Source organism: Staurois parvus, unplaced genomic scaffold, assembly GCF_062004578.1.
Source record: "Staurois parvus isolate SC_StPar_1 unplaced genomic scaffold, SC_StPar_1.0 ptg001302l, whole genome shotgun sequence".
Lineage (NCBI taxonomy): Eukaryota > Metazoa > Chordata > Amphibia > Anura > Ranidae > Staurois > Staurois parvus.
The window spans coordinates 2,461,456-2,605,634 of NW_028319098.1; the positions used below are offsets into that span (position 1 = coordinate 2,461,456).

Consider the following 144,179-nt stretch of genomic DNA (forward strand, 5'->3'; position numbering starts at 1 on the left):
AGTAAAATCACCCCTGACACAACGTCTGCAAACCTCATATTAAAAATATTCATATCACCTACAGCTCTTAAGTCAAGTCTTTCAGAAATGGATGAAATACAGTTTTATTTTACCATAAAACTGATTTCCTTAGAGAAACAAATATTGTCCAAATATAAGAGACATGCGTATTTACATTGAAATTGTGGTGTGCTTTGGGTGTTTTGTTTAAATCCATGTATTAATCCAGCATGAAACTTTGACTTTGTGCAAGAGCTTCCTGTAATAAAGACGGGTCGCTTGTGCTCTCTCTCCTTGTGCAGGGTGAATAGTTTGGTCTCCGCCCCACCTATAGCTTTCTGCTGGCAGCCTGTAGTGGGTGGGCCTGCTGGGTCCCTCCCACAGCTCTGATCTCTGCACTGGCTATGCACAACATGGATTTATATCTTTTTGTGGCTGTTGAGTATATTTATATGAAGTTTTTGTGCCCAGAGTTATTATTGTTATTATTATTATTATACAGTATTTATAAAGCACCAACAGTTCGCTCAGCGCTGTACATTACAAAGGGGGACAGAACATGCGACAGTACAATAACAATACAATGCGATACACGAGAGTTCTGTATTAAACTGATTATAAATTGTTACCTATGTATCACCCTCCTAGTGTAGAGTAGGCTGCTAGGTAAATTTAGTTAGCTCCCCTGTAATCAGAGGAGCAATTAGGTTTGCTCAGTGTTTCACAGGCTGATGCTCTGTTGCTTCCCCTGAAATCCAGAACCATAGTGGGAGGAAGAACAGGGCATGCAGCCTGAATATTTATGGAACTCCAGCCAATCCCCAGGGAGGTGTGCCCAGTAGGCCGTGGGAGAGCTTATAAATAGCCTGAGGCCTAAGACGCAAGTTCAAGTCTGGAGATCAAGCTGGGTCTGGAGAAACTCACTGGAGAGAGCCAGGAGGAAGTTGGTGTGAAAGAGTCCAGGTGTCCTATGGTGGTGTGAGTCTACAACTGCCTCACTACAGAGAGCCTGATGGATATCAGCAGTAGTGACTGTTGTGACGAATGCGGTGCCTGATCCCTGCCCTTCTCCCCAACTTGTGACAAAGGACTGGCCAATCTCACACCACGCTGTCACGTACATAACAAAGCCACTCTCAGCTGCACCCTGCACAAAGATTTTCCAGCTTGTGGTACCACAAGGTGCCAGCAGCCTGAGAATGATTGTCACTGGGTTAAATAATTAAGCAATTAACCCTTTAAACCGCAAACTGCCACCAGATAGCTTTGGGTCTATCAAACCTTCCCAATAACAGCAATGACAATGATGATTTTAAAATAAACGACTGTACACACACTGACACAATAGACAGGTACATTCACAGATTTTTACTACAGTAGCACTTTTCAAGAGACAGGAACTCTAAGTTTCCATTAAAAGCTTTAGAGACAAATTTCAACACTTTTCTAAATATGGTCAAAATGGTGCAAATAGAATATTTACAGAAAAAAAGGGTGCTACAAGGAAACAAAGAGACAATACAGCAACTAAAAAAAAATAAAAAGTAGTTGAAAATTAAGAATATTGAAAATCCCTTGGTTTGAGTCAAATTGATCAAGCAAAAATGGTACGGTGGCTCTCTAAAATTCAGTTACATGTTCCTTGATTGCAGGTAAAACGAGAGCTGTCAAATTTTGGAGCAGTCTCTTTTTCTATGATATCAAGAGGGTGTTGTCAGAGACCATCTGACCAATTAAGCGGTTGAGGAGTGGCCATGGGAGTGTCACCGTGTTTATGACGGTATCATGGCCCTCCCTTACCCACAGTTTTATACTAATATTAATATCTTTCATGTACAGGTTGCATTCTGGAAACTGGTAGATTATTGTTCATCATTTTATTTTGTGTCTAGGGATACCAAACACGGAGTATTTTGGATTGGCCTGTCACACAGGAGGTTGTAGACTAATATCTCATCCTCTGTATGTGCTAGCTTTGTCATGTATGACCTTGATTTGTTCAGTATGCTATTCCCCATTCAAATATATAGTATACTTAATATTAATGTGTCTTGGTCCTGTTTGATGTTATGAATTGTGTGGGAATTTTAAGTTGTGAATTGGGCAGAGGTCTTGGAGAGTTCGCCCTATACCTGACTGATTTCTAAGTAGACATTTTATGGCACACTATGTGTTCCTAGTGCTTTATTTGTCCTATAAACCATGGGTGACAGAACTGAACGTTTTTTTTCATAGTATTACGATAGGTCAGAGGGAAGTGTTAATCTGTGGATTTTTTTTGGTCAGCAGAAATTAAACAGACATACTGCCAGAACTCAACTAGCTGTTTACTGCTCTGACAAAGGCCTGTGTGCTGGTGTCTGCTGTTCCTAAGTTGAGATAACAGGCTCTTTTGAAGTGTGTTAAAAGTTAAGACTATGAATTCCATGAATTGAAGGAGGAGGCAAGGGGTATAATCACTGGCAGGGGCAGACTGACAACTCATGGGGCCCCCAGGCAATAGGGGATCGTGGGGCCCCTGTGTCCTTGCCCACAACAAAAAAAAAGCCTATAAAAAAAAAGGTACCAGGAGCATTTCATGGGGCCCCCTACTGATCCCGGGCCCTCGGGCAGTGCCCGACTGCTCGAATGGTCAGTCCGCCCCTGATCACTGGGCTATGCCTCCTCTCAAAAATGTCTGAGACCTGAACAAAAATGGATGTCACCTACAGCTTTCAACCATTAAAACTGTGTGTAGCTTTTAACTCTGGAAGGAGTACAGGTCCCCATCATAATAGAGATCCTGTGGAATAATCCTTGTTTTGTACAGTGCAGATGGAAGTGGGGAGTCCTAAAGCTGTTCAGTTCTACAGTTTACCAGGGTATGACATGCTCCCTTTCCCTATCAAAGTTCATTATTCCCAATAAAAAACAAAAAAGAAACAAGACTGTTCTTTGGAAAAAGTAGAAGAGTGCAGGAAATGCTCTGTGCCTGGCTGTGTGTGCTCTAAGAAGGAAATAGGATCACAATTCACCAGGGGCTCTTTAGGGAGTGCATTACAGCTAGATAAATAATTTGCAGCAATATAAAAGTCTGCAGTTGCATTGAACAAGTTTGATATTTTGCTGTAAGTCTCCTATTTTGCTGTGCCATTTAAAAAGCACAGCAAATAAAAAGTAAAGTAAATACTCTAAAAAAAAAGTTTAAAAATGTCTAAAGTAAATCAATAAAACGATTTAGCATCCTTTGTAACATCCTAAGAGCCGATTCACACATGTGCGGTGTGGATTAAAGCTCAGGTTTCACAGCTAATTGATACAGTAGTGTTCAGCAGTTCATGTCAGGTTTACATCAGGTTCAGGACAGGATTAGCTCAGGATTTTGTCCTGTTCACACATATGTGGTTTAAAAATGGTTCCCAAATAAGTCAATAGCCTGTAATCCACACCTGAACCTGAAGGTACTGCTCAGAAATTGTACAGGACTCTTTTTCAAACTGTACTGAATCCGCACTGCCAGTGCACTGGACATTTGTGAACAGGCACCATAGGAAGCAATGTTATTTCACATGTCATGCGGATTGGATGTGGTTCAAACCACATCCAATTTGCATATATGTGAACCTGCACTAAATCTGCTAATACATCCTGGGATCAGAGATACTAGTTGAAGTGTGCAGCAAAAAGCTCCAAAACCAATTTATAAAGTAGTCTTTGGATGGTGGAATCTGAATTGCTGAACGTCTTATTACAGCTGCAGGTTATTCCAGTTCATCCAGTCCCCACCTGGGGAGCTCTGTCCTATGGTGACTTGAGAGCTCTCACTGTAAGGGAAATGGTGTGTGTAACAAAAAATGTGTGTTGTTTGGCAGCTCACACTTAACTTGGCCAGAGCAAGCATCAACCTTATCAACAGGAGCTGCTCCTGTCCGGTGCTGGATAAAGAGAAATGCTCAGGGGACCAATTAGAAACATCCTGGAAAAGATCACTATGTACTATATCTACTATCACACAGTAAAGTAAATACAAACTGAAGCAAGATATTTTATCCTGGATATTTTTAGGTATTTTTTTCATGTTACACCCAGAACATGATATACTCTATAGATGCATACTATGTGCTTGAGCGCACAAGAAGTATTTCATTGTGCTAAGTAGCTGCATGAATAAAACACTAAGACTTTTTTTTTGTGTGATGCTTGCAATCCAATGTGTTAAAATGCATACTCCCCATAAAAAAAAATGCATACACAGTGCTGTGTATTTTTAAAAATATGACATGTCCAGTTTTGTCTGTGTTTTAGTTAATTGAGAGGCCATAGAAGTCAATGGCAGCACATCAAAACCGATATGCATTTTTGAGGAGTTGACAACAGGTATTACCAAGCCTTGGTCAATGGTTTTTAACCCTATCCACTCCACATTGTACATCCAAAACACATTGAAAATGCATGACAACACACCTGCATAATAGTACAAAGATAACATACTTATACACCCAAGTAAAGATTTAAATGGGCCCTAAATGTCACTAAAGGTTTTCACTGGATCCATTCAAATTTGAATAATTACTACTAGCTATCATTTATGGGCAGCACAGTGGCTAAATGGTTAGCACTTCCACCTGGCAGTACTAGAGTCGTTGGTTCAAAGCTCAACAATGGCACCACCTGCCTGGAGTTTGCATGTTCTCCCTGTGCCTGCGTGGGTTTTTCCCGGGTACTCCAGTTTCCTCCCACACTCCAGAGACATGCTGGTAGGTTAATTGGATCCTGTCTAAATTGGCCCTAGTATGTGTATGTATGAATGTAAGTTAGGGACCATAGATTGTACACCCCTTGAGGGTTAGTGACTGATGTGAATGTACAATATATATGTACAGCACTGCATAAATTGATGGCGCTATATAAGTACCTGAAATAAATAATTTGTATTGATGTCACTTGCAGGGGTGTCCATGCACACTGGCCATGATAAGTGCTGCTTAAACAATCTTTAGCATTTTTCTTCTTCAGCCTATATAAGCGGCTCTATGTTAGTCTATTTGTCCATGCACATTAGGGAGTATACAGGCATATTTGCAGTGAAGCGTTTTCAGGCAGAAACAGAAAACCCATCAGAATTACATTTTTGAGAGGAGCTTTCAGGCAGAAAAAACACTCGACGCACATAAACTGGGTGTCTAGGAGTATTTGGTGTTTTCTAGCATACATCAATTATAGTGAAAAATGAGGGGAATGTTATCAAAGCAAATCTCCATAAACTCTCAAACTTTTGTGCAAAAGGAGGCACTATTAGCATTTTTTTTTTTATGATGCCTTTTCTGCCAGAGGTTCTGCCATTTTTTTTCAGCCACCTAGTGTGCATGGACCTTCTAAACTCACTTTTGAAATCATAAATTAAATAGCATGAGTCCAGGGGCGGACTGACAACTTATGGGGCCCCCGGGCTATAGGGGATCATGGGGCCCGTGTCCTTGCCCAAACTTAAAAAAGCCTATGGAAAAAAGGTACCAGGGGCATCTCATGGGGCCCCCTACTGACCCCGGGCCGTGCCTGGGTTTCCAAATGGTCAGTCCGCCCCTGAGCATGACCCAACACACTCAGTAATATAAATAAAACCTGCTGTATTGTTTTGTCTATGAGTTATTGAATGTTCATGAGACTTTCTGACATGCTCCTACATAGTTAATTTTCCTTGTGGAAAATGGGACTGTTCCCCTATTCCCATAGTATATCAAATTGCCTCCCAGTATCTAAAGCAGACCATGGAAAAGTCAAAAACTGATTATTCTGTCAATCAAAATACAAAAATGGTGCATACAGTTGTGCCATCATTGGTTTCATTTTTCTTTAAAAAAAAAACCCAGCATGTTGGATCAGGAACTTTTGATTGCGGCAAGAAAATCACGTGTCACAGCTGGCATACTAATGATGCGAAAACCAAATTGACTATCGATGTGAATTTTTGTTCGGTTTTCACATCGTCTAGGGCCTGCTAAAACTTGTCTGCTAAAAAACAATGAAGTTCAATTACTAAAAGGTAATGCATGGATCAAAATTCATGCCAGCTCAGTAGGAACCAGCCGAATATCAATGCATGTATGGGCAAGCTGATTGTACAGATGTTGATCAATTGACTTGTGTTGAGCCAGCCTATTGGAAAATTTTCTCTCGATCAGCATTGCTGAGTATATTCTGACAGTATGGAAATCTCCCTGCTGTCAGAATACAATAGCTTAAAACGGGAGGGAGTATGTGGATGGGGATGTAGTCATTTTCTTTCCTTCAACAAGCTGAAAGAAAAAAAAAATTGAATAAGCTACAGGGAGCCTAAGCTATAGGGAAAATGCCCTTGCAAAGTGAACAGCCTATTAGATTATTTAGACACTGCCTCTAGTGGACATCCGCCAAACTACAGCACCCAATAAGTCTAAGTAGCATTGTTTGGGATCTAATCTAACATAAATATCAAATGCCTGATTTATAATGTTTATAATGGTTTCCCAGTATCTCTGCAGCGTAGGGCATCTCCAAAACATACAGTATGTATCAGGTTGCCGTGAGCTCAGCGATATCTACTGCAGATTGATTTCCTTTGAAGCCCCATAGTACCCAATTTGGACAGGGTATAGTATAGTAGTACTATTCTATATAATTGTGAGAGCTCCTGAGACGTACTCAAGGAGCCAATCTGTACTTTAGTGAATCAACCCCATTGTTCATAGATTATGAGTTAAAGGCCATATTTCTCTTGGTTCTGTGTCATTGGCAGTGTCTGAGGTACACGGCCAGTGACAGATCGTGCTGCAGAGCTGCCCTGTGGGCAGGCACTACGCATGCCTAAAAGGACGCCATATGGTGTCCACCCGGAGGGACGAGCTGTTCGCCCGACTGACATCTGCCTATAGGCCGGGCGGCAACTGGTTATTCTCAAGCATCTGCCAGGAAATGCATGAGGAAGAAAATGACAGGTGGAATATACACATTGTTACATAGTTAAACTGGTTGAAAATAGGCACAAATACATCCAGTTCAACCAAGAGGAAAAACATGCACACACATTCTTAAATTACGTTCATTTAAGAAAGAATCCAGGCCTTTTTTAAAACAATCCCACATTTTTACTGATCTTACTGTGAAGAAGCCTTTCCATATTTGGAGATAAATCTTTCTCCAGGTGTAGAGTGCCTTGTCCTCTGACACCAAGTTCACTATATTGACCATTTATGTATTTATACATGTTGATCATATCCCCCTTTATTGCCTGTTCTCAATAGAGAATAAATTCAGTTCCTCTAATCTTTCCTCATAGCTGAGCTCCTCCATGCCTCGTATCAAATCTGAACTGCATATTCCAGATGAGGTATTACTAATGATTTGTACAGGGGTAATATATCTCTCCTCTCTCTGGAGTCTATACCTCTAATACAAGAGAGGATTTTGCTCGCTTTAGAAACCACAGCTTGGAATTGCATGCCATTATTAAGCTTGTGATCCCCCAGATCCTTCTCCACCATTGATTCCCCCAGTTGTAACCCCCCCCCCCCCCCAGTATGTATGATGCATGCATATTTTTAGCTCCCAAGTGCATAACTTCACAATTATCAACATTAAACCTAATTTGCCACATAGTTGCCCTATCAAACAGTACATAGAGTTTGGCTTGTAAATTGGAGATGTAAGGACGTTATTCCTCTGTACAGCTTGGTGTCATCTGCAAACACTGAAATGGTATTGTTAATCCCAAACCTCTATCATTTATAAGTATAGAAAAAGGTAAGGGTCCCAACACTGAACCTTGGGATACACCACTAATAATGTTAGATCATTCAGAGCATGAATTATTTGTCCATATACAATATGGTTAAACACCTCATAGTTACTACACATTCTGATATAGACAGTATACTTTGTATTGGTGTAGTTACTACATCAATGTGAGTGTCTGAGCTAAAGTCTACTCTACAGTGAGTAGAGTATCTACTACATAGCGTAGCAAACATACCTCTGGTGTATAGAGTCATGACTGGCAACTGTAATTCGGTGTACTACATGACACCCAAGGTTAGTGATTTTCCAGAGATGCGTCTATTGTCAAGGAGATTATAGGCTTTTTTCACTTGAATTCTGCCAATCACTATTTGCATCTAAATTTATCACAGATTACCAGAGGCATTACACAACAGCAACTCTGTAGGAAGAAATTAGACTTTTCTACAGTTTCTCCCCTTCTCCAGTGTATTGCTAAAGCCTTACTCTACGACAGCAATTCTCAGTTAGGGTTCCATGGAACCACAGTGTTCCCTCAGAGGTTGATGGGGGTTCCATGAGCTGTGGCTGATTAACCACCCCTCCTAACAGTGCCTGTATAGCTCCAGGGCCAAAGTTGCTTGCCAAAACCAGCAGATTGATCCAATTATCTTCAGCCATTTTCAAGGTTGGCATTCTGACAACTGTAAGGGTTGCAGTCTTCCTATTGAATACCAATGTTTCACCATTGACCCCCCGCAAAAAAAATGGTTTTAGTAGGGGTTCCCATTAAGGTTGAGGAAAGCTCCTTTATGATGTTGTAGAAGCCAGATGGATAATTGTGCTGTAAAACAAAGTAGACCTACCCTCCCCTGCAATCTTTACATCCCCCTGCCAAAATCTTCTTCCTGCTGGAAGAAGACACCATAGAAGGCTTCTATGGGGATCTACTGTGCAGTATTCTGGTGGAAACAAGATTTTGGTGGGCTGTGGCCATAAAATCTGGTTGAGCACAAAAGCTGAGCTGATGATCTTTGCCCAGTGTAGTAAGGCTTGGAAATTTAGTGCCATCACTGACAAATTAATTAAGTGCATTTCATGTCTCCCAAGAGTAACAATTCCCAGAGACATACTAAGTGCGGTCAGCGATAGCTTGTAACTGTCCAGAGACGCAAAAATGGAAACTTGAGTAGCCCCAAAGAAAATAGTGTTTTGGAAGAGATTGACAGCTGGTATCACTTGAGCTCTGCCAATCACTGAATTGATCACAGAATACAGGAGACATTACAGGAAACCAACCCTTTCTGTGCAGAAAATATAGGACATTCATGCAGTCACTCCTACCTCAATGTGCCATAGCCATACCCTATGAGGAGGATTTACACAACAAAAAAAACACACACACACACACACACACACACACACACACACACACACACACACACACACACACATTCTTCCTACACAACTCCCATGACCTAAACCACCCTCCTTTGCCACCTCTACATCCCATGGCCATAATATTATGCTGGTAAAATGGCCATAGAAAACTTCTATGAGGAGAACCTGTGCAGAAGGATGGCTGCGGGCATAGGATGCAGGTAGCAGTAATGTAAAGTGGCAGAGGACACGGCCTTTTAGGTGAGATGTACTACAGAGGAAATAAGCAGATTTGTTCTGAAAGTTCCTTTATCCTTCAACCATAGTTCTTTGGGAGCTAGGCTCTGAAGCAGCATGAGCTTGTAGAGGGAGACATTATTATTGGTGTCGACATTGGGCAGTTTTGTACTTTCAATCACAACAAAAAAGGAAATGCTCACTGTCAAGGTTTACCATCTCTACTGCGATTTGGTATGCTACTTAGAGTTAAACAGTTACTCTCATTTGCTTAGATTATTCATTTGTGTTATCAACCCATTTCTACTGTTTACAACAGTTGAATTTGGTAGAAAATTCATCTGACAACCATGTGTAAAAGACTAAAGGCTGCAACGTGTGATATACTGCACATGTGTTATGGCCCTTTTGAATCTTGTGGAAGTGTGAATCCACATAGGAAGAGGACACTCACCTCTCCTGAGGGCCTATTAACATTTGTGTGTTATGTTAATGCACCTACATTAGTTGACCCCCCATAGTGTGCAGTGCATTAAAGGAAGTTTATTCATTTTGAATGAGCTGCCTTTGCACCACAGCATGTCCAAAAGCAGACATGACAATATTTTTGCAACCCATTACTACTGTGTGTAGCACTACAATGCGGGCGTGTTGGGGGAAGGCACCATATTGCACATTACCATGCGTTAATGCACATGGAGTGATGCAGCCCTGTTTGAGAGTTGGAGATGTGACAAAAAGGTATCCATTTTATGGCCTGTATTACTAACCCACATTTGTAAAATGTTTAGCAGCGTCATGGGTCACTTTTGCAATATATATTTTTATTTATCAGTTTTAAATGGAGAACATATTGGCAAAGCAGCTTTGAAATGGCTTATTAAAGTATACACTACAGAGTGAAGGATTAGAACACCTGTCAGATTTATACTGTTATATGTGGCCCCTTTAAAAAGATTCAACATCTATTTGTCCTGTTAATGTTTATCCAGAATATTGGGATTTACCTTTTGCTCTGTGATTGTCACCAAAACAGGAATAGCAAGGATATCATCCAGTGGGTACACTAGTTCTGGTGACAGATTCCGTCACTCTGGAGGGATTTCATCTGTTTTGGCTATGGGACAGAAAGTAAGGGAAATCTCCCCCCAGCCCCAAAAAAGGATAAAAAAAAAAAAAATAAAATAATCATATCAGTTAGAGATATTTACTCTATCCAAAATGAAAGACTATTGCTTTTCGTTCTACTTTATTATAATAAGATAATTAACACGCGAATTATCTTTTGGATCTATAACAGCAACAACATTTCAGGGTCTCTTATGACAGGTGCTCCGTGCATCTGTAGGACACCAACTCTACAACTATCTGCCATTTTAGGTTGCATACTGAACAACCTTTTTAAGAGCCATTTCAGACCATGCACAGAGCGGTTTCTGTGCAAATCACATGCAGTGATTTCAAGCCTTATTTTGAATGGGCCAAAATTGCTCAGCATCAAAAAGTAGTGTTCGCCCTACTTGCACTGTAACCAGATCACATGGTACAAAAGTATAATGCGATCCAGTGCAGGCACCTGCGTTTGAGACATTAATTTTTTTTTTATCGACAATGGCTACAAATCACACAAGCAGTGTGTTTTGCATGCATGTTTAGTCGCACAGGAAAGCACAGCATGTTCCTGTACAATTTACATGCTGGCATGGTGTGAACTGGCTTAAAAAAAAAAAAAAAAAAAAAAAAAAAAGTGTAAATGCCCATAGATTTTCTATGCCACTTTTTCTGGCTTTTTTATGCCCCTAATGTACATTTGTGGCTGGTGATATGCTGCAGAGGACAATATGAAACTAGGAACAGGTTACTTGAGGCTAGTAGGGACTGCTATTACCCCAACCAATCTTCCCACTATACACTGCCGAGGTCCAAGGGCCAAAGGTTAGGCAACCGGGATCTATGGCATAGTTCTCAACTGGTTGTGGTATTCATCCAAGAAGTACTTCTGATGCGACATGGGGGCCTGCTAGTCATAAGAATCCAGGGTTTCATATAAAAAAAATTAAATATCTTTTTCTTAATCCAATGGGATGTGCTGTGTCACAATTACTGCAGATCTATTTTTTGGTGCTTGTATACCAACACTGCATACTGCAATGCACAGTGAATGGGCCCTTAGGATTTCCCTGGCAACATCATGATGCATACACATTTCTCAATTTTGTTATCCTGAAACGTGTTGAGAAAAAAAAAAATTTTCCTAAATCTGAGAGTGCTTCAGTACCTTTTATGAAGTAAAATCTGTCAAAGTCAGACCAAATAAGTTAGATGGGAAAGTCTGCCTACAGGAATGATTAGAAATAATGCAATTCCGGGTGTAAACAAGGGCATGACTGACCACCACAAGCATAAAACATTTCTTACTGGATCTTTAAGAGACACCTCAAGATACTGCTTTTTTTTGCACCCACATCCTACAATTCCAAATTAAATGCACATTAGGGGCCAAGCGAGCAACTTAATGTCCCTTTAAAAATATTTTAGAACAAAAGTTGGTATTTTTCTACTGCAGGAGATTGTTAGGAAATTAGTCTCCCGAGACTAAACCTCAAACTATATACCGAAGGGGAGAAATTTACCTAAGCAGCTCCTAATGAGAGATTAATCTTTTGCTCCCTTTCAAGTCTATGGAGGGCCCATTTACATCTGTGTTGATATGCCCAACACAGATGTGAATCAACAAAACAGACAGATCATGAGATTTTAGTAGCATCATTAAAGCAGACTGTCACCAGTTATAGAACCAGTCCGCTGCTCCTATTACAGAGTTAGAAAATATTTTATTATTAAATATTGGTAAACTATCATACAGTTTGTGTGACAAGGAGGCACTGCTCACTTTCTTGCCTTGGTAAGGATTACAAGTGCACCCCCCCCCCCCCCAGCTGTCTCCATGTACTGCCACAAAAAACACTCCCAGGAGGCAGTTTCACAAAGTATGCATGCGCCATGACATTCTTTCAATGCAGACATGGCACTGCTCGGCCAGGTTTTTGGGGATCTAACAAAAGCCCACAGCAAGTCTACACCAATTCTGAGAATTCTCATTCATGCACACAGATGTCATGGTTCTCTACAATGTCCCAAACACCAGAAACTAGCAGCATCTGTGTACATGTGTGGAAATCCCCACTGTGTGCAGAGATCCCATAGGTCCAAAATACCTGGGACATGGCATGCAGGGGGGAGAACAAAGCGGGGGTGTAGTCCTGCTTTAAGCTACAAAAAAATAAATAAAAATTATAATAATAATCCCAAATAGCCCTGAACTCTAGGATGTGGGCATAGGTGGCCATTTGAGGTTTTTTTCAAAGCTTGTTTAAAGAGTGTCAATATGTGCAAGTTGAAATGGTGACAACTGGTTGGAAAATTAGGTTAACAGATCATACTACACTTAAGTCAGGTTGTGAGGACTTTATTGGAGATTCATAGCAGGTTCAGATTGGATACACTACAGCCTTAATGTACAATTCCACATAAAAGTTCACCTGATTAATAAGTAAAAATAGAGATTCACAGGCAGAGTAGTGTAGCTGAGCTAGGCTCATTGAACTGAGCAGTGTTCCGGTTTCAGTCTTATTCGTAAACTGAAATCTAGGGCTTCACCTTGTCATACAGACGGACACATTTCACATCATCCAACGTGCAGGTCTGAAATTAACAGTAAAACAAAGTATGTTACACAACAAGTATGCTACACAAATCGGTCAAAGTTTTCGAGTACCATTTCAAAGTCTCGATCTTCACAGTATGAATGTTCTACTTCTAGATCAACTTTGATAAGTACATGCACATAAGACTAGTTTTGATTTTTCTTGGACAAAAAGCAAATTCAATGAATAGAAAGTGTTTACTAACATTTTTTTCACTTTGGTCAAAACCCAACATGTTGAACTGTCCACTTTAATAGTTAAACTAATGTTTTAAAAATAACCATTTTCTAATGAAATTCTGTAAGTGCAAGGCCAGCCTTAGGTTCACAATAGATTAAATATTTTCTTACAGTCCAGACAAAAAAAAGATACAACTGAAAAGTTGCAACCACATTTAAAGCTACATACAAGGACACTAGTCAGGATTTTTGGACTGCTCAAAGAGAATTTGTTGTTCACATTGTATGTCGGCAATACAAATGTCAGTGACTCCACATCCCTCCACATGGATATTGTCTGTCAATGACATGTCCATCTTACAAATAGAACTTTTCACTAGATCTGGTCTTTAGTCAATTCACAGTCTTTACAACTGGGGTCTTAGTCTAAACTCTTAGGCCTTTTAATTTTTCTCCATTATAAAAGCCATATATATTTTTGCAGACATGAAATTGTTACCAAAACACAAAATTCCCAACTGTCTAATACCTTGGACATCCCATGGAAGTGCTGGTGAAAAGCGTCAGTTACTCAGATCACTCCACCATAACAAGTTAAAAATTAGATGGGCAACCAATTTACGGTTTAGACCATTGGTGGTAAAATTCAACTGGCTATATACTAGTAGAATTTTGTCCTGAATTTTTCCATTTTAAAAATGGTCATTTGATTATCCAAGCATTAGTGGGGTCAAATTGATGTTAGTTTTTGGTCACTGGGGAGATTTACAAAAGCTTGTTCACTCAGAATCTGGTGCACCTGTGCATGGTAGCCGATCAGCTTCCAAACTCAGTTTGTTAAATTAAGCTTTGGCAATAAGACCTGGAAGCCGATTGGTTTCTGTGCAGAAGTGAGCCCAATTTTGCACTCTCCAGCTTTCATAAGTAAACCCCACAGTGATAACATTTGAAGGCGCAGGATGGAATTTTTCCTTGAACAGTTTGTGGTTTTCGTTCTTAAAATTTATTCCAAAACCAAAAATGTTAAAAGCAAGCTATACTCTGAAGTACTTTCAAATGACATTTACAAGTAATGTACAAAAATTCTCACATGAATATGCAATTGAAAATCTTAGTGCCAGCTTTACTTGATACAAGAGGCTTCAAGTACAGCCCCTGACAAGGGCCACTCAGTGAATGTATGGTTACAGAAATCTGTCAGACAGACATGCTACATGAGATTATCAGAAGCTGCAGACATGCTATGGGAATTGTTGGAAATCTGATCCCCGGAGGCCCCACCTTGCAACTTAAAAGGATTGGCTATTGATGGCTTAGTACCAACTATCACAGCATACCTGCAGATGTCTAATGGAGTCCATGCCATGATGAGTCAGGGCTATGTTGGCAGCAAAAGTGGGATCTACACAATATCGGGTGGTCAAGCATTCTAGCCGATTGGCGTGCAAATACAGTGTCACATATTGAGCCTGTGTCTCCCCCCCACCCCCTTCAAAATTTCAGGACAATTGGCAAACCTCACCTTGCAAATGTAGAACTTCTGCTCATGACATTTACTTTATGCAAATTATAGCCCAACTTCAACTTTATTTCATTTGTTAAAGTTTGAATGGAATTGGGAGTGAACATTTGTCAAGTTTGTATTACTTGTCTATCACCCCCTTTGGGGGATGGGGGGGGGAGGGGGGGATTTCCTTGACTTGGTTTCCTGTGACACCTGTACAAGAAGCAAGGGGTGTGCAGGTCACTGACATAAGGAGGCAAGAACAGACAGGCATTCTCAGAGGTTTTAATGATTCCCCACACTAACATTGTGCATTCCCACCCCCCACTACCCTTGCCTGTTCCATCCAGAATTAAATGTGGATAGAAAATTTGCTTCAACAACTAGTGCACATACTATACAGGTGTGTAAAGAGTGCAGTCACTTCCTTTCCAAAGCAACAAATTAGACATAAAATGTAAAGCAAACTGACCACCACCATCTGTTCATTCTTCAGTTCCCTTGTGATAATAGTCTCTTTTCCATCCCATTTCTGCACCTGTTTTAGCACTCCATCATTGCAGGTTATGAGAGTCTGAAATACAAATATGATAAATAAGTTTGTGTACAGAAGGGAACAAGGGGAGGGTACACATCCAAACCACCATCTGTCTGAAGACTATAGAGAATGCATGACATAGGCAAATTCAAGAAGCCAAGTAACCACTGTTCAGCATTTTCCGATTTGTATAAACAAACCCTTGTTGACGAGCAGACAAGCAATGAAATGCAAAAAAGGGAGTAAACTGAAAATCGTGCAACTAAACCCAAAAATCAGTGGCTGTATTGGATTTTTCCCAAGCCAATAGACAAATTTCAGCAAGTGTTAAAAAAAAAAAAAAAAGAGAGAAGGAGTAGAACCTACTAGCTTGGTGGGTTTAGCCACATATGTCCACCTGACTCTTGATCTAAAAAACACCTTTTAAGTTACCTATTTATAACAAAAGAAAAAAGAAGCTTCTTGCAAGTATCAATTTCCAAACATCTCTTGGATGTTTCATTTATCACATGTAAGCAAGCACAGGTTATATCAAGACGACAAATTCTATATGCGATGAGCTCTGCACTACATAGCATTTATCTTGTAAATATGAATATTGTAGCTGCTGACTTTTACTCACCAGCTCCAGTCCTGCCTTCACCTGAGACAGTTCTTTGGCAGTCTTCAGTTCCCTGGCACCACCATCTTGGCTGTGACTTCCTGCCATTTCACAGCTTGTGGATAGCTTTTGCCATCCTGACATAATACAGGGCTACATGCCCTGCACTGTACAAAGTGTTACTAAACCCACAGCAGTAAAATCAGTCTGTATATGCAGTAAAGCATGCTTGTTATACTCACTGTGGAACCTAAGGGGTTAATCCCTTAATATTACACGTTACTCATCCCCCAGAGTAACAAAGAATGTAACCCTTGCAGCACAGGGGAGGAGGCAGTAAAGGAATTTTAGTATTCACAGAATTTGACTTTAAGACTCAGTTCACACTGCTGTGACCCCATTGCTGTGCGATTTCCAATGCTTTGCTTTAGTCTTTAGCATCTAGGGGTTCAAGCTGCATTTAAGTCACATCAAAGTAGTGCAGGAATCTTAAAAAAAGTCCATTGAACCACCATTGAAGTTAATGTGTTTTCACTTGTTATGCGACTGTTACAAGTTGCATCCCAGGTCACACAGGTGTGAACCAAGGCCAAGTGCTGCAGCACTTTTTTGTATAGCAGGAAATAGTTGTTTAATTAAAGGAACATGCAATAAGTCTCACACTGAGGATTGGCATGACCACTTTGAGGCTGCAGTAGTTATGAGAATTGTTAATGTAGCATATAAAACCACACACACACACACACACACACACCGAGGTTGTGCCATGCAATGCTTACCCTCGTTTTCCTGCTGTCTGCAGTCGTCTCATCAAACTCCTCTCCAAGTTTGAACGTCATCTCTGTGTTTTTCAGGGTGCTCTCCGTTCTCAAGCAGATCTCATCACCATTTTTAGATATGATCACGTTTGGCTTTGCCACAGCACCCGCTTTCCTTGTGGCAAAGCCAACCCCTGCAAAGAAGAGAACATTATATTGATATTGTATTCTTTAGGGGTATAGGATAGTCTTATTTCTAGTCAAAAACACACAGTCAGTAGATACTGAGGAGAGAAAACACAAAAAAAAAAAAAAAAAAAAAAAAAACACACACACCCTTTTTAAAATGCGTAGAGCAGAATTCCACCAAACCATCATAAAAGGGTCCCATTTTTGACAGCTAGGGAGGGCCTTCTCAGGGCTCACTCATCTGTGATCCTGACCTATCATTAACCCAGGTCTGGGCTGCATAGGCAGTACAATGTTTTGTATCGTATGATGATTGTGCTGTCTCACATATTCGGATATTTTATACATCCTGAACCCCTTTATGATACAAGAAATTGCAACATGGGTAACTTATTCTAATGTATATGTTGGTTACTCCAAACCAAGAACCCCATAATTACCCCACTGCACACTAGAGCTCCAATTACAGCCATTTACAAGTACACCAAATGTTAAAATGCTCACCATACACACACTACAGTCCATTTAACATGATTTCCAATAGGACACATTCACATCTGAGATTTTTTGAGTTGCTGTGTTTTTGGAAAGTGTAGGGGACTTTTTTTAAATGCAAAAAGCAACTTTTTTGCTACAATAGAGTTTAGTGGAGAAGTTGCTGAAGCACATAGTGTGTGTTGCGGTTTTTAATTCTGCAAAAAAAAAAAAAAAAAAAAAAAAAAAAAACTTTTGATCCCGTCTTCTCTGATCCTACCCTTCTACTGTCCCCAATCCATCTGCTGATAGTACAGAGCATGTCAGGTACCTACTGACGGTAGCTCTATGGATCCACAGACCGGGATTCCCCAGGGCGCGGAGTCTAAGCCCCAGTCTGCTTGTTCACCAGAGCCCCTGATGGTGGGGATGGACTTGGAGCAGGCTGAGACCAGGTCACGACCCCTGGGTACACCCAGCAATAGTAGAGGGAACCGCCAGTGGCACGTAGCTGGATAAGAGCCTGATGTGAAGAGGCAGAGCAGGCCTTGGCAGTAATGGATGGATCCGTGCAGGATGTATGAACAAAACACACCGATATGGATATAAAAAAAAAAAAAAAAAAAAACCACATCAACATTTTCAGCTAAGTTCAATAAGGTTGCAAAGTTACAGTCCCTTCACTTAGGGAGCCTAGGCTTCATTCAGATGGACACCACCAGCCGTCAGCTGCAATTGTTCTGGCACCTGCATCCCCCTGACCTGTGTATAGAGGTGGATGCAGTTGTTGCAGACGTGTGTCATAATTTGACAGCAGCGCAGGATCGCCTGCACTGCTCCAAATGCAGACAGCGTGCCAGCTCCAGTGACATTTCCAGTGTGTCCTCTGACATTTCTCCACTACATTACACTTCAGCAGTCTAGCAATTTTCATTATTAATGTTGTATAGAGGGTTGTAAAATAATTGTGACAGAGTGCCAAACATTTTAGGTGTACCCTATGCTATTATGTTCAACAGTGGTGTACCATAAAATGTAAATAAAGGAGGTTGTTCATCAGGGCTTCCCTGAGAACTGAAGATTTTCAGGATTACTACAAAGTGTAAAAAAAAAAAAAAAAAAAACCCTGAGAAAGGCTTGTTTCTGTGGTGTACCACAAAGGATAAAGGTGGTAAACTTCTAGGTGCCAAAGCCTGCCACACATTGGAAAAAAAAAATTCTCCCTTCAGGGTTTTTTTTTTTTTTTTTTTTTTTTTAAACCTGTCTGAAAGTCTTATCAATGTGGTTTAAAAGGTACCATACAATCCCAAAAAGAAAGTCGCTTATTTGGATTATAAAAAAAAAAAAAAAAGTTTGCTTTTAGTGAACAGTGTTTTGTTTCTATATAGGAGGGCAGCTGATTAAAATCAGGGACATATCAGAAGTGATTAGTTACCAAGGTATGTCCACCAGGACTTTACTAAAACTGGAAAAAAAAAAAAAAAAAAAAAAAATAGGACTACAAAAATCTCAGTGAAACACATTGGGGTTGACTTCAAGGAAAATATACTGTGCACTGCAAGTGCAGTTGCTTTATATCCGATGGGAAGCTCTGAAAAGAGGCGAAGCTCTGTTGATTTCTTTCATCCAATCGTGTGCAAGCAAAAATGCGGTTTGTTTTTTTATTTTCCTTGCATGTTCTCAGATCTAGAAAAACTTTGAAGTGCACAGCCTAATTTGCCTTTAGGCAATCAACCCCATTGGCTTATACCAGCACTAGCACCTGCCACACCTATTGCTACTGAAAAAACAAAAAGTAGATAGAAATTTCACTTCAAAACCGATACAGAGAATATTCAATTCCTGATTTAAGGAATACATTGGACATCATTTGAGCTCACATTCAGAGATCTACAGTTTCATCCACATCTAAAGCTGGCCATGGATGGATAGAATTTCAAAATAAAAAAATTCTTGGGAAAATGTATAAAAAAAAATATAAAATTCTCAGAACATTTGTTGTTAGAAGGATTATGTTTGCTTTTAAGATCAGATTGTAGAATTAACTTTTACTGAATGAAATGCAAATTAGAACTCTTTTTTGAAGAATTGTCATTCAAAATTCTACCCATCTTTGGCAGCTTAACAGAATGTACTGTACAATGGGAAGGTATGGTAACCTAAAAGGGCTTGTTCACAGCATGGAAGATCTGCATTGGTTAATGCAGGCTCAGTGCAAGGAAAAAAAATGGTTTTCTATGTGCTCTGTTCACACCATATTGGCGTGTTGCATAAAAATGTAGTATGTATGTATGCTTTACAGAATGCACATCAAAACACTGCAATGTACCCATCCTGGTTAAAAAAAAAAAAAAAAAAAAAAAAAAAAAAAAGTACTGTGTGCATTTGTGTTAACAGAAATATCCAAAGCTAGATCTATGTAAAGATTACAGTAATGAACTGCAATCTGAACATTACCCATACACTATAAGTGGCAACTGCAGCCAATTTCAATTAGCTCTCCAACCCCCTAAAAATCAAGTGAAGATCAAGGCAACCTACTACCTGCTCCTTGCCTCAGCTCCCTAAAAATCTGGCAGGTAGGTTTTATTTTGTCATTTCATCAACTAAAGTTGATTGACATTGAAGCCATAAATGCACCAGATGTATTATAGACCGATTGTACAATCTCCTACAGATCTTTCCACAACCATACAATGCTAAGGTCAACCCAACTGGCTACCAATAATTGGAGTGTAATATATATGGTTACCAAGCCTCAGCCAATTTGCAATTTAAAATGGTTTCCATTTTCAGTGGCGAAGTCAGAAGGACCAAGATATTCTGACAGTTTCAATAGGTTATCAGTTCAAAAAAATTTGGCATGATTCAGGCAGCATTGGAAAACTAGCAAGAGAGTGATCTTTACATTGATAGGATGTGCTTCTCTCATTTCAATTGCATAATGATGTTCAATTGAGTACTGACATGATACTTTTTTTTTTTTTATTTGCACTTACAATTTTGAGGACAAGGGGTGTGTCCCCTTCTTTGGAGGTCCAGGCAGTACTCAAGTGGAACACTGCCTGGACCTTGAAGAAGGGGACATACGCCGAAAGCTTGTCCTCAAAATTGTATGTTAGTGCAAATAAAAAAAAAAGTATCACATCAGTAGTCAATTGTTTCTGTCACAAGTGCACTAATACAGCTACAATCACCTCAAGCATAATGATGTTCAAAACTTTTCTGGAATGTTAAAAGTATAGGGTTTTTTTTTTTAAATTGCAATAATAAATTTCTAATTTAAAAAAAATTTAAACAAATTCCTAAAAATAGGAAACAATCATAAAAAAGAAAAAGTATTCCTTAAAAACACACACACACACACACACACACACACACACACACACACACACACACACACACACACACACACACACACACACACACACACACACACACACACACACACACACACACACACACACACACACACACACACACACACACACACACACACACACATATTGATCCTGTCCATGGAAGTGAAAAGCAGCTGACCACACATACCTCTCTAATCCTAACCTCCTCTCCATAGTCACCAGCGCTAACTGCCGCACAAAAAACACTTTTCAGGCAGCAGAATGTGTACAGAGCATAGACTCCAGCTTACCTAGCTTCTGCATGTACTCATCGAAGCCCTGGCTATCGCATAGCTTCCAGGTGCCAACGAACTTATCCACCATGATGCTGATTACAGAAGATGCAGAGCGAGCTGGGAGAGTGGAGGATGCTGCACCGCTTTATAAAGTGGCCGCGGTCCGTGCAGGGTGACCGGCTGCTGGGAGGGGAGCTGGGAACGTCACAAGACCGGTCACGCCCGCCGCCTATTCCTCATTGTCAGGAGCTGACCAGCTCAGCTCTTTCAGCCAGCGTCAGATGGAAGGGGATGCTTCCCGAGGCGCACATGGCTACAATTAGTGATTAGCTCAGCCTGAGCGGATTGGGGGTCTACCTGGTTGAAATCTGAGGAATATTCCATCCTGTTCTAAATTTATTCCAATCTGACCACAGGTTTTCCTTCCTATATTAAATGCTTATGAGGGTTGTTCAGAATTTTCCCGACATTTAAAAGATCTCTATAGTGAGGTTTCCTTATATATAATAAGACTCCAGTTTATTTTCCTTATTTTAGAGGGGTTTTTTGTTTTAGTATTTTTTTTATATCTAATATGGGTTTTTTTTTTCAATTTATTTTTATGTTCATTTTGGATTTTTTTTAGCTATGTTTCTTTTATAAGTAATACGATTTAAACTTTTTTAATTTAGTTTTATTTTTTTTTATTTAGTTTTATGTTTCTCTGTAATTTTATAAGATGCTTTATAATTCTATATTTTTTGTTTTGTGTTCATTTTAGGTTATTTTTGTTTTTTTTGTTTGTGGTGTGTTGTGGGTTCTTTTTCAGGTTTAGTATGTTTCTTTCTTCTCTCCCTTTTTTTTTTTTTTGTAAGGATGCATAGAAAGTTATATATATATATATATATATATATATATATATATATATATATATATATATAAAACTTTTTTTATTTTTATGTACATATTTTTGCAGAAAAATTGTGCATTTATTTGTCTTGCAGACACATTTTCAGCTTTCATGTCTGTACCTCTCTATGGGCTTTCTGTTTGAAAGCACTCATCAACACCATTAAGTGGAAGATGGGACTTGCAGTTTACTCATTCACAGACTGCTGTGAATGAATGACGCAGTTGTGTGGGTAAAGCCCTACGGTTGTCACCTCATCCCTTTAAAAGTGAACACTTATTCATTACACAGGTTCTGAGGCTAATTTAATGCAGATAAGGCACCAAGTGAGTTTAATTATAACTTTCATCAGCCACAGAACCTGTGGCTTTTTTTAAAGGAATGAGGTGGCAACCCAGCCCTGCTGATTTAGAATGTGACAGGAGCTGCAGGGGAGAGGAATCCCTGCCCGCTGACATGGGGAAAGGGGATTCAGGGTGAGGGAAGAGGTGATGGAGCTATGTACACCCTAAGGGCTCTTTAACATGGATGTTCCGATTGGGTCCTCCTGTCCGTTTTTCAGGCGGACCCGATCGGAGCCTCCATTCTCCTCTATGGAGCAGCAGCGGGTGTAAATGGACATGTCCGTTTACACCCGCCGACATCCGATCCACCAAACGGACGGATTGGGATCCAATTCCCCTTCTGTCTCTCTGATCGGATGAAAACTGACAAGTGGTCCGTTTTCATCTGACTGCTCATTAAGGAGAGAGAGCTGCTCTGTGTCCGCTCTGCAGCAGCAGAACAGACACAGACCTGCCATCCACTTGCTCAGCGGAGAGATCCCCTGTAGAGCAAGTGGATCGGCTGAACGGGGCGTCCTGTGTGAAAGGACCCTAAATATGGGTGTAACATGCTCCAAAAGTAGACTTGGTTTCAATGGCACTATATAATCGGCTGGGTTTACACTTGAGGTTTTTTCATGCATTTTTTGTGGGTGTTTTTTTTTTTTTTTTTTTTTTTTAAATGGACGTTTGTACAAGTATCTTCAGGCTTGTGTACCTTTGTTATAGTCATGGAAAGCTAGTCATTAGGAGAAACTGATGCTAAAATTTCCATAAAACATGTTTTCAGACATTTTTCAGGTCCTCCCATTGAAGTTTTTTGGGAACAAAATGTGTGACTCTTCCCCAAAGAAGTTCATGTACCCTTTTTTTTTTTGTTTGAGTGACAAGCTTCAAGTGACATAACACTTGTATGAATGTGGACTCCATTGGATACAATGGAAATCCTTTTTGTCAAGAACTGCTTTAAATTATTCAGGTGTGAATCAGGTCTCTGGACAATAGTGAATAGGCAAGAAAATCGAAACCGAAAATGAATATTATATAGGGCGCGCTACTTGGAGCCAAACCTCTGTAGCTGTAGGATAAAGGTGCCAGATGGATATCAGGGATGGGTGGGAGCAGTAACACTGAGGAAGCTCTTCTTAGGGCTCGTTCACACTAGGCTGTTTTGCCAACGCTTGCCAAACGCCCCTATAGCGTTTGGCAAGCGTTGGTCCGGCGTTTGCGGAGCGTTTTTTAACGCTCGGCAAACGCTCCGCAAACGCCGCATGCGCGGTTTAGCGGCGGTTGCTAGGCGTTTGCCGAGCGTTAATAACGCCCCACAAACGCCTATAATGCAGTTTGAGTGGTGTTACCGCTCCGCAAACCCCCCGCAACCGCACCGCAAACGCCGGCCGGGCGTTTGCGGAGCGGCACCATAGACGAGAATAGGAGGCTTCAAAGCCTCCTGACTCGTCCAGAGGCGTCCGTTTTGCCGCGACGCGACGCAAACGCTCCCGTTAGAACAGCACCATGTGCTGTAATGTGCAGAATTGGCAGAGGCGTTTGGGAAGCGGTAAAAACGCTTCCCAAACGCCTCTATGCCGCCTGCACACAAGGCTAGTGTGAACGTAGCCTTAGAGTGGAAGCAAGGCTTTAATGCAGTAACAAGAAAAAGAGGAAGGTGCCTCTAAGTGCAGTATTGACAATTTATTTAGTAAACAATGGATAAATTGCACTTACAAGATAAATAATTAAAAAGACTCCTGGTGTGGTAATTGGATCCAGGTGGGACATCCAGCCGTCCAGCAGCAAACTCTATCTATAGGATCAGGAAGTAGAGTCCAGGATGTGCCTGTGCATCAAAATGAAGCTAGGAGAGCAGAGTCGGATGTAGGAGGTGAAGGGGGTGGTAATGCATTTCGGAACATACTCAATAGGCTCCTTCTTCAGACCTTTCATAGATTTGTTTTTCTTCTGCTTTTTGCTAAAAAAAGTGGAACAAAAATGTGACTACGAATTCCTATGAAACTCTTTGAACTGATGCGTTGAGGGTCTGGTGAGTTTTTTAAAATCATGCTGCATTTTTGGTGCAGTAAAATAAATGCACTCAAACCGCACCTCCCAAGCAATGGAAAACGTGGTGTGGTTTTTGCATCACATGTCCTGTAAAAACCACTCTGCTAATGTGGTAAAAATGCACACATATTCGTTTTTCCTGAATATTTTTGCTGTGGATCAGTGTGAAAGTAGCCTTTGCTGACCATGCCACATTAGTGATGGGCCGATTTACCCCCTATTCGGTTTGCAGTTGAACTTTGGAACCTAACGAAAGTTTAACCGCAAACTTCAAACTGGGACAATTCACTAAGCAGTATCTTACCGCATCCAAGTATGTGGTAAGATACCAAACAGCTACTAAAATAGCGCATGAGTTGTATTATTCAGTCATGCAGTATTTTAGTAGTGGAAACATTCACTCTAATGTAAAAAGAATTTCTGGCAATTTTAAACATTTTGCAGAAAAACTGCGTGGTGTTATTCCGCCATCCATACCAAGCTCTTCGTGTCTGGTGTGGATTTTCAGGGGAACCCCCATACCAAATTTTAGCCACCTTCCGCTCGCCATATGAGGAAATGGCGGGCGGTGGCTCTCTTGTTCTGGGAGGACGTCATATGATGTCCTCCCAGTCTAACTGTGAATGCGCACCCCAGCAATCAGCAGTGCGCTGTGTCACTGATCACACTAAAGAGCCGATGACATTAGCTCTGTCATGTGATCAGCTGTGTCCAATCACAGCTGATCGCATGTAAACAAGGAAATGCCGGTTATGGGCAGCCCTCTCCTCACACTGACAGCGCGTGAGGAGAGGAGGGCCAGTAATTGGCATTCCTCAGAGGAGACATCTACACTGATGATCAGTGCCTCCTGTCAGTGCCCATCAGTGCATATCAAAGCCACATATCAGTGCCTACCAGTGCACATCAATGCTGCCTATCAGTGCCGTCTATCCGTGCCATATATGTGTGCTGCCTTTCAGTGCCCATCGGTGATGCCTGTCAATGCCCATCAGTGCCACCTATCGGTGTCCAATCACTGCAGCCTCATAAGTGCACATCAGTGAAGGAGAAAAATTACTCATTTAAAAAATTTTATAACAGGAACTATGAAAACTTTTTTTTTTTTTTTCAAAATTTTCAGTTTTTTTTAGTTTATTAAAAAAGAAAAAACCCAGAGGTGATTAAATACCACCAGAGCTCTATATGTCTTAGAAAAAAAAAAGGATACAAATTTCATATGGGTACAGTGTTGCATGACCACGCAATTGTCATTCAAAGTGCAACAGCGCTGCAAGCTGAAAATAGGCCTGGGCAGGAAGGGGGTAAAAGTGCCCGGTAGGCAAGTGGTTAAAGAAAATAGCGTGGGGGTCCCCCACTGGCGTTTATAAAACGCTTATAAAACGTTTATAAAACACCAGCTGAAAATAACAAGTTAAAAAGGAACAGCCCATTAAAAGTTTAAGAAAATCTCTTGTTGCAGAATTCACCTTCAATCCAGATATTTCCCTCTCAGCACTTTTTTTTTTTCTGTCATTAGATATCCTTAGTCTGATGACCAGCATCAATCATCCCACTTTCTCTGACCCAAGGTAGTACTAGAACTAGACCCTCCCCTGCCTTTTACTGGACAGTGAAAAGAGAAGCAGCACAGTAATTAGATGTCCTTAGTCTGATGACCAGCATCAATCATCCCACTTTCTCTGACCCAAGGTAGTACTAGAACTAGACCCTCCCCTGCCTTTTACTGGACAGTGAAAAGAGAAGCAGCACAGTAATGAGCTCATCTCTGTGTCAGTCAATTTTCATATCAGCATGCTCACTGACCGCACAGGAAAAAATTGGCTCCTTGTGCTGCTTCTTCTTCCCAAACTCTAGTCCTACTGTACAGAGACACATTTTGCTGTGTCTCATACCAAACTGTGTTTGAATTTAACTTTTCCTGGGGCCTGGTTCACACCATGTGGCCCCTGTTTGCTCAGGCACGGCAGCTCCTTCATTTGAACCACATGCACCACTTCCAGACCGGACACTTTTACCCCCTTCCTGACCAGGGCAATTTTCAGCTTTTAGCGCTATCACACTTTGAATGACAATTGCGCGGTCATGCAACACTGTACCCAAATGAATTTTTTACCATTTTTGTGAGACAGATAAAGCTTTATTTTGGTGGTATTTATTAACCACTGGGATTTGTATTTTTTTTGCTATGTAAATGAAATGTCCAAAAATTTTGAAAAAAAGTGTTTTTTTTATAAAATTTTGCAAATAAATAATATTTCATCATAAATCTTAGCCAAAATTTATTCCGTTATCTTTTTAGTAAGAAACAAAAATCCAAATTACTTTATAAGCAAAAATTATAATTTTTAAACATTTTTTTTACATTTTTTTTTATTTTTTTATATTATTATTTTTTATTTTTATTTTTATTTTTTTACATACTGTCACCCTAGCAGTACAGTGTCACCATGGTGACACTGTACTACTTGTGAGGGGTGATGAAGATTTTTTTTTTTTTTTACACTGATTGCTTTTACACCCATATAGGATGTAAAAGCAATCATTTCTCTTTCTCTCTGTGTGCATTCTTGCACTCATTGAGAAGAACTGAGTGAGCTGTGATTGGTCACAGCTTGTCACATGGTACAAGGCTTTTGTGAATAGCCTTGTACCATGTGACCTCTGTAATCATTCACAGATTTCACACATAGTAAGCAATGATGTCAGAAGTGACATCTTGCTTACTACTTTGCATGTAATCACTGATTGGCCAATCAACGATCACATGATCGGGACCTCGTACAGAGGTCCCGTCCGACGATCGGTGTTTCACTGTGTCTGGAGGACACAGCGGGCACCGGATCGCGGTGCTGCGCCCTCCCAGGGAGCGCGCACAAGCAGGGTGCGGGGAGGCCGTTTATAGACGGCCACCCGACCCTGCAGTGCCACCGTCCGGCCGTTTATATACAACGGCCGGTCGGGAAGTGGTTAAAAACGTGGCTGCATGGAAACTGCATGTCTTTTTACCATGCGGTTCCCGCACTGCAGGCTGAGATGTGTGGGGATGCCATTCAGAGTGAATGGCAGCCTCGAGCTTCTTGTAAGCGCTGCACGGTTTGGTTGCGGATGTGGAAATCGATGCGATTTCAGAATGCACAGTGAAGGGCAGTATGAACCTAGCTTTCTATAAGTCTGCAGTAATTTTTTTTGAATGTCTGTCCTCCCTCCAAAACATTTGTGAATGGTATGCTGTTTACACATTTTTTTTTATTACCTTTCATTTAAAGCGGAGCTCCACCCAAAAGGGGAAGTTCCACTTTAAGGCCTCTTCCCCCATTCCTCTTGAAAAATTGTTTTGTTTTTTTTGTGGGGGAGAGGGGGGGCGGGTATCTGGTTTTGACAAGTATCCACTCCTACACGCCCTAGGGATGGTGTAAGTGGGATGAATAGTGCCCCAGCGATGGTGTCAGTGGGAGGAATAGTGCCTCAGTGATGGTGTCAGTGGGAGGAATAGTGCCCCAGGGATGGTGTCAGTGGGAGGAATGGTGCCTCATCATATGTGTCAGTGTGAGGAATAGTGACCCACTGATGGTGTCAGTGGGAGGAATAGTGCCCCAAGAATGGTGTCAGTGGGAGGAATAGTGCCCCAAGAATGGTATCAGTGGGAGGAATAGTGCCCCAGGGATGATATCAGTGGGAGGAATAGTGCCCCAGGGATGATATCAGTGGGAGGAATAGTGCCCCAGGGATGGTATCAGTGGGAGGAATAGTTCCCCAGGGATGGTGTCAGTGGGAGGAATGGTGCCCCAGCGATGATGTCAGTGGGAGGAATAGTGCCTCATCATTGGTGTCAGTGGGAGGAATAGTGTCCCAAGGGCCAGATAGAGGCAAGGAAAGGGACGCAGTTTGGAGACCACTGGCATAGGCAATTAGAAGCAGTAGTTCTCCTCCCTCCTCGCAGTCTTCTGGGACATGTGACACAATGGACAGTGGGTACCTGGCTGTGAAGCTGCAAGCTGTCTCAGCTTGGTGCCCACAGTTAGGATGCCAGCACTGGGGACCGAAGACAGGTGGAGAAAATGGTTCTGGTGAGCAGGACATGAGTATCGGTTTATTAAGTCAGCAGCTACAGTTTTACAAAAATGACTGGAGCTCCACTTTATATATGTTATACAGTAAGCAGATAATCCATGGTATAGAGCCTGCCTAGAGTCAAATGTTGACTAGCTGACATTACTCCCTGAATAAATGATGGACACATTGTAACATTAATCTGGGCACTGTCAGACATTTTACTGTGTCTTTATTAAATTGATACATATGCAGGTATTTTGTAGTGTGCCTTTTTTTTTATTTCTTATTTTTTTTTAAATCTGTTTATGGGTTGTAGTAACATTGACAAACAGACAAACAAGTGTAGACCCAAGCAGGGGCATCATGGGACAACAATTATCCGGACAGTCAACACATGGGATGTACACTTGAACACATGAACACTAAAGGCGTGGCCTAAGGTCTCCTGCCAAGAACTGAGTGCATATAGTGCGAAGCACAAAGTAAATTGGCTCAAGCAAGTGGATGTCAAAGTGCCCAGATAGACACACATACAGTAAAGAAGCACCTTTAGGATCTAGTAGAAGGTACAGAAGTGGTAGTTGAGGGCTCTGCAAGCCACTTGGACCAAACCCTGTCATATTTCCTAGGACAGCCTCTGTGTATTTAAGTGTCTTTATATAGAGGTAATCTAGCATTAACTAGTTGCTTCCAAAAGGAGATGGTTGGGGGAGTGGATTTTTTCCAGTGTAGGGTGATGGCGTTTCTGCCGTAGAAATGTAAAAGACTAGCTAGGGTCCATTCAGCTATTGTGGGAATTAGGTTCAACTAGGCACAAAAATTAGCTCAACATGGTGGGTCTTAAAGGGATGGACATCGCTTTTGTTAACTAGAGCCAATACCTCCTCTCAGAATCCGGAGACTGAGGGATAATACCAGGAGATGTGGGAGAAGTCTCCTGGTCAATGACCAAACCTCCAACACTCCTGAGGATAGGATGGATTCATTTTGTGGAGCCTATATGGAGTGTAGTAGGCCCTGTCAGCAATCTTAAATTGTATAACGATTTCGTAATGAGACTAGAGATCGGAAGGGAAGGTCACAAATGTCCAATCATCCTTATCCAGGTCTGGGATGTCCCTCAGCCGCCTGCCCTTAATAAATGTAATTATTATACATAATCACCTGGTGCACTTCCAGTGTTCTAATGAGAATGGACGTCTAAGCCACACCCTACATGGGAATAGCCTTTCCCGCAAGACGTTGTTTACGATGAAACATGTAGGGCATGGCTTAGCCATGACGACATCATGCACGCTAGTCGGTTGGAGCTGGCATTTTTTTGTAACCATCAGCCTGCTAATTTTTGCCTATATGATTGCAAGCAAAGTTGTTATTTATATCCTGTTGGATTTATACTTTAGTCCAATAAAGGACACTTTTAAAACTTGCTACACTATGGAAGTGTTTATTTTTTGCAACCATGAACTGCTTTGAATGGAAGTGTACTGACCTGCACATCTTCTGAAAAGAGCGGTGGAAGGTGTATGACCCAAAAGCAATTTTGACCATTTATAATTTTATGGTCCAACAAATTTGGTAAGAGGCTTTTATTGTTGATTATACACGGTGATGAAATACACAGAAGCATATTTATATGAATGGAAGATTCACATGTTTAGTCTTTGTGCACTGGATTAATTTAACTATTTGGATTAAGATGGACTTTACTTTTGGAATGTATATGGACTTTATATATAACCTGTGTAATATGTGAAGATTGGTTATTTAGCGCTGCTTATTTTTTCTTTTATGACCCATCTATTGCCTGCTCTCAGCTGACGGCAGAGCAGCTCCAGGTTATGGAAGGATCCTGACAATATTGTCTGAATCTACCCTGCTGCCTGACTGACAACTGTCTTCACTGCTCAGAGTGTGGCTGAGAGCTGGAGCCAGCTGCTCCTGCCCTCTTGCCTGAGCACTGGAGGTGCAGTACAGGGAGTAGTGAGTGACGGTCACTACTCCTAGCCTTGGACATACCAAGAACTTGGTGATCCGTTGTCATGTGATCACTCAGTTCTTGGTCTTAAAGCTGACCTGGGACAGCTGCAACATCACAGCAATGCTGCAGCAAAGAGGATAGTACAAATGTTTATTTTTCAAAAACCCAAAATGTCTCCTTTAATGAAAGTAGAGTTTTTCTATGAAGAGATAAAACATGGGTAACTGAAGGTATGTTGCACAGATATAATGAATGTTTTTTTTTTTGTTTTTTTTCAGCTCTGGTATACATTTTAAATGCTAATTCCTAGGTACACCAGGCCTTAAAGAATATCTAAACCCAATATTTAATATTCCTGATATGTGCCTGCTGTACCATGTACTTGTATGACAAAGTATCCTGTTCTCTTTGTATTTCTTCCTTTGTATGAATTCCCTGGTGTTCCTGCCAGTCGCTCTGCCTTCCTATTTAAAACTGACCACATTAGGCAGGAGAACACAGCGTGGTCAGCTTCCTAGCTTTGCTGGGAGCTCCTCCAATGATCAGGCTTGTGCTGACATGCCCCCCGCACAGCAATTCACTGGGAAGATCAGTGTACTTCTGTGTCTCCTCCCCTAGTTCTCTAAGCTCCATAAGCAGCTGAGAACACAGGGAATGTGATCACTTACTTAAAAAAAAAAAAGGGGGGGGGGATATTTTATAATTTATATATATATATATATATATATATATATATATATATATATATATATACATATACAGTCAGGTCCATAAATATTGGGACATCGACACAATTCTTACATTTTTGGCTCTATACACCACCACAATGGATTTGAAATGAAACAAACAAGATGTGTCTAACTGCAGACTGTCAGCTTTAATTTGAGGGTATTTACATCCAAATCAGGTGAACAGTGTAGGAATTACAACAGTTTGCATATGTGCCTCCCACTTGTTAAGGGACCAAAAGTAATGGGACAATTGGCTTCTCAGCTGTTCCATGGCCAGGTGTGTGTTATTCCCTCATTATCCCAATTACAATGAGCAGATAAAAGGTCCAGAGTTCATTTCAAGTGTACTATTTGCATTTGGAATCTGTTGCTGTCAACTCTCAAGATGAGATCCAAAGAGCTGTCACTATCAGTGAAGCAAGCCATCATTAGGCTGAAAAAACAAAACAAACCCATCAAAAAACATTAGGCGTGGCTAAAACAACTGTTTAACATTCTTAAAAAGAAGAAACGCACCGGTGAGCTCAGCAACACCAAAAGACCCGGAAGACCACGGAAAACAACTGTGGTGGATGACCGAAGAATTCTTTCCCTGGTGAAGAATACACCCTTCACAATAGTTGGCCAGATCAAGAACACTCTCCAGGAGGTAGGTGTATGTGTGTCAAAGTCAACAATCAAGAGAAGACTTCACCAGAGTGAATACAGAGGGTTCACCACAAGATGTAAACCATTGGTGAGCCTCAAAAAAAAGGAAGGCCAGATTAGAGTTTGCCAAATGACATCTAAAAAAGCCTTCACAGTTCTGGAACAACATCCTATGGACAGATGAGACCAAGATCAACTTGTACCAGAGTGATGGGAAGAGAAGAGTATGGAGAAGGAAAGGAACTGCTCATGATCCTAAGCATACCACCTCATCAGTGAAGCATGGTGGTGGTAGTGTCATGGCGTGGGCATGTATGGGTGCCAATGGAACTGGTTCTCTTGTATTTATTGATGATGTGACTGCTGACAAAAGCAGCAGGATGAATTCTGAAGTGTTTCGGGCAATATTATCTGCTCATATTCAGCCAAATGCTTCAGAACTCATTGGACGCCGCTTCACAGTGCAGATGGACAATGACCCAAAGCATACTGCAAAAGCAACCAAAGAGTTTTTTAAGGGAAAGAAGTGGAATGTTATGCAATGGCCAAGTTAATCACCTGACCTGAATCCGATTGAGCATGCATTTCACTTGCTGAAGACAAAACTGAAGGGAAAATGCCCCAAGAACAAGCAGAACTGAAGACAGTTGCAGTAGAGGCTTGGCAGAGCATCACCAGGGATGAAACCCAGCGTCTGGTGATGTCTATGCGTTCCATACTTCAGGCTGTAATTGACTGCAAAGAATTTGCAACCAAGTATTAAAAAGTGAAGGTTTGATTTATGATTATTATTCTGTCCCATTAGTTTTGGTCCCTTAACAAGTGGGAGGCAAATATGCAAACTGTTGTAATTCCTACACCGTTCACCTGATTTGGATGTAAATACCCTCAAATTAAAGCTGACAGTCTGTAGTTAAAGCACACCTTGTTTGTTTCATTTCAAATCCATTTTGGTGGTGTATGGAGCCAAAAATGTTAGAATTGTGTCGATGTCCCAATATTTATGGACCTGACAGTATGTGTATATATGTATATATATATATATATATATATATATATATATATGTGTGTGTATACACAAATGTTTTGCCTTTTATCTCTAATTTAAACTGAATAGGTTGGTTTACAAGGTGAGGATTCACTTATACTTTAATACCAATTAAAATCTTCTGATCAGACTTCAGCCGAGTGAATTTTGATTGATTGCTATGGATTACTAGTTGGAGTTCCTCTTTAACTTGGAGCTGAAAAAATCCTGCAGACAATTTGAGGCTGTTGAAACAGAAGTCCTTTTAGTTTGTGAAATGCCCCTTGCCTTATGGCTGTGAGTTTATTAAGGTGGAAGGTAACCCACACTTCTGTTTTCACAAAAAGTTGCTAAATTAATCAGCAAAATACCATTTTAATATTGGGATATGTCAGATGTTACAGAGTCAGAATGTGGGTGAAAGGCCAGGCTGACAAAATACTTCTTGGTTATGAAACTGCAAGTATTAATCAAACACTGGAGCTATTTATGAAAAGTGGAGGAAAGGAGAAAGCACAGTCATAGGCTGGCCTTTAGGGCTATATGTGTTCAGGGACATACAGGTGAAACTCGAAAAATTAGAATATCGTGCAAAAGTTAATTTATTTCAGTAATGCAACTTAAAAGGTGAAACTAATATATGAGACAGACTCATTACATGCAAAGTAAGATAGTTCAAGCCATGATTTGTCATAATTGTGATGATTATGGCTTACAGCTCATGAAAACCCCAAATCCACAATCTCAGAAAATTAGAATATTACATGCAATCAATAAAACAAGGATTGTACATAGAACAATATCGGACCTCTGAAAAGTATAAGCATGCATATGTACTCAGTACTTGGTTTGGGCCCCTTTTGCAGCAATTACTGCCTCAATGCGGCGTGCCATGGAAGCTATCAGCCTGTAGCACTGCTGAGGTGTTATGGAAGACCAGGATGCTTCAATAGCGGCCTTCAGCTCTTCTGCATAGTTCAGTCTTATGTGTCTCATCTTTCTCTTGGCAATGCCCCATAGATTCTCTATGGGGTTTAGGTCAGGCGAGTTTGCTGGCCAATCAAGCACAGTAATCCCATGGTCATTGAACCAGGTTTTGGTGCTTTTGGCAGTGTGGGCAGGTGCCAAGTCTTGCTGGAAAATGAAGCCAGCATCCCCATAAAGCTCGTCTGTGGAAGGAAGCATGAAGTGCTCCAAAATCTCCTGGTAGACGGCTGCATTGACCCTGGACTTAATGAAGCACGGTGGACCAACACCAGCAGATGACATGACTCCCCAAATCAACACAGACTATGGAAACTTCACACTGGACTTCAAGCATCTTGCAGTGTGTGCCTCTCCATGCTTCCTCCATACTCTGGGTCCTTGGTTTCCAAATGAGATGCAAAAGTTGCTCTCATCAGAAAAGAGGACTTTGGACCACTGAGCAACAGACCAGGTCTGTTTTTCTTTAGCCCAGGTAAGACGCTTCTGACATTGTTTGTTGTCCAGGAGCGGCTTGAGAAGAGGAATATGACATTTGAAGCCCATGTCCAGGATCCGTCTGTGTGTGGTGGCTCTTGATGCACTGACTTCAGCCTCAGTCCACTCCTTGTGAAAGTCCCCAACACTTTTGAATGGCCTTTTCCTGACAATACTCTCCAGGCTGTGGTCATCCCTGCTGCTTGTGCACCTTTTTCTTCCACACTTTTCCCTTCCACATAACTTTCTATTAATGTGCTTTGATACAGCACTTTGGGAACATCCAGCTTCTTTTGCAATTACCTTTTGAGGCTTTCCCTCCTTATGGAGGGCGTCAATGATGGTTTTCTGCACAACTGTCAGGTCAGCAGTCTTTCCCATGATTGTGATTCCTACTGAACTAGACTGAGAGGCCATTTAAAGGCTCAGGAATCCTTTGCAGGTGTTATGGCTTAATTAGCTGATTAGAGTGGGACACTTTGAGCCTAGAATATTGCACCTTTTCACAATATTCTACTTTTCTGAGATTGTAGATTTGGGGTTTTCATGAGCTGTAAGCCATAATCATCACAAGTATGACAAATCACAGCTTGAACTATCTTGCTTTGCATGTAATGAGTCTATCTCATATATTAGTTTCACCTTTTAGGTTGCATTACTGAAATAAATGAACGTTTGCACGATATTCTAATTTTTCGAGTTTCACCTGTATGTCCCTGAACACATATAGCCCTAAAGGCAAGTACCAATTGGTACAGGGTTATTCTACAGTCTATTTAAGCCTGTCATAGAATTAAAAAGGCTGCCGGCAGCGGGGTTGGATTTCTGCCTGCTTCTCAGGCACCAAAAACAGTGGAATTTGAGACTCCTAGGCAGATCACTCTTGTGTTGAGGCCTAATTGAAGTTAATGCTCTCAGTTGCAAGCATTGCTTGTGTTTGTTGATCTGGCTACAGCCCGTCTGACCCATACAAGTGAACCAGATAACAGAATAAACTCTCCAGCGCTCCAGGGATCAAATGCCACAGGAAAGCCAAGGGAACCAGGACCAAATTCGCATATGGATAGCCTTTCGGAGATGCTGCCCTCCTCAGATAGGGAAATCAAAACCTGAAAAAAGAGCAAACAGGAGGCGCACACCCCTAGTGCATTATCCAAGGTTTATAGTTGTATAAAAAGGGATGACAACATACTCACAAACATAGCATAAATGTACAGCTTAGAAGAACAGTGGAGATGGCCATAATAATGGCGGGGTGTCCGACTGTCAGTATGGTCGGCTAACTGACGCGTTTCGGGGATGGGTCCCATTCCTCAGAGTCAGGCGCTAGCATATGTTTTCTAATAAGGACCAAAAAAATTAGAAAAATTGGCTACTAGCACCAGCGACACTTGTATTCAAGGGCGGGGCCTGGCATGTGAAGTCTTCAGGCCTGCTGACTGGCTAGTGGTGCGGCAATACATGCTTAATTTTTCTATTACATTATGAGTACCTTTTTTGTTTTATAAAAGAAACACGTTTTTTTTTTAGCAGTATGTGGTCTGTGAGGTTACCATTGACTGACTAATTTTGAGAGCTTGGAGTGGGTTGTGGGAGTTTCTGTACTGATAACTATTAATTCAAGCACTACAGATCTATTATAACTTAGAGATCTGTAGCGCTCACCCACAAAAAGGCCCACTGTTTTTCCCCAGATTCTTTTCCCAAACTATTTTTTTTTATTACTGAATAAAGTTGGATAGGGATCAGGGGAGCTGCAGGATACTCCAGTAACACAATGTAGTAACACAAGGGCACTCTTCCTTTATCAAGCGTCTTAGTATGATCCCTCCAGCAGCCACTAAGGGACTTGTCAACTGTAGGAATCCAAAGGGAATGTCTCAAATGTAACTGCTTGCCGACTCCTTCACTTACATGTATGGCGGCAAGGCCACTCTCCTGCGCTGGATCACGTACCTAGTACATGATCCAGTTCTTCCAGGTAGGAAGACACGTGATTAGACACAGCAGAAGCCGATCAGCATGTCCCAGGCAATGAATAATTGCCGGGACCCAGTGATCGGTGAGAAGGCTGACAGGACAGAGCTTTGTGTATGTAAACAACACAGATCTCTGTCCTGACAGAGGAGATATGCCAGTTTTTGTTTCCCTGCAAAGCAGGAAATAAAAGCTGGCTCACCCCCTAGTAAAAGCACCACACTTTACACACACAAAGCACTACTATGCATACACTTAACCCTTTGATTGTCCCTAGATGTTAACCCAGCCAGTGTCATTAGTAAAGTGTTAGTGTATATTCTTAGCACTGATCACTGTATTAGTGTGACTGGCTCCCACAAAGTGTCAGATTGACCGCCATATTATCAGAGTCCCATTGTAAGTCACTGATCACTGTACTACTAGTATAAAAAAAAAAATAAACAAATTCCAGTATATATCCCATAGTTTGTAGACACTATATCTTTTTGTGCACACCAATCAATATACACTTATTGGGATTTGTTTTTTATACCAAAAGTATTTTGAAGAATACATTTTGGCTGAAATTTATGAATAAATTTGGGGGGTTTTTTTTTGGGGGGGGGGTTATTGGATAGGTTTTATAGCCAAAAGTAAAACATTTATTCAAAATGTTTAGTCTGTTTTTTTGTTTATATAATAAAAAAAAAAATCAGTGGTGATCAAATAGCACCAAGAGAAAAGCTCTATGTGTGTGAAAATAAAAAAAAAATATATATATATATTTGTGTACAGTGTTACATGACCACACAATTGTCAGTTAAAGCAACGCAGTGCCAAATAGCAAAACATGGCCTGGTCAGAAATGGGGTAAAATCTTACGGAGTGGGTAAGCAAACTCTGGTGCTGATGCATAAGGGATAATAGCAGCACACAGTCACTAGGATCCCCCACACAGGTCTGTACTCACAATGTCCCTGAATACTTTAATTCCTCCTTCCAATATCAGCCAGAGATTTCTCTAGTGAACTCAAAAGACTAAATAATCAGTGAAATCCCTTAGCTCCAGCAAGGTTCAGTAGAATAGGTCCCCGACTTTAGCACAGCTGGGACCTCAATGAGCACCTGTAGATGTACAGCTTGACTGCCCAGAAGGGCGGCAGCCCTTCAGGCTGGGAACTTCTTTTGGACAAGAACCCCACTGTCCCATGCTGCAGACTATTTATACACTCCACAGCCACCTACTGGGCACCCTCCCTCATGGATTGGCTGGGAACACATAAATATTCAAGATGCAAATCCGACTCTCCCTGCCCACTACATTCCAGAATCCTCCAGAAGACAGGGGAAAGTAGTCAAACCTGCAACCAGTGAAACCCAGAGCCGTCAAAAGTAATCCACAAGCTGCTCCACTGATTACAGAGGAGAACAAAATTTACCTATCCTATCTAGGAGAGTGCTACAGATTACTGACATCTGGAACTTGGTGGTGTGATACATGAACGGAAGCACTGGATTGCACATATTCTGGCTATATTATTTTCAGTGGACTCTATGGACTTTTTAGTTGATTCACAAGTGAATACACACGTTAAGAGATAAACAAATATTTTATCACTTTCTTTTTTGGTCACTGAATGTGTATGTTATTTTTTATAGAGACTTTACTGATTTAGCACTTTCATAGAATTGTGCACCTATTTTTGGTTTATTTATTTATAACATGCTCAGGGAGAGGATTGCATGGGATAAATGGTCAATCTTTATATTTGTGTAAGCTTTATTGCCATCTTGTGGCCAGAGGAGAATTCCCGGATGACCATTGCAATGTATTCAAAGCTGGGACAAGTTTGACTGCGGTCACCAAGACAGAATATTACTACAAATCACCTTTAAAAAGTTGTATGCTGTAAAAGATGTCTTTGAACAACACAGTATGTTATTATAAATACGCATTATTATTTTACAACCAGCATCCCCATTGGATTTTGCTTTAAAATGATTTTCCAGAATTTATAATCCTACAGCATGTAGAACTGTAGGCATCAGATACGGTACCTTGAAAAAGTATTCATACCCCTTGAAATTTTCCACATTGTTTTCTTGTTACAAACAAAAATGTAAATGTATTTTATTGGGATTTTATGTGATAGACCAACAGAAAGTGGCACATAATTGTGAAGTGGAAGAAAAATGATAAATGGTTTTCAAAAATTTTTTATGAGGTGATTGTAGCCATATTAGTGCATTTGCGACAGAAACAATTGAGTACTGTCCATTATACTTTTTTTATTTGCACTAATATACAATTTTGAGGACAAGCTTTTGGGGTATGTCCCCTTCTTCAAGGTCCAAGCAGTACTGTACAAATCACAAAGTTTCAGCAGAATGTTAGAAAAGATGAAGAAAAAAAAAAAAAAGGAGAGGCTAGAGATAAGATACAGCCCAAGTGAGGGGGGAGGGGGGATACTACATTCACACAGAGGGAGTCAAGCTTCAGCTAATAGTTATAAAACTGTTGTATAATGAGTGAGGAATCCCATGTCCAAATTAAGGCCGTTATCTCTTGTGTCAAATAGAATTATCATTCTTAGTTCAAAAGTTTTTCTTTCGTGGATGGATTTGAAATTTCCTTTAAGAACTAAAATATTGAGGTCTCCCATTGTGTGGCCTGGTTGTGCGAAATGGTGTTCTGCAGCTGTGCAAGGAACATAAAGAAGATGACCTCTGCACATCTGTGACAAGGAGGTGGGACAGGAAGTGATGGAAGGGAAGGACATAAAACCCAGGAAATAGCAGACGACACCCATAGGTGAGCAGAGAGAGACACACATGTGAAGGAATCAAGAGCAGCATGGAGGTAAGAGTAAACACACAAAAGGCTGCAAGCTAACTTGTGACAGTACCCCCCCCCCCCCTCTTATAAGGTCTCCCCCTTTTTTAGGCTTTTTTAGGCCAGGCTTAAGGGGAAACCTCTGATGAAACAATTCCACCAGACGGGGTGCAGAAACATCAGCAAAAGGAATCCAACACCTCTCCTCAGGACCATATCCCTTCCAGTCAATTAGATACAAGAGCTTCCCGCTGATGAATTTAGAATCCAAGATTTGTTTGACTTCATACTGATCTGAAGTACTCGCTATTGGGGAAGAATGATGATGAGGACCGGAAAATCTGTTGATGATATACGGTCTCAGAAGAGTAACATGGAAAACATTAGGGATTCTCAGATGTGAAGGGAGGCGGAGTTTGAAAGCAAGAGGATTGACCTGGTGAAGGATGGTAAGGGGACCAATGAACCGAGGAGTAAATTTCATAAAGGGTACCCATAAACGGATACTCTTGGTAGAGAGCCAAACCTTGTCACCCGGGAAATATTTGGGACTCAGCCGGTAATGACAATCTGCAGCTACTTTGTACTTAGAAGCAGACAGATGTAAGCTCTTGGAAACATTTGCATCGGAAGGAGTAAGAATAGGAGAACATACGACAGGAAGCTGGACTGGAGCAGACCCCAATAACCGGGATGAAGGGTCTGGTGAGGAGGCTGCCAGGGAGGGCACAGGGGTGGGCGCGTAGGCTTTGATTTGTATAGTGGGCAAGACAGGCTGTGCAGAACAGGAACCTGGGGTAATACAAGGAACAGAGGGCACTGTACGATGTATGGGGGCAGTACAGGAGACAGAAGTCACGGTAGGTGTAGGGGGACAGGACAGGGGACAGAGGGTTTAGTAGCTACTAATGTGGAACCCACAGCTGGCTCCAAAGCAGCTAAAGGGAGTTTTGGGGTCTCAGCATGCAGGGCACAAGATTCTGGGAACTCAGATGGTACAGAGGTCACAGATGTTGGGACCAATCCGAAAGGTCGCGATATAGGAGCTCTGAGCTGCAACATATGTAAAGGGACCAAAGATTTGGGCAGCAAAGAGGGTAAGGGACTAGAGGCAGACAGCACCAGAAGGGGGGCCGTAATAGGAGTAGGCAGGGGAGCAGCCTTACTACAAGAAACATCTTGTAAGGTCTGGCAATGTTGAGGAAGCATCGGAGAGGTGGTAGCCACAGCCACGGGTACAGTGCAAGGTGGGCGGACAGAACAAAACCTAATTAGATGACCTTCAGCCCCACAGTAAAGGTATAGACCGAATCTTAGGCGGCGCGATCGCTCTTGCGGAGAAAGGTGTGTTCGGCCTAACTGCATGGGCTCTTTAGACGTTGGTACAGTTGCAGAGGTAAATTGATCAGGGAATTTCTGGAAAACTGGAGCAAGAGAATCCACTGGAGGGCGATGTGGATGAGCCATTTCCAGATCTTGCTCCTGGAAGCGGATATCGATTTGGATGCTAAGAGCTATCAACTCATCCAGGACGGAGGGTATGGTTCTCCCTGTATAGTAATATCCCTCACAAGGATGGATTAGCTGCATGTCACAGATCCTTATCATCCTCACCAAACCACAAATACACTGCTGAGGATGTTACACAGCTAATTGAATTCATACTTACACACACAACTACTTTACCTTCAATAAAGACATCTATCTTCAATGTATGGGTACTGCGATGGGAAGTAAAATGGCACCCCAATATGCCAATTTATTTATGGCTGACCTGGAGAAAAAATTTCTGAACAGCATGGAACAAAAACCATACAGATACTATCGCTATATTGATGATATTTTCATCATATGGACAGAAGGTGAAGAAAACCTAAAACAATTTTACTCATTAATCAACACTTTTCATCCATCAATCAAACTAAAAATGGAATACTTAAACACACAGGTCAACTTCCTAGACACCACAGTATACATCAGGGATGATATGCTTCCCACCTCAATATACAGGAAACCCACTGACAGATGCAACTACCTCCACAGTTCTAGCTTCCACCCCCAACACACAAAACGTGCCATCATACAGTCAGGCCATTAGATACCACCGAATATGTTCTGACCCAAGAGACAGAGATAAACATCTCGGGACACTAGCAGACTCCTTCAATAAGAAAGGTTACAAGGACAAAACTATCAACACCGGCATAAACACAGCCTTGAGAACATGAAGGGAAAATCTACTTCAGTATAAAGAGAAAAAACAAACCGTGTACCTCTAGTAACCACATACAACCCAGCACTAGAAGGGATAAGAAAAGTAATCAAAGATTTACAACCCATCATAACAGAGGATGGAACTCTAAAAGAAATATTCCAACAACCCCCAATACTGGCCTTCAGACAACCCCCCAACCTCAGAAATAAACTAATCAGAAGGAAACTTCCTTCTGATTATGATGTCACAAATAATGGAAGCAAACCCTGCAATAAGAAACGCTGCAAACTGTGCAACCAAATCAATCCATCAAAAAGTGTCAGACACTCAAAAAGGATCTTCAATATTTCTGGATCATACAGCTGCACCTCTAGTAATGCTGTGTACCTTATCCAGTGCAGAAAATGCAGCAACGGATCTTATGTTGGCAAAACAGGACAGAAGTTGCAAACAAGGATGAATCTGACATACCATCAAGGAACATAAAGAAGATGACCCAGGAAGCGCGCACAAGCAGGGTGCGGGGAGGCCGTTTATAAACGGCCACCTACCCTGCACTGCCACCGTCCGGTCATTTATATACAACGGGAAGTGGTTAATGCTCACCAAATGTTAAATATAATGAGCTCTATTTCTTATTACAAGTCAAATTATACTGAATCACTAATTCTAGATCTCAGTGTCCCTAAATCTCTCAGAAAACAATTGACTCAACAATTACCCTATACCTGGGAAGATAACAGTATCCCCTACTTAGGAATCCAGTTAACCCCTGACACATCCAAATTGGCATCGGCCAATTATGGGCCTCTTATAGCGAAAGTAAATATAGGAATTCAATAGCTCTCTCGCTGTGAACTAACCTGGATGAGTAGACTGGCTACCTTCAAGATGAAGATTCTGCCTAAAATTTTATATATATTCTGGACCCTTCCTATTCCTATAAAAATCGAACACCTTAGATCTCTAATTGCACTTCTTAAAGCATTGATTTGGCAAAATAAAAGAGCACGCTGCTCCTATACGCATCTTATTAAACACAAACTGGCCAGTGGAGTTGGCTTTGCAGATCTCCTTGATTTCTATTATGCAGCAATTCTTACATAACTGAAATTCTGGTTTCATCCTTCTCCACACACATTATGGGTTACTGTAGAATCCTCCCTGGCCAATACCCTGCATTTGAAATCACTACTTCTAGCGGATCTATGGTCTTCTGTGGACCTACATAAATTCCCCGTAACAATCCAGGCCTCCATCAAAGCATGGAGAACGTTTGTACACAAATCAGTATACAATAAGCATAATGCAAATGTGCTTACCCCGCTCTCTGCTTTGGAACTTATTATACCTAATATACAGACTAAAACATGGCAAGAACTAGGTATTATGTGGGTAGAAGAGCTCTTCAAAAATAATATTCCCAGAACCTTTAATGAATTGGTGCAAACCTACAATTTACATTCTACTGAATTCTTTACACACATACGTATTGCCCATTTCTTAAACACTAACCCTAAACCATTAATTTATATGCACCCACAAGAATGGCCGTTCTACACAACCCGATTCTCCCACATCAAAAGCACCTCCTTAATTTACAATCTCCTCCAACATAAAGAGGTGTTTCTTAAAACATCACCTATTGTAAAATGGGAATCTGACTTAAAATGAACTTTCTCAGTTGATCAGTGGAAAAAAGCAATACGCTATTCCTACGCTATAACACACTGTTAATCATTGTGAATTAGCCCAAAAAAAATCACCACTAGATGGTATCTCACCCCTTATAGACTTGCCAAATTTTCCCTCGAACACTCCTCTCTATGCTGGAGAGGTTGCGGACAGGTGGGAAACACCCTTCATATTTTATGGGCATGTAAGTATTTGACTCTGTTTTGGCGTAAAACCTTTCAACTTATATCCAGTCTAACCGGTATAATATCTCCTCCTGATCCAGGATTAGCATTACCTAATCTAGGTATTGAGAACTTTCCTACCCCCCATCCCACTCTTGTATTAAATATCCTGCTGGTAGCCAAAACATAAAAACATAGCACCTAGTATATCGGAACTCATAGCCATGATTAATCTTAATTACACTTAGAAGAGAATGCTTGCTCTCAGAACCAACTATGTGCCAAAATTTGAACAGACATGGAAATATTGGACTTCAGATAATCTTGTTTGAATTTGGTTGATGTACATACCCACTATAACGTAAAGCACTGAGCAAACCGTTGGCGCTATATAAATCCTGTATAATAATAATAATATGATTGTTGCCTAGAGTTACCACTTTCACGAGTGTCATGTTTTTGTTCTCTTTTCCTTAACTTTAAACTCTTCTTATTTCGGACAACTTATTGAACTTGCTGAATGAAGATGCATAGTAATACTGGTAAATGTTTGTTCTATAATCATTTGCAAATTATTCTGTCTACAAGTCTGATCACTGTATGTTTATCTCTTTTAAACTCCAATAGAAAACTTGATTGTTGAAAAAAAAAAAACTGGAAGAGGGAGGAACAGCAGTCTCTGCTTCAGTGCTAACAGTGAACATGCTCATAGGAGGAAGAAGCAGAGTGATGTAGAGCGATGCTTGATTGATGTGCTGCTGCATCTTACCTTCAGAATGAAGATTGAGGAGATAGCTGTGCCATTTAGTAGGGGTGGCTGGATCACAAAACTGGCTGTGCAGAATTAAAAATTCTTTGACAGGCAAAACAGTACAGTATAATACTGTGCATATAACAACAACATTTCATATAGGAATGTATGTAATATCAACACAATCATAAGATGATAGTCAGGCAGGTCTGGTCAGGAATAAAACAAGATTTTAGGAAACCAATATACAAGGAAGCATGTGTCATCACGCTACATTGCCATTAAATGGAAAGTTTAGAAGCACATTTAAAATTAATTGACAAGGAGCAAGATGCTACATAAAAGACAAATATTCCCTACAATAAAGCATGAAGACAGCAGTACTCTCCTAGTATTATTAGTGTCAGAAATGATTTATTGTATGCTGTATCTGAAGTCATCAGAAAAAAGTGCATGTAATGCTTTGATCATACACGTGATAGCATTTACTGAATTACTGCTATTTTTAGACAAAGGGATTTTTTCAGGAGGAATACACATATCCTGGGTTGAAGGGATAGTTCATTTATATGTATGATTTAAGATCAGGGTGCTGCTGTTTATAGATCAGGGATCTCCAAACTTTCTAAACAAAAGGCCATTTTACTGTCTTTCAGACTTTAAAGCCAGTGGGAGTAAACAATGCTCCATCTTTTGCCTTAGTGGGAGGAATAGTGCCTCATTGTTGGTGTCAATGGGAGGACTAGTGCCTCATCATTAGTGTCAATGGGATGAATAGTGCCCCATCATTGGTGTCAAGGGGAGGTATAGTGTCCTATTGTTGGTGTAAATGGGAGGAATAGTGCTCCATCCTTGGTGCCTGTGGAAGGAATAGTTCCCCATCCTTGGTGTCATTGGAAGGAATAGTGCCCCATTGTTTGTCTCAGTGAAAGGAATTATGCCTCATCCTTGGTGTCAGTGGAAGGAATAGTGCCCCATCATTGGTGTCATTAGTAGGAATAATGCCCCAATGTTGGTGTCAGTGGCAGGAATAATTCCTCAAGGGTTGGATAATGGCAAGCAAGCTCAGCATCCAGCCCCTGGGGCCACAGTTTATAGGCAGTTGCTATAGCCAATATTTTTTTTTTAATTAGAAGCATGGGTGCACACAAGTTTGCTGAATCCCTCTGTTGTTGGTGAAAGGAATTATGCCTCATCCTTGGTGTCAGTGGAAGGAATAGTGCCCCATCATTGGTGTCATTAGTAGGAATAATGCCCCAATGTTGGTGTCAGTGGCAGGAATAATGCCTCAAAGGGTGGATAAAGGCAAGCAAAGGTCAGCAGCAACCCCTGGGGCTACAGTTTGTAGATGGTCGCTATAGCTAATTTTTTTAATGTAACTTAGGAGCATGGGTGCATACAAGTTTGCTGAATCACCCGCTAGTTATAATAAAAAACAAACACCCGCGCTCAACAGATGAGAACAGAAAATGTGTGTGATTAAATACAGCAGCTCTTTGGAGCCAAGCTCAAAGCTTGTGATTACTGGAAAGACATATGAAATGAGACAGCGCTAATATGTGATTTATAAAAAACATGCATGATCCAAAACAATGAAAAAGTAAACTAAAATGTGCTCATGTGCTCTTCCCAGCAAAATGAAAGTTTGAGTTAAATGACACAATTCCTTGTGAATCCACCTTCAATGAGCAAATCACCCTATGCACCTGCGTGACTCTTCACCACACACCACACTCACCAGATGTTTTGTGACCCCTTGTATACACCAGTAAGTCAATATGCGCTTTCCAGCCCTTGATATACTCCAAAACATGCCAAAAAGCCTCCCCTTCTCCAGGTCCTCTATGAAGGTAATCCGCCCCTTTAAGGTTCACTTTACTCCTTCCTTTATTGATTAAAGTAAAGTTAAAAGCTTTCATTTGCACTCACAAAACTTATGTAGCAAAATGTTAATGTTACTGAGCCGCGGAACACCGCTTGTGCATTCCAGGCAAAGTGGATATGAAGTGCAGGAGGTCCTGCCCAATGCGTTTCATCACTAGCGTGTGACTTCCTCAGGAGCGCGGGAGCCCGAAATTCATCTACGCTTTTATATGTACAAAAAACTTCACCTACTACATCCACTAATACACTTCTTGTTTCATTAATATTTATAGTGTATCCCCAACAATATTTATAGGTAATGACACGTGTATTTCTTAGTTTTGGAAAGAGTGGGGTTACAACCTCCATCAGGTTTTTATTTCTTTCAATGGGATGGAAAGAGAGGGTGAATCCAAAATTTTACAGTTGTCACCAAAGCAGATGGGAGGGAGATTTCTTCCAATGGGGACGCCTGTTTCTCACTTTGGAGAGATTTCCTCTCAATTCCTGTTGTGTTTACAAGTCAAGCAGTGAATAGAAAATCTCCCCAGTAGAATACAGGCAATTACAAAATACAGAGAGGTGTTTAATCTATTCCCTACTCTATCCAATCCAGTTTTGGCTACTAAAACATTTTTATGAAAGCACTGGAGCAAAGGCAAACTTCTAATTGGCCGCCAGGGCTAAGGATAACTATGATTGGCCGGAGGGAGTTAGTCCCATCCACCACAGGTACAAGACAGATCTCAGAGACTCACGGGATGATAAGGATGACTAGTGCCCAGGTAGTGTTGAGCCTGGGAACCCATGTACAGGGTGCATGGGTGCAAGGTGGCATAGAACCATTTGCTGATGTGAACTACCATTGTGCTAAGACAGTTGCATGACCACATGCTACTGACAATGCTGCAGGAGGGAAGTTACAGAGGACTGGGGACATGCTGCTGCCATGTTATTGCTGTGCATCTGGGTTAGGTGTGCTTGGATCACTAAGGCCATGTGCTGTTTTGCCATGGTATGTCTGCGGCCTTTCTTATTGTGAGAAGCTGACTGCAACTCCTGATTGAGATCTTGGGAGAAGATCATGTGTCATCAAGGATGAAAGGCCTTGGGCCGCCATTTAATTGAGCTCTCCACTCTCCAAGAGCCTAAAGGTGGGAATACACGATTAGAAAATCGACCGATCAGTCATCCGACGACCGAGAGGCATTCGTTCGTTGGTAGATATCGTGGCCCACATTAACCAATTTAAAAAAATCGTTCGTCGGGCAATACGTAGTGTTGACGTCTTCCATACAAGTGGAAGTGATGCAGTGTGCGTCTGACCTTGTAGCCACGCCTGTCCATTCAGAACAAGCGATATACACAACAATTAACAGCAATGAGTATAATATAATTTATTATATTATCTATATACATAAATAGTGATACATAAAATATAATATGCAGAATTCTGGTTTCATTATCTCATTAGGCCAATCTACTTTTAACATTTGAATTTTTTGTTCGTGTTTACGAAGATTCCTTGGACATAAACATCCGAGTCATCTTCTGTTTAAGCTCATGTATGATAGCGCTTGATAGATTTTTTTTGTACAACCATCATACCACCGCATAGAAAATCGGTCGTTCGTATGCAAAACGACAACATTTTTCATTGTTGTTCAACCAGATTTTTTTGTTCACAATATCGTTATTGGTTAAAACATCCTGCTCATCAACGAAGAGAAAATCGTTCGATCAGTGGTTCCGCTAAATTTTTCGTATGATTTTCTTATCGTGTGTATGGGGTATTACTGCCAGTAGGACCTCATAGGAGTAACCCTGGCCAGGTTTTTTACAGGACCTACTGCACCTAGTTGGGTTGTACTGTAACCAATGACAAACCTGTTTTCCATCTTTGAATCTCTGGTATTCTTGTCTTTTCATTGTTGTTGTTCAACTAACTTGTTCTTTTTCCAGGGCTCTTGCCAGTTTATAAAACTGTTACAGGGGTGTTGGTGTTCTTAGGTGTAGGAAAGGGCAGGTCACAAAAGGTGCAGGGCAGAGGATCCCCAAAATATGTAGCCGCTCACTCAGGGGTGAGTGCTACAAAGTATCATTAACAACTTATGGTTTTTGATTTGCAGGCATGTTTAGTATAAAGCTCCAAATCTACTTCCAGGCTTACTTGGGAATTAAACATTTCTGGGAAGAGACTATTCTTTAGCCGTTTCCTCCCACAACACCATATATGAGAATTAAACATTTCTGGTAAGTGACTATTCCTTAGTCGTTTCCTCCTGCAACACCATGTATGGTTCCCTTTACAGCAATGAATTATCTTGTCTGACAGCCCAAGGCCCGTTGCAGAGCATTATTAATAATTTTCCACTTCATTGACATTTCCTTTAGTCTGTAATCATGTAACTAAAGAAGTTTCTATGGAGATGCAGCAACATCACAGGAATAAAGGTGTCTTTTAGGTGCTGCTAATGTCATAAACAAGATAGCAACACCCAACAGTGATTAATTTGCATTTTTGACTACATGGAGATTGAGGTCTCTGGGGTCATTAAGGATGACTGTAATAAGGTAACAGACTCAAAAAACACATGTATAATGGTTTAATGGGAAAAAAAGGAACAGGGTCTTTTTAAAGCTGAACTCCAGGCAGAGAAAAAAAAAAAAGTTAGATGCTCTTTAGTGTAAAAAACTTATTTTCATTCATGCTGGAAAGCTTAGCTGTGGCTCAGTCACCAGCTCTCTGCTCTGCCCCTCCAGCGCTCACTGGAGTGCTAGTACGTGAGCAGCTGGCTCAGGTTCTCAGTGGCTCTCTGAGAGGGTGAGCGAACTGCCAGTCAGCAATCAGGGTGGATTCCGTCTGTAAAGACGTGATCTCTCCAGAGCCTGGACCGGCTCAGTGACATCAGGCAACAGTGCACTTTACACCCACAGGAGAAGTAGAGCCAAAAGAGAGCTGGCCCTGCATCCACTTTCATGGTTTGGTGCAATGTCTGCTTTCCCCTATCAATCAGAGCCTTGGATTTATAAAACAGCAGGTAATGGCCAGAACCTTGGTCACGTTTTTTGTTAAGTTGAAAAAATTACTCTTCATTTCCTCTCTTTGGGGCACAAAACGAAGTGAAGCAATGTCACCAAAGTGAGGGGAAATACCCCCTTAGACAATTGTCACTGGAACAGGTGTACCAGTTGGAAGTTTCCTCTCAACTTTTGTTTTGGTGAAAACATAAAATTTTAGATATCCCATCATTTTCTGTTTAGGTACCAACAGACTGGAATAAAGAAGAGATGACTTTCCCCAGTAGGGACATAGACAGTGATATAGAAAGGTAAGGGGTTCTATCCCTTTGGTCTGCTATCTAATACTGTATGGCTTTAGATACACATGGTTAGTCCCTTGAAACAAGACACCATCAACTTCCCTAAAACGTTTTTTGTATAGAATCAAAAAACAGTCCAGCTGGCAGCTTTGTTCAAAAATATAAATCAATATCTCATGATTTCATTTTGGTTTGGGCGGAGTTTTTTCAGGAATATGCTTAAGCTACACACAGCTCCACCTGTACACAGGTATAACCAATGTTAAGTTCCCCTACTTTATATTCAAAAAGCTTTCTGTGGCAAATAGCAGAGTTATTTTTAAAGTGGTCTGGGACTAAGGTAATTTAATCCATATAAAGAGCTATTTCTTTGTGCTTTATGGAACAATTGATGTATAATTCAAGTTAATGCTATAATGGTGTGTTCTATATTTTCATTATCGAGTCTAGACCGATTCTTTATTGATCTACAAAGTCATGGCTTTGTACCTGCTCTAGAAACAAATCTGTCAATTACTCATCACAAAAATGGTAAACGTTTCCTAGAAGAAATTAGGCAGCCATGTGATGAATTTGGACCATTCAATTGTAATTTGTAAAAGGAATGGGAATTACAGAACATTGGAGGTCATATAATTATTGCACCTTATTATGGCTAACACAAGCCCTTCTTAGTTTTAAAAGGAAAGTAAGCATTATTTTTAGTAAATATGTATTTTGAGTTATTATGAAATACATTTTTGTATTACATTCACATTTTACTAAATGTTCTTCATATTTTTGTTTTTGTTTTAAATATGAAGATTTGTAGATTAGCCTCTATTTGGAGTTATTATGAAATACATTTTTGTATTACATTCACATTTTACAAAATTTTCTTCATATTTTTGTTTTTGTTTTAAATATGAAGATTTGTAGATTAGCCTCTATTTGGAGCTCTCATTGACATAGAGCCCCAGAGAGAGTACATTGTTTTAATGGCTGTGAAGCTGGCCATACATTATACAATTTTCTTATTCAATTTCCTTTAGATTTACCTTCAACTATGTAGTGCTAAGGCCTGCCTGATTGCATACAAATTGAAAGTCTTTTGGATTGACCTTATATTATATGGTTTTGGTAAATGTAAAGGAAAATTGTACAAGAAAACGGTATAATGTGTGGCCAGCTTAATGAATTAAAGTGGTTGTAAACCCTCTCTTATACCCAGTGAAATGACTGGCCTCAGGTGATACACAGAGATGGAACAAATCCTTCTACATAAGTTGTACCTGTTTATCTGCTGTATTCTCTTCTCTACATCCATTCAAAGTGCAGAATTTACACAGGATCTCTCAGCTCTGAAAAGCAAGGGGTGGGGAGTTGAAATTACACTAAATGAGGAGAGCTCTGGGAGCTGAGCTGATTGGAGGGAAGGGACACACCCTTCTTCACACAGCACACAGGAACAGAGCTGAGGCTGTCAATCTGCTGGAAGTCCCTCCCCTCTCACCATTTTTCTCTTGGTATCAGGAAAATTCATCAGAAGTTATTCACACTGATAGCAGAGAAATGAGGCAGCAGACAGAAATGACACTTAGGGGTTTATTTACTAAAGCTGGAGAGTCCAAAATCAGACTCACTTCTGCATAGAAACCAATTAGCTTCCAGGTTTCATTGCCAAAGCTTCATTGAACAAGCTGAGGTTAGAAGCTGATTGGTTTCTATGCAGAAGGGAGTCTGATTTTGGACTCTCCAGCTTTAGTAAATAAACCCCTTAGTGTTCTGGATTGAGAAAAGTACACACTATAGAAGGATATGCTTTTGTTCATATTTAATGTCTGAGGTTTACAACCACTTTAAGTTGTAAAACTGAGCACTGAAGCACAACCATTGTGTAGCACTACAAAGCAGGAACCTGAGGCTGTCCATGCAATGGGTAAATATGGCTACCTCCATGTGCATACTGTATATAACTATACATGATTCAAAGAAACACTATTTTGAAAAACATTTATGCTTATTGATGATTATTTACATTAAATTTAATATTGTTATAAATGTTTATTTAAAAAAATACTGTCTCTAAGAAATATGGCATTAGCATGTAAGGGTGAGGTTGGATGGTATTTTTATATGCTCAATTTGAAGCATATTATACCCCATAGACACAAGATCAGTTTTATGTAGGTTTATTGGATAAATGCTATGTTTGTAACATAAGGAAGCTGAATTATGGGGAACAAGTATTTGACTCATCTGAAGGTCGAGTAATTGCAGTGGTTATGGAGAAGAAATGTGGAGGCCACTGGAAAGGTAATGTGACCGACCCAAATGGGAAAGGTGCTTTTGGAGGTGACTGCAGGCTAGCCTCTTGCCTACTGACGATGGGCCCTAGCATCTAAGTAGGCTCTATTCTTTGGGAGGTGTGCACCTGGGGGGACCTTTGGAGTAGTTTTACTTTGGAATCAAGTCTATGTCTTCCCGAAACACACAGACTCTAAGAACTGGAGGGCCAGGATACAGATTTGGGGTCTCTGTACTCAAACCATCATTGACTGCTTCAACCCCCCTTCCTAGACTCAACAAATGTTAATATATTCAGCTCAAAACAACCTGAGGTCAATGCTGAGGTCTCTTGCTGTAATCTGCTTTTTAAGGTGTTATGTGCTTATTGTTGTGTATTTGTTCCATTGTTAATTGAGTCACCTATTGTTTCTGTCTGTTGGTTAGTCCTCCTGGAGGTTTCTACATGATGGGATTAGTCTTGTGTCAACTTTACCTTGTTATCTAATCAGTGTGGGATGTTTATCCCAATCTGTAATATTTGTTTTTGTTTTTCATGTGGGGGCTGCCCTATTTCTGAAGTGTATAAAAACCTGTATTTCTGCTCAATAAAGAATATTTGTTTTTATTTTTCATGGGACTGCCCCTATTTCTGAAGTGTATAAAAACCTGCATTTCTGCTCAATAAAGAGTTCCTTGTTGCAGCTAAGCTAATGTTGTCTAGTCCTTGGGTGCAATGCCCAGCTATAATACCTTGGTCCTGTCTCCCAGTGACGAGGAAGCAGGTGGGGTGCCAGGCGGTCCGTCACAGGTAAGAATTTATTTCTTTATTGATTAATACCCTATTGTGACAGGTCACTTTAATACATATAAATGCACACAAATGCAGCCTTTGCTGTTCTTTAAATACTTTTGTTGAAAACATTTCCTCTGGGTGATCTATGTACAGTACATTGCAGGGATTTTCACAAACTTTGCTGCAGATTCTTACCCTTTTGTATTCTGAAGAAATAGCTGTTTGTTTGCCTGTGCCCACGTGCCAAGTCAATGTGAATGGGAGTGATTTTATAAATATCAATCTGCTACTGCACTTTTAAGCCTCTAATGAGGAAAGGGGCAGGGTCTGAATCTTTTTAGACGTTATTTCCCTTTGGGAGCATCTCACCAAAAATTAAATTTTTGTTACAGGGCATGCCCAATATCTAACTTGTATCTTAGTGCAGACTTCAATGAGCCAATCACACAAGCAGGAAATTACATTTATGGGGGCGTTATGTACATCATCTGTGTTCAGGACATCTCCAGGTTGTCACATTACAGAAAATTACAGCTGCAGATTTAAAAGAAAGGCCATTTTTAATAGCATTCAATTACAATATGACCTGTATAGCAATTGTATAAGCTATATTTTTTTCATTTGTTACTTTTTCCCCACAAAAGTGGAGTTACCCTTTAAAGCGATATTAAACCCAAAAGCAAACATTTATTATATTGCAGCTTACCAATTCTTAGATGCGGTGGCTGCATTAGTTTCCTTTCTAGGTCTTCTTTCTTTTTTTATTTTTATCTGGTGATCTGACCAGCAAATCTTTTGTTTATTAGAAGCTCAAGCTCTTCAGCAGAATGTATCAGTTTACATGAATGAGACTAACCACTTAACACTATCAGGTGTGTTTAAAATTATTAGCAGTAAAGCATGCTTGTTATACTCACTGTGGAACTTAAAGGGTTACTCCTCTGCATTATGTAGAAAGGCAGTTTGATCCTGACTTCTCTGATACTCCCCTTCTTTCAGTCTCTTATCTCCTGATAAGACATACTGTGTGGAGTCACTCTGCACATGCTCAGTTTGGTGTATATTGCTAGAGAGGGTTTTTTTTGAGAGAGAGAATGCATGTGATCAGCACAGGGCCAATCAGCACTGTCCAGACAGATGTCAGGGGTTCTGCATCCTCCTAGAGCAGAATGAAAACTCCTCCCACAAGCTTTAACATGTGCTCATCTGGACACTGATAGAAGGCAGAAGACTGCTCTAACTGCTAATGAGAAAAGGTATTTAGCAGTTTATATTTACTAAAATAATAGAATTTCCATGTTCTGTGTACTGTGGAAGACCAGATATAGTGAATGCAGGGTCCTGGGTTTAGTAACACTCTAAGTACACACTAAAGCTGGCTTTAGACTGCAGGCTGAACAAAAAGACTAACAGATTCCTGCATCTGCACTCCACAGCGTGGATGCATGAATCGTCCACTGTGTCTATTGTATTTTGATAGTCCACCTTGCCATCTGTCAAAATACGTGAACGGTAGCTGCAACTAAATGGATGCAGCTGCTTTTGGATGACAGTTTTCTGCATGGCCTCTTCGAGGGATGTCGCACAGGAGGCAGCTGACAGGGCCACCCACTGATCGAATATTGTACAGTGTATGCCCAGTTTAAGCTGTGATGTATAGATGCAAACTAGCCATAGTAGTGAAAAAGATTTCAAATAAAGGAAAATGCTGCCAGGCTCTTAGTGTAACTTCAGCCAGTCAGTCAACTCAGAAGATTTTAGGACCATCACATTTAATGAAATGCTAACATACCTACTGTAGATTGCTGTACCTCTGTATCACAAAGCCAAAACCAAATCCTCATTATGCTTGGAAGATAAACACAAGGTGATTCTGAGTCATTAGTACAGATTACGTCCTTGGTTGTTGAAAGTGAGAAAGAAAAGTAAAGGATTTCTGTAAATCTCTTTTATTTGAACAGATATATTTATTTATTGATTATTCAGTACATGCACTTATATAGCTCTGTCAATTTACACAGCGCTTTACACATATTTTGTACATTCACATCAGTCAAAGGTATTTTAAAAATCACAAATCCTTTAAGACACAGGTCATTGAACTAAACTTTTACTGTAAAGCATATTAATGTCTGAAGTTTCAATTTTTCTCATAGACCCGACGACACTTCACATTACCATATGTGCAATTCTATAGGGAAAAAAACAAATATTAGTCAAATTAAAAATAAAAGAAAAAAAGAGAGTTAAAGTGAGCCCATGCTTTGCTCATGCAGAGACAGGTTCTCTTAACTGCCAACACCAGCAGCATGTATTTACCTTTCCTTTGCTTCCACTGCTCTGTTCAAATGCCAGGAGTAGAAGAAATACCTAGTACTCCTAGGTATGATGAGAGAGCGCTGGTCCTTTTTATTTGCCACTCAGGGAGCTAGCACTGTCACATGAGTCTGGGAAGAACTCATGGTGGCCAGAGAGTGTGAGGAGCATTAGAAAGGTAAGTATGTGCAACTTGCAGAAGCAAACTAGGATGACTTTACAGTAGTACTGGAGACAAGGTTCTATAGAAGAGGTTATTTTTCTAGAGTATTCACAATGCAAAATAGCCATGGACAAGTAGAAGGGCCTTAAGTATCAGGATCTGCACTGAAAGGGGTTTGAGAAAAGTCGTGACATAAATTAGACACTAAAGCAGTAGTAAACTGCAAAAAAACAAAACAAAAAAGAATCGGGCCCCTGTAGGATAATGTCATAAACTGCTGTCACTGATTACTGGACTTCCATCTTCAACCGATCTTCCTTCTGGGTTCACAGGCTCCGGCCATTTGAATGGCTGAGCCACAATGACGTCATTCCCGCACATGTGCCGTAGATGTCACTAGCTGCTACACTTGTAAAGATCTCCTAAACAGTGCACATTTAGGAAATATTTACTGTACCTACAGGTAAGCCTTATTATATTCTTACCTGTAGGTATAAATAACAAAAGGTGACTTTACCACCGCTTTAACATTTACTTTCAATACAGGGTAATAAACATATTTCTGTCACAACAGGTTTCCTTAACCGCTTGCCGCTCGCCTCGCATAAGAATATGGAGGCAGAGCGTCTCTCCTATGCAGGATCATGTGTCTACTATGCGATCCGGCACTCCCGGGGAGGGGATATATGCATGCCAGCTGTGCTGTGATTAGCCAATGATTGACTGCTGGCACTCGCTGATCAGCGAGGAGGAAGACAGGGCCGAGCTCTGTCAATGTAAACAATACAGAGCTCTGTCCTATTAGTGGGAATGTGCTGGTTTTTTGTTTCCCTGAAAAGCAGGGAATAAAAAATCAGCACATACCTTAGTGAAGGCACCTCACAGTACACACATAAACACTGGTTAAGTGCATATTTAACTTTGTTCACCCTAGATGTCTAACCCTTTACCAGCCACTGTTTTTAGTACAGTGACAGTGTATAATTTTAGCACTGATCACTGTGTTAGTGTCACTGGTTCCCACAAAGTGTCAAAAATGTGAGATTGCCAGCCATATTATCGCAGTCCCGCTATAAGTCTCTGATCACCTTCATTACTAGGATAAAAAAGTAAATAATTAAAAACTCCAGTATAAATACCATAGTTTGCAGATGCTATAACTTTTGTGCAAACCAATCAATATACGCTTATTGGGATTTTCTTACCAAAATGATATAGCAGAATACATATTGGCATAAATTTATAAAAAAAAAAAAAATTTTAAATTTATTTATTTACACTGTTTCTTTTTTTTTTTGTAATCACTTTTATTGCTGTCACAAGGAATATAAACATCAGGTACGTCAGGTACTCTTTATGAATAGATCTGGGGCCTATTAGTCCCCAGACCTCTCCTCTGTCCTAAAAGTATCTGTACCACACCAAAAGTAAAAGTACCACGCCAAGATCAGTATGATCAGATACTTTCCCATGTTAAAAATGGCGCTGTTTACATCCTGGAAACCAGAAGTGACAATAGTACTCGATCTTTTCGTGCGTCATAAACGTCATTGAAGACTTTCTGGCCCTCTGATGGCCCTATGAAAAGCCAGCAAATGCACTGTCTTCAGTTCTGGGTTTTCTGGTGAGATGGAGATCTCGGAGAGACACCTGCGGGCGGTGGGAGAGAGAAGCGACCCCTTACTGCCATCTGTAAAAGCCATCCAGCGGCTATTCAGCAGCTTCGATGGCTTTTACAAAAAAAAAACAGCTTCCAGAGGAAAAAAAACGATTCCATGATGATGCCTGCATGAAGACATGCAGCTGAAGTCTACTCTGCGCAAGAGATGGACTGTGAACTATTACACTTGAGGGGCTAAAGATCCTTCTCTGTGCTGTTTCCTTCATATGCATTGCAGCTTTTCTGCAATTAAAGAAAAACCTAAATGCCAGTTGCCAGTAAAATAGTTGTGCATTGAAAAAGTGTGTTATTTGAATAAATTGTGAATTTCTTGTTGATCAAACCCTTGTACTCATTATGAATTCATGGATCAGGTAGGGCAGAACTATCTACATTTACTAAAATGTCAGTTTATACAAAGGCCCAGATTTTTTGGCAGAAAACATTGAGTGGGTCATATAGCAAAAAGGCTTCTAACGAAGTCAACCTCTAGTCTAGAGGTATTCATATATATTAAAGTGTATCTATAGCCAAAACCTGCCCGACATTGGTGTGCGACTCCAGCCACAATTAAATTGCACAAAAATAGTGCAGGAACCTTTTTCTAAGTCTCTATGACTTGAGTGACACCGATTAGAATGGTTCCATTGCCAGTCATGGGGTGCGACTTATCAAACGACTTTGACATGAGTACTGTCAGGGCGCATTGATACTGATGCCTCCCCTGTAGTTCAGGCTGCTCTCTGTTACATCACTACAAAGGCTGTAGGAGGGCGAGGAAAGCGTGTGTAGCGTGTTTTCCTCCCTCATCAGTAGCTATTGATTGCAGAATGTTGTAGCAAGGTGAGCTTTGTGCAGCATACAATACATGTGCTGCTACTAATCCTAACTGTACTCCACTGATCCCTGCCAGCTCTCCTCTTCTGTCCATCCCAGGCACTTGACATCACCTGGGATAGATAAGGGTGGAGAGCTGGCGGGGATCAGCGCACCAAATCCGACATGTACCAGAAACTGCCCTGAGCAGCTCTGCATGTGGAAGAAATTAAACAGTACTACAGACCCCTTGTGCCCTGACCTAGTGACCCTCCTGCTGTTCTCTGTCCTTTTGACACCCTTGCTCCCTGCCCTGTTGTCCCCTCTGTACCCTGACTTGTTGAACCCAATGCCCTGACCTGTTGAACCCCCTGTGCTCTGCCCTGGTGACCCCCCCTGTGCCCTGACCTGATGACCCCCCTGTGCCCTGACCTGGTGACACCCCTGTGCCTTGACCTGGTGACACCCCTGTGCCCTGACCTGGTGACTCCCCTGTTCTCTGCTCTGGTGACCCCCCTGTGCTCTGCCTTGGTGACCCCCCGTGCTCTGCCCTCGTGATCCCCCCATGCCCTGACCTGGTGACCCCCCCCGTGCCCTGACCTGGTGACACCCCCGTGCCCTGACCTGGTGACTCACCTGTGCTCTGACCTGGTGACTCACCTGTGCCCTGACCTGGTGACTCCACTGTGCTCTGCCCTGGTGACCCCCCTGTGCTCTGCCCTGGTGACCCCCCGTGCCCTGACCTGGTGACCCCCCCGTGCCCTGACCTGGTGACCCCCCTGTGCCTTGACCTTGTGACACCCCTGTGCCCTGACCTGGTGACTCCCCGTGTACTGCCCTGGTGACCCCCTGTGCTCTGTCCTGGTGACCCCCCCATGCTCTGCCCTGGTGACTTTCCCATGCCCTGACCTGGTGACCCCCCCGTGCCCTGACCTGGTGACACCCCGTGCCTTGACCTGGGGACTCACCTGTGCTCTGACCTGTTGACTCACCTGTGCCCTGACCTAGTGACTCCACTGTGTTCTGCCCTGGTGACCCCCCTGTGCTCTGCCCTGGTAACCCCCCTGTGCCCTGACCTGGTGACCCCCCCGTGCCCTGACCTGGTGACACCCCTGTGCCTTGACCTGGTGACACCCCTATGCCTTGAGCTGGTGACTCACCTGTGCCCTGACCTGATGACTCATCTGTGCCTTGACCTGGTGACTCCCCTGTGTTCTGACCTGGTGACCCCCCTGTGTTCTGATCTGGGGACCCCCCCCCATGCCCTGCCCTGGTGACACCCTTGTGCCCTGACCTGGTGACACCTGTGTGCTCTGACCTGGTGATTCCTCTGTGCCCTGACCTAGTGACTCCTCTGTGCCCTGACCTAGTGACTCCTCTGTGCCCTGACCTGGTGACTCCCCTGCCCTGATGTGGTGACTCCTTTGCACTTTATCCCTGGTGACCCCCATCTTTTTGCCCTGACCTAGTGACTCCCCTGTGCCCTGCCGTGGTAACTCCCCTGTGCCCTGATATGTTGACCCCCACTGTGTTCTGACCTGGTGACCCCTCTATGTTCTGCCCTGGTGACCCCCCCCCTGTGCTCTGCCCTGGTGACCCTCCTGTGCTCTGCCCTGGTGACACCCTTGTGCTTTGCCCTGGTGACCCCCCTGTGTTTTGATCTGGTGACCTCTCTGTGTTCTGCCTTGGTGACCACCTTGTGCCTTGTCCTAGTGACTCAGCTGTTTCTTGACTTACCCCTGGTTCACATATCTGCAGCGTTTTGCACGGGCACAAGAGCCCATTCATTTGAATGGACTCCCGTGCCCCGGGACATGCAGGGAAGAAGTCCCTGTACTTTTTTGGAAACCACAGCCCCCATGGGAACCAAGGTTCTCAGTATGATTGCGATTTCCAGTGTGGGTGGCATGCCATTAGAATTATTGGCACCTGCCCGTGGGTCCCGCATTGCTCTGTGCGGGTGGTGCGGCTGCAGGTATTTTTGTGCGGGTCCCGCAGCCGCACCACCCACAAATATGTGAAACTAGCCTTAATGACTGCCCTGTGCTGTGCCCATGTGACCCCTATGAGTTCTGCCCTAGTGACACCCCTGTGCCCTGACCTGGTGCCCTCCTGTGCTCTGCCCTGGTGACACCCCTGTTTAGTTTCAGTTGAAATTCATGTGTGCATATCCCAATTTCGACCCAAAATTCGACCCATCTGTGCAGAAAAAATAGCCAGCCCAAATTTCACAGCAAGGAAGTTTTAATATGTATTCTATTATTTAATGCTATTTCTAAAAATAATCATTGTCATATCAACAGCTCGCTGATCACACCGATGTTCCGTGAGCTGTAGATCTGAAAATTATTTCAGGGGTTCCCGAGATCTCTGACTTTTTGCCAGGGGTTCCTCGATGGCAAAAAGGTTGAGAAACACTGCTCTGGACATTTGATATTTCTGGGTTTAGAGGTCCTCTCTTAACAGTATTAGAGATATTAAAAACATATTTTTCTAGTGTTTAGGCTGTTTCAGTAATGCACAAATAAAAAATGTCAAAGCCATGATGCTTACCGTTATCATTTGATCATTTTGTACTTCTCGTGTAATAATGGATTCCTTGCAATCCCACTTTTGGCTTTGTATCAATTTCCCGTCCTCTAGTGTAAAGATAGTCTGTAACATACAAAAAAAAAGCATTCTACTGTGTTACTATTAGAGGTTTCCCAAAAGAAATTGGGATTGCCTTACAAATAGAGGTATGCCAGACTGAAACATTCGTTTCATTTCGGATTAGTTTAAGTTAATTTTTTTTTTCATCATATTTGGTATGTTAGATTAATTTGTTTTCAGAATTTATTTTGTATACTTGGGATTTGTTTTGCATATCAAATTGATCCAAAATTAAAGTTTTTGGAAGACGGCTATATTTGTTCTAATCTGTTCTATTTTTTTCTTTTCTATTCTGTTTTTTTCTATTCTATTTTATCCTATTCTTTTACATTTTATTCTATTTCATTCTCATCTATTCTTCTCTATTGTCTAAAGCAGCCTAAGTAGGAATCATGACCTTTTTTCCCTTTTATACCTTACTGTATTTATTGCAATATGTTTACATTTTGAATTTGAATTCATTTTTAAATTCAAATTTGGATAATTCGTTTATTTATAATTTATTTCGGATTCATTGAAATTCGTTATATTTTTGATTCAGAAATACAGAGATACATCCAAGTCTCCAAATAATGAAAATTTTTGTCCGAATTTGGATTAGTAACTAAACTAATCGCACATGTCTACTGTATAAATAATACAATAAGATATAAGCTTACAGTGTTACTAAACCCAGGACTCTGCATTCACTATATTTGGTCTCTCACAGTACACAGAACATGGAAATGAAACCATTTTAGCAAATATAAACTGCTAAATACCTTTTCTCATCAGCAGATAGAGCAGTATAATGACTTCTAGCAGTGTCCAGCTGAGCACTGATTAACCTCCTTAGCGGTATTCCCGAGTGTAGCTCGGGGTAAAATTTCTATACCAAAAGCGGTAACCCCGAGCTACACTCGGGCTTACCATGCGGCGCTGCTCTGGGGGTCCCTGCAGCACTTACCTTGTCCTTCGCTCCCGCGATGTGTCCCCTGCAGCATCCCCGGCCATCTCCTCCGGCCACTGCCAGCATCCGGCTTCTGTGTTCCGGTCCCTGTGACGTCGGGACGTACGGGCGCCGCCGGCGGCGGGAAATTTGAAAATTTTAAAAAATGTCATTTTTGCTGTTATTGCTGTTTCAATGCATTTCACATACATTTTGTCCCTACTGCTTTGTCCTGTGCCCTGCCTGCATTTTGAATGTTCTTTCTGCCTGGAAACTTAGAAAAGTCCAAAAAGCGTCCCTTTACGTCAAAAGCGGTTTTAGAGCAGCGATAGTAAATCAGAACCACTTGCAGAATTGAGTGATAATGACTCGTGGGGAAATTCGTCATCAGACACTGAAAACGATTTTGCGACTTTGCTCAGCGATGTGTGAATTTGCCTCTGTATTTCAAATTTCAGTGTTTTTGGTTTGATTATATTATTGAATTAAATTTATTATTATTATATTATTATTTTTTATGATTATTTATTAAATTATAATTTATGATTTCGTGTTTCAAATTTTATCATATGTTTAATAGACTCTTGTTCAGACAGATTTCAGTGAGTTATTCCTAAAAATTACAGCCTACAATAAAAAACTACATATTTCCATGCAAAAAAATGGTACCGCTTTCAGCACAAAAAATTGGAAAGAATCATACCGCCAAGGAGGTTAAAGCTTGTAGGAGGAGTTTTCATTCTGTTCTTACTGTCCTGTGAGGCTGCATAAAACCACTAAACAGCTCATCCACTCCCTCATCATATCACGACTCGACTACTGCAACTCCCTCCTCACTGGCCTGCCTCGCCACTGGCTATCCCCGCTTCAGTCCATCCTGAATACGGCTGCCAGACTCATTCACCTTTCCAACCGCTCCGTTTCCGCCACCCCCCTCTGCCAATCCCTCCACTGGCTTCCGATTGCGCAACGGATCAAATTCAAAATCCTAACGCTGACGTACAAAGCTGTCCACCATACTGCCCCGAACTACATCACTGACTTAATATCCAAGTACCGCCCAGCACGCACACTCCGCTCCTCACAAGACCTCCTTCTCTCTAGTTCCCTGGTCTCCTCCTCTCATGCCCGCCTCCAGGACTTCTCCAGGGTGTCACCCATCCTCTGGAACTCCCTGCCCCAACCCATCAGATTATCACCTACTCTCCTCTCCTTTAGGCGCACCCCGAAAACCCATCTCTTCAGGGAAGCCTACACCACCCCCTGCTAACTTGCCGACCTCCTCCACTCTTCCTACCACTCCATCCCCCACAGCTATCTCCTCCTGTGCCACCATCCCCTCCCTCATAGATTGTAAGCTCAAAAGAGCAGGGCCCTCAATCCCCTCATGTTTTGCATTGTATTGGTATTGTTCTGTCACATGTTCTGTACCCCTCTGTAATGTACAGCGCTGAGCGAACTATTGGCGCTTTATAAATACTGTATAATAATAATAATAATTGTAGCATTGCCGTAAACTTGCCGAATCATGTCAAATGTCTATGTGGCAGATTTGCCCAGTTTCATGCAGAATTTCACGTTCTGCTCTAACTTGATGTCCATGATGAAATAGCAAACATGGTAACGCACGTGGTCAGAATAGCACCAGTTGCACAGCTCCCAATGTACACTGGATGATGTCTTTTGGCACAATGACATATGAAGGTCAACGCTCTCAGTGACTGTATGTGCAGCCTTGTGCTGCCATCTATTGGCTTGTTACAAAACTAGTCTCAAAACTTTTTATTTATTCATTTCAGATACTTATATAGCGCCGTCAATTTTACGCAGCGCTTACATATATATTGTACATTCACATCAGTCCCTCAAGGGGCGTACAATCTAAGGTCCCTAACTTACATTCATACATACTAGGGCCAATTTAGACAGGAATCAATTCACCTACCAGCATGTCTTTGGAGTGTGGGAGGAAACTGGAGTACCCAGAGGAAACCCACGCAGGCACAGGGAGAACATGCAAACTCCAGGCAGGTGGTGCCGTAGTTGGGGTTCGAACCAACGACCTGAGTACTGCCAGGTGGAAGTGCTAACCATTTAGCCACTGTGCTGCCCACAGGTGTTTTGATACCACCTCGTTCACAAGACATGCATGCTTTGCTATCCTGAACCTTTTTTTGCAATATTGCATCTAAATTTGCACCTGTTCAGGAAAAAATACAAGTTACAGTTACATCCTGTCTAATCATTTGTCTGATTCCCTATTCTGTTAAAGAAATACTGTTAATATTCTCACCTTGCATTTCCTTTTGTCTGCTGTGGTTTCATCAACCTCTTCATTTAGCTTAAAGCAGAGTTCTGTAGTACTAAAATTGCTCATAGTTTTTATACTCCAATTATCCCCGTTATTACTGATAATCACACCTGGTTTCAAACGAGATGCAATCATCCTGGTAGCCATATCCACACCTCCAAAAGAGTAAAACATAAAAAGCTTCACTAAACATAAAATGACAGTTATATTATATGAAAGGACAACAAAAATACTGACTTCATTATGAATGTGGGTCGTGTACACCTAAACAAAATATTCATTCTATTCTTTATGTCAGCAGAGAGCCCTGAGCCTTGGCATAATTTTAAATATGACACAAATACTTCAATTTCAGCTGAACTTTTATTGTCAAATGTTTTGTTTATTGTAGATCTATTTTGACAGCACTAAAAGGCAACTGCATTTTACTCCCACAGTTCTATAGAATTGCATTAGGTAGATCATATAGTGAAGTTGATAATCTGGAATTTATCAACAAAAGAGAACTGGAGCTGTCAGTTAACGGGAGGCAAGCGTTATGTGCGCACCACTTTTTCTTTTGTTTTTTTTACAATAGTTACAAGAGTGCCATTGGGCATGCATGCCCACATTTACTAAGACTGATAGGGTAATAAACCCAATTGATCATAATAACTAATAAACTGTGTTTTGAAAAGAAGGTAGGCAGTGGAAAAAAATTTTTGCACAGGTTTCCTTCAAATAGGTTTGTCAAGAACCCTTTGGTGAGTTCATTTTCAAGAATGTTTGCTATGGCTTACTGCAGGAAAACCAGCTGTGTGCAAACTTTAATCTGCAAGATCTTGAACATTTTCAAGCTAATCTAAAGAACAAATGTACTGTATATTAAATACAAAAAAAATTTAAAAAAATCAAAGTCAACTTGCAGTTTTGCAAGTCTAAGCAGCTGCACTGAGAAAATACAAAATGTATTCAGTATTTGGCTTACCAAGTGCCTTCATAAAGTCATCAAAGCCCTCAGACGTAACTAGTTTCCAGGAACCCTGCAGTTTCTCACACATGGTGGTGCTTTTCTGGGTGTTTGTAGGGCAGGAGGTACAGAGAACCACAGATAATGAGGAAAGATTACAGGGAGTTCCTCTTATAAGTGATACAGTAGGGCAGAACTCCAGTGATGTCACCACAAATTATTTGTGACCAGGAAAAACCTCCCTTTTTCTGCAATATATGACAATATGTATGTATTTTAAATGAGAAGATTAAAACAAGAAATGGCTTGTTGTCACCTACCTTTCCCAGCGTGGCTCCACACCCACACTCAGCAACATTTATCAATTACATTTTTCACTTTCACTGAGAAAACCAGTTTTGTTACTAGTATGTACAAATCTCTGGTCTACCAATGGCTTATCCATTATTTATTAGCTGCGTAATCTGAGAATCTTGTATTGCAAAAATAGAGAGGCTGTCATTACCAACCTCTCTTTCTAAATGTAATAATTTGCAGGCTTTCATGTTGATCCAGTGACTTTGGTGCTTTTGAATCACTGATTTCACTCTGACTTTTTTAAAAAAGTGTTACATAAAGAGAATTCATGGCAGTTTAATCGAGCTTGGCACATACAAAAGATGTGTTCCTGGCTTTTTTGAACGAAAAAGTACATTCAACATCAATGGTCTTTCTTTCTGTATAGGTTGGAACTATACACTGAGCTATACTGGAGCTGCATAAATCAGGAAGAAAACTAAGGGAGGAGGTACAATGAGACAATAAAACATATCAAAATATAAAATATATGAAACATTAAGGTCGACCGCTTGTGGCAGCATACTCCCGGTCTGGCAACAGTTCATACTGCTATTATATATTTATGTTTATGCAATACAATACAACAGGAGTAAGCAAAATACAAACATTATAAAAGTTTAGGCTTCACGCACTCTAGTTTATTTTTAAGCTCCTAGCAGCTAGTTATTAGCTTTTTTTTTTTTCTGCCTCTAGAAGCAAATAGTGTTATCCTGTGTGTCCAGGCACACTATTGTAGGCTAGAAGCATTTTTTTAAGCTTCATCTTCTAGGAGCAGGAAAAAAACATGTTTTTGGCTGCAATTTGCCAGCAGGAAAAAAATGCTCAACGCTAATAAAAACACTACTAAAACTCTCCTAACAACTTTTTTTCTAGCTTTTTTTCTGCTAAATGTACTGTAATATGCTAATAAAATGCTAATGCTCCTAAATGCTACTAAAAATGCATTTTTTTATCCAGTGTTTTTTGAGCTTAAAAAAACTGCTAGTGTTAATGGAGCTTAAGTAAATGAATGACTGCATCCTCTGGATTTGAAATACAAATAAGAAACCCTATGGCCTCCTATCTTCATGGTGAACATTTCATATGATAAGACCTATAGGCCAGATGGTGCAATGTGCTTGCTGGTCCTTTAAGCAGGATAAAAGGCACAATTCACTAAGTGGTATCTTACCGCATCCGAGATACCAGCATTTTTTAAAAACAAAGTTTGAATTCACTCAAAAACGCTACTAAAATACCGCATGAGTTATTTTATCAAGTCATGTTATTTTAGTAGTGAAAACCATGCGTTAATGTTTCAGCTGTCAGCGGGGTTCCCCACTGACAGCTGAATGTAAGAATTGCCGGCAATTAATAAAATAATTTAAAAACCGTTGTGGGGTCTCCCCTCCATCCATACCAAGCCCTTCGGGTCTGGTATGGGTTTTTAGGGGAACCCCCTGCGCCAATGTTTTTTTTTAAATGGTATGGGGCCCCCCTAAAATCCATAGCAGACCCTCATCCAATTCATGCAGCCAGGCAGGAAAGGGGGGGGGATGAGAGAGCACCCCCCCCAAACCATACCAGGCCACATGCCCTTAACATGAGGGGGTGCTTTGGGGACCTTGTCCCCATATTGATGGGGAGAAGGGCCTCTTCCCCACAACCCTGGCCGGTGGCTGTGGGGGTCTGCGGGTGGGGGGCTTATCAGAATCTGGAAGGCCCCTTCAGCAAGCAGGCCCTCAGATCCCGCCCCCCCCATGTGAATGAGTATGCGGTACATTGTACCCCTACCCATTTACAAAAAAAACCTGTAGTGTGAAAAAAGACAGGATACAGTCTTTGATCCTTTAGTCTTTTATCCTTAAGTCCTTTATTAAAAGAAGAAAAATTAAAAAATGTCCCCTGAAAAAGAAAAAAAAAAAAAAACTTTGTTTCCAACGCTGGCTCCTACCATCTACCGCAAGCTTGACAGTTCATAAATATGTAAGGGGCGGGGCTACCCGGTGACATCGCGTGCGTGACCCCACCCCCTTGTGACATCATCGACCAAGGCATGCATTTTTTAAAATTTTTGCTTGGGGGTTCCCTTAAAAACCCATACCAGACCCGAAGGTATGGATGGAGGGGGGAACCCAACACTGTTTTTTTTAAATTTTTTTAATTGCTGGCAATTCTTTTTTTTTTTTTTTTTTACATTAAGCTGTCATTGGGGAACCCCACTGACAGCTGATGACTCATAGGTTGTTGAGGACTCAGCGGCCACCCACTCCTTAACAACCCATGACAGTACTGACAAATACCAGTACATACCGCATGCCTGGACCACTACTTAATTACCATATGCATTTAATTATTTATTTCCTTTGGTGAATTGACTTTAAGGTCTTTTATACGGTATTTACCAAGCGGTTTTTTTATTTTCGGTAAATACCTCATACTAGCAATAGTGAATTGACATTTTCAGTATCGCCTGCGATATGTGATCACGTGACTGACTTAACTCATGCGATAAGCTTTAGTGAATTTAGTGACTTGTGGATCTCCCTGCAGGTTATGTCCGTGCTTTTGCCATTTTCTGCATCCTTGTAAAGGGTGGAGATATTCCTGTTACAACTGTTTTTGATTCAACAGAGTGGCTGGAGTGGATATTTTGGGTCTGAAGAGATGGGAACTGGAGCTCACGAGTTTTTGATAACTGTTGCCTTGCCCCGAAATATTATCACTTTATGAATCCGCTAAGTGGATCCAGAAGCATGAAGTCCAATATACTGTATGTCTCATAATCCCAGTAATCTGTTCCTATGCTCTATATCAGGGGCGGACTGACAACTCATGGGGCCCCCGGGCAATAGGGAATCATGGGGCCCCTGTGTCCTTGCCCACACTCAAAAAAAAAAAAAGTACCAGGGGCATTTCATGGGGCCCCCTACTGATCCCGGGCCCTCGGGCAGTGCCCAAGTGCTCAAATGGTCAGTCCGCCCCTGCTCTATATATATATGCAAAAATGTTGATTGAATTGCTACTCACAGAGCTGACTGTTGATATAGTTCTCAACATGTTTTCTGTTGAATAGTTGCTCTTTCCAAGCATTAGTCTCAGTCAGTGGCGTCCCCAGGCAGGCGCAGGGGGTGCGCGCCGCACCGGGTGACACCGGACCTGCCCCACGAAAAGGTAAGTTGTAAAGCAAGCTGACGATTGGATCCATCCTGCGGGGAACGTCGGATTTCTTTACAATTTACCTTTTAGTGGAGCGGGTCCGGTGTCACCTCATATAGGTTGCATGCCGGCGATCCCCACAGGATGGATCGGATCTGTGGATTATGGAGCCTAATGGATTGGACTCCGATCCATTATGCTCAATCCGCAGATCCAAACCATCCTGCAGGGATCGCCGGAGGAGTTGTCACCAAGTGTTATCGCACCGGGTGACACCAATTCTAGGGAAGCCCTTCGTCTCAGTCTGATCTCCTAAATCTTGCAAGTCCTCTGAGGATAAGGAATTTGTAAGGTTTTATTCAGGAGAACCCCAAACCAAATTGTGTAAAAAAAAACCACCCCCCCCCCCCACACGCCACAGCATGGGGTCCACCCTAGATCCATACCAGACCCAAAATCCCTTCAGGTTGTGAGGGAAACTGCACACCAATTTTTTTTTCATTTTGGTGTGGGGTTCTCCCAAAGTCCATACCAGACCTAAGGGCCGTTTTTTTTTTTTTCAATTTGGTGTAAGGTTTTCCTAAACCACTTCCCGTCCAGCCCATGTACATAAATGGCCGGATGGGAGCAGTGCAGGAACAGGTTGCCGTTCATAAATGGCGCCCGCCATTTTGGACTGTGCACGCTCCCTGGGAATCCACGCAATCCGGTGCCCGCTGTGTCTGGCGGACACAGCAGAACACCAATCACTGTACGGGACCTCTGTGTGGTCCCGATCATGTGATCACTGATTGGCCAATCAGTGATCACATGAATGGTAGTAAGCAATGATGTCACTTCTGACATCATTGCTTACTACGTGTGGAATCTGTGAATGATCACAGAGGTCACATGGTACAAGGCTATTCACAACAGCCTTGTACCATGTGACAAGCTGTGACCAATCACAGCTCACACAGCATTTCAAGAATGCAGCCAGAGAGATGGAGAAATGATTGCTTTTACAGCCTTTATGGGTGTAAAAGCAGTCAGTGTAAAAAAAAACAAAAAAAAAACAACCTTCATCACTACACACGTAGTACTGTACTGCTAGGGTGATAGTAGGTTAAAAAAAAACATAAATTTAAAAAAAAAAGTTAAATTTTTTTAAGAAAGTATAATTTTTGGTTATAAAACTAATTTGGGTTTTTTTTTTTTACTAAAAAGATAACTGAATACATTTTGGCCAAGATTTATGAAGAAATATTTGCAAAATTTTATAAGATCCAAAAATTTTTAAAGTGTACTTTCATTTATATAACAAAAAAAAAAAAAAATCCCAGTGGTGAATAAATACCAGCAAAATAAAGTTTTACCTGTATCAAAAAAATGCTAAAATAATCATATGGGTACAGTATTGCATGACCGCACAATTGTCAAAGTGTGACAGCGCCGAAAGCGGAAAATTGTGCTGGACAGGAAGGGGGTAAAAGTGTCAGGACATGAAGTGGTTAACCATTAGCCGCCCAGCCAATGGCCGTTTGGCGGCTTCAAAAGTGCTTCGGCATTCCGGGTGCACGCCATTTGGCGTGCTTCCGCACATGTGCAGTTTGCGCTAATGCAGAGCCGTGCAGCGGCGCGATCTCTCACCGGCCGTGTACCTCGGACACGGCCGATGACAGATCTGAGTACCAGCCTCCATTGCTGGTATCATGTGACCTGCTGTGACCAATCACAGCAGGTCACATGACAGTTGTATACAATAGATGGCTTCATTCATGCCATCCATTGTATACTAGTGCCTAGCTGTGAATGGTCACAGCTAATCACATGCACATGTCATGTGATTAGCTGTGACCAAATCACAGCTAAGCACAAAAAAAAAAAAAAAAAAAAACCCTGAATGAATCGATTTCATTCAGGTAAATGCTTGCTTATAGCAAAGTAATTCTTTGCTATAAGCAAATTGTGTAAAAAAAAAAAAAAAAAAAATACTGATCACTTCCCCAAGGTAGTACAATGTTACTATGGTAACATTGTACTACTTTGGTCATAGTAAAATCTTAAAAAAAAATAAAAAAAAATGTAATAAATTTAAAAAAATTATATATATATATATATTTTATTTATTTATTTATTTATTTTTTTCATACCGTCACCAGTGTCCCTGTTCACCGCCATGCCAGTTATATGATGACGCTGTACTGCACTGGTGACAGTATGTAAAAAAAAATAAATAATGAAAATACTTTTTATTTTTTCATTTTCTGAAAAATTATGACAAAAAAAATACAACTTCAAAAAACTCGCCATGCCTCCTATGAAGTACGTCGGACTGTCTACTCTGCAAAAAGGGGTCATTTGGGGGATATCTGTACTATTCTGACATTCTTGGACCTCAAGAAATTAGATTGGCTGTCAGTACTTCAGGATTGATCAATATTCAGATCTATCCCATAGTTTGTGAACTCTATAACTTTCCTACAAACTAAATAATACATCCTAATTTGGGTTATTTTCACCAAAGACATGTAGCAGAATACATCTCAGCCTAAATTTATGAAGAACAATTATTTATTTGTAAACTTTTATAACAGAAAGAAAGAAAAATGTGGTTTTTTTTTCAAAATTTTTGGGCTTTTTTTGTTAATTTAGCAAAAAATAAAAAGCCCAGCGGTGATTAAATACCACCAAAAGAAAGCTCTAGTTGTGTGAAGAAAATGCTAAAATTTTAGTTTGGGTACAATGTTGTATGACCGCGCAATTGTCATTCAAATTGTGAGAGCGCTGAAACGTGAAAAATGGCCTGGGCAGGAAGGTGTAAAATTGCATGGTATTGAAATGGTTAAAACCCATACCAGGCCCTTTGGGGGAGGGGGTTTTCATCATTTGAAAATTGCTGGCATGTTTTGTTTGCATTCAGATATCACTGGGACACCCTCTGGCGAGTCATCCGTTGTTAAGGACGCCGCGGCTGGCTTCTTTAACAACCAGCTACAGTGTGATAAATTACCGCATGAAAATATGTGGTAATTTCTGCAATACAGATATTTTTCTGCAAGTTATTTACCACAAAATTCTTAGTGAAATGGACATTTGCAAAAAATTTACCACATGCGTTATTTCAACACATTTTTTCAGTTATTTGACTATTGAATTGACCCCAGGTTGACTGCTGACACAGCACAAAAAAAAAAAAAAAAAAAGTACAAGTGCTGCCTGTTTTGGGGAACCCATTAGGGGGCATCCTGTGTGTCAGGAGCTGGCCTTAGTTAGCAGATCAGACAAGCAGGTGTTGTGTTTTAGGCTATGAACTTGCAGTATAAAGCCCTTGCTGAAATGAATAAAAGTGCAGCACTAACCTTTGTAGATTGTTCCTGGGTGTCCCTGTCTCATGCATGCCAATACCAGGATGAGCCTATCCCCCTACAATATATGTATCATAAATGTATAGTATAGAATTTAGTGGGGTGTATTGTCCTTGCATACAGGACTAGGATACAGTAAGGATTCGTTCACGCCAGCAATCTGTGCTTATTGCACATCCGGTGGCATGCTGGAGGACACAGTGCATATGCTCCGTTGACTTTTTTTGTAAAAAAACCACACACTAATTAATATATATATATAAACATTTTTATTGAACTGTCACATTTCTACTCATTGCAGCTGTGTTGCGATACAGTGGTTCACATTGCTACAGTCTGCACTGAAAAATGTTACTGTGTTTCAGGGTTTATTTTTCAATGCACACCACAGCAATATTGTATTACAAACAGACAAGATTGGAAACAAGGCATATTTCCTTGTCAGTTTTAGGTCAATAACTGCCGGCATTGCTGCTTCTCCAATCTCAAAGTATGCAAATTCTAATTGCATGACATTTGCTAAAGCACTGCACATTCTAAAAATTGCCATTATAGGTTTCTATAGCATTGCTGACAGAGAAAGTCCTCTAATATATATATATATATATATTTTTTTATTTTTTTTTAAACAGTTTTTGGTTCTAAAATCTTGCTGATAAAGGAACACTTTTTAAATCAGAGTATAGCATCAAGTCAGTTAAACTCCTGGGATATTGATCTGGTCAGCCAAGTACAAGATTAGGTTGTTAACTTCATTAACACCAAAGCAGCTGAAACTAATTAACAGGTGCACTAGATGGGCAACAATGAGACGATCCCCAAAACAGGAATGGTTTTACAGGTGGAGGCCACTGACATTTTATCCCTACTCTTTTTCTGACTGTTTTTCACTAGTTTTGCATTTGGCTAGGGTCAGTGTCACTACTGGTAGCATGAGGCGATACCTGGACCCTACAGAGGTTGCACAGGCAGTCCAACTCCTCCAGGATGGCACATCAATACGTGCCATTGCCAGCGTAGTCTCAAGAGCATGGAGGAGATTCCAGGAGACAGGCAGTAGGTCTAGGAGAGCTCGACAGGGCTGTAGAAGGTCCTTAACCCATCAGCAGGACTGGTATCTGCTCCTTTGTGCAAGGAGGAACAGCACTGCCAGAGCCCTACAAAATTACCTCCAGCAGGTCACTGGTGTGAATGTCTCTGACCAAACAACCAGAAACAGAATTCATGAGGTTGGGCTGAGGGCCAGACATCCTCTCGTGGGCCCTTTGCTTACTGCCCGGTACCATAGTGCTCGGTTGGTATTTGCCATTGAACACCAGAATTGGCAGGTCCACCACTGGCACCCTGCGCTTTTCACAGATGAGAGCAGATTCACCCTGAGTACATGTGGCAGCCATCAAAGGGTCTGGAAAAGGTTATGCTGCCTGTAACATCGTTCAGCATGACCATTTTGGTGGTGGGTCAGTGATGGTCTGGGGAGGCATAGTCATGGAGGGACATACAGACCTCTACAGGCTAGACCAGGGGTGGCGAACAAGTTAGACACAAAGAGCCAAAATTTTAAACTGTGAAAGTCAGAGAGCCACACCACGCAGTGACCTGCCTAAACAGACAAACACTCACACAAAAAGACATAATTAAAACCATATTATTCACCATAACACTTTCTTCCCCTTACAAAACAACAATGTGTTCATTTCAAGGTAAGTGTCCACCCTCAACACACACATCAAATGAGACTGTGGACAGCACAGGGATGACCAGAGACTGCGGACAGCACAGGGATGACCAGAGACTGACAACAGTACAGATGACTGCTGACCTTTGGGGTGGTGGGGAGCGAGTACCTGAATTTGACAGGTACCCGCTCTTACTTCCACAGAGTTTTTGTTTGATCTTACCTGTTCCTCGATCCAGCCACGCGCTGTCTTCCCGGCTTCTGTAATGGCGCTCGGCATGACAGCCGGGTGCCCAGTGCGCATGAGCGAGAAGCACTTGCGCTTTGTGATTGGTCCGGCGGCTTCTGGGATCTGTCATGTGTCCCAGGTACTGCCTTACCATTCACAAAAAGCACCGCTTCTTGCGCATGCGCACTTGGCACCCGGCTGTCATGCCCAGTGCCCACACTACAGAAGCCGGAAGACAGCGCACCGCTGAAACTTGGCAAAGAGCCACAGTATACAAAATATGATGAGGCAAAGAGCCGCATTCATTTTGGCCGGGAGCTGCACGCGGCTCGAGAGCTGCGTGTTCGCCACCCCTGGGCTAGACAATGGCACCATTAGGTATCAGGGTGTAATCCTTGGACCCATTGTCAGACCCTATGCTGGTGCAGTGGGTCCTGGTACACGACAATGCCCGGCTTCATGTGGCAAGAGTATGCAGGCAGTTCCTGGAGGATGAAGGAATTAATACCACTGAATGGCCCCCACACTCTCTTGACCTTAATGCAATAGAACACCTCTGGCATATCATGTTTAGGTCTATCAGACGCTGCCAAGTTGCACCTCAGACTGTCCAGGAGCTCAGGGATGCCCTGGTCCAGATCTGGGAGGAAATACCCCAGGACACCATCCATGGTCTCATTAGGAGCATGCCCCGACGTTGTCAGGCAAGCATACAAGCACGTGGGGGCCATACAAACTCAAGTAGCATTTTGAGTTGCTGCAATGAAAATTTCAGCAAAATGAACTAGCCTGCTGCATAATTTTTTCACTTTGATTTTTGGGGTGTCTTTGAATTCAGTCCTCCGTAGGTTGATAAATTTTCATTTCCATCAAATGATGGGGCATCCTTACGTCCCTAACACATTGCCCAGTATAGATATCCAGCATAATATTTTCCCCATTGAGATCTGATGTGTTCTCAAAGTGTTCCTTTAATTTTTTTGAGCGGTGTACAATATTATGCATATATACAGTACCTGGACTGTTGGAACAGTGTACACAAGGAGCCCGCTCTGTGTTTGCGAGACCACAAACTAGTTTAGTTTAAACTAGTCATGTTAAAAAGAGAAAAAAGGAAAAATGTTGAGGATTTCCACAAATTTGTTTTATTAGCGTAGATATTACAAAAAGGTGTTTAATAGCATGTATCACTTAAGAAGCTGCTCATTGAACTAAACATATATTACACAGCATATTAAATGTCTATAAAGACTGAAACTTCATTTTCTTTCATAGACCCGACAGCACTTTATATCACCAAATCTGCATATCTACAAGAAAAAAAAAATATATACATAAAATACATCATAAATATTAGTGCAGTGTAAAATAAAATTATAGACTTAAAGTGTTACTAAACCCAGGACCCTGCATTCAATATATCTGGTCTCTCACAGTACAAAGAACATGGAAATGCAATTATTTTAGTTAATATAAACTGCTTAATACTTTCTCATCAGCAGTATATAGCAGTCTTGTGACTTCTATAAGTGTCCAGCAGAGCACGTTAATCTTGTAGGAGGAGTTTTCATTCAGCTACGATTGTGCTACGAGGCTGCATAACCCCTTCCCCTCTGTCTGGACAGTGCCGATTGGCCCTGTGCTGATCACATGCACCCTCCCAAAAGGAAAAAAAAAAAAAAAAAAAAAAAAAACCACCACCACAAACTAGCAATACACACTAAACTGAGCATGTGCAGTGACTCCTAGAGCTCCGTACTAGTGATAAGCCGGACACCCCCCTGTTCGGTTTGCGGTCATACATTTGAACCTAAAGAAAGTACAACCTCGAACAGGGACAATTCACTAAGCGGTACCTTACCGCATCAGGAGTATAACTGCATATTCCAGAGGAGGTATTACCAATGATTTGTACCGGGGTAATATGATATATCTCTCTGGAGTCTATACCTCTATATCCTAGGGTAGGATCCTAGGTATTCACAACTGAAAATAATTCTGGGCTAGTAGGGCCACAGATATGTCTTCACTGAAAGTGTCCTACAGACAGTACTGACATAAAATTTAGACAAAGTGAATGTGAACCCTGCCTATCCCAAAAGCATGTTAATAGTAATAATTATATTCTAGGATAGGGGTCTACAAACTTTCTAAACAAAAAAGGGCCAGTTTACTGGCTTTCAGACTTTAGGGAGGCTGGACTGTGGCCATTGGGAGTAGAAATTGTCCTGCGTCATTGGGAGTAAACAATGCATCCTTGGCATTACGTGAGGAATAGTGCCCTATTCTTGCTGCAAGTTGGAGAAATCGTGCCCCATCGTTTGTGTCATTGGGAGGAATAGTGCCCCATGGTTTGTTTCAGTGAGAGGAATAGTGACTGTTGATGTCAGCAGCAGGAATTATGCCGCCTTCTTGGTGTCAGTGGGAACAATAGTGTCTTGTATCAGTGGGAGAAAAAAAAGTGCCCCAAGGGCTAGATAAGGGCAAGCAAAAGGCTGCATTCGGCCCCCGGGCCATAGTTTGGAGACCACTGTTCTAGGGAAAACAGTCTCAGAAATACTGTATCTTTTATTGCACACATTTACAAGCAATCACATAACCACTATGCAGGCTCGGATTCCTGGGTTCCATGGGCCAGGTGTCAAGGTCCTACCTTTTCCCTGAGGTTATGTTACTCCATGTGCTGGCGTCCATCTTGGATTCTGCTGTGCATGATGGGAATCCTTTTTATGCCTTCAGGTCTCTGAGGTCCACCCCCCAGAGGGGCGTGGCTGATGACATATAAGCCTGTGGCCCGCACATGCTCTTTGCACTTGTGTCTTTGTGTTACTATTACTCTGTTCTGACTCTTGTGACTCTCCTGGTATTCTGATTCGGCTTGTGACTTGACTATTCTTTGTATTCTCCTTTGATCTGACCCTCTGTTGCTGAACCCGGCTTGTGACCTGTGATTCTCGTCTGCTGTCCTGTACGGTTTTGTCCTGTTGTTGACCCCGGCTTGTCTGACTACTCTTTTGTTTCTTCCACCAGCTACATGCCATTGGCGGCAGCCATTACCGCAGCTGAGGTGTCTCGGGGGCCGCGACCTGGTTCCTGGCTGCGTCAAGTCCATCCCCACCATCAGGGGCCCTGGTGAAGGGCAGCCTGGGACTTAGACTCCGCGCCCTGAGGGACTTCGGTCTGTGGGTGGTGGTTGTCATCAGCCAGTGCGTTACATTGTTAGGCCTGCCTGTCCGTTCCTCGGCTCCTGCCCTGACACCAGGAGAGGAGATACCTAGTGACAGCTGGTATACAATTGTGCAGGGCTGGGTGGGAGGCATGTCTGGAGAGATCGGACCATTCCTGTAGCTCCCAAACAGACCGGGGAGCTGGGCAGGCGAATTTTCTTCAGAGATCTAAGCCATCCGGTAGCTCCCAAAACAGAAGTGTGGACTGGGTGGGGGAGCGTATCAGCCTCAGTCTGACCACAGGAGTACACGTACACTGCTTGGTGTTCTGTAGCTCCCATCCCCAAAGCACAGATGAAAGCAGACCATGCTAGAATGGAACTGCATCCATGCCTAGCATGGACAGAAGGAAACAGTTTGAATGGAACTAGCAGAATCACCAGGCATTTTAATTTATTTCACTACATTTCAAGAAATAAAGTCTCGCTGGGTGCATAGTTGTGGACAAGGGTTACAAATCCTCAACTATGTAATTTAATGTTCACATGCATTTTGGTCTACAGTGGCCATCTACACATTTGTCATTCACAGATTGTCTTTATTAGAATGGTAAGGAGAAGAAAGAAAAGAAGAAATCTACAAGTGCCTGGTAAATGCAAGCTTGCAAAGTCATCTAGCCCCTTGTCAGTAGTTCAGTTCAATTTCTGTCAGTCTGTAACAGGGGCAGACTGACAACTCATGGGGCCCCCAGGCAATAGGGGCCCCTGTGTACTTGCCCCCAATCAAAAAAAGCCTAAAAAAAAAAAGTACCAGAGACATTTCATGGGGCCCCTGGGCAGTGCCCGAGTGCTCAAATGGTCATTCCGCCCCTGGTCTGTAACAATGATATGCAGGGATTTGGGAAGGAGGAAGACTGAAGTCTACAGCAAGCGACATGGACAAACTGATGTGTAAGACAGATCAGCATTCTCTGAATGGATTCCTCCACGTTTAGTTATAGAATGCTGCATGCCAGTAAAACGGTTTTACACAGGAAAAAAAAAAGTTTATTCAAAAGTAAAATGTTTATACCTTGTGAATCAAACCCTGAAAATAATGGAAATATGCATGAATATACTCTTGGTTTTCCAGTTTGGACTGCTTTGGGGATTCTCGCTCTCCCCCCCCCCCCACAGTGCTTACTTACCGTTATCATTTGATCGTTTTGTACTTCTCGTGTTATTGTGGATTCCCTTTCTACCCCCTTGTCATCCCACTTCTGGTGTTGTATTAATTTTCCATCTTCTAGTGTACAGATAGTCTGTAACATACAATAAAAGGTATTTAAGAAACAGCAGATAAGACCTCTGTGACAGAGAGCATCAGACCCCGGCCACCTTCACTAACTTGTGACACATGGCTGCTCAATCTCACAGCCCACTGTCTCTGATACAGGACAATGGCACTCTCAGCCTTGCCCTTCAAAGATTTTTCAGCTCATAGGACCACACCCTAAGTGGCAGCAGACTGAAAGCGATCATCAATGGGTTTTGTCAACTATGTAGGCAACTCTTTATTTTGACACCAGATATATTTTGTAAATATCAAGGTTCACAAAAACAATAATGCCTTTTAATAAATGTCTACACTACACACACTGTCAACACAGACAGGAATCAGAGATGGTACAGTAGCACTCCTCAAAGAGAAAAGGGATTCTTTAACCGCTTCCCGTCCGCCCTATAGCAGAAATACTGCTACAGGGCGGCACGGGTGTGCAATAATCACATATAGGTGATTTTGCATTTCTGAGTAAGGGGTGCACCCAACCCACGCCAGCAATCGCAGCGACGGCTGTTAATCATTGGGTCCCAGACGGTGATTACTTGCCAGCTCCTGGTGATTTCCGAGGATCTCCAGCAGGGAGGAGAACTGTTTGTAAGCAAAACCGGTCTCCCTGTCAGCTTGTGCACACTACTTTGCTGTGTATGGCTGTGCTGTGACAGCCATGCAGTGTGTTTACAGTGAAGCACAAACACACAGCCCCATAGTAAAAAACACCCAACACAGTTAACCCTTTGATTGCCCCTCATGTTAACCCCTTCCTGCCAAGTGCCTTTAGTACAGTGTCAGTGTTTTGTTTTCTTTTGTTTGTTTTTTTAGCACTGATCACTGTATTGGTGTCACTGGGGATGTCAGTGACACCAAGTCAATTCCCCTCAGTATCAGAATGCCTGCTGCAGTCCTGCTATAAGTCGCTGATATTAAATAGTAAAAATAAAAATTCCAGTTTATATACCGCTATTTGTAAATGCTATAAAAAAAAAAAAAAAAAAAACCCTCTGTAAACCAATTTACATGTACTGGTATTTTTTTTTTTTTTTTTAGCAAAGACATGTAGCAGAATACACTTTGCCCTAAATTTGATTTTTTTAATTTTACAGGACATGTTTAATAGCAGAAAGTCAAATATATGTTTTTTTTCCTCAAAATTGTCTTCTCTGTGTAGCACAAAAATACCACCAAAAGAAAGCTCAATTCGTGGGGGGGGGGGGGAATATTATATTGCATGACTGTGCAATTGTCAGTTAAAGTAACGCAGCGCCATAACACAAAAAATGGCCTGGTCAGGAAGGGGGGGGGGGTAAATCCTCAGGAGGGCAAGTGGTTAAAAAGGATAAGTTCACCTTTTAGCAAAAAATAAAAATGCAAATTTTTTCTTCTTCAGGTAAGAAAATGTGCATTTACTATTTTTTGCTTTAGGAGCCTGGAAAGCATTGCACCAGCAGTCAGATTGCTGGTGCCTTGCAGATCTGTCAGTGTAATCAGTCTGCTCGTACACTGTAATTCTACACAGACAGGAAGAATCAATGAACTACCACAGCGTACATGGTAGTTCATTGAGAACTACAAGCAGGCAGCTGCAAAGGCTGTCGGGACTTGTAGTCTTTCCATTCACAGAACACTGAATGGATGATGTGGTCGGAGCCCCGCATAGCTACATTTTTTAAATATTGTGACAGCTAGCGGGGAGGGGGAGAAGATCCACGCTAGCAGCCACATCAGCGGGTCGAGGGGAAGCGGGGGCCAGTACAATTGTAACATGTTACACCCTGAATATGGGTATTACATGTAACAAATGGCAAACTTATCCTTTAAGTTCGGAGTTGGTACAACAGAAATAACTTTACAAATTTAAAAAATATTGTTTGTTTAATAAGTAAGCAGGTACAACAATACAAAACAGATTTGCAGGAAAAAGGGTATTACAAAAGAGTAAGAAGTAAACAGAAAAACAAAAAGGGTTTAAAAGTTTAATAATTAACAAAGCTCCTGTTCCGTGAGTTCAGCAAAGTCCATTCAATGAGCATAAGTGTATTGCCCATTATCTGCTGATAGATGCTTGTGCTCTCTGCAGTGACCAACGTCAAAACAGGAGCAGTTTTAGTGGAAGATGTCAGACATTTAGAAATTATTTAATCACCATATACTTATTTTCTCTATTCTAAACATTTTACTATCACTTGGGAAACTTTCAAAAGCAGGAAATAAGTTAGTTCCGATCGCTGCACTCCAGAAGAACCAAATTCATGACCAAGCCCTGGGGTAGGGTGAAATGCATCCGAGGTCGTGGCCTAGACAGAGGTGGGCTGTGGCTGCTTTTACTTGTATGACCATCGCTTTCTTCCAGAGTACGGCGATTAGAACTTCTTCCTTTCAAACAAAACCAGAGTTTTGCATATAAAAGTGAAACATGTTAATCCCAGTAATGATCTGGAGTTGGTAGGTCATCATTTAACTCTCCTCCTGGTCAAACCTCCCTTTCCATAGGAGTACTGAACTTTTCATGTGCAGATCATAAAGGTCAGCTGAACTTAATGTGCTATGGAGAAGTCACAGCTAAGTAGGGGGAAGATCTAGCATCAGGGCATGCAAGTTGTTAGCTACTTCAGTGACAGGCCCCATAGATCAAATCATAAAGGATATAAATTAATGGGGAAATGCCTTGGAACGTAATGTCTAAGTTTTCATTAAATAAAAATGGTCTCTCCTGGTGCAATCCTCTGGAGCCCTTTCTTTGTCTTTACTATTCTTGTTTCGTCTCTCTGCTTCTCTCTTTTCACTTTGTTTTTTTTTTTTTTTTGTTTCTGTCAGTCTTTATGTTCTATGCATTGATTGAGCTACCCCTAGAGAACTGTGCCTGTAATGTCTTATATACCGGTTGGACTTTCTTGGAAGTCCTGGGTGTAGAATTCCGATATGCGTCCTGTGAGATTTTATGCTCACCTTTTCCAATCATCTGTATGCGACTTTGGCGACTATCCTTGGTCTTTGCCCACCAGCTCGTTGATTACCATTTGCGGTTAACAATTTTATAGGGTCTCATGCCATCCCTTTTGAGGATGTGTTTTTTATGTTCTGTTTCTCTCTGTGTCAATATTTCAGTGCATTTGTTATGTCCATCAACAGAACTGTACACCTTAATTTTTTTGTGTCAGTGAGCGTGTCTGACTGTTCCTACATTGTTGTGCTGTTTATAATAAAATTCATTGTAAAAGAAAGTAAAAAAAATATGCAAAATAAAATAAAAATTGTCACAGATGTCCCTCCAAGGGTCATGACAATTTTATTGATAGTATAGTGGGACGTACCAATACACTTTTGTATACTGTGGTATAATATTTCAGTCTTCATTTACACACCATGCACAAAATATACTGTTAATATGTTCACCTTGCATGTCCTGCCATCTGCTGTGGTTTCTTCAAACAACTCATTTAGTACAAAGCACAAATCTGTATTTTTAAAGGTACTCTCTGTTCTTATATTCCACCCATTCTCGTTATTACTGATTTTGACATCAGGTTTCAAACCAACTGCAAGCTTCCTGACGGCAAAACATACACCTACAAAAGAGTAAAAAAAAAAAAAGTATATACACATTAAAAAATAAATAAATAAATAAAAAACACAAAAAACCACAAGCTGTAAAAGGATCACCTTAAAATTTCCTAAGTAAATTATGTGGAAAAAAAAAAAACTAAAAAGAAAGAAAATGTAAAATAAACCAGTTATGTAAGGTATGTGCACCTGAACAGAACATTATATAGCTTTATGTCAGGGTAACAGTTAGATCCTGGCATCCAGAGGAATTAACTCAGGTCTTCTAGTGAGGGCACCAAGTCTTCTCACTTCTTTTGTTGGTATTCTCCCAAGTAAGGGCTCATCCACACGTATATTTATGAAGAATGTAGCAATGCTCGTCAACAAATATTTATGATGAGTTTTCATTGTGTTTAGGAAGCACTGAAAAAGCTTCAAGAATGCTTGATAATTACCCAGAAGCGTTGCTTTTCCAGTGGAAATTTACTAAAGGGAAAGTGATGTAGAGGAAATCATCTACTTTGTAGGTATGGTTAGGTTGTGGTGTGATAGACATTTTTGTGTAGTATCTGCAAGATGGATTCGTATACGTTTGATACTTGCCTTGGTCCAGCTCAGCTTTGCTGAAACAAAGCTTTGCCACTGACAATGCTCAATACCTCTGCCTGGCACTGGAAGTACTGCTGGCTTATTGCTTTTGCCTGCACACAGAAGTGAATGTTATTACCACACGGCTCTATGTACAAACATTAGTGGCTGGAGCTGCTCTGTCCTAGTTCTCTATTATTTGCCACTGCATTCTGGGATACTCCACTGCCTCTCCCACAATGCCCAGCTAACGCTTTATAAATGCTTCACTAGCACATCGTAAATGCTCTAGGTGTGGTTATAGAGCATTACTACTGAAACCAATAGAGTCCACTAGCATGCATCGATGCCTCATGAATGCAACATGTTACTTAATTTTTAACACAACAAAACCGCTACTGTGTGAACATCACTGTGTGGTATCATTGTAATATTCATGGAAAGCGTTGAAGGGCATTTATGAGGCTTCAAAAAAAAAAAAAAAAGCAGAATAAATGCCGCATAAACACATGGTATTGACAGAATTCATATTTGGCTGAACTTTGTGTGTGAAATGTTTTGTAGATTGTAGATCTGTTTTCACACCACCAATAGTTAAAGCAGAGCTCCACCCAAAAGGGGAAGTTCCACTTTGAAGACTAGTCCCCCGCTCCCTATTAAGGATTGGCACCTTTAGGCAGCGGGTACCTGTCAAGGCGATCGGAAGTGGAAGGTGTCCTCCCTTTCTCCCTCCCCGTAGTCTTTTAGCACACGTGAAAGGTCCCAGAAGACTACAGGACCATTCAGGAAGCGCAGCGCTACTCACGCAGTGGGTACCCGGCTGTGAAGCCACAAGCTGTCACAGCCGGGTGCCCACAGTGAAGATGCCGGTGCCCAGGGAGAGAAGACGGCCGCTAAAAAAAAATGGGCTGCAGGGGACACACCGCGGGACAGGTGTGTGTGTTTTTTTTTTTTTTTAAAAGTCAGCAGCTACAGTTTTTGTAGCTGCTGACTTATTTGACAGCGAGAGTGGAACTCCACCATCAATGCACATCTTATGCAGGTAAAAACCTAAGGTGCAGGTAGGAAGTTTTAGAATGCCTTTAGGAGAAGTTTACTGCTGAAAATAAATAAATTTCCAGAAAATCTCTAATAATTTACACATTGATCAATTAGCTGGGAATTACAGGGACCCCTGGTTTACATGTACAGATCTTTCTTAAAGGAGAGTGTTGTCAGAAGCCAACCTTTGTACAGCTTTTCTACAGTGGTGGACCCCTCTAAACCATACCTCTAAGCCATAGGTGTCAAACTGTCGGCCCTTTGTAGTTTTGCAACAGCTGGAGGGCCGCCAGTTTGACACCCCTGCTCTAAGTTTATCTCATCAGGGGGCTACGATGCCCATTTCCTCAGTTTTGAAAACCCAATAGGTTTATTCACTCTCTTCATTGGGATCCTTGACCGTTTAAACCATTTGTTCAACCAGTTCCTACCCAGCCTATACTCAAATGACAGCCAGGTGGGACATTCACCGTTCCAGGTGGACATCATATGATGTCCTCCTTGCACGTGCCCCACAGACCACACTGCGGCTCGATCTGTCACCTGTTGTGTTCATCGGACACAATCAGCGTACTGGCCGCTGTCGGAACCATGTGATCGCTATGACCAATCACAGCACAATTGTACACAATGGATGGCATTCACTCATGCCATCCATTGAATACTATTGTGCTGATCTCTGATTGATCACAGTTACATGGTACAGACAGGGCCAATCAAAGTCCTTCTTTACCTTGTGATTAGCTGTGGCCAGTCAGAGCTGACCATAATAAACACTGAATGAATGAAATTTCATTTAATAAAAAGGTTTGCTTATAACAGTGAAGTTCACTGGTATAAGCAATCAACTTGTAATCAAAAAAAAAAGAAAATTTTATTTGGGTGCACCCTTTCCATGACCGCGCAATTGTCAGTTAAAGTAACGCAGCACCATAAACGCAAAAAACGGCCTGGTCAGGAAGAGGGGGGTAAATCCTCTGGAGATCAAGTGGTTAAATACCACCAAAAGAAAGCTATTTGCGTGAAAAAAAAAAATTCATAAACAAAATTCATTTGTGTACAGTGTTGCATGACCACACAATTGTCAAAGTGCGATACCGCTGAAAGCTGAAAGTTGGCCTGGGAAGGAAGGAGGTAAAAGCGCCTGGTATTGAATTGATTAGTATAGACAAGGTAATATAAAATTGTAAGTTTATGTAAAGCTTTTGAGTAAAACAACTTAGCTGAAGATCAGATCACATTTTTAAAACTATTCAAGACTTTAAGGTCTCTTTCACACGGGCGGTTCTGCCGTTTGTAAATGCATTTTTTTTATTTTAAAATTCCAAACACTCCTGGCACAGAGATCACTTGCGTTTGTACATTGTGTTTACATGCGGCTGTGTTTAGCTGCGGTAATAAATTCTTGCCTTTTCTAAGCAACTGTTTACTTATTTTATCTTTGTACTGCGATTAACTGCGTTTATGTACAGATAGCGCCCAGGAGCAATGTACCGCAGCTATCAGCTTTATTTGTCCTAAAGGCATGTTATGAAAACGATGCTAAACGCAGTGTGTGAAGGGAGTCATAGGGATGCATTGTCTGCATTTAGCTGCAGTATATAAGTTCCTCTAACCGCCCGTGTGAAATGGGCCTAAATGGTTTACATACATTTTCTTGCAAATGTAAATAGAAGGGTATAGAAATATGAATAGACTGCTATAGATAAAGAACAAGAAGGTTGATGCAATTTAGGGCTGTTGCACATGGGACTCTTGCATATAGGGGCCTCTGGGGTATTTGTAGTGCCCAGGAGCTGAAGCTGCAGTTTAATTCGCCTCATAGACATGCATTACAGAATGCGCTATACAGGCGTACCTCAGTTTATGAATTTAATGCCTTCTGTGGGACTTTTCGTATTGCAAAAAAATTCATAAACTGGAATGCGGTTTCCCATAGGAATGCATTGAAAACCAATTAATCCGTTTCGGAAGGTCAGAAAAAAGTATTTTATCTGTTTAAAACTCTTTAAAAAGGCATAGTACTGTACAGGGACATGGGGGGGGGGGGGGGGGGGGGAATCGTATATGCATTGAAAACCAATTAATTCATTTGTATTGCGAAAGAAAAAAATTTGCAAACCGGAGACATTTTTCAATTAATTTTCATTTGTAAACCGAAAATTACGTTAACGGAGGCGGTCGTAAACAGAGGTACGCCTGTATGTGTTTAACTGCTGGTACTTGCATTTACATGTGTACAGATCTGTTTCTCCTATATGCAGGTCTATGGGCAGGATTTCTAAGCAGTTTCGTTTCTCAGACTCCGCAAATACAATTGTATTTTTAGGGCTGCTATGAGATGACTGTCCCCAAAGGTTGCCCTGACCTTGTAAGCATTTCGACACCTCTGACACTCTGGGTTCAGACATAATGCACAAGGAATCATGATTGCAAAGACACCCAAATGCAGCAAAGCAATTATTTACTAAAAGGTTCAACAGTTAATGCAAATACTTCAAGGTAGTCACCTGTTTTCTACTCTCAAAGTGAAACACAAATACACTTGCAATGGTAAACACAATGAAACACACAGTGCGTCAAATAATTTTTCAGAGAACATTTGACCCCAGGCATGAAAAGGGAAAAGAAAGAAAGACTTAAAATCCTGATGCTGCAGGTCCAGCAATGACAACACACTTTGTAAGAGCTAAACATGTGAGCTATTCAATGAACCAATTCTAGATAGAGTCCCCCTTTAACCACTTGCCAACCGTACTATAGCTGAATGATGGCTACAGCGTGATTGTCCAGTCCTGGGAGGGTGTCATGACGTCCTCCCAAAACGCGCCCCCGGCAATCTCCGTGATCGTTGTGTCCTATGGACACAGCAGATCACCAGTAAATGCAGTTGCCGGTTATCGGCTGCACTTTCCTTATGCTAACAAAAGCGTGAAGAAAGTACTGCAGATAACCGGCAATTGTCAGAGGAGGGATCGACACCAATTATCAGGGCACTTATAATCAGTGTCCAGCAGTGTCACCCACCAATGCCGCCCATTTGTGCCCAGCAGTGCCACCCACCTGAGCCCAGTGCCCAGCAATGCCACCCACCAGTGCTTCCCAGCAGTGCCGCCAGTCAGTGCCCAGCAGTCAGTTCCGCCCATCAGTGCCCATCATTGTTGCATATCAGTGCAGCATCATCAGTGCCACCTATCAGTGCTGCCTATTCGTACCACCTCACCAGTGCCACCTATCAGTGCAACCTCATAAAAACATACATCAGTGAAGGCGAAAAATTACCTGTTTGCTAAATTTTATAATAGAAACAAAAGAAACTTTAAAATTTTTTGCGCTTTGTTTGTAGTGCAAAACATAAAACACCCAGCGGAGAGTAAATACCACCAAAAGAAAGCTCTATTTGTGTGACAAGAATGCTAAAAATGTCATATGGGTAGAGTGTTGCATGACCGCACAATTGTCATTCAAAGTGCGACAGCACCGAAAACTGAAAATTGGCCTAGACACAAAGGGGGTAAAAGTGCCCAGTAGGCAAGTGGTTAATATAGGCACAAATGTGAGGCACAGAGGCCTTGGCTTGAGAGGTAGCAACAGGGGTCTTGAATCTTCAGCTAACTCAATAAGGGCCCAAAGAAATTGCTGTGCGATGACGACCAGCAATAGTGGATAATATAAACAAATGATTTCTGGTGAAATTTTGATTTATGGTCAAAGGTGTTTGCATGCAGTGTCCCTCAGTGAGTAGTATACACAGTGTGGGATTTTGCCGTTCACCAATCCAGGTGACACACTGGGTCAAGGGATTCAGAATGCCCTGGAAGGCTCCAGTGTGTTGCGCATGACCTGTGACCCTGGGATTGCGCTGTGGCTTTGGCAGCGACGATGTGCACGACTCCAGTTAGTCACTCTGCCAACAGGAAGATGGGGGCAGATGACCTGCCTGCAGGTCTGTAGCACACCCACCAAAGATGCTCTACACCGTCCGGCCAACTCCACTATCCACAGCATCCGGGGCCCTCCTCTCAGCTTCAGCCTGTAGTCCCAAGAGCAAGCCCTTCTCCTGAGGTCAAATTCATATATCCTCTACCAGCATTCCACCTCCTCTTCCAGGCGGCAGGAACTTGTAGTTCACAATAGTATTGGTCCCTCTGCAAATCCAGCCTTCTGAACTATATATCCCACAATCCTCGGCTCTTCCGTAGGGTCCTTCCCTTTCTCTGTGCCTCCCAATATTTCGCTAGCACAGCTGAACACTAGAGAGCGCTAGCTCAACAGAGCTCTTATTGTGAATGTCTTGCAATGATACAAGTTGGCCAGCACTGGTCTACCATATGCCCCTATATACGCCCATGTACAGGAGCTCCAAAAGGTTTAAGAACATCCATGAAACCGTATGTAAAGTGGACATATGATCAGATCAGAAGACAATTTAACTCTTTTATATACGTGGATGTGGAAGTTTGTCTTTTACATGTAAGGATTTTGTAGCGCCACCCTGACTCAATTATTGTCATTTTACACTCCCCATCTCTGCCCTGGTCTCAGTAGCGTATCCAAATCATTCTCTATAATCTCTGCATCTGATGGCGACAGAGATTACGAAGTGTTGCATCATGGAGGAGGCCACATGCTCCCCCATACCTGGAAGCACTCGGCAGAACAGTGTAAGAAGCTGTGGCGGGGGTGCGCGGAAAAGGGAAATATAAGTAGGTTGAGAGGAGAGGGCTGGCAAAATCCTAAAAATAGTAATATATACAGTATATATTGCCATTAGTGAATTTATCTTGAGGCCAATGGGTATTTCATGTAGAACATCGTTGTATTGGTGGACCCACTGTTATGGTTGCCATATTCTTCATGAGGCTTTATTGGGCAAGTGTACAGCAACAGGCAGTTAAAGTGTTAATAAACTGCCAACAGTAAAATCAGTCTGTATATGCAATAAAGCATGCTTGATATACTCACTGTGGAACCTAAAGGGTTAATTCTCTGCATTGTGTAAAAATGCTTATTGATCCTGACTTATGCGATCCTCCCCTTCTTCCAGTGTCACCCTCTTATCTCCTGACTGAACCTGTAGCCAGATGCACATGCTCAATTTGGTGTGTATTGCTAGTGGCCCTGTGCATGTGATTAGCACAGGGCCAATCAGCACTGTCCAGACAGAGGTCAGGGGTTCTGCATTCTCCTAGAGCAGAAAAAAACTCTGCCTACAATCTGTAACCAGTGTTCTGCTGGACACTGATAAGTCATGACTGCTCTAACTGCTGAGAACTGTGGGAGACCAGATATAGTAAATGCAGGGTCTTGGGTTTAGGAACACTTTAATATATACTGCAAGCTAGGTGCCTTATCACAGCAAAAATCAAATGAATGGGCTGCCCTATGGATGTAGCTAAAAAAGAAAACCACATGTGAAGCAGAGTTGTGAATACGGCCTAAGGCAGTACAGAGGTGGGAGGAAGAAAATACCTAACCGCTTAACCATTCAAGCTCCAGAAGATTTTTTTCCCCCTTCATGACCAGGCCATTTTTTGCTATACCGCACTGCTTTACTTTAACTGGAAATTGCATGGTCTCCCAAACAAAATTTATAGAATTATTTTTTTTTTTATACACAAATAGAGCTTTCCTTTGGTGGTATTTGATCACTGCTGGAATTATTTTATTTAGATCATAACAAAAAAAAAAAAAAAAACTATTTTGAAAAAAACATTACAATATATGTTTTACTTTCTGCCATAAAACATACCCAATAAAAAATTTTATACAAAAAAAAAAGCGTTTGCAGAAACGCATTACAGTCCATTTAACATGATTTCCTATGGGACACATTCACACCTCCGCATTTTCACCTGGTGCTTTCTTTGGAAAGAGTCAGGGACTTTTTCAATGCAAAAAGTTGCGTTTTTTTGTTCTAATGACTTCAATGGAAACACTGCAGAAAAGCATGCAGTGCATTTTTTGCTGCATTATAAATTTGCCTTTAAAAAAAAAAAAAAAAAAAAAAAAAACACACCCCACACCCAGGTGCAAAAACACAATGCAGAAACAGGTGATTGCAAACTGCATAAGTGTGAACCTAGCCTAAGATGATTCACACAGTCAATGGAACAACCCACATGGAAGAAAAAAAAAAAAAATTAAATTATATGTTTTGTGTTTTTTTTACATATAATTTGTAAATGCATTCCAAAAATGTAGATTGTAATAAAAACGCATTTCAGCATGAAATCGATAGATAGAGCTCTTTCTTACCCATGTGACCAGGACTGTAGCCTAGGAACATCATTCCTAGATAGACATCTGTTCGTCTATGGCCAGCGTTAGTGAAATACAAATGTGAAAGTATGTCATGTTCAACTATGGTCGAGGACAATTCTCAACACATTCAGGATGTTTGCTTTGTGAAGTTGGTCACCTTAACATGCTTATTTTTCAAAGTTTGCATTTGCACATTTCCTACACAGAAGTGGGTTTATATTTGCTCAGTAACCTGTAATATCCCTTCATTATCAGGCCATTTTTCACTGTTTAGTGATTGGATATTTTGACTGACAATTACCCAGCCATGCAACACTGTACTACAATACATTTATATAATTTTCTTGAGACAAATTTGTCAACATTTCATTCCTTTTATTTTTACACACACGCGCGCGCGCGCGCCAGGACAGTACAGAAACTGACCCCTTTTTGGAAAGTGGACTCCTCAAGGTGATCTAATTTTTTTTGCCACAGTTGTTTTTAAAATTAAGAAACATGCCCGTATTTAGGTTGTTAAAACTTGGAACTTGGTAATTGTGCACTACATACATTTTATAGGTCATACACAGGAGGGGGTGAAGAGGTCCCAATCACATACAGTGAGAGAATGGAAATGGAGGGGATATTATGTAGGAGAAGGTAGGTGATGGATTAATATACAGGTCACATAAAAAGATAAAAGGCTGGTTATCAGATAAACATGAGAGGAGAGGGAGTGAAAGGGTTAAGAAAAAAAATCCTGCAGTCAATGAAAATCTCACTATTCATCTGCTGCCAGTTAATATTCATTCAACTTCACTGATAATTGCTACTTCTGTGTTGTAAGATGAATGGGAGGAATCTCCAATGTAAACAGCAGTGTGTTTACATTTGTAATAGTTGCTGTTGGTCATTGCAGCAATCACATGGGACAGAGCTGCTTGGATCAGCTTGGTACACGAACATCTTGTATTGTTGGCCATTTAACTCAGTTTCATCTATTTACAGTTAGTTTAAAATCTCCAAAAAATTAGGGCAACCTACTTCCAAAATTGACATGATCAAAAATGCTGGGCGTAGGTTTCCTTGATTCACACATGTGCCTAATGAATGGCTAGTAAAACATTTCACTAGCCTGGTCCAGGATCCACTGCAGCCTGATAATTAGACCATGAAGGAGCAGCAGCTTACGGATAAAGGCCATCAGTCGGCTCGCTTTCATGGATAAGGCCATCAGTCGGCTCGCTTTCATGGATAAGGCCATCAGTCGGCTCGCTTTCATGGATAAGGCCATCAGTCGGCTCGCTTTCATGGATAAGGCCATCAGTCGGCTCGCTTTCATGGATAAGGCCATCAGTCGGCTCGCTTTCATGGATAAGGCCATCAGTCGGCTCTCTTAAGCCAGCCATACATGGATCAATATTTGGTCAGTCCAGAGAGACCGGCTGAGATTTGATCCATGTATGGGTAGGCTGATTAGAACTTAGGTACAACCAGCCTGTTGAATTCTTTTACATTCGATTACTGCCAGTGGCTATAGCGGCTGACAGTAATCATCGTTCTGCTACCTAGGAAGGCACTCCACATCCCTCTGCCGGCAAGACACAATAGCCCTGCAGGAGGCATTCCTCATTAATACTGACTGTGTTTGGTGGATCTCTCTCTCTCTCTCTCTCTCTCTCTCTCTCTCTCGAAAACGGAGTCATCTATCAGCTGCCTTAGGCTCGAAAAATGTTTACATTTTGAAAATGACAGCACTGTGCAAAAAAGTATTCATGCCAGTTGTACATAAAAATAGACCAAACTATTTTTTAAATATATAACTGAAGTAAAATTGAAAACTGTAATATAGGGAGAAGGTTAGATCAGATTAATTTTTTCTTTGCAATTATGTGCATAAGTGTAGCAGGAGAGATTAATCCTGTTTCATGGCTGTGATCTGCTGACTGGCCTCTCCTGTGTAACCTGACACTTGCCCTGACACAGACAAAGCAGTGAGGGATTTCAGCCCCCCCTTCTCCTCTCAGACTGTAAGAGAGTGAGAGAGCCAATTAAAAGAGCCATTAAAGGAGCCAATGACAAGGACTTTGTCAAACAGGAAGTGCAGGTGCAAAGCATTGTGGACGATGGAGTCTTGAACCGAAACGGCCTTATAGGCTAATATGGAGATAGAATTATAAAAAAACTACGAAAGACATCGTGCTGAGGGAGAGCAGAGTGAAGGGATCCATCTTGGGGTTTTTCTCCTGAGGAGAGGAGACTGCATGTGGCAGCAGAGAGATTGGACCTGGCAAAGAAGTGCTTTTGGGCAGTGCACTGAATGCTTGGTGATCTGCATCAGCCAAGGGAACATCCAAACTGAGAGAAGTGGCTTACAGTACAGAGGCCATCCTGACAATGTGAAGTGCTCATCCTGAGGTGACCAGAGGAACCTGTCATTTCCAGGACGATCGTTTGGGCCTTTGTCACAGGATCTGGTGAGAGGGATTTTTTCCCACTGTCAGATGACAGGAACACTGCACACATACTGCATCATACCTTGCTCAAATTCACCAGGCACTGGGTTGTGTAGATGGCCCTGCTGAACAGACACAGTATTCGCTTTGCTATACAAATACTGCCACTGGATTACAATTATACTTTAAGTGTTTAAGGAGTTTAAGTGCACCAACGAAAGTGGCTAGCTGAAGATCCCAAGATTCATCCTGTTACCAAGAGACTGAAGTTACTGGTGCCATACGTGCACGCGCATGCGTATTCAGGCCTCTATATTGCATGGTGTGGGAGGGAATAGCTTTACCTTGGAAAGCAGCTATTAAGCATCATTTGGATACAGTGTTTGCCTATTGGGCTTGTGGTGTCGGGGGTTAGAAGGGAGAAGTTTGACACAATAGAGAGTCATTCTTCTGCCCTCCTCCTGCTTGGACATCATAGAGCCGAATCTATGTAGAGGAGGTAATTCCACTTTCAGGTTGCCATTTAAGTGTTTGCCTCTGCTCTTGGGGTTAATTCATGGTTGGAATCCCCTGAAAGCAGCCTGAGTGTAAAATTGAGTTATATTGCTTTCGGTCACAGTATTTGCTGTTCTCTTGATTCTCCTAACATATACCTGTTGTTAATGTTTATTACTTCCCATAGAGGTCTTACAGTAAAGCTGATCTCTGTGTTTTATTATAACATGTGTGCTTTTCATTGATCCTTGCACTTACACTATTGCCAGGTGTGCCAGTTGGGGCTGAGACAGTTCTTGGGGTTGAGAAGCAGAGTGGCGGAGTGAACAAACTTAAGCAGCCCCTACGGGGGTATCGCTACATGTGGAGGCTCGTCCGGGATAATTTCCAATACTCTGCAATCAACTCTTAAAGATAGTGCCATGCTGGACCCAGAAGTCAGAACCTCAAAGCCAGGGACATCCTCAGAAGAATCCCCTTCTCTGCTAGTGGCTGAGTTTGGCAAACTAGTTACAGGGCTTCTCAAAAACTCAGTAGGGTCCACCAATTATGAGTATCGCAAACTACAGTTCTTCTCGGGGAAAGTTCCCACACCTTCAGGAGAAGATGACTTTTATACTTGGATGGATCAAGCCATCCAAGCGGTGGAAGAGTGGGATGTGGTTGACACGGTAAAGAGACAGAGGGTGGTAGAGAGCCTGCGGGCACCAGCTTCTGATGTAGTTCGAAACCTGAAACGGGATAAACCCACCTGCTCAGTTTCTGAGTGTCTAGAAGCACTCTGTGAAGTTTATGGGAGAGTTGAAGATTGCACAGAATTAATCTATCTCTTTCATCACACTTATCAAATGGAGGGTGAGAAATTAATAAACTATGTCACACGGCTGGATAAAACCCTTCAACAAGTTTTAATGAAAGGTGGGATGAAAGCTGAAGAGGCCAATAAATCCTTAATGCTACAGGTGCAAAGGGGAGCCCAGCCACTGGATCCCATTGTGCTACAACTTCGATCCAGGAGTCCAACTGACCTCCTCACTTACTCCAAATTCATAAAGGCTATTAGAGAGGAAGAAGCTCTCATTGCAGCCAAGGCACAGATACCTGAGTCTGCCAAGGGTCTTAAACATGGCGCTACGGCTTACATCATACAGTCTGGGTCTGCATTGGAGACCAGCTCAGATGGAGGGCCCGTCAGCTCTATTGACACTTTGACACAAGCTATAGTTCAGTTGGCACAGGCGCAAACTACTCTACAGCAAACATTCTGTGGAATTCAGAAAACAGTAGGACAAGTGATGGAAGCCCATGCCGATATGCAACAATCACTTGAGGAAGTTAAGCAGACGGTGTCCACTCTGATCAAGGAAGGAAGGGGTGTTGTCTCCTCTAACGATAAGAAGTGTTATCGCTGTGGAGAGGAAGGCCATTTAATCGCTAATTGCTCAAATGAAGAGAACCTGACAGACCTTACTGCAGAGTTGGTGAGAGCATTAAAGAAGTTGTCTCTTGGAAAGTCGCAGAAAAACCTTCAGAAGGCCCCGGTGAAGGAGCAAACTGGGTGCCCATCTGAAGTAGAGAGCTTCATAAAAAAAACACAAGAGGAGACAGCGGCGGAAGTTCAACCCTTTGCAGAAGGCTCCTGTTGTAGCCTCTGAGCGACCCAGTGCCCCATTTACTTTGGCACATACGGCCCAGCAGCGGAGGATCAATGCACACCAGATGCCCAGCACTCAAAGGAGACTCAAACCAGATCAGAATTTTCACAAGAAAGTAGTGCGGATTCAGGCCACCAAACAGACTCAGATCCCAACCACCCCCAAGCTTCCAGACAGGCTGGTGGGACCTGCTCCTGTCGTTTCCATCCAAGTAGAGGGAATCTACACTAAGGCCCTTTTGGATACTGGAGCTCAAGTGACCCTTCTCTACCGAGACTTCTATGACAAGCACCTCAAGCACCTGCCCTTGCAGAAGTTGGAAGAGCTGGAGATATGGGGCATTGGCACTCAAAACTTCCCCTATGACGGTTATTTACCAGTCAGGCTGACTTTTGATCCCTCGGTGGCTGGGAAAACTGAGACTTTTGACACGTTAGCAGTGGTCTGTCCTCGCCCAGTAGGGGTCAGTACGGGTTCCCTTATTATAGGAACCAATACTGATCTGGTCAGAAGACTGTTGACGCCTGTTGTTCTGGAGTCAGACACTTCAACTACAAGTGTGCACCCCTTGTTGAGACAGGCCTATCAGCGCCTGGTGCAAGAACAGAAAGCTCCAGCTGAAGGAGTGGGGAAGATCTGGCGTTTGGACCGAAGGGAGAAGGTGTTACAGCCTGGTGAAGTGGCCTGTTTACAAGCGTCCGTCAAGTTGAACTGGAAGCAACCAGGCCCTTTCATTGTCGTCGAGGCAGATGGCCAGAGGAAAGGTTCGGGAGTAGAGATAATTCCTGAAGTTGTTTCAACTAAAGCGTTACAAAGAAGTCATGGAAAAATCCCAGTTAGTGTCTGCAACATAACGGCCTTACCTGTGAAGATGCCAGCACGGATGTTGTTGGGACAAGTTAACCCAGCCACCCCAGTCTCACTATCTGATTTGGTGGGGGAAGAGAAAGATGGGATCCCTGCCAAGGAATTTTATCTGGAAAATACTCCCCTTCCACCTGAATGGAAGGAAAGGGCCAAGGCTCAGCTTCAGGGATGGAAGGTTGCATTCTCCAAGAGTGAATTCGATGTGGGATGTGCAAAAAGTGCCAAACACCGAATCCGTCTTAAAGAGGATAAGCCATTCAGGGAGAGAGTTCGACGGATTCCTTTAGGGGACTTGGAAGACCTGCGTGAGCAACTGGCAGAGTTGAAAGGGGCAGGTATCATCCGAGAGTCCCGGAGTCCATATGCTTCTCCAATAGTGGTGGTACGGAAGAAGAATGGTGCATTGAGGCTGTGTATCGATTATCGGACGCTGAACAGGAGGACCATTCCTGACCAATACACCACCCCAAGAATAGAAGACGCTTTGCAGAGTCTATCAGGGGCCAAGTGGTTTAGCGTGTTGGATTTGAAGAGCGGATACTATCAAATTCCCATGCACCCTGAAGACCGAGAGAAGACCGCTTTCATTACCCCCGTGGGGTTCTTTGAATTCAACCGCATGCCACAAGGCCTTTCCGGTGCCCCAGCCACTTTCCAGAGGTTAATGGAGAAGACGGTGGGAGACATGAACCTGATAGAGGTATTGGTGTACCTAGATGATATCATTGTGTTTGGCAAGACTCTGGAGGAGCACGAAGAGCGTCTAGAGAAGGTACTGAAGAGACTCCATGATGAGGGGTTGAAGTTATCCCTGGAGAAGTGCCAGTTCTATCAACCCTCAGTTAATTACCTTGGCCACATGGTGTCTGCTGATGGAGTGGCCACCGACCCCCAGAAGCTAGAGGCCGTCACTTCCTGGCCAAGGCCTACTAATGTGACCGAACTTAGGTCATTTCTGGGATTCTGTTCCTACTACAGAAGATTTGTTGAGGGATTCGCTAAAACAGCTCGCCCACTCAACGAACTACTGAAGAGTGGAGAGGAAGATGATGACCCAGATCTGCCAAAACCTGTTCGATCAGCTGGAGGTCTTAGGAAACCCAGAGAGTCCATTCAAGAACAGTGGACTGCTCAGTGTGAAGAGGCTTTCAGACAGCTGAAGTGGAGTCTAACCACTGCTCCAGTTCTAGCCTATGCAGACCCAACCAAGCCATACGAGCTGCATGTTGATGCTAGCAGAGATGGGTTGGGCGGGGTGCTGTATCAAGAGCATGACGGGCACCCTCGGCCTGTTGCCTATGTGAGTCGGAGCTTGGCACCCACTGAGAAGAACTATCCCACACACAAGCTCGAATTTCTGGCTCTAAAGTGGGCAGTAGTGGATAAGCTGAGAGATTACTTGTACGGGGCTGAATTTGTGATCAAGACCGACAATAACCCTCTCACCTATATCCTCACTACGGCGAAGTTAGATGCCACAGGTCACAGATGGCTGGCTGCCTTATCTGAATTCACTTTCAGTCTGAAATATCGACCAGGAGTTGGAAACAAAGATGCGGATGCATTGTCAAGAAGGCCTCATTGTTCCAGGGACTATACTGAAGAATGGACACAGCTGACTCCCGAAGGGGTACAAGCCTTATGTCAAGGAGCAGAACACCAAGCTGGAGGAGGATCCAGGGCCAAAGACCTTGGAGTATCAGCCGCTGGTGTTCCCAGATGTTACTGCAACGTCACCCAAGTCGGGGATGAAGGTCTGCCAAAACTCTCCAAGAAAGACTTGCGAAGGGATCAGTTGGAAGACCCTCTCTGTAGCTTGGCATTGAAAGCCTTGGAGAGCCAATGCCCTGACTTGCTCCTCACTGACTCTCTTAAGGAAGCCCGTCTACTACACCGAGAGTGGGATCGGTTGCAGTTGCACCAAGGGGTGGTCTACCGAAGGGGCCCCTCTGGAGATCCTGGAGAAAGATGGCAGTTGTTCCTGCCAGAAAAACACAGAGAGACAGTATTAACTGCTTTGCATGATAGTCATGGTCACTTAGGACCCGACAGGACCTTCCACCTGGTGAGGGACAGATTCTACTGGCCCTGCATGCGAGCTGAAGTTGAGGGTTACTGTCACTCCTGCATTAGGTGCATCCAAAGGAAGACTTTGCCTCACCGAGCTGCCCCAATGGGCCACCTTCAGAGTCAGGGACCCATGGAGCTGGTGTGCATTGATTTTCTAAGCTTGGAGCCTGATTTGAGTGGACAGGGAAATATCCTAGTAGTAACTGATCACTTCACTAGGTATGCTCAGGCTTTTCCCACAAGAGACCAACAAGCACTCACGGTGGCCAAGATCTTGGTGGAAAAATTCTTTGTGCACTATGGTCTACCTCAACGCATCCATTCTGATCAAGGGAGAGACTTTGAAAGCAGTCTCATCAAGAAACTGTTAGATCTTTTGGGCATCAGGAAGTCTAGAACCACCCCATACCATCCTCAGGGAGATCCCCAACCAGAGAGATTCAACAGAACCCTCTTGGATATGCTTGGGACTCTGACTTCTGAGAAAAAGCAGCACTGGAGCAAGCACATAGCAGCTATCGTGCATGCTTATAACAGCACCACAAACGATGCCACAGGATACTCTCCGTATCGTCTAATGTTTGGGCGAGAGGCCCGGCTGCCAGTAGATTTGGCTTTTGGCACATCCATAGACCGTACCTCTGCAACCTCACACAGAGGATATGTGGACCGCCTGCGGAAAAGTCTGAAGGCTGCCTATGACAAGGCCCAAGCTGCCTCAGATGCCCGAGGACAGAGAAATAAAAGAAACTTTGACCTCTGGGTACGAGTGCAGGATTTACAGCCGGGTGACAAGGTGCTGCTGAGAAACCTGGGTGTCCCTGGAAAACACAAATTGGCTGACCGGTGGAAATCGCAGCCCTATGTCATCTGCAAACAGCTGCCAGGACTCCCAGTGTACCAGATCTGGCCAGAGGGAAGCACAGGCCCGCTGAAAACTTGGCATCGTAATCATTTGTTGCCTCTATCTGAAGCAGTTCGTGTGCCACTACAGCCAGATCCACAGTCATCATCCAGGGCCCCCCAGAGATCTCGGCCAGTGACTCGGTTTCAGTCTGTGCTTCAGCCTGCAGAAGATGGACAGCGAAGATGAAGAGATGGGAATGGATTGGCTGTGGTTGTGTTAGGATCCGCCAGGCGGAGCCCTCCGTCTGCCAGCTGGTAGACCTACCCAGAGCGTGGGGTCTAAGCCCGGGCTGTGCTTTCACCAGGGCCCCTGATGGTGGGGATGGACTTGAAACAGTCCCGGGCCAGGTCACGACCTCTGAGCGGGCCACCAGCGGCCGAGGAGGCCTCCGGGGATGTATGTAGGTACCAGGAGAGCCAGCTGTGAAGAGGATGGCGGCCCCAGCAGGGTGGTACGGATAGTGGCCCCGTGGGGTAAGCGGGGTACCGAATCGGCGGGCTAGGAGTAGTCGGGTCACACGCAGGGTCAGTCAGGTAAATCAATCCGTAGGAACAGTCGGGATAAGCCGAGTCAAAACGCAGGAGCAGGCAGAATAGTCAGAACAAAGCCGGGTCAATCACAGGAGCGGGTAGAATAGTCAGAACAAAGCCGGGTCAATCACAGGGGCAGGCAGCGTAGTCAGGGTCAAAAAACAGGGTCACAGCAGGAGCAGGTATTCAGGATCACATATAGACCTTGCGGCAATTTGTGACAGTGCAGGGCATCTTTAAATAGTGCGCCCTGCACTGTCATTGGCTGGCTAGGACGCGCCCCCGGCTGTCATTGGACGCCTGAGGCGTGCCCGCGGTTTCTACTGCGCATGCGCGGCGTCCTGTCAGCCGCGGCTCGCCGGGACCTAGTTCCTGTGTCCCGGCGTGATCTGCCGCCAATGCGCATGCGCGGGGGACAGAGCCGCGATTGCGGCAGACGGGGCCGGGATCCCTGACATTGCCCCCCCCCCCCCCCAATGGGCACCCTCCGGGAGCCCCACTGATCTCTCCACCGCGGGTGAGCACGACAAAACTCCCGGATGAGCCTGGGCGCGTGAACGTCCTGGGCGGGTTCCCAGGAGTTCTCCTCAGGACCATAACCCTTCCATTTTATCAGGAACTGAGTCTGGCCCTTCCTCCTTCGGCAACTGAGGATAGTCTCCACCTCAAATTCCTCCTGGTCACCTATGGCGATTGCCTCGGGAGGTCTGGATTCTCGGTCTGGGAAGGGATCCGGTCTGGACGGCTTCAGGAGAGATACATGAAACACAGGATGTATTTTGAAAGTCTGCGGAAGCTCGAGTTCGTAGGCCACCTCGTTGACCATTCGTTTAACAGGAAATGGGCCAATGTACTTGGGTCCCAGCTTCTTTGAGGGGCACAGCATCTTCAAGTTGGCTGTTGCTAGCCAAACCAGATCTCCTGGTTGAAGCAGTAAATCTCCTCTTCTCTTTCTGTCGAAAGCCTTCTTACTGTCCTCCTGGGCCTTAGCGATGGCTTCCTGAATAGTCTTGTTGTTGACGGAAAAGAAGTTCAAGATGTCTTGCGACGCCGGTACCAGATTTTCAGGCATTAGATCAGGGAGGAATGTGGGGTGATACCCGTAATTAGAAAAGAATGGCGATTGACCCGTAGCTGAGTGACTTGAGTTGTTGTATGAGAACTCCGCAGAAGGCAACAACGTCAGCCAGTCATCCTGGAGATAGGAGGTGTAGCATCGTAAATACTGTTCCAGCGTTTGGTTGGTCCTCTCGGTTTGACCGTTGGTCTGCGGGTGGTAGGCGGATGAGAGCGACAGCTTGATTCCCAGCGCTTTACATAGGGCGTTCCAGAACCTGGAGGTGAATTGCACCCCCCGATCCGACACAATGTCTTCGGGGACTCCATGAAGCCTTACCACTTCCCGAATGAAGATCCGTGCCGTTTCCGGTGCCGATGGGGTCTTCTCCAGGGGCACGAAATGCGCCATCTTCGAGAAGCGGTCGACGATCACCATTATCGCTGTGTGGCCTTGGGATGGTGGGAGTTCGACCACAAAATCCATGGCTATCATTTGCCAGGCCCGCTTGGGTATAGGTAATGGACGTAACAATCCCCATGCCCTACTCCTGGAGGGTTTGTTCCTTTGACAGGTGGGACACGTCCGGACGTAACGCTCACAATCCTTGATCATGTCCGGCCACCAGAACGAGCGCCGTAGCAGTTCTAGAGTCTTCGTCACCCCGAAGTGACCTGCCATTGGATGGTCGTGGCAATGCCCTAGGACCAAGGTTCGCACCTCTTCTGGGACCATGATTCGGTCTTCCTTCCAAAACAGGCCACCGTGGCTCTGGAGGGGTGACCCAGACGGAACGGGTAGTCTTACCGAAGCATCAAGAAGCCGGGAGCGCAGTTCCGTTTGTAGCGCGAGGAAGCTTCCAGAAGGCAGGATGGTGTCTGGTACCGCAGCGTCGTCGGGGTCCTCAAACATGCGGGACAGGGCGTCTGGTTTGGTATTCTTAGTACCGGGTTGGTACGTTATATGGAATGAGAATCGAGAAAAGAAAAGAGCCCATCTCGCTTGGCGTGGTCTCAGTCGTTTTGCCGTCCTTAGATATTCAAGGTTTTTGTGATCTGTAAATATTAGGATTGGGTGAGTGGCCCCTTCCAGTAAATACCTCCATTCTTCCAGAGCGGTTTTAATGGCCAGGAGCTCCCGATCTCCAATGTCATAGTTGCGCTCCGCTGGTGTCAGCTTCCTGGAGAAGAACGCCACAGGGTGCAGTAGTTCCTTGGTACCATTCCTTTGGGACAGAACCGCTCCTACCGCGTTTTCGGAGGCGTCTACTTCCAACACATATGGGAGCGAAGAATCCGGATGGCAGAGAATGGGAGCAGAGGTGAACAGTCTCTTGAGCTTATCGAAGGCCGACTGAGCTTCGGAGGTCCACTTAAAGCGGACCCCTTGTTTCGTCAGTTGCGTGATCGGGGAGACCAGGCCGGAGAAGTTCCTAACAAATTTTCTGTAAAAGTTAGCAAAGCCGATGAAACGCTGTACCCCCTTTTTGTCGGCGGGTATTGGCCAATCTAAGATCGCCGTGACCTTCTGGGGATCCATCGCGACCCCCGCGGAAGAGAGAACCAGTCCCAAGAATGTGATCTCGTGCTGTTCAAAACAGCACTTTTCAGCCTTAGCGTATAGCCCGTGTTGGCGCAACCGTTCTAAGACCCGTGACACGTGACCTCGATGAACCTCCAGTGAGGGGGAAAAAATTAGGATGTCATCCAAGTAAACTACCACGAAAATATCAAGAAAATCGCGAAAAACATCATTGATAAAATGCTGAAAAGTCGCCGGGGCATTACAGAGCCCGAACGGCATCACCAAATATTCGTAGTGACCGAATCTTGTACGGAACGCCGTTTTCCACTCATCCCCCTCCCTGATACGAACAAGGTTATAGGCCCCCCGCAGGTCTAATTTAGTGAATATCGTTGCTGATCTCAGTCTCTGGAGGAGCTCGGGGACTAGGGATAAGGGATAACTATTCTTTACCGTAATTTTATTTAGGTCACGATAGTCTATGCAGGGCCGTAACGATTTGTCCTTCTTCTCTACAAAGAACAACCCGGCCCCGGCTGGGGATGTGGAAGGACGAATAAAGCCCTTCCGAAGGTTTTCGTCGATATATTCCCTCAGCACCCCCGATTCCATTTCGGACAAGGGGAAGATACGGCCGAAAGAGATTTCCGACCCGGGTAGGAGGTCAATGGGGCAGTCGTAGGGACGGTGTGGAGGTAGAACGTCAGCTCCCCGCTTACTAAAGACGTCCAAGAAGTCATGATAGGCCGGAGGAATCACCTGGGATAGATTGGTGTCTCCGTCCAAGCACAGGAGGAACCGGGGAACCATGGGTCCTGTGACGTGGCAGTGACTCAAACAATAGGGTGACCGAAAATGAATCGTTCCCTTTTCCCAGTCAATCTGGGGGTTATGGGCCCTCAGCCAAAGGAGCCCCAGAATGACTGGAAAAAGGGGGGAGGCGATGGCGTCCAAACGGAGGAACTCCTGGTGATGGTCTGCCATAGTGGTGAAAATGGGTGGTGTCTCCTGGTCCACCACCCCAGATTTTATACTGGACCCATCTGCCAAGAAAATGTTGAACCCCCTTTCTTTGGTCTGGAGAGGGATTTTTTGCCGGTGGGCAAAAGTCAGATCAATAAAACAGCTACAGGCTCCTGAGTCAACGATCGCGGTCACCGACAATATTCCTCCGGGGAGCTGTAAAGACACAGGAATGGCCAGGTAACTAGACTGATCATCCCTGCCTGCAGGTAAGGAACAAGAAACGGGCGTGGACTTACTCGTTTTTGCAGGACAGGAGCACACCTGGTGACCAGCTTCCCCACAGTACAGACACAGGTTCAGTGAGCGCCTCCTCTGGCGTTCCTCGACCGATAAGTGGGAACGGGCCAGTCCCAGTTGCATGGGTTCCGAGTTGTCTCCCATCTCCGTGTTTCGCGGATGGTTCCCTGGGGCTGGAGTTGTATCTCTTGATGGAATCCATGCCACCCTTTGACCCTGGCCGCTCCTTTCCTGTCGACGTTCCCTTAGTCTACGGTCAATTTGAATGGCCAATTCAATCAATCTTTCCAGGGAGTCAGGTAGGCCTACTCGTGCGAGTTCGTCCTTGAGAGGCTCAGACAGTCCAATGCGGAACTGGTGACATAAGGCCGCATCGTTCCATCTGGTGTCTCCCATGCTACGCCTAAAATCGGACGCGTATTCTTCCGCTGCCCGGCGGCCCTGTCGCAGAGAGTATAGGGTAGCCTCTGCGGAAGCAGCCCGCTGAGGGTCGTCATACAAAACGGCCATGGCCTGAAAGAACTCGGTCACGGAGTCAAGATGGGGGTCGTGCCTCTCCATCAGACGGTGGGCCCAATCCTGGGGCTCATCCTGAAGGAGAGAGACTAGAAACCCCACCTTGACGGTCTCGGAGGAGAATGTGCGAGGCTGCAAGTCAAAATATAGTGTGCAAGCGTTCCGAAAGGCTCGGAAGCGGCTCCGGTCCCCACGGAACCGCTCCGGCAGGGGAACGCGGGGCTCAGGAGCTAAGGGTGTGGCAACCGCTCCGGATACCAGGGTAGCGGGAGGTTCCACAGACGGGGAACTCTGAGCAGGGGGAGTCTGGGGGGCTAATGTCTCCATGCGGTCTTCCAGTCGGGCGCAGCGACTGTGGAAGTTCTGGAAAGCCTGGGTCAAAGTTGCCAGGTGCTGGCAAATATCCTCTAGGGACGCCGGTCCACTTCCTGGCTCTGTCATGGCCGCAAGGTACTGTTAGGATCCGCCAGGCGGAGCCCTCCGTTTGCCAGCTGGTAGACCTACCCAGAGCGTGGGGTCTAAGCCCGGGCTGTGCTTTCACCAGGGCCCCTGATGGTGGGGATGGACTTGAAACAGTCCCGGGCCAGGTCACGACCTCTGAGCGGGCCACCAGCGGCCGAGGAGGCCTCCGGGGATGTATGTAGGTACCAGGAGAGCCAGCTGTGAAGAGGATGGCGGCCCCAGCAGGGTGGTACGGATAGTGGCCCCGTGGGGTAAGCGGGGTACCGAATCGGCGGGCTAGGAGTAGTCGGGTCACACGCAGGGTCAGCCAGGTAAATCAATCCGTAGGAACAGTCGGGATAAGCCGAGTCAAAACGCAGGAGCAGGCAGAATAGTCAGAACAAAGCCGGGTCAATCACAGGAGCGGGTAGAATAGTCAGAACAAAGCCGGGTCAATCACAGGGGCAGGAAGCGTAGTCAGGGTCAAAAAAACAGGGTCACAGCAGGAGCAGGTATTCAGGATCACATATAGACCTTGCGGCAATTTGTGACAGTGCAGGGCATCTTTAAATAGTGCGCCCTGCACTGTCATTGGCTGGCTAGGACGCGCCCCCGGCTGTCATTGGACGCCTGAGGCGCGCCCGCGGTTTCTACTGCGCATGCGCGGCGTCCTGTCAGCCGCGGCTCGCCGGGACCTAGTTCCTGTGTCCCGGCGTGATCTGCCGCCAATGCGCATGCGCGGGGGACAGAGCCGCGATTGCGGCAGACGGGGCCGGGATCCCTGACAGGTTGTCTCAGATGCTTGAATCTGCTATCCCTCCTTCTCCTGCCACAGTAATCGACACCGGGATACTCAGGCCAGAAGCTCCTGAGTTTGTGCCTCAGAGTCCACCAATTGAAGAGCTGGAAGACTCTCAGTCCTCTTTGCCGACAACAGACTCTGCAGACATCCCATCCTTCATTGAAGAGGAAGTTAGGGATGAAGCTAAAATTCAGGGAGAAGAGACCAGTGTGCTTGCAACCCCAGAGCCTAAAGAACAGCGAGAGTGTAGGGTTATTCACCTGCCAAAGAGACTAACATATGATACTTTGGGTGAGAGCTCTGAAGAGGTTGTTCTCACCGCTAAAAGGACTCTTGAAGCACCTGATCCTCCCACCACAGATTTGGTGGTTGAAAATCCTGACTCACCCCCTGACACATCTGGCTGTGCAAGTCCAATTAAGGTGGCTTATAGGCTACTAACTGGTGGGAGGTTCCCCTGCCAAGATTTTATGAGAATGTAAATTGTTTGGTTTCCTGTGTGTACTAACTTGTTTTCTCCGCGTGTATATATCAAGCATGTACCAGGTCAAGGATTGTTACTGCCTTTGGAGGACCAAAGGTTCTTTGGTGGGGGGAGTGTGTAGCAGGAGATATTAATCCTGTCTCATGGCTGTGATCTGCTGACTGGCCTCTCCTGTGTAACCTGACACTTGCCCTGACACAGACAAAGCAGTGAGGGATTTCAGCCCCTCCTTCTCCTCTCAGACTGTAAGAGAGTGAGAGAGCCAATTAAAAGAGCCATTAAAGGAGCCAATGACAAGGACTCTGTCAAACAGGAAGTGCAGGTGCAAAGCATTGTGGACGATGGAGTCTTGAACCGAAACGGCCTTATAGGCTAATATGGAGATAGAATTATAAAAAAACTACGAAAGACATCGTGCTGAGGGAGAGCAGAGTGAAGGGATCCATCTTGGGGTTTTTCTCCTGAGGAGAGGAGACTGCATGTGGCAGCAGAGAGATTGGACCTGGCAAAGAAGTGCTTTTGGGCAGTGCACTGCATGCTTGGTGATCTGCATCAGCCAAGGGAACATCCAAACTGAGAGAAGTGGCTTACAGTACAGAGGCCATCCTGACAATGTGAAGTGCTCATCCTGAGGTGACCAGAGGAACCTGTCATTTCCAGGACGATCGTTTGGGCCTTTGTCACAGGATCTGGTGAGAGGGATTTTTTCCCACTGTCAGATGACAGGAACACTGCACACATACTGCATCATACCTTGCTCAAATTCACCAGGCACTGGGTTGTGTAGATGGCCCTGCTGAACAGACACAGTATTCGCTTTGCTATACAAATACTGCCACTGGATTACAATTATACTTTAAGTGTTTAAGGAGTTTAAGTGCACCAACGAAAGTGGCTAGCTGAAGATCCCAAGATTCATCCTGTTACCAAGAGACTGAAGTTACTGGTGCCATACGTGCACGCGCATGCGTATTCAGGCCTCTATATTGCATGGTGTGGGAGGGAATAGCTTTACCTTGGAAAGCAGCTATTAAGCATCATTTGGATACAGTGTTTGCCTATTGGGCTTGTGGTGTCGGGGGTTAGAAGGGAGAAGTTTGACACAATAGAGAGTCATTCTTCTGCCCTCCTCCTGCTTGGACATCATAGAGCCGAATCTATGTAGAGGAGGTAATTCCACTTTCAGGTTGCCATTTAAGTGTTTGCCTCTGCTCTTGGGGTTAATTCATGGTTGGAATCCCCTGAAAGCACCCTAAGTGTAAAAGTGAGTTAGTTTGCTTTCGGTCACAGTATTTGCTGTTCTCTTGATTCTCCTAACATATACCTGTTGTTAATGTTTATTACTTCCCATAGAGGTCTTACAGTAAAGCTGATCTCTGTGTTTTATTATAAAATGTGTGCTTTTCATTGATCCTTGCACTTACACTATTGCCAGGTGTGCCAGTTGGAGCTGAGACAGTTCTTGGGGTTGAGAAGCAGAGTGGCGGAGTGAACAAACTTAAGCAGCCCCTACGGGGGTATCGCTACATAAGTATCAGTGAAATATGCCAGCTGCTATTACTGCCTTCCTGAAAATTCTAATTGCCTGGCTGTATTTTGCTTATTTTTCGAAATCAGTGATCCAGACAAAAGTCAAAATCCTAATCTAAATACTTCTCTCAGGCAAAGAACTCAAAAAGTAATAAAGGCAATGGATCAGAAGAGCCAAGCAATTGGCATTTCAGAAAGAGAAAAGCAACAGAAACCTACATATTTCTGCCTGTACAGGTTTCCTTCAAAAAGGACATCTTTGGGGAATTCAGGAAATTTTTAAAGTATAACTGAAGGCAAAACTCTACCCCCCCCACCATTTGGGGGGTCAAATGCGAAGGTGTCCCCTCAGTTCCAGTAACAACCCAAAATGTTGGATTTTCTTTCAGTTTCTGTGATAAATGGGAGAAACTGAAACTTCTCACTGACAGAAGTAAAAACCTGTTCTAACCCCTCCCCGTTCTGTCCAAAACTAAAGGGCTTTGCTGTCAATCACACTTTAAGGCCTCACGCAGTCTGGGTGTTTTAAAAATGCCGGTAACGTTAGCTGTGTAAAGTCGGGTTAAAAACCATGAGGTTTTTCGGCTTTTTGTTTAGTGTTTATGCATTATCATTTAGCCACTTTTTCCATGTTAGTGTTTATTACAACAATAACTTTTGGCTCAACAACACAGGTTTATCAAAAACACTATGTTTACCAGCATTAGAGCATTTTTTTTTTTGTAAAAACTCTTATAGAAACCCACTAGTACTTTTTTTTCAGCCAGAAAACACCCCTGCTAAAAATCGGTGATTAAAGCCTATGTGTGCATGGACACATAGGAGAACATGCTGGGGTTTTCTGGCTGAAAAAAAAAAAAAAAAAAAAAAAAAAAAAAAGCCCCACACAACACAAGCCACAAACAGCAGCTTTAAAAATGTCCAGTGTGCACGAGATCTAAAAGAAACATCTTTTTACAAACCTCAAGCTCTCTTTCAGATGGTAAAAACAGGCAGCTGGGTCACGGCTTGGCTGCCCACCCAAACTATAAAACAGCCGGATGGAAAGTCAGGCTTGAGAAATTCTGTCTGAGTTCAACAGGGCCCTGCCACAAACTTGCATGTGATTGCAGAATGGAAGTGCATCATTATACAGTTAAATCAGGCAGTGAAGAGGCAATACAACACCTCTTCACCTCCTGGTAAATACCATCTGAAAAGCAATCTGAATGCAGATCACTCTTCAGAGGGCACAGCGCTCCACCACAAGTGTAAAAGAGCTCTTACGATGAACTTCAGGAACCCAGAGAAATACATATTTTGAATCTATGTATGTACATCTTCTGTTAGCATGTTACCTGTACTGTAGAACAACTGACTGGCTCCTTTTGTTGCTTCTCCCTCTTCTAGTCTAAGCTCTGCTATACAGTAACTGCAAAATTCTGATACCAAGTAAAAAAAAAAAACCCATACTTCCAAGTATTAATAAATACAGCTTTGCAGTCATATGTATTTTTTAATATCTGCCATGACATGGCAATGCCCTGTAGCGCAGCAAAACTTTGGGGACATTTTGGTGCATTGGAAGTCCTTTGATTGCAATGGGCATCCTTAGAGCAATGAATGTAAATATGTGATATAATGTATTGCATATATGCAAGTGTGTCTTAAGGGCTCATTCACACTGGAACGTGGTGCCGGACCCCGCATTAGTTTTCAAAACACACTGCCCTTGAGATATGCTGCAGATGTCAATGCAAAGCTACTGACACCTCAAACACTGGCCGTAAAAGCAGCACATTTGCCTGCACTGAATCAGATACAGAAGTACCATGCAATCTGGTTGCAGTGCATTTTTTTTTCTGTTCTGTGCATTGTGATCTCAGCCTATTCATTTTTGAATGGGGAAAAAAAAAAAAAAAAAAAAACCCCACACCAAAAGCAGTGCATGCATTACTTTCTAAAACACACTGCAATCAGATCACATAGTACAAGAGTACCATGTGATCCCATATTGGCAGGTGCAGGCAAACGCACTGCACTTCCGACCTGCATTCAGGCTGTCATTAGCTCAATACGGACACCAGTTTCAGATTGCAAATGGAGTGTGTTTTGCATGCAGTCTAAATCGCACAGCGCGATTCATGTGTGGGCATGGTGTGAACTGGCCGTTAATCTGAAAGTTTTTGGAGTCAATGAAACGTGCACCACTCCTACCCTCCAAGCATTCTCCTTGTATGCTGGAATCGGGTGCTAGCTTGGTGTCCATCACTCCTTCACACACACACAGTAGCTGGTTATAATCAAAATGAAAAGCCGCACAACGATGAGGTCTTCACAGGCAAAACATAATCAGCCAACAAGTAGAAACACATGATCTTGCCGTAAGGGCCACGTCTCTGACATGGTTTGCCTGATGGGCATCCTCTATGATTAAAGGCCAAGTCCACCTTTAAAACATGTTACACCTATATGTAAGATGTAACTCTGACAGTGGGTGGGGTGGTTCTCCTTCCGCAGCAGCTGGCAGACTTGAAATCAGAGTACGTCATTCATTCATCTATGAGAATAAATTACAAGTCCCATCAGTGAATTAATAAACTGCACTTGCAGCAGACAGACTTGCAGCACTTGGAATACAAGCACCATGATCAGCACACTCGTAGTCCATTGACACTTCCTCCAGCTCTCTAATTGAAATCCTGGACATGAAGCTGGAGGAAGTCTGCAGGAGCCTGGCATTGCATCTGGGATATACTAATAATAAAATGATTACAATGCTTTGCAGGATTACTTGACAAAAAAAATTAATACATTTATATAATTGTTTTTTTTTATTAAAATTTTTTGTAATTATACATTTTTTTCATAACATTAATATGCACACATTTTTTCCTACAAATACATGTACATTTATTTATTTTTGCAAAAGGTGGCGTTATCCTTTAAGCCCTTTGGGTGAGACACATCAGAGTACAAAAAAGTTTACTAAACCGTTATTTCTGAAATGTACATTGCCAGTTTTCTGCATCTTCACAATCAGAATGGGACAAGACAAAGTGGAATAAGAAGTTCACTTACCAATTTCTTTCATATATTCCTCAAAATGTTCAGAAGTAACCAGCTTCCAGCACCCATGCAGTTTCTCAGCCATAGCGGCAGCACTTTTCTGAGTCTAGATAATGCAGAAGGATCGGATGACTATAGAAAGTGAGGGAAGAGTAACGAGAGTTCCTTTATAAAGAGTTGGGCTGAACTCCAGTGATGTCACCAGCAGCAGTCAATGGGGAGAAGAATGACCTCCCTCTTCCCTCCAGAGCTGATTCAGCACTTGGTCTGCACCTTACAAGAATACACAGATTTCATCTTTGGTGGATTCTACAAGAAATTACACGTTCTCTTTCAAAAGCGCGGCTTTCACTCCACACCCACATTTTGTGCCGACAGCAACACTTATCATTGACATGTCTGACTTTCACTGAGAAAACTGATTTTTATGATACATACAAACCACAAAACCTTGGGCTGTTAAGCGGTTTATCCTGTTATCCAGCTTAATTGTTTTAGATTTCACTTTAATGCTCAGTTCACACTGCTGCATTTTGGGATCTGACTTGTGAGACCCCAAGTCGCATGACATGTGAAATCCCATGTTATTCAATGGGAGCTTAATTAGCACTACTGAAGTTGCTCCGACTTTAGAAAAGGTTCCTGTACTACTTCAAGGCGACTTCTATCCGACTTGTGCCCATAGACTTTAATGGAAGTTTTCTCCAGGTCAGATACTCATCTATATTGATGTGATTTGGATCCGACATTACAGGAAGAATACCCAGGCAAAGTCGCATGGCATAAAAGTTGCGTATAAAATCGCATCAAAGTCGTACTCAAGTCGCAGATAAATAGGTACAACTTATGTTGAAGGACTTGTTTCATCTCTGTATATCACCTGAGAACAGTCACTTCACTGTGTATATGGAAGGGTTTACAACCACTTTAAGGTAAACAAAACTTAAAATCACTTTAAATGCAACTCCAGGGTCTGGCATTTTGAGCTGGCTGATAGCTAAAAAGAGTGAGAAATTTTTGACTGCTGGTGATTGCTGGTGCTTGTAGTTGTTTTATTTTCTTCTTTGGGTCTTGCTAAAAGCTTTTACTTTTTTAAACCCCTTTTTCTGTCATTTTTTAACCACTAGCCAACAGGGCACTTATACCCCCTTCCTGCCCAGGCCAATTTCCAGCTCTCAGCGCTGTCGCACTTTGACAATTGCGCGGTCATGCAACACTGTACCTATATGAAATTTTTCTCATTTTTTTGAGACAGATAGAGCTTTCTTTTGGTGGTATTTAATCACCTCTGGGTTTTTTATTTTTTCTTAAACAAACCAAAAACCACTGAAAATTTTGAAAAACAAATGTTTTTTCTTAGTTTTTGTTATACAATTTTGTAAATAAGTGATTTTTCTCCTTCACTGATGTGCGCTAAGGAGGCTGCAGTGATGGGCACTGATAGGCTGCACTGATGGACACTGATAGGTGGCACTGATGGGGAGTCACTGGTAGGTTGCACTGATGGGCATTGACAGGCATCACTGATGGGCACTGAAAGGCAGCACTGATACATGACACTGATAGGTGGCACTGATAGGCGGCACTGACTGGCACTTATAGGCGGCACTGACTGGCACTGTTAGGCAGCACTGACGGGCACTGATAGGCGGCACTGACTGGCACTGTTAGGTGGCACTGACTGGCACTGAAAGGCGGCACTGATGCGCACTGATAGGTGACACTGACTGGCACTGATAGGTGGCACTGATTGGCATTGATAGGTGGCACTGACTGGCACTGATGGGTGACATTGAAAGGCAGCTCAGATGGGCACTGATATGTGGCATTGATGTGCACTGGTATGCACTGATATGTGGCACTGATGGGCACTGGCACGTGGCACTGATGAGCACTGGCTGCTGGCACTGATGGACACTGACAGGTGGCACATCTGGGGCCACACTGATCATCAGGGCACACTGATTATCAGTGCCCTGATGATCAGTGTACATGTCCCCTCTGCGGAAAGTCGATTACCGGCTCTCCTCTCCTCTCGAGCAGTCAGCGTGACAGCTCGAGAGGAGAGAAATGCTGATAACCGGCATTTCGTGTTTACATGTGATCAGCTGTGATTGGACACAGCTGATCACATGACCGAGCAGACATCTTCGGGGTGGCAGCCCTGGATGTCACTGCTATCCCTAACAGCTGGTAGGGCAGACCATCTGGGAGGGGTGGTAATGGTAGTGCAGGAAGGCCTAGACAGTTGGTGGTAGTAGGGGATTATATGATCAGAAGGACTTATAGAATAATTTGTCACCAGGATCGCCTCAACCGAATGGCTTGCTGTCTCCCTGGTGCCAGGGTTCAGCATGTGGTGGACCAGGTTGATAAATTACTGGAAGGAGCTGGGCATGACCCAGCTGTCCTGGTTCATGTTGAAACCAATGACAGAATACATGGAAGGTGGAGGCTCCTTAAGAATCAATTTAAAGAACTAGGCTGCAAGTTGAAGGGAAGGACCTCCCTAAGGTGATATTCTGTGAAATATTACCTGTGCCATACGCAACTCAGGAAAGACAGGGGAATATTAGGGAACTCAATGCATGGCTGAAGACCTGGTGTAAGAGGGAAGGATTTGGGTTTCTAGAGCACTGGGCTGACTTTTCACTGGGGTGCGATCTATATGCTAGAGATGGTCTGCACCTAAATGGAAGGGGGTCTGCTGTGCTGGGGGAGAGGTTTATGGGAAGGCTGGAGGAGTATTTAAACTAGGATCAAGGGGGGAGGGAGAATTAGATTATAACAGGGTAGACAGATCAGACAGAGGTCAATACTTATTGGTGGGTGGAATGGGGAAAGCTGGGGGAGGGCTATGGTAAGAAGGTTCCCATGTTACAAATAACCAGTGGAATTGCTACCATTTGTATGAATATAAAAAATATGTAAAATATGTGTGCACAAGGTGTCAATTACTTAAAGTGTTCACCAATGCCAGAAGTCTGCCAAGCAAAATAGGTGAGTTGGAAGCTTTGGTGCATGAAGAGAACTATGATTTAATTGGTATTGCTGAATCTTGGCTTCATTCTTTGCATGACTGGGCCATTAATATTCCTGGCTATGTTCTCTTTTGGAGAGACAGGGTAAATAGGAAAGGTGGTGGTATCTGTCTCTATGTGAGAAGTGATCTCAGAGCGAGTGTGGAAGAGGACCTAGTTGATGGAGAGTGTGATGAGGCTGAAGTATTATGGGTGGAACTGCACATGGAGGGTGCATACTACAATGGTAATCATTGGAGTTTGTTATAGACCTCCCAGTGTTTAATGAGGAGGCGGAAAATCAGCTCCTTGCACAGATCAAATGGGCTGGGACAGTGATAATAATGGGGGATTTTAACTACCTGGAAATTGACTGGAGTAATGTTACTGCAGGAACAGTTAAAGGGCAAACATTTTTAAACCTACTACAGGACAATTTTATGGTACAGTTCATAGAGGCCACTACTAGGAATGATGCTCTGCTGGACCTGGTAATCTCAAACCATGCAGAGCTTATTACAAATGTCCATATAAAAGAACATCTGGGTAGCAGTGACCATAACATGATTTCATTTATTGTTAGCCGTAAACAGCGAGCACATACGGGAAAAATAAAAACGCTCAATTTCAAGAGATAATTTTTCAAAGCTGAGAGCTGCTCTCCAAGACTTATATTGGGAGGGAATATTGGCATTGATAAACACAACACAGAAATGGGAGTTCTAACATTTTGGTTATCTTCAACTTCGTCACTTTATTCATACTCTAATACGTATGCATCCAGGACCATACCGTTTATCCCCTTTTGAAAGCCAGTGTAGACATAGACCTCATGCTCCAGGTCTGATCTCCCTGATTTATTCTTCCATTATGTCTTATAGAACCCCTACGGTTTGTTCCTACCATCAGCGTTGGCAGTCGGAATTAGGGGGAACCCTGGATCAACAAGACTGGCAGCTCATGACCCAAACATTATCTAAGTGTTCCAGGAATGTCATTATTCTTGAGAATGCCTATAAAATTCTATACCGATGGTACTATACGCCTGCCCGTCTAGCTAGTTTTATCCCTACCTATTCCCCGGTTTGTTTTCGAGGATGTCAACAATTGGGTACCATGGCACACATCTGGTGGACTTGCCCTAAGGTAAGCAGGTTGTGGATTAGGGTATATGCCCTCCTCCGCACTATTCTTCATACAGACATTAAGCGTAATCCATATGAAGCTCTTCTATTTAAACCACTTGAGGGCCTTCTCCGCTCTGAATGGCAGCTGGCATCACATTTATTTATGGCAACTAAATTGACGATTGCGAGGGCTTGGAAGACTCCTGTCCTTAGCTTTGAGGCTGTCAAAAATCGGATGAACTTTATAATGGTCAATGAAAAACTGACGGCCATATTGTTGGATACCCACACAAAATATCTGCAGATATGGTGTCCTTGGCTGGATATAGCTCAGCCCTCGAGATTCGACCAGTCCCTTTTATCGATATGAGGATGAGTTCTGCTGTGATCCCCCCGGAGCCCTTCCCTCTCCCCCCTTTTTTTTTTTGTGTGTTTTTGTGTGTGTTGTCCATGTCTCTCTACTATTTGTCTTTTTCTACTCTTCTGTCTACTCTGTCCTTAAACATAATTTACGGATTGTACCTGCTGTTCTCTGCGCTGCATCCGTACGGCTATTTATGCAATCTAGATTTCTTTTTAAATTCTAGGTCATGAATATGTACTGTTTTTTTTTGATGCGGCCATTTCTCAGGCCTTTCCTGTTTATTAGAATGTTGATGTAGCAATACTTCCCTTTGGAGTTTACATTATCATTGACCCACAAAGGTCTGTTACCCGTTCCCTCCCAATCTCCCTCCCCATCCCTTCCCTCAGGGCACCTACGTAAACTTTTCAGATTTTGCTTTTATCGATACATGCCTTGCACCAGCTTCCCTGCATTTATTGTAATATGTAACTGTTGGTCATTGAATTTTTGCTACGATTGTCTGTTCATCTTTGCTTATTATTCAATAAAGCTTTTTGTAAAAGAAATGGGAGTTCTTCAAAAAGACTGAACACACTGCAAAATATATTCCCATGGGCAACAAGTTTAAAAGGCTAAAAAAAAATCAAACTTATGTGGCTTACGACCAAAGTTAAAAAGGCTATAGATAATAAGAAAAGAGCTTTTGTTAAATGTAAAAATGAAGGAACACTATCATCGTTTAAACATTAAAAAGAATATATCAGAGTATGCAAAAAGGAAATAAAGGCCGCAAAAATTGAAAACAAACGACAGATTGCAAAAGATAGCAGGACCAACCCCAAAAAAATCTTCAAATATATTAATAGTAAAAAGGTTCGGTCCGAGCATGTACGCCCTTTACAAAATAATCTAGAGTGGGTGACTGGCGACAAAGAGAAGGCAAATTTATTTAATACCTTCTTCAGCTCTGTGTATACAAAGGAGCATGGGGGAGCTCTTGTCCGTAATGGGCATGATATTGTCACAGCTCCAGATGATCCACATTGGCTCACAATTGATATAATCCAAAAATATTTAGACAGTATAAAGGTGAATAAAGCACCAGGACCAGATGGCATACACCCACGGGTCCTTAAAGAATTGAGCTCTGTCATTTCAGAGCCATTGTTTCTAATTTTTAGGGACTCTTTAATGATTGGCATAGTACCACTGGATTGGCATAAGTGCTCAAAATCTTTACCAAGTAATTATAGACCTGTTAGTTTACCTTCTATAGTTGGGAAGATACTGGAGAGTTTAATAAAAGACCACATAGATGTGTTCTTGCTGGAGAAAAAATATTTTAAGCAACAGACAGCATGGATACATGAAAGACAGAAGTTGTCAAACAAATCTGATTTCTTTTTATGAGGGGGTGAGCAAAACCTTGGACAGAGGGGCGGCAGGGGACGTGGTATACTTGGATTTTGGAAAAGCATTTGACACAGTTCCCCACACATGGCTAATGTGTAAGGTAAAGTTTACGGGCTCGGAAAAATCCGTATGTAAATGGATAGAAAACTGGCCAAAAGATCGTATTCAGAGTAGTGGTTAATGATTCATACTCTGAATGGTCTAGGGTTGTCAGTGGTGTACCCTAGAGTTCAATTTGTTATCACCCTTACTGTTTAATATATTCATAAACAATATAGGGTCTAGGATTATAAATCCCATTTCAGTCTTTGCAGATGACACCAAGCTGTGCAGTGGAATAATGTCCTTACAGGATGTCTTCAACTTACAAACCGTCCACAATGCAATGTTTAATTGGGCAACTATGTGGCAAATGAGGTTTAATGTTATGCACTTGGGGGCTAAGAATATGCATGCATCATACATACTGGGGGGAGTACAACTGGGGGAATCAATGGTGAAGGATCTGGGAGTTCTGGTAGATCACAAGCTTAATAATGGGATGCAATGCCAAGCTGTGGTTTCTAAAGAGATCAAAATCATCTCTTGTATTAAGAGGTATAGACTCCAGAGAGAGATATCATATTACCCCTGTACAAATCATTAGTAAGACCTCATCTGGAATATGCAGTTCAGTTTTGGGCACCAATTCACAAAAAACATTGGGGAACTGGAGAAAGTACAGAGAAGGGCAACTAAACTGACAAAAGGCATGGGAAGAGCTCAGCTATGAGGAAAGATTAGAGGAACAGAATTTATTCTCTCAAGAAGAGGAGATTAAGGGGGGATACGATCAACATGTATAAATACATCAGTGGTTCATATAGTGAACTCGGTGTGGATGTTTGGTTGAACAAAAAAAAATTACTGCATGGTCAGCCTTACCATTCCCTCACTGTCAGACTCCAGCACTCTCCTTCTCTCCCTCCTTAGCTCCAGGCTGTAGGTAGTTCCTCCATCGCATACAATGCAGGATAAAACTGAAGGCAAAACTTTTTTTCCTTTTTGGTAGAGAGGAGAGGGATTAGAACACATGTCAGGTTTTCATGCTGTCATTGCCCCCGTTAGGAAGATTTACCCTATTTGCCCTGTTTATTGTTATCATGGAAAGTGAAACAAATTCCCAAATTTTGGTTTGTCACCAGGACAAAAATATACAGACTCTTCCAATGGGGCCACTAGTTCTGGTGACCCAAGTGACCTCCAGAGATTTTCTCTTGCTTCCTGTTGTGTCTGTGAGACAGCAAGTGAAGGTAAATCTCCCCAAAAGGACACAAATGGCACATTATGAAAGTCTTACCTTGAAACAAAGCTCTCCAGCAGCGCGCTGTCAACGCTGACAGGGCTTCCATCTTCACCTGGTCTTCCTTCTGGGTTCGCAGGCTCTGGCTGCTTGAATGGCTGAGCTATGATGACATCACTCCCATGCATGTGCTTGGGAGTTACAGCTGTGGCATGGACCTCTGAAGGAATGGCATGAGTATGCTGTTCCTTCCAAGCGCATGCAGTGGTGATGTCAGTGGCTGCCAAATGAGCAAATATTTCCTAAACGGTGCACATTTAGGAGATATTAATTTTACCTACAGGTAAACGTTACTATAATCTTGCCTGTAAGTAAAAATCACAAAGCGGAGTTTCCTACCACTTGAAGACATCATCTCAGCCTAAATAAAGTCATTTGACTGCAGTCATTGAGCTCAGGGACTGTTTTTTTAATGATACACAGTAGTTTGTTTTTTAAAAAGCATACTGTTGCTGTATTTTGTAACTTTCTGAAATCTCTTCTTGCACACATATAAAGTTAATAAGAAGTCCACTTCAGGCTTTCCAATCTGCCGTTTATGAGAGAAAGATGTACATCAGCAAATACCTTTCATTGTCCTAACTGATATAATTTGATTGGCTGTGATGGGATATTTATTTTATTACAGGTACTTGTATAGTGCCATCAATTTACGCAGCGCTTTACATATATTGTACATTCACATCAGTCCCTAACCCTCAAGAGGTGTACAATCTAAGGATATGGCACTTTGCTTAAAATGGTTCTAAAGCCTCAAAGTTTTTTACCTTAATGCATTCAATACGCAAATGACCCCCCCCCCCCCACCACACACATGCTTACCTGAGCCCCATCGCGATCCAGCACTGCATGAGAGCTGCAGCTCTCCTGACTTTGTCCCTCCTCACGAAGAAAATCGATAGCAGTAGGAGCCATTGGCTCTTGCTCCTGTCAATCAACTCCAGTGACAAGCAGGGGCAGGGACTAGGGTGGTGGGGTCAAGTCCTGCTATCTGTGTCAATGGATGCAGCAGTGGGTCTCCGGAGCGAGCCTGCACAAGTGCCCCCATGGGTATCAGCTTCCTATTGGGGGCACCAGCAAGAGGGGAGGAGTCAGAAGTGCCAGCGGGTGACCCGAGAACAGGAAGATCAGGGTCACTTTGTGCAATTCTATCGCTCAGATCAGGTAAGTATAGACATGTTTGTTCATTTTTTTTTTTTTCATTTTTCCTTTACAACCGCTTTTAAAATCACTGTTCTTTGCATATTCTTATTAAATAATATATTTGATTGCGTAGCAGGGCAGTAGATTGTTTCATGACAAAGCAGGAAAGTGAACTGTACTAAGACGCAGTGGTGTTTAAACTTGAAGCAGCTTGTCCGTTGCCTGGAGGAAGTCATATTACTCATCAGTTCCATAGCTGACAGGCAGCTGACATTGCACTACATAGCTGCTGAGCCGGTGAACACAATACTAATATATTATTAGAACACTTGATTATTTTTAACATTGTTTTTATCCTGCTTCAGCCTAGGTTCACATCTCTGCATGCCAGGTTTGCGCAGGCACAGCAGCCCATTCATTTGAATAGGTTGTTTTACCTACGTCTCCTGAAGGAAAATGGTCCCTGAACCTTTTTCAAATGTAGCCACAGCAGGGTGTTCCAACATCACAAGTAGGCATGAGTTCATGGTGGTTTAGCTCCTAGTCCAAACCCACCTAAGGCTGGCCATACATGGGTCAATTTTCGAATGTTTTTTCATTTTACAATCGGACCTAAGAATAATCTGCCAATTTTTGCTCTGTTAGTGGGGCAATGGCATCAGCTGATTTTTGTGGTTCCCCCCACCCCAATTTCGTTTATCAGGCATGCTGGAAAATTCATGAAAAACAACCGATTTTCAAAATCATTGGTGGCACCATCGCATTACAGAACGAACAATGTTTTCAATTGAAAAATCGTTCGGAAATTGACCTATGTATGGCCTGCCTAAGTGAACTCACCAGGAAGCTGTTACTGCACTGGGGCACTCAGCAGCTGAGGCATTCCCTACCTACAGCTGCACATTTACAAAGGAGTGTGTACGTGCAGCTGCAGGTTTGGGAATGCTTCTTCTGCGTATGATTGGGCAAGGACAGTGACAGCTTCCTGGTGGGCTTGCTCAGGATCCCAACGTGTCCGAGCTCATCCCTGATTGTAAACAGAAGTACTGAGGAAAACTGTTTCCTGTCTGCTTCTCAAAGTTTTGTGTTCAACTATGGCTGAAGTGTGCCATCAAAGAGGCTTATTCAATAGGAATAGAAAAAAAAATGACGGAGTAGAGAAACAGAACACTTGCATGACTGTGTTGTTGGGCAGCCAATAGAAATGATTGGTAATCAGATGCTCAGAAAGTGCCTGAGTGATCTTGAATTAATATAAAGATAACATCTTAAACTTGACATGACTTATCTTGCTAATAATACAACAGTGAAATCTGGTTCTACTACTACTACTCTACCAGATACATTGTACATTGAGCCCCAGGGGGCCAGGGCCTGGATTTCAGCCAAGACTTCCCTCCAGGTTGTCAATTCCTCAACTCTTTTCTGACAAAACATAAAAAAAATAACTGATGAAGCACATATTTTAACAAACGATTAGAGATCAACTGGGCTCACCTGAGTTTGATTCGAGGCAGGTTATCAGAACATGACTAAAGATTGGGTGCTGAAGCTGCACCCCATTGTAATCAATAGGACCTGAATGTTCAAGTATATGTGTGTCCTAATTAAGATGAGTTGTTGTCGAGACTTTGATATACTAAAGTTTATGATCCTACACTTCAAGACCCATAAAGGTCTCCTTTATAAACAGGAGAGATGACTGTAAATGTCATATTAGAATAATAATAGAACCTGCAACAAAATGAATCCATTCCAATAATATGCATATCATTGCCAAGAATTATTCATGGAGACTGGAACAAGAAATTGACAACTGCTCCCTAGCAAAAAAAATATAACACCATATTGCAGTTGAGGAGACAGATGCCGCATCGACCCCCCCCAGTGTGAGTAACAGTGGTGACCTCAGCTGCCACTCCAGCCACACCCTCTGATGTGTTTTGCCCCGCTCACCTTGGTTTGGTCACAGAGGTATTCCAGTAATAGCTGTAGACCTGCAGAATTACTGATAATATGGGTAACCTTCAGCCTAATTTGAACTCAAATAGACAGGGGGAGCAACAGTTTGCAATTGTGGGTTTAGCAAGGCTGAACCTGTCTAAACTAAGTTCAAATATGTATGCCATACACTATGGTGCTGGACCAAGACTCATATCAACGATTACTGCTGAGGTCATCTAGTCATACTACATATTAAAGACAAAAGATTGGAATACACGATTAGAAAAATGACAGATCGGTCATCTGACGACCGAGAGGAGTTCATTCATTGGTCAAAATTGTGGCCCACATTAACCAATCTAAAAAAATTGTTCGTCGGGCAATATGTAGTGTTGACGTCTTCCATACAAGTGGAAGTGATGCAGTGTGCGTGTGACCTTGTAGCCACGCCCTACCGGCCAGAACAAGCAATATACACAACAATAAACAGCAATGAATATAATATTGTTTATTACATTATCTATATACATAAATAGTGATACATAAAATATAATATGCAGAATTCTGGTTTCATTATCTCATTAGGCCAATCTACTTTTAACATTTGGATTTTTCGTTCGTATTTATGAAGATTGCTTGGACATAAACATCCGAGTCATCTTCTGTTTCCGCTCATGCGTGATAGCGCTTGATAGATTTTTTTTCATACAACCGTCATACCACCGCATAGAAAATTGGTCGTTCGTATGCAAAACGAGAAACATTTTCACTGATGTTCAACCAGATTTTTGTCGTTCACAACATCGTTATTGGTTAAAACATCCTGCTCATCAACGAAGAGAAAATGGTTCGAGATCAGTGGTTCCGTGAAGTTTTTTGAACAATTTTTTTTTTATCATGTAAGGCCCCTTTCACACATGCCTTTCGTTTCATCAGTTTAGTCTCGAAAAAATGAATGTTTACATCAGCTTTTCACATCCACTACCAATGCAAAAATGGATGCATGTCTGTTTACATCCATTTTTCATCTGTTACATTATTTTAACAGAACAAAATAGGCCCCTTTCACACAAGCAGACTGATCGAGTCCACCTGTCCGTTTTTCAGGCGGACCCGATGAGGAGGCGGATGTAAACGGCCATTTATGTGTTTTCATCTGCCTCCAGCTGATCTGATCTAGTCTGCCAAAATCAGACGGATGGGGATGCGTTCACCATCTGCCTAACGGATAGGATCAGATGACAGTTTACATCTGACTGCCCCTTAGAGAACAGCAGGCTGTGGCCGTGTCAGCTCTGCATAAGCAGAGTGGACATGTAATATGCCTACTTTGATCCATTTCAAAAAACGTATGTTGACGGATGAGGATGTAAATGGATGATTATCCATTAACATCCGTTTTTCCGTAGAGATGCATTGATGTCCGTTTTTCATCTGTCAACGGATGGATGAAAAACAGACAAGCGGTCCGCACATGAGAAAGAAACCCTAATGGCCAGATTAGGAAACATGTTGATCAGACAAATCATTGAATTGAAGATCTTCTGTATCAAAACTCAAAAAAATGATTCTGGTCCATTAGAAATACTACTAGACCCCTAGCCAATGGAACTGCCTCTCAGCAAGTCAACACATACAGAGGCCAATCCTGATGAAGAACCATCCACAATGGTACTGGACTGATCAAGAAGAATTATTCATGGCAAGTTATTAGAATGACTGCTATGTAGGATGAAGGGGTGTTATGCATTGGCTAAATCACCAGAACAGCAGATGCTTGTTTCATAACTGTTGTTCTCTGATAACTCTGTAGTACTAATCAGTCTTCTAAATTCCTTCTCATTATAGGGCGCATGCGTGGCTGGCTCCTGCATGGACGTGCAGTGAATACCGCTCCGTCCATCCGCCAGACCCGACACGGCACACACCGGCCCCAAGGGAGCTAAACACAAGGAAGAACAAGGGCAGAGGTGCACAACCCTCCCCAGCTATGCCCCGCCGCCGAAAAACCCCGGGACAGCTGGGGAAACTGACACATTTCTTCCCTGCTATTCAAGCAGGGAACCAAGATGGCGCTGGCTCTGTGAACAGAGCAAGCAGGTCTGAGGAGAATGACAGGTGTCAGCAGACGGATCCTAGGCTGCAGTACCCGCTCTACCCAGGGGACCCGGGTGAGTCATCTCCTCCCCTGTCCCCCACGACAAGTTTCCCAGTTAAATCACGTCCACATCTGGACACAGACACTACACATGCCTACCAGACCCTCATCCATCCATCCCCTCAGCATGCAAATGACTTTCCAGCGATAGAGACGCTCCCTGTGTCTGACCAACCTATCTCTGAAATATGCATGAAAAACATGCTTCTCTCACTTAGGCAGACGCTGCACAGCGATCTAACTTCATCACTTGCCCAAATTACTACCGTGATTCAAACGCAGGACCACAGACTACGCCATATTGAGACAAAGATGGAGGAAATAGTTATAGCCCACAACGACTTGATTGACACACATGCGGACCATACTTCTGACATCGAACAGATCAATTTGAAACTAGCAGATCTGGAGGATCGGTCCAGACGCAACAACATTAAAATTACGGGTATTCCTGAAACTATCACCAACGAAGCACTACTACCCCACATCCAACAATATATGAAACACCTTATCCCGTCTCTCTCAGATGTTGAGCTCAACATCGACCGTGCTCACAGAATCCCAAAACCATCTTTCCTGTCAGCATCAATCCCTAGGGATGTTTTGGCGCGTATTCATTTCTATCACATAAAAGAGAAGATAATGGCAGCAGCTAGAAACCACCCTCCATTACCATCATCACATGCTAACATCAAACTATACACGGATCTATCTAAAGCTACGCTTCTTAACCAAAACAAATTGGTTACCATCACCAAGGCCTTACGGAACCATGGCATTGCTTACCAATGGGGCTTTCCCACAAAAATTACGGTCAGACACCAGGGCAGAATTTACACAATTAGAAACCTAGCTGCGGGCATAGATTTACTGAAGACTTGGCACATATTACCTGCAGATACCCAACAATCCACCTCTTCTACTACACAACAGATGGAAGCAGAATAATCTTGGCGCATTATACCTCTTATCTGCTCCAAATTCCGCACCTCTGACGCTCTACCCCACTATATCCCTTCTATCCAATTAAGATCTGGCAATCGGCCCGATTTAAAATTTTCTTGTTACGAAACACTGTTTGGCATGACCTTGTCTATGGTAAATGCTTGTTCACACCCCCCAGTTTTGAAGCAGCGAACCAAGCTACTCATGTTTCTTGCATTTTATGCAAGCCTTTTTTACCCCTGTTCGCATCCCTCTTTTCCTGCACCACCAGTCAACCAAACGCTTCAACACTTCACTTAAGTCTTCTGAATGAACTTGGAACACGGCTTCTGACTCTCCAATCAAGCCATTTCCACACTGCCCAGACTACCAAATTCTCCTCATCGCACCCGTATCCATCCAACCTTGATCAACGCCTCAAACACCAACTCTACTACTTCTCAAACCGTACCACGGATCCACATTATGATTAACTTAACATCTTTAAATGTTCGTGGCTTAAACTCCCCTTTCAAAAGATCGATGCTCCAAAAGGAAACTCGGACATCTCATGCGGACATCCTACAACTACATCGATTCTCCCACTTCTACATGGCCACCAACCCTAAGAAACGTATGGTGTTCTTACAGCCATAAAAGACACTATACAGTTCCGTTATATATCAGAAGCAGGTGACCCTCAAGGTCGCTATCACATCTTGATTTGCGAACTTAACGACACCCTGTACACTCTAGTGAATGTTTATGGTCCAAACAACAATCAAACCCAATTTCATTGTAAACTCCACACCATTATCTCTTCCCAAAAACAAGGCAGACTTATCATCGGCGGAGACTTCAACATCATCCGCAACCCACTCCTGGACTCATTCTCCAGCAAAAGATCCCTCAAACAGAATTTCAGTCGTTTCCTACATGATCACGACCTCTACGACATCTGGAGATGCCAGCACAGTACCGAAAGACTACACCTACTACTCCCCTTCTCATCTATCCTACTCCAGAATGGATTTCTTTATTACAGATAAATGGACTCTGCAACATATAACATCATCTGACATCGGCACCATCACATGGTCAGACCACGCTCCAATCAACATAATCCTGGACGACTCTCAACGCTCAGCACTCCCCCCCCCCCCCATCTGGAGACTGAATTCTACTATATTGAAGAACCCAGTGAATCAAAAACATTTATTAGAAGCTCATAACTTATTTTTTGACCTGAATACTACACCTGATATTTCTATAACCACACTTTGGCCTGCTTACAAAGCCTACATGCGGGGTATTCTCATACAACTCAACGCCCGAATCAATAAACAGAGATCACAACAAATTAACCAACTTTTAGCTTCCATAAAACTAAATGAGGAAATTACCAAACAAAACCCCAATACCTCCACATCTGCATCCGTCACCTGAGATAGAAACCAGCTCCGAACCCTCTTACTATATAAATACGACCTCATCCTCCAAAAAACAAAATCACAATTTTACTCTCTAGGTAATAAAGGAAACTCACTTCTAACAAAAATAATCAAACAAAGACACCTCAAATCTAAAATCTCCTCACTTCGCTTACAAATCCAAAGGACATTGCTGACGCCTTTGCAACTTACTACCAAACCTTGTACAATATCAAAAGATGACCCAGATACACCCCAACCAACGACATCGTCCATACAAAACTTCTTAACTACCACTAATTTACCCCATCTTATTCCGTCACAACTCACCTCTATATCTATCCCATTCTCTCCCATAGAGATAGAGAAAACTATAAAAACCTTACCCGTTAATAAATCTCCAGGGAATGATGGCTTCACAAACGAATTTTATAAAATATTTGCCCCTAACCTTACACCACACCTAACCGCTTTTTTTAACCATGCCGCATCTACAGCTACACTCCCTAATGAAATGCTGCAATCCATAATCACAACTATCCCAAAACCAGGCAAAGACCCCCTACTTGTTCAGAACTACAGACCAATTTCACTACTTAATACAGATATAAAACTTTACGCCAAATTAATAGCCCAAAAATTGATTCCCCACCTACCCACCCTAATCCACCCAGACCAAGTAGGATTCGTTCCTGGTCGCCAAGCGCCTGATGCAACAAGGAGACTCATTTCTCTTCTACGTACATTAGAAACGACTAAACAACCCTCCCAACTTTTATCCCTGGACGCTGAGAAAGCATTTGACCGAATACACTGGCACTTTATCAAACTCACGCTTCAAAAGTTTGGAATCACAGACTGGATGCTGTCGGCAATCCTTGCCCTTTATTCCAACCCTTCAGTGAGAGTACTAACCAAGAGTACACTATCACAAATTTTCCACATCTCCAATGGTACCAGACAAGGCTGCCCCCTATCCCCCATAATTTTCACCCTACTTATTGAACCATTAGCCTCAAAACTCAGAGAAGACCCAGCATTCACAGGGATCACCCATCTCAAAAGAGAACACAAAATTAGCCTATTCGCAGATGACATAATATTAATGATTACCAATCCACACAAATCACTCCAAACGATCCAAACACATCTTCAAAAATATTTAGAAGTATCATACTACAAACTCAATGCACCCAAATTCTTTATCTTAAATCTTAATATACCTACTAAGCTCCAGAAAATACTCCTCCAACGCTTTCCCTTCTCATGGGAACAACACAGCATCCCTTATCTGGGAATTAAACTCACCACCTCGACAGACCAACTTTACTTCTCAAATCATAAACGACTACTCGAATCCATCCCTCAAGAACTTAAAAACCTACGCACATCCACATTATCGAAATTGGGAAGAGTAGCTGCTCTAATAATGTGTATACTGCCCAAAATCCTTTACATCTTTCGCACACTTCCTATACCCGTCCCCAACGCTTTCTTCTCCAAACTACTGCAATACTTGCTAAATTCCTCTGGAACTCAAAGAAACCCAGATATACAACAAACCTCCTTATACGCCCAACCTCTAGAGGAGGGGCAGGCCTTCCGCACTCAAAATCATACTATAATGCCGTACTTATAGACCAACTCTACTATTGGTGGCACCTAACTATTGAAAAAACATGGACCACTATGGATACACTTCCCCACCTTCCGTCACCGCTACATGACATTCTATTCCTACCACATTCTTCTAAACTTAGAAATCTACCCAAACACCCTTGCATCTGAGCCTCCTTACAAGCCTGGTATGACCTGTTATTATGTAACTCACCAGAATCAAAAACAATACCGACCCCGATCACCGTGCTACACTTTCTTACCCCTTCTTTGAACCTCTTACATTGGGAAAATCAAGGTATATTCTGTATACAAGACCTTTATACAAACCACACAATAAACTCCTTCCCGGTCATCCAAGAGAAGTTTCACCTACCTGACAGTGAAATCTTCACATACTTGAGGATAGCTCACTCCTTACAAGAGATGAAGGTTTCGCTTCATTTGAAGGTTCCTACTATTATTATTATTATTATTATACAGTATTTATAAAGCGCCAATAGTTCGCTCAGCGCTGTACATTATAAAGGGGGACAGAACATGTGACAGAACAATACCAATACAATACAAAACATGAGGGTATCTCTTCCTTCATAAAGCGCAATACCCTAAGAAAGGAATTTCAACCTTTTACACGCTTATATCCAGGTCTCTGTTTACCCTACAATCCACCTCTCTATCCAACTGGGAGAAAATTCTCTCACAATCAATCCAACCCCACACATGGGAAAACACCTTTAACATCACACATAAAGCATCTAGATGTAGCTCCCACTGGGAATCGTACATGAAAATTTTACACCAGTGGTATTTTACACTTGTCAAACTCTCTTTATATTATCCCCACCACTCATCCGCTTGCTGGATACAATGCCGAGAAATAGGATCAACTCTACATATACTTTGGACCTGCAAATCTCTAAGATCATACTGGAACAGTATCTTCCACTTGATCTCCTCAGTTGATGGAGCCCAAGTGACTCCTAATCCTGCTCTCGCACTTCTCCATTTAGGAATCGACAAATTCAATTCCAAATCCCGTACCGTCATTATCCACATATTAGCAGCCGCAAAACTTAACATCACTAAGCTATGGAAATCTTCCACAACTCCTTCTCTCTCTGCCCTTATAGCGGACCTGAATTTCCAATGCGATATGGAAAGAAGATCGGCCCTCAATAACTCATCCCATCACAAATTCAATACCCAATGGTCTCGATGGCTACAAAACCCCAAGTGCTCTATAAGATGATAATATATACATAAATTTGTAAAATTGCGACCCCTTTGTCCTAGACTGGTGTCCCCTACCCTGTCCCGCTCCACCTTTTACAATATTTCACACCTAATGGGTTCACACTAAACAAACAACATCTTCTGAGACACTCAATATTTGCCCATATATCCCCAGCCAATTGGTGGGGAATTTTTCTCTTTTCCATTTGAAGTATGTATGTACCCAGTTGTGAAACACACTGATATATACTGTTTTGTATTGTACTAAAATATTTCCATAAAAATACTTGAAATTAAATTCCTTCTCATTTTGTTTCCGCCATGTTGCATTTATGTTCTGTTCAATAAATGTTTTACAAGAGGTTTTTTTTAACCCATCACTTTCTTAACCACTTGAGCTCCTGAGGATTTACCCCCCTTAATGACCAGGCCTGTTTTTGCTACTCGGCACTGCACTAATTCAACTGATAATTGCGCGGTCATGCAATGCTGCACCCAAACGAAATTTACGTCCTTTTTTTCACACAAATAGAGTTTTCTTTCGGTGTAATTTGATCACCTGTGCGCTTTTTATTTTTCACACTATAAACAAAAAAATGCCAAACATTTTGAAGAAAAACAATATTTTTTACTTTCAGCTATAAAAAATATATAGTAAACTCAAAGTTCGTTATAAATTTGGGCCAAAATGTATTCTGCTACATGTTTTTGGTAAAACAATCCCAATAAGTGTATATTGATTGCTTTGTGTGAAAGTTATAGCGTCTACAAACTATGGTATAAATACTGCAATTTACGCCATTTTTCTGCTATACAGCGCTGCGCTAGTTTAACAGACAATTGCGCAGTCATGCAATATGGTACATAAATTAAATTTACATCCTTTTTTTTCCCACAAATTGAGCTTTCTTTCGGTGGTATTTGATCACCTGTGCGGTTTTTATTTTTTGCGCTATAAAAAAAAGGCTGACAATTTTGAGGAAATAAAGACAATATTTTGGACTTTTGCTATAAAACATGTCCAGTAAAAAAACAAATGCAAAAATCAAATTTAGTGATAAATTTCTGCCAAAATGCATTCTGCGACATGTCTTTGCTAAAAAAAAAAAACCAATACGTGTAAATTAATTGGTTTACGTGAAAGTTATAGCATTTACAAATGGCGGGAAAGATACTGGAATTTTTAATTTTTATTTATACTAATAATGGCGCCGATCAGCGACTTTTGGCGGCAATCAGCGACATATGGCAGCGACTTATGGCGGGACTGCGGGACTGCGATGGACATTTTGATACTGGGGGGGAACTGACTTGGGGTCACTGACATCCCCAGTGACACCAATACAGTGATCAGTGAAAAAAAAACACTGAAACTGTACTAATGTCACTGGGTAGGAAGGGGTTAACATTTTTAGAATTTGCAGTGTAAGGGGAGTGTTTTACTAGGGGGCGGGGGTGTGTACTGGACGGGGGGGGAGGGAGGGGGGAGCTGATCGAGGGAGAGAAACTCTGCAGCTTCTCACAAGCTGTCAGAGAACTGACACAGAACAGGGCTGTGTGTAAACAATGCAGCCCTGCTCTGTGTCAACGATCACCGTCAATCGCGGGAAAACGGCCAGTAAAAACCGGCCGTGACCCGTCAGCTGACACCCGCTGTTGACACCCGCGGGACAGGTAGGGCGGGCACGCGCCTCGCGCGCACCCCCTACCTGTTTTGAAGGCAGCCGTTTTAAAACGTGCTTTTGCCTGTGAGTGCCGCCCTGCCGCCGTACATGTACAGTGGCTGGGCGGCATGTGGTTAAAAAAAGTGGATTGAAAGAATTTCTATATATACTTTTAACTATTTTCTTATATAGTGCTACCCCCGGAGGAGCCACAAGGTATTTTCTAAAGCCAGGTACACACTTTTGCTCATTTTCTTCAATGACCAGTCTAGGGGATGTTTGTTTTGGAGTTTTATTGTAGAACTGGGGATAGCGATAGGGAATTCAGTAGGATACTTCAAAAATAGAACTATTCACACTGAAGACATCTAGCTGATGTATTAGTTGAGCACTTTTGAAGTCCTGGCTGAATGCAGATATCAGACTTCTCTTTAAATTGTAGTATGGAAGTGAGCAAAGTCGCTTTTTTCAGTAGTAGTTGTTACAGGACTGAAATCCTCAGTACAAGCCAGTTACAACAGACTGTGACAAAGGTAATGTAGCTGAGCAAAATCCTTTGCAATAGCAACAATTGGACAAGCTCTTCAGGACACTAGCCAGTGTTCCCTTTCCTTTACAGACCCACGCTGACTATCAAGCACCAGGGGGGTAGCAAGCACACACATGAGTCCCCAAATTCTTCAATGTCTGTACTCACAAGGTCCAAGGACAGAATGGTAGCCTCCTTCCAATCTTCCCAGTGAAACCCTCCAGCAGTCACTCTCTCAAGCTTCAGGCCCTCAGGTCAACCATCTGATGCCTGCATGGATGCCAGTGCCAGGCGAGGCAAGCCTGCCTCCATCCTGGTTTGGTTCAATTCTCGCCTGGGAAAGACACTGATCTCATGTGTTCACAGAACATAAATACCACTCCCAGCATGCAATGGGGCCACCCTCCCCTGCAATTGGCCAAGGCTGTATCCATATTCATGCTGCTTATTTGCCTAGTTCCCTCCCATGTTCTGGAAGGCTCTCAAAGCTTCCTGAATGCGGGCAGAACTCCACCAAAGCATCATGAACAGACCTGACTAATCTATCACAGCACTCTGTTAAGCAGAGAGACCAATTCTATTTTCCTAACACTCTCTGCTAAGCAGAGAAACACAGCTATACATAACATAACTATTCAAATTCTAGCACCTAACTGAATCTAACACTTAGATTCAGTTGAAATATCAAAACCTTTTTTTTTCAGATTAAATGACCAGATTGGAACATGTGAATGCACCTAAAATGCCTTTTCCGCTTAGCAGAATTGTGTTGTATGTGTTAAGTTTTGTACAGGTTTTAGACATGTTCATATATCTCCCACAGAAATGTTAGCACAATTTACAGCACAAGCTTTGACATGTTCAATTCCCCAAATCATAGCTTTTACAAGGGCTAATCTGAAACTAGAAGTGGATACAGCAGTGTCCTATGATTGTCAAAGTATTGTAAGTAGCATAGCTTGTGTTATTCCCTTCTGTAAACTACCATTAATTACGAAATGTGCCTTGTTCCTTTTTTTCATATTTTCTTGTACTCATTTCTTTAACCACTTGAGTGCTAGCCTGTATATGCTCCTTTATTACCAAGCCATATTTCAGTTTTCAGTTCTGTGATAGTTTGACTGAAAATTACTTGACAATGCAACACTGTACTCAAACTAACACAATATAGCAATAAAGGCGCTGCGAAAATAAAATTTTATGTTAGTAGTGCCCTTTTTATTGTCTTATTGCTATATTGTGTTACATATCTTGTGTATATTGAAGTGAAGGCTGCAGCAATATTACACATTGAAAGTTGGGTGATTTATACTCAAAATAATTGTATATAATTTTTAAGGCAAATATATTTTTTAACTATATACAGAAAAAAATATAAATAGAACAAAATAGAATATCTTTTTCAAAATATTTTTAACTGCCTACATTTTCAGGTCCTGAAATGTCCCAAAAAAATGTTTAGTTTTTCACTCTTTAGTTTAGTTTATACAGTGCAGCAGTAAGGGCATAGGCATCAGGTCATGCAGATTTCAGCGGTCATCTGTTAGTACCCCTTTATGGTGATGGTTGGAGTTGAGCACCCTTGTAAATATTGATGATCCACAGTGTGTGCCCCCTTAAATGTTGTCAATCAGTGGTGAGTGCCCTATAACTGCTGTAAAACTCAACCAGAGTTTTACATGAGACAGGTACCACCATCAATTGGGAAGTACCCTGTGTAGCAATCGTGCACACAGAGATGGATGTGAACCTCCATTTTGGCAAAGGCCTCCATCTTCTATCATTTTCTACTCCCAAATCAGCTTCCCTCATCCCCCCTCCCTTTTTTGAGTGACATGTGGTCTGTATGATGCAGAGGTCACAGGCAATCAGGCTCAGCGGGAGAGCTCCAGGGCTGTAAAATCCCAACCTAGCCGGTGCCCAGATGTCTGTTAGCTTATCAATCTGGGATATCGTAAAGCCATAAACAAAGTCCTTCACTGAGCTCAAAGACATTCCAGATAAACCATGAACCAGACATCACATTCAACATCCACTTTTCCCTATGATTACATATCTTGGAATATGAAAGACTTGCATAAAAACTAGGCATATATTCAGACTGGTCACTTTAATACAAGTCGTCTGATATATTACACCCCCTAGCTGACACAAACAGGAGAGCAGAAAATGATATCTCCTTAACCATCCCAGCAGGTATGTCATATTTCATATATAGACGTTCAGCAGATGATTCTGCGTATTAATCTACCCATGGATAGAATGTTGCATGTACCTAGGAAACGTTATTGACCATAGTATAATTTGCAAGGGATTTGGTCATATCCTGGGCTATCCGCCTACAACACCCCTCCCCAAATGAGGCGATTGGTTCTCTACTTTAAGGAGACACCCTGCTGAGTACCTAGAAAAGGCTGTTATGCTTAGAGCTAGGCTAAGCTGAGTTGAGCCAAGTTGAAGATTCTCCCTTTTAACATCAGAACTAACTTTGGGAGATAAGGCACCCTTTTGGCTCAGGACACTTGATCTGCTTAAACCAGGACTTTTGGCAAGTACTTTATCTCTCTAAATTCCTTGCTGTTATCTCTTTGCTGTGTTATTGCTCTCTGTATATGTGGAGATATATATAAATTAGCTACATCTTTTTCTGTAAATATATTTATTGCACCCTTTTGAATTTTTAGTAATAAATCTTACTTTCTGAAAGTGTTGAACTGTTTCTAATGCTCTTTAATGCAAACTAAGAACCCTTGTCTCTGAAGAGCGCTACTGTGTGTTTTAAAACATCTGCATACATCTGCCTGCGGTGACATTGTGTATACAAATGATTATTCAAACATCTTAGTGTTATTGCTGATATTGCCGAGTTTCCTCTTTCTCTGTACAAAAAGGAGGTGGTGGCAGTGTGAAGGGTTAATTGCGTAATTAACCTGACCCGGTAACAATCGCTCCCAGGCTGCAAGTACACAGACTGTGGTCCATTAGCTGGAAAATCTTTGTGCAGCTGGGTGTGGCATTTTTACGCACGTGACAGCACGGTCTTAGATTGGCTAGTCCTTCGGTCACGTGTTTGGTGAGAAGGGCTGGGGTCTGACGCCATGATCGTCACACCCTGGCTATGAGGTGTTTTTTTTTTTTTGAGATCCCTAGTTCCCTCCTGTGAGGAGTTGAATTGTCTTGTTTTCGGGGACAATGTGAGGGAGAATGAAGTTCTCCATCATGTTTGCTATCTCTAGGATGAATGTGTTTGTTCCTTTTTTAAATGTTTGTATGTCTTGCACAAATATACAAAATGTATCCACAAGTGTGTGTATATGTATATGTGTGTGTATATGTATGTATATATATTATGCTGCTATATCCTTTATTTAGGCTGCCATGAATTATATATAGGACAGGTTCCTATTGAGTTATCCTCTAAAAATAATAGAGATGGGGAATTTTACATGCAACATTTTAACATATTCTCTATGGCTACACAAATTATCCAAATTCTGTTCTGGAATGTAATGGGCTTTAATAATCGCAAAAAAAGTGCTGTTTTGATAATACTCCATATTCCACCTGTTATGTCTGCAGGATACATATGCTACAGCTCATATACCCTTAAAAATTTAGAGAAGATTTTTGCAATGTACTATACATTCTTACTATTCATCCTATGTTCAAAGAGTTACATTTTGACATATCATTCGGCTCTCTTCACCTGCAGACATGCATGTACAGATAGGGATTGCAGAAGTGCCTTTTTGTATTGTTTGTTGCAGGGAATAGAGTGTGTACTAATGTGTATCTATATTCCTCCTCCATTCTCTAACAACGTTATTAAGGCACTTGTACAATTTATTTTGGATAAAATACCTATTCCTGTCTTTGCTATGGAAGATTTTAAACACCGTATGGATTTCTCTATGGATAGACTTCCAATTAATCAAAATCAATGGCATTCTGTATTAACCCCATTTGCACAGTTATGTCATGAACTGGACTGTCAAGATCTATAGAGGTTATTACATCTACAAGAGCTTCAATACTGTATTTTTAAATCTCTTAACATACTTTCTCAGACTTTGCGTTAAGTTGCTATTATTGCCATTTGTCAACTCTTTTGCGATTTTAACTAGAGGAATCTCAGTTCACTGAACTATACTTGCTTTTGAGAACCTGAGTTTGTATAAGCAGGGATGTTGGCATCTTAGTCCTTTTTGGGTGATGTGGGGGATTTCCAGTGCATTTTCCTTGATGGCAGACCAGTTTAAAGAACTTAATAAATTAATAACCTGTGAACAACGTGGGTGTTGGATAGGTGCAACGTAGTACGGTAATTAATGTATTGTAGAACTTGCAAACAGTACAACAACCCAGCAGTGAAACTCATCTGACCGGGAACTTACAATCAATGCAGCGGAGAATACCGATACCAATAGCAGGCCCGAAATGAAGACAGCACTTTCCGAGTTGGAGGGTGGGTGTTATGCTGCCTGGCCAGTCCAACCCAAAGGAAACTTTCTGAAGTCCAGAATTCGGCCCTAAGCTGACCCTACTCCTCCAGAACCTGTCCCTACCACTAGTGCTGCTCCTTACAGACGGGGATGCTCTCCCTACACTTGCCACATTGCCAAACTGCACCAAAACCTTGAGGCAGGGACTTAAAAAGACTCTGCATAACCCAAGATGACTGCCAGGGTCACCTGGATGCAGCGTAGCCAACCAGAATGCTGCTCCTAGGGACCGAGGGAACCATGGAGAAACCAAGTTTCCCTAGACCTCCATTCCAGCTGTAGTACTGCTTTGGACGAGTGCCGATTTCAGAGACAATAGACTGCACCTGCCTACAGGGGGCTTGCATTATTTCTTAATTTGGACCAGATGGTGGGATACTATGAATTAGAGACTTCCTTTTATACACCCCATTCTGGCAGGTGAGAGGTCAGCTTCAATTATTATTATTATACAGTGTTTAGCGCCAAAAAGTTTGCTCAACGCTGTACAATATAGCGGGGGACAGTACATGAGACAATACAGTAACAAAACAATATATGAGAGGTTCGAGGGCCCTGCTCTTTCGAGCTTACAATCTAGGAGGGAGGGGATAGCGGTACAGGAGGAAGTGGATGTGGGGGATTGAGTGGTAGGAGGAGTGGAGGAGATTGGCTGTTAGGTGAGGGTGGGGTAGGCTTCCCTGAAGAGATAAGTTTTCAAGGTGCAACTAAAGGTGAGGAGGGTAGGTGACAGTCTGATGGACTGGGGTAGTGAGTTCCAGAGGATGGGGGAAGTCCTGGAGAAGTCCTGCAGTTGGGCATGGGAGGAGGAGACCAGGGAGCTAGAAAGTAGGAGGTCTTGCAAGGAGCGAAGAGTACGGGCTGGGTGGTATTTGGGTAACAGGTCGGTGAGGTAGTTTGGGGCAGTGTTATGAATGGCTTTGTACGTCAATGTTAGTAGTTTGAATCTAATGTGTTGGGCAATCGGAAGCCAGTGGAGGGAATGACAGAGGGGGGTGGCAGAAGCGGAGCGGTTGGTAAGGTGAATGAGTCTGGCCGCTGAGTTCAGGATAGACTGAAGAGGGGATAGTCTGTGATGAGGTAGGCCGGTGAGGAGGGAGTTACAGTAGTCGAGTCGTGAGATACTAAGGGAGTGAATGAGTTGTTTAGTAGTGTCTGGGGTTAGGAACGTACGTATTTTGGGGATGTTGCGGAGGTGGAGCCTGCATGAGTTAGCCAGCGATTTGACATGGGGTTGGAAGGACAGATTTGAGTGTAGAGTGACACCTAGGACTTTGGCTTGCGGGGTGGGGCTGATGGTGGCGTTGTTGGTTGTGATGGAGAGGGTGGGGCCGCGGGCTGGGGGGGAATTAGGAGCTCGGTTTTGGAAAGGTTTAATTTGAGGAAGTGGAGTGACATCCAGTCTGATATGTCGTTCAGTAGGCAGGTGATTCGGGCGGAGACTGAAGGGGTGAGGCAAGGGGTGGAGAGGTAGATTTGCGTGTCATTGGCGTAGAGGTGCTAGTTGAAGCCGTGGGAGTGTATCAGTTGGCCAAGGGAGGAGTTGTAGATGGAGAAGAGAAGGGACCCGAGGACAGAGCCTTGGGGGACCCCAACAGACAGGGGGGGAGGTGGCAGCCTTATAGGTGACGCTGAAGGAGTGTCACCTATAATAGGGATAGTATTTAAGGAGATGCAAAGTTCTATAGATTTGTGTAACAGAGTCTTTTCTCATTCCATAGTGGATTGTGGTAATGTATCATCTTCTAAAATGTTATGACATGGATATCTTTGTACTGTATGTATGTTTTTGTTGTCATAAAATTAAGGAAAATGTTCTATTAGTAAATAAAATCTGAAAAAAATAAATGATACAGATACGATGAGGGTGTGGTAAAGGTTTGTCTTTTTTACCAAAAGATTTTCTAACTGCAGAAACTGAGAAGAAGCTGTTAGATAGAAATATTCCATTCCTAATGGCCCAATGAAGGTTTTACTTTATACTGATAAGTATTTCCCCTAGGTCTTTAAAGGTGAAACTTAATGAAGTGAAGAACAAATAATCCACCATTGGGGAAAAGAATAAACATTCTTGCCAACTTGGCATTTACATAGTTACTGTTTTTGTGGAACTAATGAAACTGTGCCTGTTTACGAACAATATTAATTTGGAAGAGAACACAGGTTTCATTGTCATCCTGTTATAACTGTTTAGAGGAGCTGTAGAGCATGTACATCTTGTGGAAAATACCTTAGCAAAACTATACCATCTATGGATAAAACTCAGGTCACCTGGGTTAAACCTGTTCCAACAAGCATGAGCTGATGGCCTAGAAGCATTTGTTTCTTTATCTAGGTAAAAGATAACTATCCCCCAAGCCTGTATTTTCTTGGTAGTATTTTATATTTATGGGAACCCTGGTTGTTTAAAAAATTGCAATGGTATTATATAGATACAATTAAATCACTCAAACATTACTACCAAATGAAAACAAGTTACGTATCACTTCTGAATAACAGGTAATAAAAAAGTAACTGAAGAATTATTAGGTCCATAGCCGCAATGTCTCTGAAGCTTAAAGTGATACTAAACACACACTGTTTAATTTATATTGTCCCTCCTCTTTCTGTATGTGAATGGTGGCACTGTAATTATCTTAATTAAAAAAATCGAAGTATTTTTTTTTTCCTGATCGATATACAGCTTTCACATGACCGAGCTCTTTCTCAGCCTATCAGCAGGGAACAATGACGGGAGGAGCTTCTATTCCTCAGCTAATGGTCACATGCAAAGTACAAAAAAAAAAAACAGCCTTTAGGATACAGAGTAAAAATAAATATTTAATGTCAATAAAAAAAACTATATTAAATTGTCATACAAATACGTACACTATTTTGCCAAACGTATTGGGACACCCCTCCAAATCATTGGATTCAGGTGTTCCAATCATCTCCATTAGCACAGGTGTATAAAATCAAGCACCTAGCCATGCAGACTGCTCCTACAAACATTTGTGAAAGAATGAGTCACTCTCAGGAGCTCAGTGAATTCAAGCGTGGTACCATGATAGGTTGTCACTAGAGATGAGCGAAGAAATGAAAAATTCGATTCGACTGATTCGGCGAATTCGTGGACAATATTCGATTCGAGTCGAATAAATTCGCTGTGAATTTAACTTAAAAAAGGGTGTTTCTAGGCTTCAGAGAGACTTAATATTAGTGCAGAACACTGTACCTTTAATTTAAATGCCCTTGGAGTCTGCTGGGGAAGAGAAATAATACTGTCAGTCAGTATGACATGCAGATGAGTGCCGTCGATCTTAGAATCACCGCACACTTCACTCATTTGGGCAGTCACGGGGCCAAAACCAGAGTGTGGAGCCACAGTGTGGCGGTGGAGGCAGCAGCAATGGGAGGCCATACAGCACCCTATGACAAAAATGGAAACCACCAGCAGTGTGAGGAGACCTGAAAGTGGCACATGGCAGAGTGTGGCGATAGAGACAGCAGCAATGGGAGGCCGTACAGGGACCCATGACACACTCTGGACCTGGCAGCAGCATGAGGAGGCGGTACAGGGGCCCATGACAGATTACGGGCCTGGCAGCAGCATGAGGAGTCGGTACAGGGGCCCATGGCAGATTACGGGCCTGGCAGCAGCAATGGGAGGCCGTACAGGGACCCATGACACACTCTGGACCTGGCAGCAGCATGGGGAGGCGGTACAGGGGCCCATGACAGATTACGGGCCTGGCAGCAGCATGAGGAGTCGGTACGGGGGCCCATGACACACTCTGGACCTGGCAGCAGCATGAGGAGGCGGTACAGGGGCGCATGACAGATTACGAGCCTGGCAGCAGCAACTTGGACAGGAGGACGTTCAGCTTCTGCACCGTCGGGTGCGTGCTCGCAAACTGTTGTCTCTTGGAAACGGATTCCAAGAAAGACTGCTGACGGAATCCGTGAAGAGGAGTAGCAGGAGAAGGAGCATCTGAACGAGCGGAATATGCCAACAAGCGACAACAGTGGCCCATGACAGATTACGGGCCTGGCAGCAGCATGAGGAGTCGGTACGGGGGCCCATGGCAGATTACGGGCCTGGCAGCAGCTATGGGAGGCCCGTAATCTGCCAGCACCCTATGACAAAAAATGGAACCCACCAGCAGTGTGAGGAGACCTGAAAGTGGCACATGGCAGAGTGTGGCGATGGAGACAGCAGCAATGGGAGGCCGTACAGGGACCCATGAGAGACTCTGGACCTGGCAGCAGCATGAGGAGGCGGTATAGGGGCCCATGGCAGATTAGGGGCCTGGCAGCAGCTATGGGAGGCCCGTAATCTGCCAGCACCCTATGACAAAAAATGGAACACACCAGCAGTGTGAGGAGACCTGAAAGTGGCACATGGCAGAGTGTGGCGATGGAGGCAGCAGCAATGGGAGGCCGTACAGGGACCCATGAGAGACTCTGGACTTGGCAGCAGCATGAGGAGGCGGTATAGGGGCCCATGGCAGATTAGGGGCCTGGCAGCAGCTATGGGAGGCCCGTAATCTGCCAGCACCCTATGACAAAAAATGGAACACACCAGCAGTGTGAGGAGACCTGAAAGTGGCACATGTTTGGGGCATGATTCATGGCGGATTTAGTCAGTTGTGTCAGGAACTGGTGGTTTGAAATCCAGACTAATCCACGCCTGATTCATTTTCACAAACGTGAGTCTCTCCACACTTTGGGTGGACAGTCGTGTCCTCCGCGGAGTTGCAATACCTCCTGCCGCACTAAACACGCGCTCCGATGCCACGCTACTGGCCGGGCATGACAGCCTTTCAAGGGCAAATTCAGCTAGTTGGGGCCAAAGGTCAAGTTTCGTTGCCCAGTAGTCAAGGGGATTGTCTACCTCGGTTGGCAGGGTGCTGTCCAAGTAGGCCTAAGCCTGTTGTTTGAGGTCCTGCTCCAGGTCCACCTGATGCTGCTGCTGCTGCTGCGGCTGGTTAGTAGTTTCCTCACTGCGCTGGTGAAGAAAGCTACTCATCATCGACTGCAGACTGAGGCAGCCGCTGCTGGTGGAGCTGCCACTGCTCCTACCACCCCACCCCTCCCCTGCTGCCATGGCAGCGGAACACGAGCGCACAGGGCCCACAGTGTCTGAGGATGGACGTTGGCGCAGACAGGCAGAGACCAGCTGACTACATAGGTGTTTTTTATAGTACGTTATTTTGGCCTCCCTCTCAGCAGGTGTGAAAAAGGCCACCATTTTTGAACGGTAGCGAGGGTCCAACAAGGTGGACAGCCAAAAGTCATCCCTCTGTCTGATGGTTATTATTCGGCTGTCGCTACGCAAGCAACCGAGCATGCTATGGGCCATTTGTGCCAAGGAATGCGAGGGACTCCCTGCCTCCATCTCCACAGCATACTGCCACGGTGCGTCTAGGTCCTCTGTCTCCTCTTCCTCCTCCTCTACCAGATGCTCCTGCTCCTCCACTCCTGTCCGCTGAGTGGAAAAACCACCCATTTCACTCAATAATTCCTGAGCACCAATGTCCTCCTCTACCTCCTCCTCTTCTTCCAGTCCTGCCCCCACAGGGGCCATGTGGCGTTGAGATCTGTGCGCCACGTCTACCGCACCCTGACCAGCCATTGTTAACAGCATTTGTTCCAGGACGTGCAACAGAGGAATGACGTCGTTCATCCCATAGTCCTGCCGACTCACGAATAGCGTGGCCTCCTCAAAGGGCCTGAGCAAGCGCAGGTGTCACGCATGAGCTGCCAATGGCTGACATCTAAGTTACACAGGGAGTACCTTTATCTGCTTTTAACATCAGGAAATCTGTGATGGCCTTTTGCTGTTCGTAAAGGCGGTCTAACATATGTAGGGTTGAATTCCACCTTGTTGCAACGTCACAGCATGAGGAGTCGGTATAGGGGCCCATGGCAGATTAGGGGCCTGGCAGCAGTTATGGGAGGCCCATAATCTGCCAGCACCCTATGACAAAAAATGGAACACACCAGCAGTGTGAGGAGACCTGAAAGTGGCACATGGCAGAGTGTGGCGATGGAGACAGCAGCAATGGGAGGCCGTACAGGGACCCATGAGAGACTCTGGACCTGGCAGCAGCATGAGGAGGCGGTATATAGGGGCCTACGGCAGATTAGGGGCCTGGCAGCAGCTATAGGAGGCCCGTAATCTGCCAGCACCCTATGTCAAAAAATTCAACACACCAGCAGTGTGTGAGGAGACCTGAAAGTGGCACATGGCAGAGTGTGGCGATGGAGACAGCAGCAATGGGAGGCCGTACAGGGACCCATGACAGACTCTGGACTTGGCAGCAGCATGAGGAGGCGGTATATAGGGGCTTATGGCAGATTAGGGGCCTGGCAGCAGCTATAGGAGGCCCGTAATCTGCCAGCACCCTATGTCAAAAAATTCAACACACCAGCAGTGTGAGGAGACCTGAAAGTGGCACATGGCAGAGTGTGGCGATGGAGACAGCAGCAATGGGAGGCCGTACAGGGACCCATGACAGACTCTGAACTTGGCAGCAGCATGAGGAGGCGGTATATAGGGGCCCATGGCAGATTAGGGGCCTGGCAGCAGCTATAGGAGGCCCGTAATCTGCCAGCACCCTATGTCAAAAAATTCAACACACCAGCAGTGTGAGGAGACCTGAAAGTGGCACATGGCAGAGTGTGGCGATGGAGACAGCAGCAATGGGAGGCCGTACAGGGACCCATGACAGACTCTGGACTTGGCAGCAGCATGAGGAGGCGGTATATAGGGGCCCATGGCAGATTAGGGGCCTGGCAGCAGCTATGGGAGGCCCGTAATCTGCCAGCACCCTATGTCAAAAAATTCTACACACCAGCAGTGTGTGAGGAGACCTGAAAGTGGCACATGGCAGAGTGTGGCGATGGAGACAGCAGCAATGGGAGGCCGTACAGGGACCCATGACAGACTCTGGACTTGGCAGCAGCATGAGGAGGCGGTATATAGGGGCCCATGGCAGATTAGGGGCCTGGCAGCAGCTATGGGAGGCCCGTAATCTGCCAGCACCCTATGTCAAAAAATTCAACACACCAGCAGTGTGTGAGGAGACCTGAAAGTGGCACATGGCAGAGTGTGGCGATGGAGAAAGCAGCAATGGGAGGCCGTACAGGGACCCATGAGAGACTCTGGACCTGGCAGCAGCATGAGGAGGCGGTATATAGGGGCCCATGGCAGATTAGGGGCCTGGCAGCAGCTATGTGAGGCCCGTAATCTGCCTGCACCCTATGTCAAAAAATTAAACACACCAGCAGTGTGAAGAGACCTGAAAGTGGCACATGGCATGAGAGACTCTGGACCTGGCAGCAGCAGGAGGAGGCGGTATAGGGGCCCATGGCTGATTAGGGGCCTGGCAGCAGCTATGTGAGGCCCGTTATCTTGCAGCACCCTATGTCAAAAAATTTAACACACCAGCAGTGTGAAGAGACCTGAATGTGGCACATGGCAGCAGAGTGTGGCGATGGAGACAGCAGCAATGGGAGGCCGTACAGGGACCCATGAGAGACTCTGGACCTGGCAGCAGCAGGAGGAGGTGGTATATAGGGGCCCATGGCAGATTAGGGGCCTGGCAGCAGCTATGTGAGGCCCGTAATCTGCCTGCACCCTATGTCAAAAAATTTAACACACCAGCAGTGTGAAGAGACCTGAAAGTGGCACATGGCAGCAGAGTGTGGCGATGGAGACAGCAGCAATGGGAGGCCGTACAGGGACCATGACAGACTCTGGACTTGGCAGCAGCATGAGGAGGCGGTATATAGGGGCCTATGGCAGATTAGGGGCCTGGCAGCAGCTATGTGAGGCCCGTAATCTGCCTGCACCCTATGTCAAAAAATTTAACACACCAGCAGTGTGAAGAGACCTGAAAGTGGCACATGGCAGCAGAGTGTGGCGATGGAGACAGCAGCAATGGGAGGCCGTACAGGGACCATGACAGACTCTGGACTTGGCAGCAGCATGAGGAGGCGGTATATAGGGGCCCATGGCAGATTAGGGGCCTGGCAGCAGCTATGTGAGGCCCGTAATCTGCCTGCACCCTATGTCAAAAAATTAAACACACCAGCAGTGTGAAGAGACCTGAAAGTGGCACATGGCATGAGAGACTCTGGACCTGGCAGCAGCAGGAGGAGGCGGTATAGGGGCCCATGGCTGATTAGGGGCCTGGCAGCAGCTATGTGAGGCCCGTTATCTTGCAGCACCCTATGTCAAAAAATTTAACACACCAGCAGTGTGAAGAGACCTGAAAGTGGCACATGGCAGCAGAGTGTGGCGATGGAGACAGCAGCAATGGGAGGCCGTACAGGGACCCATGAGAGACTCTGGACCTGGCAGCAGCAGGAGGAGGTGGTATATAGGGGCCCATGGCAGATTAGGGGCCTGGCAGCAGCTATGTGAGGCCCGTAATCTGCCTGCACCCTATGTCAAAAAATTTAACACACCAGCAGTGTGAAGAGACCTGAAAGTGGCACATGGCAGCAGAGTGTGGCGATGGAGACAGCAGCAATGGGAGGCCGTACAGGGACCATGACAGACTCTGGACTTGGCAGCAGCATGAGGAGGCGGTATATAGGGGCCTATGGCAGATTAGGGGCCTGGCAGCAGCTATGTGAGGCCCGTAATCTGCCTGCACCCTATGTCAAAAAATTTAACACACCAGCAGTGTGAAGAGACCTGAAAGTGGCACATGGCAGCAGAGTGTGGCGATGGAGACAGCAGCAATGGGAGGCCGTACAGGGACCATGACAGACTCTGGACTTGGCAGCAGCATGAGGAGGCGGTATATAGGGGCCTATGGCAGATTAGGGGCCTGGCAGCAGCTATGTGAGGCCCGTAATCTGCCTGCACCCTATGTCAAAAAATTTAACACACCAGCAGTGTGAAGAGACCTGAAAGTGGCACATGGCAGCAGAGTGTGGCGATGGAGACAGCAGCAATGGGAGGCCGTACAGGGACCATGACAGACTCTGGACTTGGCAGCAGCATGAGGAGGCGGTATATAGGGGCCCATGGCAGATTAGGGGCCTGGCAGCAGCTATGTGAGGCCCGTAATCTGCCTGCACCCTATGTCAAAAAATTTAACACACCAGCAGTGTGAAGAGACCTGAAAGTGGCACATGGCAGCAGAGTGTGGCGATGGAGAAAGCAGCAATGGGAGGCCGTACAGGGACCCATGAGAGACTCTGGACCTGGCAGCAGCATGAGGAGGCGGTATATAGGGGCCTATGGCAGATTAGGGGCCTGGCAGCAGCTATGTGAGGCCCGTAATCTGCCTGCACCCTATGTCAAAAAATTTAACACACCAGCAGTGTGAAGAGACCTGAAAGTGGCACATGGCATGAGAGACTCTGGACCTGGCAGCAGCAGGAGGAGGCGGTATAGGGGCCCATGGCTGATTAGGGGCCTGGCAGCAGCTATGTGAGGCCCGTTATCTTGCAGCACCCTATGTCAAAAAATTTAACACACCAGCAGTGTGAAGAGACCTGAAAGTGGCACATGGCAGCAGAGTGTGGCGATGGAGACAGCAGCAATGGGAGGCCGTACAGGGACCCATGAGAGACTCTGGACCTGGCAGCAGCAGGAGGAGGTGGTATATAGGGGCCCATGGCAGATTAGGGGCCTGGCAGCAGCTATGTGAGGCCCGTAATCTGCCTGCACCCTATGTCAAAAAATTTAACACACCAGCAGTGTGAAGAGACCTGAAAGTGGCACATGGCAGCAGAGTGTGGCGATGGAGACAGCAGCAATGGGAGGCCGTACAGGGACCATGACAGACTCTGGACTTGGCAGCAGCATGAGGAGGCGGTATATAGGGGCCCATGGCAGATTAGGGGCCTGGCAGCAGCTATGTGAGGCCCGTAATCTGCCTGCACCCTATGTCAAAAAATTTAACACACCAGCAGTGTGAAGAGACCTGAAAGTGGCACATGGCAGCAGAGTGTGGCGATGGAGAAAGCAGCAATGGGAGGCCGTACAGGGACCCATGAGAGACTCTGGACCTGGCAGCAGCATGAGGAGGCGGTATATAGGGGCCTATGGCAGATTAGGGGCCTGGCAGCAGCTATGTGAGGCCCGTAATCTGCCTGCACCCTATGTCAAAAAATTTAACACACCAGCAGTGTGAAGAGACCTGAAAGTGGCACATGGCATGAGAGACTCTGGACCTGGCAGCAGCAGGAGGAGGCGGTATAGGGGCCCATGGCTGATTAGGGGCCTGGCAGCAGCTATGTGAGGCCCGTTATCTTGCAGCACCCTATGTCAAAAAATTTAACACACCAGCAGTGTGAAGAGACCTGAAAGTGGCACATGGCAGCAGAGTGTGGCGATGGAGACAGCAGCAATGGGAGGCCGTACAGGGACCCATGAGAGACTCTGGACCTGGCAGCAGCAGGAGGAGGTGGTATATAGGGGCCCATGGCAGATTAGGGGCCTGGCAGCAGCTATGTGAGGCCCGTAATCTGCCTGCACCCTATGTCAAAAAATTTAACACACCAGCAGTGTGAAGAGACCTGAAAGTGGCACATGGCAGCAGAGTGTGGCGATGGAGACAGCAGCAATGGGAGGCCGTACAGGGACCCATGAGAGACTCTGGACCTGGCAGCAGCAGGAGGAGGTGGTATATAGGGGCCTATGGCAGATTAGGGGCCTGGCAGCAGCTATAGGAGGCCCGTAATCTGCCAGCACCCTATGTCAAAAAATTCAACACACCAGCAGTGTGAGGAGACCTGAAAGTGGCACATGTTTGAGGCATGATTCATGGCGGATTTAGTCAGTTGTGTCAGGAACTGGTGGTTTGAAATCCAGACTAATCCACGCCTGATTCATTTTCACAAACGTGAGTCTCTCCACACTTTGGGTGGACAGTCGTGTCCTCCGCGGAGTTACAATACCTCCTGCCGCACTAAACACGCGCTCCGATGCCACGCTACTGGCCGGGCATGACAGCCTTTCAAGGGCAAATTCAGCTAGTTGGGGCCAAAGGTCAAGTTTCGTTGCCCAGTAGTCAAGGGGATTGTCTACCTCGGTTGGCAGGGTGCTGTCCAAGTAGGCCCAAGCCTGTTGTTTGAGCTCCTGCTCCAGGTCCACCTGATGCTGCTGCTGCTGCTGCGGCTGGTTAGTAGTTTCCTCACTGCGCTGGTGAAGAAAGCTACTCATCATCGACTGCAGACTGAGGCAGCCGCTGCTGGTGGAGCTGCCACTGCTCCTACCACCCCACCCCTCCCCTGCTGCCATGCCAGCGGAACGCGAGCGCACAGGGCCCACAGTGTCTGAGGATGGACGATGGCGCACAAAGGCAGAGACCAACTGACTACATAGGTGGTTTTTATAGTACGTAATTTTGGCCTCCCTCTCAGCAGGTGTGAAAAAGGCCACCATTTTGGACCGGTAGCGAGGGTCCAACAAGGTGGACAGCCAAAAGTCATCCCTCTGTCTGATGGTTATTATTCGGCTGTCGCTACGCAAGCAACCGAGCATGCTATGGGCCATTTGTGCCAAGGAATGCGAGGGACTCCCTGCCTCCATCTCCACAGCATACTGCCACGGTGCGTCTGGGTCCTCTGTCTCCTCCTCCTCCTCCTCTACCAGATGCTCCTGCTCCTCCACTCCTGTCCGCTGAGTGGAAAAACCACCCATTTCACTCAATAATTCCTGAGCACAAATGTCCTCCTCTACCTCCTCCTCTTCTTCCTGTCCTGCCCCCACAGGGGTCATGTGGCGT

At 43.3% G+C, this 144,179-nt stretch overlaps 3 protein-coding genes across 3 annotated transcripts; all 3 read right to left on the reverse strand.

Moving 5' to 3' along the window:
- Positions 1-12,801: 12,801 nt before the first annotated feature.
- LOC149437154 (myelin P2 protein-like) lies at positions 12,802-21,107 on the reverse strand. Its single transcript, XM_089660993.1, has 4 exons — positions 20,951-21,107; positions 16,657-16,829; positions 15,211-15,312; positions 12,802-13,053 (listed from the first exon to the last, which is right to left on the reverse strand). The coding sequence occupies exons 1-4, from the start codon at positions 21,021-21,023 to the stop codon at positions 12,997-12,999; spliced, it is 405 nt and encodes a 134-aa protein (XP_089517119.1). The 5' UTR covers positions 21,024-21,107; the 3' UTR covers positions 12,802-12,996.
- A 32,802-nt stretch (positions 21,108-53,909) lies between these two features.
- On the reverse strand, positions 53,910-64,668 carry LOC149437155 (myelin P2 protein-like). Its single transcript, XM_089660994.1, has 4 exons — positions 63,790-64,668; positions 62,805-62,977; positions 59,485-59,586; positions 53,910-54,167 (listed from the first exon to the last, which is right to left on the reverse strand). Exons 1-4 carry the CDS (start codon positions 63,860-63,862, stop codon positions 54,117-54,119), a joined length of 399 nt encoding a protein of 132 aa, XP_089517120.1. The 5' UTR covers positions 63,863-64,668; the 3' UTR covers positions 53,910-54,116.
- Positions 64,669-73,624: 8,956 nt separating this feature from the next.
- LOC149437156 (myelin P2 protein-like) lies at positions 73,625-108,217 on the reverse strand. Its single transcript, XM_089660995.1, has 4 exons — positions 108,065-108,217; positions 80,383-80,555; positions 76,856-76,969; positions 73,625-73,812 (listed from the first exon to the last, which is right to left on the reverse strand). Exons 1-4 carry the CDS (start codon positions 108,135-108,137, stop codon positions 73,762-73,764), a joined length of 411 nt encoding a protein of 136 aa, XP_089517121.1. The 5' UTR covers positions 108,138-108,217; the 3' UTR covers positions 73,625-73,761.
- Positions 108,218-144,179: the final 35,962 nt, after the last annotated feature.

Excerpts from the sequence above, each read along its gene's own strand:
- LOC149437154 (XM_089660993.1), bottom strand. The coding sequence starts at position 21,023 with ATGGTGGATAAGTTCGTTGGCACCTGGAAGCTATGCGATAGCCAGGGC. Across the intron at positions 15,313-16,656 it reads CAGACAGCAGGAAAACGAGG|ACTCTCATAACCTGCAATGA; the intron begins GTAAGCATTGCA and ends TTTGTATTTCAG. Across the intron at positions 13,054-15,210 it reads AGAATGAACAGATGGTGGTG|ACCTGCACGTTGGATGATGT; the intron begins GTCAGTTTGCTT and ends TGTTAATTTCAG.
- LOC149437155 (XM_089660994.1), bottom strand. The coding sequence starts at position 63,862 with ATGTGTGAGAAACTGCAGGGTTCCTGGAAACTAGTTACGTCTGAGGGC. Across the intron at positions 62,978-63,789 it reads TGACTTTATGAAGGCACTTG|GTGTGGATATGGCTACCAGG; the intron begins GTAAGCCAAATA and ends ACTCTTTTGGAG. Across the intron at positions 54,168-59,484 it reads AAAATGATCAAATGATAACG|AATTGCACATATGGTAATGT; the intron begins GTAAGCATCATG and ends TTTTCCCTATAG.
- LOC149437156 (XM_089660995.1), bottom strand. The coding sequence starts at position 108,137 with ATGGCTGAGAAACTGCATGGGTGCTGGAAGCTGGTTACTTCTGAACAT. Across the intron at positions 80,556-108,064 it reads GGAATATATGAAAGAAATTG|GTGTATGTTTTGCCGTCAGG; the intron begins GTAAGTGAACTT and ends ACTCTTTTGTAG. Across the intron at positions 73,813-76,855 it reads AAAACGATCAAATGATAACG|ATATGCAGATTTGGTGATAT; the intron begins GTAAGTAAGCAC and ends TTTTTCTTGTAG.